Source organism: Magnolia sinica, chromosome 6, assembly GCF_029962835.1.
Source record: "Magnolia sinica isolate HGM2019 chromosome 6, MsV1, whole genome shotgun sequence".
Classification (NCBI taxonomy): domain Eukaryota; kingdom Viridiplantae; phylum Streptophyta; class Magnoliopsida; order Magnoliales; family Magnoliaceae; genus Magnolia; species Magnolia sinica.
In genome coordinates, this window is record NC_080578.1 from 31061723 (window position 1) to 31205901 (window position 144179).

The window sequence follows — 144179 nt, forward strand, 5'->3', positions numbered from 1 at the left end:
GGACTGACGAGCACTCTCAAGAGTAATCGTGGTCTCTTGGATCATATGGTGCTACCGTGATAGGTATGTGCATGATCCTTAAAATTTTGTGGTTTTTGATTTGCATATATATGCATTTTCAATCCTTGAAACCTGAACTTTTACCATTAATGGTGTTCCGATTACTGATAACATGCGGTATCAAAGTGTAGGTATTGCAACCATGCATGTATGTAAATTCATGATTAATAGAAAATCACATGGGTGTTTTTGTTCATTCAATAGTATTAGAATCATATTGTGTAGATACTATCAATGAGTTTATATTAGTTGCATACAAGGGCTGAATGCTAGTGCATAGAGACGGCCAATAGTCCTTTATTTATAGGCATTGGTTCCCTTTTTCGTTATAGAAACAAAATTTCATAAAGACTTACCCTTTTAGCATTAGCCCATTAGTAGGATTTTCTCAACTGATTGGCAATTTTAGGTTTCTTAGAGCCCAAGTTTTCTAAAATAAGCAAAAGTTAGCACGTATTATAAGTGTGGGCTATAGCGCTATGATATATAGTTCTAACACTAAATCAAATTTGTTGATTTGATGGTGTCCATGGTAGACATGGGATGTTCAATGGTCTCTTGGTCCAAATGATTATAACCATCTAATTCAAAGGCTAATCTTAGTTGAATGTGGAATCTTTAATGTATAGATCTCTGAACTCTCTTTGTTAGCAATATGTTAGTAATTTTTTAAAATCCATTTTAATAATGTTATTTCTTTACGAGTGGTGATTGTAGACTTCTTTTTTCTAGCACTATTTTGGTAGTTGTTACGTAAACGCTCTGCCAAGATGACACAACACAAGTATTTTGTTAGGGTGGAGGACAGATAATGCATGGGCATTTTCACACCGGGCTCGAGTGTGGTTGCCTGTGGGATGCAGGGGCACACTCGGGGTGGGCGGCCCATGTGAGGTGAGTGGCTTGTGTGAGGCGGTACCCATGTGATTTGGGGCCCACGAAGGGGGTTCGGCCGAGGTCCTAACCCATGATATGTAGGGCTTGGGCTATGAGATAAAGGGATTGATTCACCATGCTCTAATAGTTTGAGCTTTTAGAGCAAGTGGTTAATTGTCTTGCATTAAATTGGTATCAGAGCGAGAGGTTTCATGTTCGAGACTCCTCACCAGGGGTGATTAATGCAGTGACATTTTCACACCAGGCTCGAGTGGGGTAGCCTGTGGGAAGCGGGGACACTCGGGGTGGGCGGCCCGTGTGAGGCGGAACCCATGTGATTTGGGGCCCACGAGGAGGGTTCGGCTGAGGTCCTAACCCATAAGATGTGGGGCTTGAGCTATGAGATAAAGGGAATTAATTCGCCATAATCGATAAGCTCGAACTTTTAGACCAAGTGATTAATTGTCCTGCATCAAGTTGGCATCAGAGCGGGAGGTCTTATGTTCGAGACTCCTCACCGGGGGTGATTAATGTGGGGGCATTTTCACACTGGGCTCGAGTGGGGTTGCCTGTGGGATATAGGGGTACACTTGGGGTGGGCGGCTCGTGTGAGGCGGGCCTCACCCATGTGAGGTGGGTGGCTCGTGTGAGGCGGTACTTATGTGATTTGGGGCCCACGAGGGGGGTTCGACCAAGGTCCTGACTCATGAGATGTGAGGCCTGGACTATGAGATAAAGGGATTGATTCGTCATGCTCTAACAATTCGAGCTTTTAGAGCAAGTGGTTAATTGTCCTGCATCAACAGATGTGCTATTAAGATGATGCAGCGCAGGTGTGCCATTGAAATGGTGTAGTGCAGGTGTGTTGCTGAGGTGACACAGTGCAAGTGTGCTGTTAAAATGGTCCAGCACAGGCCTGTTGCTTAGATGATACAGTCTTGTAGTGCTGCCCCTCCTGATTATTGAGGCAGTGCTGCGTTATTGTTTAGTGTAGGATGATCCTATGAGGATTACATTCAGTGGTGTAGGAGACAACACTAAGAGTTTCTGCTAACCTGTGTATTTAGTGCGATTCCCATAGCAAGAATGGAGCTCTGCTTTCACTGTGTTGAATTGTCATTGCGATGCGAATGTCTACTCTCGCCTACAAAGTTGGTGCTTGAACTTATCAGTGCCATGCCCAATGTGTGCAAAAAGTGCTGGTGGTCACCATTGGCGAGAATATTGGCGCTGGCAGCTTCGGACTTGGCCATTCCCTTTGGTGATTTGGGCTGCTTTTGATGAATGTTGGATATTGGAATGAGATGGGATGTGCCAGATTGATCTCTGTATACTGATAATTACTTTCAATGGTCATATCTCGTCGAATACATTGATTGTGGTCAGATCATCATTTTTGGACAGTTGGCTCACATTAGGTTGATCTCTGTATATGCCTTTCCAATTTTGGGTCTTTTACCATCCTTGTTGATTAGAGAGCATGACTATTGGGAACAGGTAGTACTTAGAGGATGTTGTGGATGTCTGTTAAGGGAGTTAGCTTAGTAGACTAAATTTGGCCAACCTAATTTTCATTGCTTTCAGCCAACCTATTTTTCATTGCCATTGTTCTATATCTTCTCTTCGATCCAGTTCCAGTGTATCTTGAACCTTCTAAAATTTACTTGACCTGTTTTGATGAATCACTCTCTTTCAGACAAATGGTGGAGAAAGGGTTTGGTCACCATTTCTCTCACATTTGTGTACAATTGCTGGATCCCAAGGACAGACTTAGCATTTAATTGTCACAGACTTGCTAACTCTTTACCACCATTGCTTGTGCAACACTCATGCAGCGCCCCAATGCTACTTGAATCTACCTAACTCCTATTTGCAATACTAAGAACTACACCCCAGGATTTGGTGAGAATGCATGGGAGCGCAAGAGAGTGAATGCTTGAATTGCACCAGACGAGAGAATTACAACTTGAGTTGTCTCAAATGAGGGTGACTGGTGACCCCTTGTATAGATCTGGGAACAATCTAGAAACGCTATATCAATGGCTAGGATGGTGCCATGTGGCATTCATGCAATGGCCAAGAACCCTATAGAAACATTCTAGACTCTTCCACACTAGTCTACCAACCAAAGTTCTCTAGAGAACTCTGGAAAATTCTAGAGATCTCTGCACAACTCAATGACAGTAGACCTGCTATGTGCCTCTGGTCCTTGGACAAATATAAAAATGATTAGAAATTGGTATTAAGGTTAGTAGGTTGGTTAGGACCTAGTGTTTCTTTCAAGAAAGAACATTTAATGTCTTTCCCTTCTTGTGATGAATTGAATTTTTTGATGAGACTTTTAGGTTTTTGTCCTGCATAGTCGCATTCTCCTTTTCCTCGTGTGCACATTTCTTTTCCATTGTGCGGTTTTCGTCATCTTTGTCTTGGTATGAGAGCAAGTTCATAGCTCTGGTTGGTAGGCTGTGGTTCTCAACAATGAAGATGAACAGTAGACTTGAAACCAGGCACTGGACCCAGCTAATGAGAAGCTTTATAATTGATCAGCAAAGCCACCTTAGGTTCCATGTAATGGGAAAGCCTATATCTACTGAATCTCAATCCCAATCATGGCTAAATTACTGAATTTGATGAAAGTCCTAGTACTGCCAAGGAAAATTTCCAGAACCGATTGTCAGCAAGCCCGACTTTTGCTATATTCTGGGCTTTTGGAAAAAAGTATGCAGATAAGGCCTCGTCATTTGTCAAGAACATTCCAAATACTTGGATGTGCCTTCAGGAATCCAGGAAGAGTCGGGTGAATCCAGTTGCCCCGACCCAGGTAAATGACTTAACCCTGGGTGTTGAACTTGTATTTTCTTGTATTTCATATGAGCCCATGGTGTATGTTGTTCGCAGATGACATTGTCTTGATTGACAAGACAAGGGAGGGTGTAAATTAGGAACCGTTTAAGATTGTTGATCAAGAAGTTTCCAAAAATGATCACTTTTGATTCCTTCGGTCAATAATTTATGAGAGTGAAGAGATTGGGAAGGATGTTGCCCATAGAATTCATGCTGGGTGGAAGAAATGGAGATGTGCCCTGGAGTTACATGTGATCATCTTGTACCACCAAAATTGAAAGGGAAATTTTATGGTATAGCAATAAGACTAGCCATGCATTATGGGACAGCATGTTGGGCAGTTAACCAACAACATATTCATAGGATGAGTGTAGCTGAAATGAGGATGTTGAGAACTTGAGATAGATGAGTGGCAAGATGAGGAAGGATAGAATTAGAAATGGATGCATTCAAGGGAACTTAGGAGTAACACCTAGATTATAAGATAAGTGAAAGTAGACTTAGATGGTTTGGTCATGTTGCCTTGGAGACCAAGAACTGTGCTGGTTAGGAGTGAGTTGGTATAAGTTGAAGGATCTAAAAAGGCAAGAGAAAGGCCCAAAAGGATGTGGATGGAGGTAGTGAGAAAAGACTTGGTGACTTATGGTCTAACCCAAGGTTTGGCCTTTAATAGGGTGGAATGGCAGAACGGGATTCATGTAGCTGACCCCAATTAATTGGGATAAGGCTTAGATGATGACGATGTTAATATTATAAAAGGTGTAGTAAGGGTGGAGTTCTTGAATGTTGTTAGTAGTATTTCGAGCATTACTGAATCTCTGGGATGATTCCCATCTTGTTCTGCTTCACAAATGTTGCATGGCTATGTTTTTTGCACTATGAATGCTTTTTCCACGCCATGAAAAGCATGAATGATACATGGATGGCCTTCCTGCCCCATTGCTTGGTATGTGAGGATCATAAGTTTTTTTTTTTGAACATTGACAATATCAATTATAAAAGGCAAAAGCCAAATTTACAAGTATGCAAAGCAAAACTTTACAACTCCCGCCAATCATCTAGAAAACGGGCAATGACATTTGAAGCAACCGTCCACTCCATAATGAGGCATTTAGCCCTCCTATCCACCTCTATAGTCGACGCTTTGCGGTTTGTAAAGCATTGATCATTTCTCTCTAACCACAAAAAGCCCAAATGCCTGCTAGCATGGACAAGCACCAAATTTTCAACCCCACTTTCCTATCTCCCCTGCCATGCCATGACGGGAAGAAAATATCAATAGAGCTCGCAATACCCAACCAACTCCGAATAGTTGGAAATTTTTTTTCCCACACTTTGCAAAAGAACAATGAATTAAAATGTGATCCTCCGATTCTGCATCCTGAGTACAGAGCAAGCAAGCATTTGTGGCAGAATCATCTTCCTTTTGCATAGGTTGTCCAGTACAAGAACCTTTTTCCTCCCCGCTAAACAAGTGAATGCAGCTAACTTCAATGGAGTGCCATAACCCCACACATATGACATCGGAGAGACCTCGATGCTAATGTCAAACTTGAGTGAGCACCCGATATAGAGATTTCACTGAAAACTTGCTCAATTTATCCTTCATCCATCTAAGTGAGTTAGGATTTGGGGGATCCGGAATCACCTTAGATAATAAAGTTAGGAGCTTAATGAACTCCTCAACTTCAACTTCCTCCAAATTTCTTTTACAAAATAGAGCCCATAACACTTCCTCTCCCCTCTTCGAAAAGCATGTGGTCACCCTAAGTCTGCCTCCCTAGCTATCCCCACTAACCTTAGAAATAATTCATTCAATTTCTGCTCACTTAACCATACATCCTCCTAAAATTTTACTTTTGCCATCACCCAAATTGAATCCTATCCCTTCCCAAATTTTTTGTTTTAATGATCCCATTGATTTCCAGATATGAGATGATCGATATAGTGTAGAAGCCTTGGTCCACCACCTACTCTCATCTACTCAATATTTCCTACTTATTATCTCTCTCCAACGGGAGCCTGCCCCTTTGCCGAACCTCCATTCCCATTTCCCTAATAGTGCTAAATTGGACTCCTCCAACTTCCTAATCCTGCTCCCCCTTGATCCCAAGGTTGACGCATCTGCTCCCACTTCATGAGATGAAATGTCTATTTCTCTTCCACCCCCTTCCACATAAAATCCCTCCTAAACTTCTCCAACACTGATTTCAGACATTTAAATGATGACATGTAATACACTGGCAGATTAGACATTGTTGCTTGAATTGATGTGATTCTCCCACCCAATGAAAGATGCCTAGTTTTCCATATGTACAATTTCCTTTTGAACAGTTCAATCACTGGTTTTCCAATGCATAACAGAAGCCCAAGATAAGAAGGAAATGGGCCTTCCATACAGTTGAGTAAACATGTGTGCAAGCCCAACTCCTCTTTTGAAATGCCCACTTCCAAAATCTCACTCTTTTCTAAGTTGACTTTCAACCCCCAAACCCCCTCAAAACTGACAATGATCGAGCGAAGGTTGTTTTGCACTTTTAGGACCTTGGCCTCACAAAATAATAGCGTGTCATTAAGCATACTGCAAATGGGAAACCTAGAAGTCCAATCTGTCAACTCTAAAACCTTTCACAAAGTCGAAATCTGCTCCTCTTTCTAGCATTCTACTAAAAGCCTCCATAACTACCACAAACAGATATAGGGATAGTGCATCTGCTTGCCGGAGGACCTCTAGAAGCTGAGAAGAAATTGTTTGGCGAGCCGTTCACTGGAACAGAGAACTTTGCCGATCTCTCACATGCCTGCATCCAGTGTCACCATTTGCTCCACAGCCCAGTCTGTCCAACATGTAATCCAAAAAGGGCCAATCGATGTGATCATATGCCTTTTCAATATTAAGTTTGAAAACAATACCTTTCTCCACTCCTGTTGCATGAATTTATACATTTGTTCGCCATCAAGGAGCTATCTACTGTCCGTCTTCCTTCCACAAAAGCCCCTTATGAGGCCAAAATTATTTCTCCCAACATCTAAAGAAATCTAGAAGCAAGCAATTTTGTCAGAAATTCGCGAGGGCCTCCCAATAGGCTAATAGGACGGAAATGTAGACTTTCAGCTACTTCTTTCCTGGGTATAACTGCAATGAAGGTGGCCCCTAGTTCTGCCGCAATTATACCGTTCTCATAAAATTCATTCATGAATTCAATCACATGATTCACATCTCTTTTAACTGTCCCCCAAAACTTTTGTAAAAACGCAAGCTGGAAGCCATCGGGTCCCAGTGCCTTATCACTGCCCAATTCTTCCACTGCTTTCTTGATCTCTTCCTCAGAGAAGGCCCTTTCCAGCGAATCTGCTGATTCTGGAGCCATAAATTTGAACTCCAAGTTATCATATGTTGAAGATTCTATTGCTGTCCCAGAAACTCTTGCACTAAATTCATGTCATTCACACATTGCAGTGGTAATTTGTTATTCTGCCTGATTTTGAACTACCCACCTTGAAGGTATTGAAGGAAGGAAACGTGAATATTTGGTTGCCAAGCTGCTAATTCACTCCCCTCTTAGAGCAGTAGACCCTGGGCTTGAGCCCCAGCCCAAACCCATATGTAATCCACCAAAAATTAGTTTAGAGGACAGCCCCCCTGCTCCGTGTGTGGACATCTGGATCCCATTGTTCACGTCATGGTTTTGATTGCGTCCGCTGCCAAAGCTATTTTTGAAATGGTTTGTCAAATACTTATTCAAACACATTGACATGAAAGTTGAAACTGTAATTTACTTGATATGAAATTTTGATCTTTTCTTATTGTTCACTGGTGCTGTTGATTTGCTTTGTTTTGATTTGTCAAGATTAAGTTGCCAACTCTTGGGTGTGGCTCCATTTGGTAAAGTTTGGATGGGTTTGGGATCCCAGTGAATGAAATTCCCTTGGTTGCTCCAATCATATTTTAAAAACCTGGAAACTTGACTTATGTATAGCGGGGATGGGTCGACTCCACAACTCAGATGAGTCTTTAGTTGACTTGAATCAGTACTTAAATGTAAAAAGTTATTGATGGTAAAATTCATTATCAAGTTAAAAGTAAAATAACTATAAAACAAACACGAACTTGTTGATGGTGCAGGAATGGAAGTGCTAGAGGACGTGGTTTTGAAACTCCACCCTATTCCAATTTTCAATTCATGAAATGACTGGTTTGACCAGACAAGTGATTTGGTCCGAGTTATGATGACTTGCATGGAGTCGGATGAGTTATCTGTCCAAGTCAACGAGTCTTGCTGATTCCGGCCTGAGGCTGTCTCTGTAGTAAGTTTCACAGTGACTCACTCGAAATATCACCTAGTTGACTCGCTTGAATTTCGAGTCGAGTCGGCGAGTTTTAGAACTATGGCTCCAAGTTCATTGCATCATTGATTCACTAAAATTCACAGATCGGATCCATTTGAGCTCCAAGTTAACAGGTGAAGTTATGTTGATATTCTCGTGGTCCATACCAACAAACAGTTTGAGTTGGGGAATTCATAAACAGAAATAGGCCAATTTGTGAATTCAAAGATGAATGACATTGATCTTGATGGTATCAGGAGAACCGTGCCCTCCTAAGTAAGAGGACTTGTTGGCTGGGGTTTGGTCGGGCATTGTTAGAAGTTTGGTTTTGTTTACCTTTCATCGTTAGTAGGTTGGATGCTTGCAGTAGCTGTTGATACGTGGCGTGGTTTTGATCCCTCCCTGTTTTTATCATGTGGAGATTGTGCCCATCAAGCATGCCTGGCATTGCATGTGAGAGACCTTAAACCATTTGCAAAGAATGCATAATCATTGTTCTACCTCGTTTCTGCCTATTCGTATGAGAGCCAATCAGAAAGGGATACGTTTGGTTTTACAAGAGTTGCGTGGTATATTCGAGATTTGTAGGGATACCTGAAGAGGATTTTGCGGTAATATAGCTGGCGGCTATCGAGTGGTGCCACATCATCCACGAAGCAAGAGGCCGAGTGGAACGTGGTTGAGTCGATAAGGAAGCCTAGAGCAATTATCAGGACAGACATGGTAAGAAGGAAGTTTCCAAAATGTCAGTAGTGCTGAAACGGTTAGTAACCATCAGAACATAGAACGCATTCAGATGGTCAATTTAAGGATATAGATAGTAAGGGAATTCAGTAAAATAGGCTCTCATACCAACCAAATCAAGTCAAATCTATTTTTTAGTTACCTTGTACTCTTTAGCATTGACAGTCGTTTACATTCCTTAATGTAATCGGTAGTAGTAATCAAGTAGCTGTCAACTTTAGTTGTAATTCGGCTCTAAATTTGTGTGTTGGACTTTGCTCAAATATCAAGCAAGTTCTCCATTTAGAAAGGCACTCTGCAGTTGTTCTTCATGGTTGATTGTAAGAATTTTCTTTTTTGTTTTATCTATATTGAAAAAGTCCTTTCATGTGGGAGGCAAATGTGCAACTCATTTTTAGAGGACAAATCCTACATTCTGATAATCGTCTGATCATCTTAAAGAACGTTGTGCAATTGGTTGAATAGGCAACAAATCTTATTCGATCTGGATCATATACGGTCGATTCCGATGTATCTGCCTATCTTGATGCTTGGGTCTTAGTTGTTCTGTTTGAATTGAGCTGCACATTTGATTTTGGCATGCCCGCAAAAACCACGTGACCGAATTTAAAACCGAGAGGCAACAATAGTTAGGTTAACTTGTGTTGGGCAAGATTTTGTTAGCATGTTAGTGTTTGGTAAACCTATGCCAATAGGGCCCTTGCCCTTTCTATTGTTTTCAGGCAACAAGCTTATGAGTATTTCCTTTTCACTTTTAGTCTGATTTTCATACATTTGTTTGCCCCGGGCCAACTTTGGTGCTCCGGTTACGAGGCAATTCATCTATTCATGGATGCCAACGCCCTATTTGATAGATGCTGAAAAATGAGTTAATATCATTTTAGTTAACGGAAATTATGTATTAGAGATCATTATCTCCACTAGATAATGAGTTTAAACTCATTGTAATTATGTATTAAAGATCAAGATATCTAATATATGATGAACTCATTGTTAGGTTTAGGTGTTTGAAATTCCCTTTTAGTGGCCCGTGATGGTTTTGTAAAGGTGCATATGTGGGGCATTACTGTGTTGGCATGGGAGTTTTGTTATGTTTGGTGGTGGCACCTTTGATATTTTGAGCAACCAACTACTTCTGAGCGTTGACCTTTCATGTATGCGGGTGCTTATGCAAGGTGGTTTGCTTGACTTGAAAACTTCCCCTCCATTCTACTTGCTAGCCCTTTTGGATCTTCTTGTAATAGTTAGGCTGTGGATCATTTCTTTCTATTGGCATGCGAGTGGCGTGATTGTGAGCCTTTTCTACCATCTCTTGTAAGAGCCCGAGCCAGGTAAAAAAGAAGGTTAGTGGTTAGCAAATTTCATTTATTAGCCAACCGCAAATTATAGGATGGCGTTGGTAAGCCCCAAAGACGAATTCATCTCATTTTAGTTAATAGTAATTATGTATTATATATCAAAGATATCAAATACATAATTATTGCAAGTAAAATGAGATAAAGATATCAATGGTCCACAAATTTGGAGGGTATTTTCGAGGCCTAAGGCCTGTTTGGTACCCTCAACGAAATGTATGGTATAAGAAAATGATGCCAGGTAGTTATTACAGTTGTCTGACATCTAACCAAATATCATGTCATAATGCGTATATCTTTAAAAAAACAAAGGGAAGATGTTGATGTGGCTGATATTATTATGGACATCTATCAGAGCAATGGGTTCATCTCATTTCAGCAAATTCGGGTTGAATTTTTGGACCCAGACCCAACCCATTCAAAGTCAGGGTGGGTTCTGCATCAGGTCCAAGCAACAAGCCGAACCATCTATTGACTCGTTAGTTCTGAGGTCATAAGCTGGGTTTGGGTCGAGCTTCAGTCCAGTATAGAAATTAGAAGTGGGTTTTCACCACACAAATGCTGTTTCATGTGTTGCTTGTATCAGGGTTTAAATCAAATGGGATTCAAGAGCACATGGTCTCATGCTATCCTCACTAAACTTGAAAAGAATTTAAAAAGGACATCCAAACAATTCTTTGAAACAGAGTAAAAATAGAGGAAATTCACCAAAATAAAGTTATTTTATTTTATTTTAAATTATTTGAAACCACTTAATCAGACGTAATTCACAAGGATGGAGTGAAAAATACAAAAATCAGTCTGATCCAAATATCAGGCGGGCCACAACTTGTCTTAGAGGTTTTAAGAGCATTTTTACATTGTTCCTATTAATGTGCCCCATCAGATTCTTTATTGGCCTGATTTCCTGTATGTCTGTTCAAATGATGGTTCTCACCGGGTCGATAGAGTGGATTTACGTATAAAACAAAACTTGGTGGGCCAATTACAAAATGACTATCGTAGTTTGAGTGATTTTATAATGAGAAAAACTTTGATAGTCTGTAAGAGCGTGATGGATGATACGCAGGCGCTTAGAAATTATTTTGACATTTCACATGTGACTACAACTAATCAAATTGAACCATACGTTCAAATTATAATGCTCATTGTCGATTTATTGTGATTTAAAAATTAATCTTATTTGATTATCTGACTATTGGATTTGCAGACATTTATGGGACGGTTAAAACTAAAAAATTACCCAACTGTCCTATTTCTGCAAACAAGTGTCTACTAACAGATGTTGGGATTGTGACTTGGTGACACTGGCTGCACAATCTAATTGGTGTTATTTGATCTAATATATGCCACGTGTACAATTTCTGAGTGCCTGCATATCAATCATCTTAAGCAGCCTAAGGATCATATAACACTTTTTTTCTGAATTGTATGGACCGGAATTCTTGCGGGAAACACCCGAGCTTTCTAGTGTCCGCTATGTTTTCTATGTAAATCCACGTCGTCCATTAAGACGAGAACCATCATTTCAATCGTACACTGAAAAGATCAGGCTAATACAGATTCTGGTAGGCCACAACAACGTAAAACTGCTCTTAAAATTTCTAAGTTTGCACGGTGTGACCCGCCTATTGGATCAGGCTGATTTTTATATTTTCACTTCATCACTGTGAGTTACACCTGTTTAGGGCGGTCTGATGGAAGCTACATACCATGGTGGCCCTACACAAAAACCTACGGTTGGCATCATATCCCAATTCTTTCTTGTGAAGTAGCCCACCAAGTTGCGGATGATTCTGATATATATATATATACACACACACACACACACACACACACACACACACACACACACACACACCACCCGTTAGAATCGAGGATAGAACCTGATGTACGGAGTGGATTTTACATATATTACGGTGGGCCCCACAAGTGGCAAGTTTAGGCGTTTTAATCAATTTTTAATATTGAAGTAGTTTTTAGATTAAAAAAAATAAAATAAAATGAATTTATTTTGATAAATTTCTTTAAAAAAAATCATGAACAAGAAATAATAATCACCATGGTGGATGCTACCCTCGATGTCCACCATTGTTCCCTTTGATGGGTGGCGCATCTGACTTATAGATTATGTTGGATTCGGGTAACTACCCCAAACATGGGGTGTGCACCTGAAAAGTTGGAGGGAGCACGCACATCATGGTCCAAATTCATGGAACCTTTTTGGACTCCTCATAGAGACTTTTCAAATCCATGAGTAAATAAATCCTATAGAATTCAAAATTGGCTAATGAATTAAAAAAACAATTTTGTAACCCTTTAAATAGGGATACTAAGCCATATGGAAGAAATTTTGAAATCAAACTACAACTAAAACTCTTAGAAATCACGACTTACTATAAATAGTAAATGTTGATGACATCAAGCTCACCTTCGATGGAATCGAACCTCCCCTCAATGACATCGAGAATTGCACCCATATGTCCAGTAACTAAATTTGATTTTATTTGATTTTTTCAATGTGATCGAGCTTCCTTCGATGACATTGAACACTTATTTTGATGTCATCGAAGCGTGTTTGATGTTATCGAACGGTAAAGTTTAGCAACTCTTAAATTATGCACTTTGCAAACTCAAATTTCTTCCTTCTTCACTTGGTTCTTTTAGATCTTGGACTCCTGAAATCTTCAACCTTGGCCACCAAAGATCCATCATTGCTTTGGTAATTTTTGAGCATCAAATTCTATACTTTTAGCATCCCTTTTACCTTAAGCTTGAAAAAGCCAAGCTATATGTCCTAGAGGAGGGGTGAATAAGACAGTGCCAAATTAAAACTTATAACAGCGGAATTAAAATGAATATGATAGCCAAAGTAAATCACAATGCAGTAAATTAAAATAACCTCAAAAATTCAGATCTTGAGAGGTTGATACAAATGTTGTTCTAAGGATAACCTTACACCAAAAACAGAGTTTATGGTAGGACAACCTTATTTCTAGAAAGATCTTTGTATCAAGTCTCAAACCGAAGAGGAATACAATAATAAATATAAACTGAATTGAAATAACTTGTAATTAAAAATGTATTGTTCTAGGGACAGCCATACACCATAAAAATGGTAGGGCAACCTTGCTGGAACAACTTTCAAATGAAATTGAAAATCAAGCTTATAAAGGAATAGCAGAAAATAAATTTTAAGCTATTACAACATTCTCACAAAGCTTGAATTAAATAATTACAACATTCACCACCATACATACATCCCACAAAAATTAATTAAGGATTAGAAGAATAAATCAATCAACCACAACACAAGAGTCTATAGTGGTTCACCTGTGTGTTCACCAACTGTTATACAACAGCCACACAAAATGCTACTCCACTCCTAATATTCTCACACAGGGGATATTAGCGTTCACTAAAAATAGGTTTTCCCAGGTTCACCCAAAACCCTTACAATTGTGTCTTTGTATGTGGGCTTACACAATTAAAAAAACTCCACTTCTGAGTTTTCCTGGCTTTCCTCAGATAACCAATATAACAAGATTTTTCTGGCAAATCTTGAAAGAAACCAAAATAATAGAAATGAATTTACAATATGTAAAATACCTGAATATCTCCTTCGTTGTAGCAGCCCGGTAGAACCAAATCAAAGTAGATGATTGAATGTCCAAGTTCAATGTCCAGTACTCAATTACAATGGTTCTAATTCTAATAGATTTTAAATTAAACCAAATAGGGCTTGCCTTAATTGATTTTGATTCCAAAGAAAGGGAATAACAATTCCTCTTATCAAATCAGATTGGAATAGCAGAAACAAAATCAATTAAATAAAGCTAAGGAAAGAGAATATTAAATAAGCACACTTAGCTTAGATGGAGCACAAAATTATCTCTCAGAAGTTCGACGAAGATTGGCTTGAATGAATTAATTAAATCGATGATTTCTTCTGAGATTCGTGCACTATTTATAAGTGAGAAGATCAGGTCTTCGACTGGCTAGAGTGCTCTTCGACTAGTCGAAGCAACAACAGATATTTGAAAAATCCGGCGGGATATGCTCTGACCGTTCTACGACTGGTCGAAGCTTTCCTACGACTGGTCGTAGGTCACCTACGACTGGTCGTAGGTTTCCTTTGACTGGTCGTAGGTCCTGAAAATCTTCGCTGGACTTCGAGTCGAAGATTATACGACTGGTCGAAGATCGGCCGACATCGCTCTACGATCGGTCGAAGCAGTTCTGGACTAGTCGAAGGCTAACAGAATTTATCCGGAATTTGTAACAAACTCACAACTGGTCGAGGAATTTCTTAGACTGGTCGAAGCAAGTCTAGGACTAGTCAAAGAAGGCCTAGGACTAGTCGAAGAACAGACCAATCACATGAAAAATAAACATTCGACTTATGTATCCAAAATGACCTACTTCTAAGGTCAACCTATGGTCAATCAAACCTCAACCATGAAGTATGGACATTGAAACATTAGGAACAAGAGGCCTTGAGGTATGAGCCTTGAAGTCTTGATGTAGATCAAACCTTGATGTAGCTCAATCTTGTAAGTGTACAAACTGCCTTGAACTCTTCTTGAAGTCTTGCAGCTTGAGTCTTGTCTTGTGAGCAGTTCTTTCATTCAAGATTGATCCTTGTACTTGTGAGCAGTTCTTTCGTTCAAGATTGATTCTTGTACTTGTGAGCAGTTCTTTCATTCAAGATTGATCCTTGTAAGAGCTTCACTTAAGCAAGTTATATATAACATAACAGTGATTTTGTCGCCACAAATTTGACAACAGACAGGGATATAAACTATAGCACTTACAATCTCCCCCTTTGTCAAATTAGTGACAAAACACATAATCAAGATAAACAAGAGTAAAACAACTGGTTAATAGCTGCAAATCAATATTCAATATTTAACATTCAACCAGTTTCAACCAGTTTCATTCAACAAGATCAAACATATATTCAAGATCAAACATATACTCAAGATCAAACATATACTCCCCTTGACTCCCCACTCCCCTTGAGTAACATAACCAATGCTACTCCTCTCATAATCACATTAAGAACAAACCATTCTCCCCCTTTTTGTCACAATATGACAAAGGAGAACTAAATAAAGGAAGTCATGAGAGGAAACATGAGGAAATAAGAGAGTATAGCAAAAGAGTTATAGCATTACATATATCCAGTATAAATATTACATCAAGAACAAATATCCAGCATAAAATCCAACTCAAACTCAAGCAAACAAGTGCTAAGTAATAAAGTTATTATAGACCAAAAGTCTCATAAAAACTAGTCAGAACTAGAACTTGATGACAGAGTAGGAATAGAGGGATCAAGTTGGTGTATGTCTTTGTTCAAGCGCCTGAGATATTTGCGCATGTACTTGAATTGCAAATCATGAGCAACAGACATGTTTTCCAACTTAACATTTATATTCTCAACTTTACCCTCTAATGCACTCAAACGTGCATCAACATCAGATGGTACAAAATCTGGATCATTTGCTGAGTCAGAATCCAGTTCCTCAAAAATGTCATCCATATTAATGTCAATATCAGCTTCTTCAGGACCACCACCACTACCACCTTGTTCAGGAAGCAGATCCAACTTCATCTTATTGATATTAGTATTGTTGAAGATCAGATGATGGATAGGTGCTTCATCAACAGGCATATCGACTAACATATGAGTAGCCAATACAGTCATAAAATAGGCAAATGGAATGTCACTATGACCAGGATGGAGTCGAAACTGAATAATGAAATGACAGATTAACGATGGCAAACAAATCTGAGTACCATTTGAGATAGCATGGATAACACGAACCATAAACGAAGTCAAGTCAGATTTATTACCCGAACGAGGATACAGATTAGACACAAAGATTCTGTGGAGAATTCTGTATTTGGGTAACAAATACCTTGTGGGGAGCGCATTCCCTTTTTGAGTCCATTGAACATCCATATTGCACAAGTCTTTAGTGAGCATGCATTTTTCAGCCATTGAGGGTTTATCGGTTAAATTATGGATAGGAATACCCTCATCATTCACAGGAATTTTCATAAGGGCTGAAATTAAATTACGATCAACGTCAAATGGCCATTCTCTAGTAGAAATTTGAAAAGTTAAATTATCCTGTGAAAATGCACTAATACATGTAAACATGGATTGGGCAATGGACTGGTATACAGGCCCACCCCAATGCAATAAGTTAACCTAACCTGCAGCTTCAAGCATAGGAAGGATGTCAAAAGGAGCAATGTGATTAACATCAACAGGATGTTCAACAATAACATTACGAGATCTAATGTCCCTAACATATGATGGATCATCATTGGGAACCATAAGATGACGCTTAGAGATAGCGGTCGATCTGGAGGAAGAAGAAGGACCACGTGAAGTATTTTTTCTACCTCTAGAAGCCATTTGCAACAAGGATTTCAAGAAAATAGGAAGTTGCAAAGGATTGAGAAGTGGGTTTGCTAAAAACAGATTTTTCAAAATCTAAACCCCAAATCTCAAAGATTTTCAAAATAGAAAGCTTCAAGAGAGAAAAGGAAACAATCTTGACACAAATCTGCAAGAAAAACAGGATTTGGAACACTAACCTTGAAGGACTTGAAGGATGGGTTCGACGAGTCGAAGTTCGGCTCAAAGGAGAAGAAAGAAGAAATGAGGAAGAAAGTGAAAAATCCCTAATTTGAAGTGAAACCCGTGTTCCACGACTGGTCGTGGGTATCTACAACCGGTCGTAGTACGACTGGTCGTGTATACTCACGACTGGTCGAATAAACCCCAAAAAATTCAATTTTCTTGCAATTTAAATAAAAATTGGAATTCAATCTAGCAAATATATACAATATTATACAAGAAGGCATAAATTATCAATTTAAAATGCACATGCCAAGATCAAATTTCATCTTTTTGAACCTTCTTTTATCAAGAGGTTTTGTGAAAATATCGGCACGTTGATCTTCAGTAGGAATATATTCTAGAGATATAACTTTTTCTTCTACTAATTCCCTTATATAATGAAATCTAATGTCAATATGCTTAGTACAAGAATGCTGAATAGGATTTTTTGAAATATTTATCGTACTGGAATTATCACAATGTAATAACATAGAATCCTGTTTAATTCCATAATCACTTAGCATTCGTTGCATCCAAACAAGCTGTGTACATGCATTACCAGCTGCGATATACTCCAGCTGTTGAAAGTGATATAGAATTTTGTTTCTTACTAAACCAGGAAACTAGACAATTTCCAATGTAAAAACAACCACCACTGGTTAATTTTCTATCATCTAGATTACTAGCCCAGTCAGCATCCGAGTACCCAGCTAATTGGACATTGGTTTCATGAGGATACCAGAGACCGAGATTTACAGTACTTGCGACATATCTAATAATTCGCTTGACAGCAATCAAGTAAGATTCTTTTGGATCAGATTGATATCTTGCGCAAATATCAACACTTAGTGAAATATCAGGTCTACTAGCAGTTAAATATAACAAACTACCAATCATACTCCGATAAAGTTTTGAGTCAACATTTTTACTATTAGAGTCTTTTGATAGTTTCAGGGTAGTACTCATAGGAGTATCGAAATTTTTGCCATTCTCAAATCCAAATCTCTTGATTAGATTCAAGGCATACTTAGATTGAGAAATGAATATTCCTTCAGGTTGTTGCTTTACTTACAATCCAAGGAAATAAGTCAATTCCCCAACCATGCTCATTTCGAACTGTGATTTCATCAAATCTGCAAACTTAGTAGTCAAGTCAGTACAAGTTGATCCATAAATAATATCATCAACATAAATCTGCACCATTAAGAAATGATCATTATGTTTCTTAACAAACAGAGTTTTATCAACAGATCCCATTTGAAAATTATGACTTAAAAGAAATTTCGTTAGTTTCTCATACCATGCCCTAGGTGCTTGTTTTAATCCATCAAGTGCCTTTTTAAGCCGATATACATGATCAGTATTTTTAGAATCTTCAAAACCCATTGGCTGTTCAACATAGACTTCTTCATGTAAATCGCCATTTAGAAAAGCACTTTTCACATCCATCTGATAGATCTTTATCTTTCTAAAACATGCAATGGATATAAATAGTCTGATAGATTCAAGACGTGCTACTGGTGCAAAGGTTTCATCGAAATCAATCCCTTCAATTTGAGTATAACCTTGTACCACCAGTCTAGCCTTGTTTCTAATTATATTTCCACATTCGTCAGACTTATTTTTGAAAATCCATTTTGTTCCAATGATGTGTTTATCTTTAGGTCTTGGTACGAGATACCAAACATCATTTCTTACGAATTAGTTGAGTTCATCTTGCATCGCAACAATCCAGTTCTCATCAGCCAGAACTTCTTTTACGTTAGATGGTTCAATTTGGGATGTAAAACATACATAATTACATATATCCTCAAGTTGTCTACGGGTGCGAACACCAGTGAGAGGGTTTTCAAGAATTTGTGTGGTTGGATAATCTTTAACAGTCCTCAACTCAGAATCAATCTGATTCGATGAAGTATCGGGTTTATCAATGATTAGTACTTCATCATTATCTGAATTAGAAATTGGTGTGTTTAAGTGATCATCAATGACAACATTAATGGATTCTTGAATCACACCAGTCCTTTTGTTCAGGACCCTATAAGCTCGACTGTTTAAAGAATATCCTAGAAAAATACCTTCATCACTCTTCGTATCGAACTTTTCCAAATTTTCACGATCACGTAAAATATAACACTTGCTGCCAAAAACTCGAAAGTATTTAACAGTAGGCTTTTTATTGAACCACAATTCATAAGCCGTTTTATTATTATCTTTTCTAGTGTAGACTCGGTTAATAATATAGCAAGCTGTTTGACTGCTTCAGCCCAAAGATTTTTAGAGAGCTTCATACTATTCAACATGACGTTAGCCATTTCTTGAAGCACCCTATTCTTTCTTTCAACAATTCCATTTTGTTGTGGAGTTTTGGGAGTAGAGAATTCATGTAATATTGCTTGGTCGGTACAGAATTTCTCAAAATTGCTATTCTCAAATTCAGATCCATGATCACTACGAATTTTACTGATTTAAGAAGATTTTTCAGTTTGAATCCTTTTGAGAACTTTTCTTACTTCTTCAAGGGTTTCAGATTTGTCCCTTAAGAAGACTACCCAAGTGAATCTGGTAAAGTCATCAACTATTACCAAGATATACTTTTTACCACCACGACTTTCCGTTCTGGTAGATCCTATCAGATCCATGTGGAGAAGTTCGAGTGGTCTTGATGTGGTATTTGAATTCACCTTTTTGTGTGAGTTCTTTGTTTGTTTGCCTATCTGGCACTCACCACATATTTTATCTAATTTTTGAAGTTTGGGTAAACCTCTTACAAGTTCTTGTTTGCTCAATCGATATAAATTTCGATAATGTACATGTCCAAGACGTTTGTGCCATAAATCAGTCTCGTCTGTATGGACCATGTAACATGTTTGATTAGATGAGCTGGATTCACTAATAATATAGCAATTTTCAGACGTTCTACGTCCAGTTAATATTACAAAACCCTTATTGTTTAGTATTTCACTGCTTTGATTAGAAAACCGAACATTATGGTTATTATCACATATTTGTGATATACTAAGCAAGTTGTGTTTTAGGCCTTCAACGTATTAAACATTTTTAAACACAGGAAGATTAAAAAGTTAAACCGTACCTTGGCCTATAATCTTGCAGTTGCTACCATCACCAAATGTGACTGAACCATCAGTCATATCTTTCAGATCGGTGAATAAAGCTTTGTCATCTGTCATATGCCTGGAGCATCCACTGTCTAGGTACCACTTTGAATGACTTGTTGCTTTGAAAGCAGTGTGAACAACCAAGCAGGTGACTTTAGGAACCCATTTCATAACTGTTTTGGGTTTAGGAACATAGTTGGTCTTCTTTTGTGTACATTTGTAGGAATGACCTATAGAGTTAGATTTTAAGAGCTCCTTGAGTAAATCAACTATCTTTTCAGCTAGTGGATTTCGTTTCTGATTAAAGTTGACATGGTTGTTTCTAGGTTTTTGAAAAGTTTTTGAATTTTTAGAAAAATCTTGATAAGTACTTTTCCCTTTTGAGTTTGAGGACTCTCCTTTAACAAACATAGGAGGAGTATACTTTTGTTTAGGAGGTAAATTTTTATCATAGCCCAACCCGGATCGATCGCCACATTTTCTTGATTCGGATAAAAGTTTCTCTAACTTTGGATCACCTTGGGCATATTTTCATGTGTCCTTTAGACTCAGAAGAGAAGATACTTCAGTTTTAAGAATCTCAATTTCAGATTTTAAATCAACAATTAGTGAGTTTTTGAATTCCAAATCGCATTTTGATTTTTCAAAACAATCTGAAATTTGTGATTTTTCTAAGACAAGTGATTCAAAACAATTTTTGAGTTTACAAAACTGTTCTTTTTGAATTTTAAGTTTAACAGCAATTTTACAACTTTCCTTATATAGGGCATTGTAAGCGTCTTGAAGATCATCTTCATTTTCACATTCACTATTCAGATTTTCTTCACTTGTAGAGTCATTATCTGAAAATGTGAATTTGGCTAGAGTCATAAGAGCTTTAACCTCATTGCCCGACTCAGTTTCAGAATCTTCTAATTCAGAAGAACCTTTAGAATCAGATGATTCATCCCATGTAGCCAACATACCCTTCTTCTTGGGTTTGTCCCTTTTAGGACATCTATTTGCTAAGTGCCCATATTCTAGATAGTTGTAACATTGACTATCTTTCAAAGATTTTCGAGATTTGGGTCTAAACTTCTTTTTGTCATTTGATTTTTGAAAATCAACCCTTTTCTTGCTTTTGAAAATCTTGTAAAATTTTTTAGCTAAAAGAGCCATATCATCTTCTGAATCAGAATTTTCTTCTGAATTACATTAAGAAGATTTTAGTGCGATAGATTTTCCTTTAGGAGCTTTAAAATTTAACTTGTAGTGAACCAACTAGTTCTTCTACCCTCATATTATCTGTATCACGAAGTTCCTGGATCGTGGTTACTTTAGAATTGAACCGTTCAGGAAGTGAGCATAGTATTTTTGCACACACTTTACTTTCTGGAATTTTATCGCCAAGACCCCACATTGAGTTTACAATGTCATTCAATCTAGTGTAAAAGTCCCTAAACATTTCATTTTCCTCCATATGAATTTCTTCAAATCTGGTTGTGAGGAGTTGGACTTTAGATTTTTTGACAATTGTAGTACCCTCACTACCAAAAAAAAAATGGGTAAAGGCTACGGATTAAATCCGTAGCCATAGACCTAAGGCTACAGACTAAGTCTGTAGCTAGTCCGTAACACGACCGTCGTCGTAGGTGCCATAACGATAGGTCTGGAACCTATGGCTACGGGTTTAATCCGTAGCCATAGACCTATTGCTACGGATTAAATTCGTAGCCATAGACCTATGGCTACGGATTAAATCCGTAGCCTTTTCCCCTGTAGCAAAAAAAATAAACAGCTATTGATATTATTTGTAGCTGAAAGTCCGTAGCAATAGGCCAAAATTTGAAAGGCTATACCTATCTGACTATTGGCTACGGATTTAATCCGTAGCTATATTGTAAATAGCTACAGATATAATCCATAGCAATTATATCTGTAGCAAAAACTTTAAACAGCTACGGATATTATTTGTAGCTGAAAGTTTGTAGCAATATGCCAAAATTAAAAAGGCTACACCGGTTTGACTAGTGGCTACGGTCAATATCCGTAGCTATTTTGTACATTGAAAAATTAAATCACCTGTTCATTCAATTACCGCCTGTTCATTCAAAAACCACCTGTACAATCATTCATTCATTCATCACCTGTTCATTCAATTACCACCTGTTCATTCAAATACCACCTGTACAATCATTCATTCATTCAATTACAATCATTCATTCATTCAATTACAATTACAATCCTTCATTCATTCAATTACAATTACAATCCTTCATTCAATTAATTACAATTACAAATACAATAATGCTGAAAATACAAATCTTTGGCTTCATTAGAGAAATGTGCTCGACTTCACCGAATTTCAGTAGCTTCGTATATTCCATCATCCTACAAACAGTCATGTCATTCATAAATTAGAATGCCCATTAGAGAAAAGAAAGACAGTAAAAGAAGTGCATCACGTATAACCACTTTTTTTTTCTTAATGAATTAAAAAAAAAAAAACTCAAAGAGGAATGAAATTGACACAAAAGAAATGGTCTCACCATATGATTATAGGTTTAGGTTTAGTTTAGGTTTAGGTTATAGGTTTAGGTTAAGGTTAGGCTATAGGTTATAATTAAGTTTAGGTTATAGGTTAAGGTTTAGGTTATAGATTTTGGTTTAGGTTTAGGTTAAGGTTTAGGTTATAGGTTATAGCTTTTGGGAACTTGATTATAGGTTAAGGTTTAGGTTTAGGAAATCGGGTTCGGGTTCGGGATCGGGTTTAGGTTTGGGTTTTCAAGTTTAGGTTTAGGTTAGGGAGTTGAGATTAGGATTAGGTGTAGGTTTGGGTTTAAGAATTTGAGAATACATTTAGGTTTTAAGTTTAGGTTTAAGTTAAAGGTTTTAGGAAATGTTATAAGTTTAGGTTAGGTTTATGTTTAGGTTTAGGTTTAGGTTATAGGTTATAGCTTTAGGGAATTGAGAATGGGTTATGGTTTAGGGAAAGGTTAGGTTTAGGTAATAGGTTTTGGGATTTGGGAATAGTTTTAGGTTATAAGTATAGGTTTAGGTTAGGTTATAGGTTAAGGTTTAGGGATTTGAGTTTAGGCTATAGGTTTAGGTTTAGGTTTAGGTTTAGGTCTAGGTTGAGGTTTACGGAATTGAGTTTAGGTTATAGGTTTAGGTAATAGGTTTTGGGATTTGGGAATAGTTTTAGGTTATAAGTATAGGTTTATGTTAGGTTATAGGTTAAGGTTTAGGGATTTTAGTTTAGGTTATAGGATTAGGTTTAGGTTTAGGTTTAGGTTTAGGTTTAGGGACTTGATTTGAGGTTATAGGTTTAGGTTTAGGTTTTATGTTTAGGTTTAGGTTTATGTTTGGGTTTTGAGATTTGAGAATGGGTTCGGGTTTAGGTTATAGGTTTTAGAATTTGAGAATGGGTTCGGGTTTAGGTTATAAGTTTTGGTTTTGGTTTAGGTTTATGTTATAGGTTTTTAGATTTGAGAATGGGTTATGGTTTAGGTTTAGGAAATCGGGTTCAGGTTCGGGATTGGGTTTAAGTTTGGGTTTTCAAGTTTAGGCTTAGGTTTAGGTTAGGGAGTTGAGATTAGGATTAAGTGTAGGTTTAGGTTTAGGGAATTGAGTTTAGGTTATAGGTTTAGGGAGAGGTTAGGTTTAGGTAATAGGTTTTGGGATTTGGGAATAGTTTTAGGTTATAAGTATAGGTTAAGGTTTAGGGATTTGAGTTTAAGTTATAGGATTAGGTTACGGTTTCGGTTTAGGTTATAGGTTTTGGGATTTGAGAATGGGTTCGGGTTTAGGTTATAGGTTTTGGTTTTGGTTTTGATTTTGATTTTGGTTATAGGTTTGGGTTTAGGTTATAGGTTTTTGAATTTGAGAATGGGTTCGAGTTTAGGTTATAGGTTATGGTTTTGGTTTTGGGTTATAGGTTTAGGTTTAGGTTTAGGTCTAGGTTGAGGTTAGGTTATAGGTTTAGGTTTAGGTTTAGGTTTAGGTTTAGGTTTAGGTGTTGGTTTAAGTTTAGGTCTAGGCTGAGGTTAGGTTATAGGTTTAGGTTTAGGTTTAGGTTTAGGTGTCGGTTTGGGTTTTGGTTATAGGTTTAGGATTAGGTCTAGGTTGAGGTTTAGGGAATTGAGTTTAGGCTATAGGTTTAGGTTTAGGTCTAGGTCAGCGGTTAAGGTTTAGGGATTTGAGTTTAGGCTATAGGTTTAAGTTTAGGTGTAGGTTGAGGTTAGGTTATAGGTTTAGGTTTAGGTTTAGGTTTAGGTGTCGGTTTGGGTTTTGGTTATAGGTTTAGGTTAGGTTATAGGTTAAGGTTTAGGGATTTGAGTTTAGGTTTAGGTTTAGGATTAGGTCTAGGTTGAGGTTTAGGTAATTGAGTTTATGCTATAGGTTTTGGTTTAAGTCTAGGTCTAAGTTAAGGTTTAGGGAATTGAGTTTAGGTTTAGGTTTAGGATTAGGTCTAGGTTGAGGTTTAGGGAATTGAGTTTAGGCTATAGGTTTAGGTTTAGGTCTAGGTCTAGGTTAAGGTTTAGGGAATTGAGTTTAGGTTTAGGTTTAGGATTAGGTCTAGGTTGAGGTTTAGGGAATTGAGTTTAGGTTATAGGTTTAGGTTTAGGTTTAGGTTGAGGTTTAGGGAATTGAGTTTAGGCTATAGGTTTAGGTTTAGGTCTAGGTCTAGGTTAAGGTTTAGCGATTTGAGTTTAGGCTATAGGTTTAAGTTTAGGTCTAGGTTTAGGTTTAGGTTATAGGTTTAGGTTTAGGTTTAGGTTTAGGTGTCGGTTTGGGTTTTGGTTATAGGTTTAGGATTAGGTCTAGGTTGATGTTTAGGGAATTGAGTTTAGGCTATAGGTTTAGGTTTAGGTCTAGGTCAGCGGTTAAGGTTTAGAGATTTGAGTTTAGGCTATAAGTTTAAGTTTCGGTGTAGGTTGAGGTTAGGTTATAGGTTTAGGTTTAGGTTTAGGTTTAGGTGTCGGTTTGGGTTTTGGTTATAGGTTTAGGTTAGGTTATAGGTTAAGGTTTAGGGATTTGAGTTTAGGTTTAGGTTTAGGATTAGGTCTAGGTTGAGGTTTAGGGAATTGAGTTTAGGTTTATCTTTAGGTTGAGGTTTAGGGAATTGAGTTTAGGCTATAGGTTTAGGTTTAGGTCTAGGTCTAGGTTAAGGTTTAGGGATTTGAGTTTAGGTTTAGGTTTAGGATTAGGTCTAGGTTGAGGTTTAGGGAATTGAGTTTAGGTTATAGGTTTAGGTTGAGGTTTAGGGAATTGAGTTTAGGCTATAGGTTTAGGTTTAGTTCTAGGTCTAGGTTAAGGTTTAGGGATTTGAGTTTAGGTTATAGGTTTAGGTTTAGGTTTAGGTTTAGGTCTAGGTTGAGGTTTACAGAATTGAGTTTAGGTTATAGGTTTAAGTAATAGGTTTTGGGATTTGGGAATAGTTTTAGGTTATAAGTATAGGTTTATGTTAGGTTATAGGTTAAGGTTTAGGGATTTCAGTTTAGGTTATAGGATTAGGTTTAGGTTTAGGTTTAGGTTTAGGTTTGGGGATTTGAGTTTAGGTTATAGGTTTAGGTTTAGGTTTTATGTTTAGGTTTAGGTTTATGTTTGGGTTTTGGGATTTGAGAATGGGTTCGGGTTTAGGTTATAGGTTTTGGAATTTGAGAATGGGTTCGGGTTTAGGTTATAAGTTTTGGTTTTGGTTTAGGTTTATGTTATAGGTTTTTGGATTTGAGAATGGGTTATGGTTTAGGTTTAGGAAATCGGGTTCAGGTTCGGGATTGGGTTTAAGTTTGGGTTTTCAAGTTTAGGCTTAGGTTTAGGTTAGGGAGTTGAGATTAGGATTAGGTGTAGGTTTAGGTTTAGGGAATTGAGTTTAGGTTATAGGTTTAGGGAGAGGTTAGGTTTAGGTAATAGGTTTTGGGATTTGGGAATAGTTTTAGGTTATAAGTATAGGTTTAGGTTAGGTTATAGGTTAAGGTTTAGGGATTTGAGTTTAGGTTATAGGATTAGGTTACGGTTTCGGTTTAGGTTATAGGTTTTGGGATTTGAGAATGGGTTCGGGTTTAGGTTATAGGTTTTGGTTTTGGTTTTGATTTTGATTTTGGTTATAGGTTTGGGTTTAGGTTATAGGTTTTTGAATTTGAGAATGGGTTCGAGTTTAGGTTATAGGTTATGGTTTTGGTTTAGGTTATAGGTTTAGGTTTAGGTTTAGGTCTAGGTTGAGGTTAGGTTATAGGTTTAGGTTTAGGTTTAGGTTTAGGTTTAGGTGTCGGTTTAAGTTTAGGTCTAGGTTGAGGTTAGGTTATAAGTTTAGGTTTAGGTTTAGGTTTAGGTGTCGGTTTGGGTTTTGGTTATAGGTTTAGGATTAGGTCTAGGTTGAGGTTTAGGGAATTGAGTTTAGGCTATAGGTTTAGGTTTAGGTCTAGGTCAGCGGTTAAGGTTTAGGGATTTGAGTTTAGGCTATAGGTTTAAGTTTAGGTGTAGGTTGAGGTTAGGTTATAGGTTTAGGTTTAGGTTTAGGTTTAAGTGTCGGTTTGGGTTTTGGTTATAGGTTTAGGTTAGGTTATAGGTTAAGGTTTAGGGATTTGAGTTTAGGTTTAGGTTTAGGATTAGGTCTAGGTTGAGGTTTAGGGAATTGAGTTAAGGCTATAGGTTTAGGTTTAAGTCTAGGTCTAGGTTAAGGTTTAGGGAATTGAGTTTAGGTTTAGGTTTAGGATTAGGTCTAGGTTGAGGTTTAGGGAATTGAGTTTAGGCTATAGGTTTAGGTTTAGGTCTAGGTTTAGGTTAAGGTTTAAGGAATTGAGTTTAGGTTTAGGTTTAGGATTAGGTCTAGGTTGAGGTTTAGGGAATTGAGTTTAGGTTATAGGTTTAGGTTTAGGTTTAGGTTGAGGTTTAGGGAATTGAGTTTAGGCTATAGGTTTAGGTTTAGGTCTAGGTCTAGGTTAAGGTTTAGCGATTTGAGTTTAGGCTATAGGTTTAAGTTTAGGTCTAGGTTGAGGTTAGGTTATAGGTTTAGGTTTAGGTGTCGGTTTGGGTTTTGGTTATAGGTTTAGGATTAGGTCTAGGTTGAGGTTTAGGGAATTGAGTTTAGGCTATAGGTTTAGGTTTAGGCCTAGGTCAGCGGTTAAGGTTTATGGATTTGAATTTAGGTTATAGGTTTAAGTTTCGGTGTAGGTTGAGGTTAGGTTATAGGTTTAGGTTTAGGTTTAGGTTTAGGTTTAGGTGTCGGTTTGAGTTTTGGTTATAGGTTTAGGTTAGGTTATAGGTTAAGGTTTACGGATTTGAGTTTAGGTTTAGGTTTAGGATTAGGTCTAGGTTGAGGTTTAGGGAATTGAGTTTAGGTTATAGGTTTAGGTTTAGGTTTAGGTTGAGGTTTAGGGAATTGAGTTTAGGCTATAGGTTTAGGTTTAGGTCTAGGTCTAGGTTAAGGTTTAGGGATTTGAGTTTAGTTTTAGGTTTAGGATTAGGTCTAGGTTGTGGTTTAGGGAATTGAGTTTAGGTTATAGGTTTAGGTTGAGGTTTAGGGAATTGAGTTTAGGCTATAGGTTTAGGTTTAGGTCTAGGTCTAGGTTAAGGTTTAGGGATTTGAGTTTATGCTATAGGTTTAGGTTTAGGTCTAGGTTGAGGTTAGGTTATGGGTTTAGGTTTAGGTTTAGGTTTAGGTGTCAGTTTGGGTTTTGGTTATAGGTTTAGGATTAGGTCTAGGTTGAGGTTTAGGGAATTGAGTTTAGGTTATAGGTTTAGGTTTAGAATTAGGTGTAGGTTGAGGTTTAGGGAATTGAGTTTAGGCTATAGGTTTTGGTTTAGGTCTAGGTCTAGGTTAAGGTTTCGGGATTTGAGTTTAGGCTATAGGTTTAGGTTTTGGTCTAGGTCTAGGTTAAGGTTTAGGGAATTGAGTTTAGGTTATAGGTTTAGGTTTAGGTTTAGGTTGAGGTTTAGGGAATTGAGTTTAGGCTATAGGTTTAGGTTTAGGTCTAGGTCTAGGTTAAGGTTTAGGGATTTGAGTTTAGGTTTAGGTTTAGGATTAGGTCTGGGTTGAGGTTTAGGGAATTGAGTTTAGGCTATAGGTTTAGGTTTAGGTTTAGGTTGAGGTTTAGGGAATTGAGTTTAGGCTATAGGTTTAGGTTTAGGTCTAGGTCTAGGTTAAGGTTTAGGTATTTGAGTTTAGGTTTAGGTTTAGGATTAGGTCTAGGTTGAGGTTTAGGGAATTGAGTTTAGGTTATAGGTTTAGGTTTAGGATTAGGTCTATGTTGAGGTTTAGGGAATTGAGTTTAGGTTATAGGTTTAGGTTGAGGTTTAGGGACTTGATTTTAGGTTATAGGTTTAGGTTTAGGTTTTATGTTTAGGTTTAGGTTTATGTTTGGATTTTGGGATTTGAGAATGGGTTCGGGTTTAGGTTATAGGTTTTGGAATTTGAGAATGGGTTCGGGTTTAGGTTATAAGTTTTGGTTTTGGTTTAGGTTTATGTTATAGGTTTTTGGATTTGAGAATGGGTTATGGTTTAGGTTTAGGAAATCGGGTTCAGGTTCGGGATTGGGTTTAAGTTTGGGTTTTCAAGTTTAGGCTTAGGTTTAGGTTAGGGAGTTGAGATTAGGATTAGGTGTAGGTTTAGGTTTAGGGAATTGAGTTTAGGTTATAGGTTTAGGGAGAGGTTAGGTTTAGGTAATAGGTTTTGGGATTTGGGAATAGTTTTAGGTTATAAGTATAGGTTTAGGTTAGGTTATAGGTTAAGGTTTAGGGATTTGAGTTTAGGTTATAGGATTAGGTTACGGTTTCGGTTTAGGTTATAGGTTTTGGGATTTGAGAATGGGTTCGGGTTTAGGTTATAGGTTTTGGTTTTGGTTTTGATTTTGATTTTGGTTATAGGTTTGGGTTTAGGTTATAGGTTTTTGAATTTGGGAATGGGTTCGAGTTTAGGTTATAGGTTATGGTTTTGGTTTAGGTTATAGGTTTAGGTTTAGGTTTAGGTCTAGGTTGAGGTTAGGTTATAGGTTTAGGTTTAGGTTTAAGTTTAGGTGTTGGTTTAAGTTTAGGTCTAGGTTGAGGTTAGGTTATAGGTTTAGGTTTAGGTTTAGGTTTAGGTGTCGGTTTGGGTTTTGGTTATAGGTTTAGGATTAGGTATAGGTTGAGGTTTAGGGAATTGAGTTTAGGCTATAGGTTTAGGTTTAGGTCTAGGTCAGCGGTTAAGGTTTAGGGATTTGAGTTTAAGCTATAGGTTTAAGTTTAGGTGTAGGTTGAGGTTAGGTTATAGGTTTAGGTTTAGGTTTAGGTTTAGGTGTCGGTTTGGGTTTTGGTTATAGGTTTAGGTTAGGTTATATGTTAAGGTTTAGGGATTTGAGTTTAGGTTTAGGTTTAGGATTAGGTCTAGGTTGAGGTTTAGGGAATTGAGTTTAGGCTATAGGTTTAGGTTTAAGTCTAGGTCTAGGTTAAGGTTTAGGGAATTGAGTTTAGGTTTAGGTTTAGGATTAGGTCTAGGTTGAGGTTTAGGGAATTGAGTTTATGTCACGCCCCAAACCCGGAAATCGGATTCATAGAAATCCCGATTGCCGAATCTGGTGCCGACAGGCTCCGTAGTACCCCATTCTCGGATCCTAGCGTTCACACGCCAGATTCCGATCCTGGGATCATACAAGGAGGATTTTTTTTTTGCCAATGTACGTTTATCTCGTAATAAGCATAACCACAAGTATACCCAAATCATAAAGGCAACATCATCATCACATATCCACTAATATAATCATTTGAATACAATGCTGAAAGGGAAATACATATATCGAAATCAAAGCTCCAGAATACAACTGCACACTCCAAGCTCAACGCTGCTGCAACCTAAAAACACCTGCACGCATCTATCGTGCATAAGCTTATAGAAAGCTTAGAGGGTGGTGTAAGTGTGTGCACAAGGTAAGTGCCAAGTATTCGATACAATGCCATTATCATACAAACTGGAAGTACTGGTAATCCATAAACCGTACAATATCGGAATAAGCAAAGATACTAGCAAGATCATGAATTATCTGAGTAAACAGAAATACTCACAAGATCATAGATCATACGATAACAGAGTAAGCGGAAATATGAACAAGTCCATGAGCCAATCGATATATACGCAATATATAACAGCTACGCAAACGAGGAGTCATAAAGAGCCAAATATCAAACGTAGAGGATGCAATACAATATACATTTCTGATGAGTAACACAAATAGCATCAGTCGTACCTAGACCATATAACCATATAAATGCAATTGGGTATATAATTCCTTATGTGTTCACAAACATGTCAGCCATATCTAAACCATATAAATGTAGAAACACAGTAACCCAAGATGTCGTATGCCGCGGATGTAATGCAATATGCGGTGCGGATGGAATGACCATACTGGAGTGTGAAGTCGGGATGGTAGTACGTAGTATCGCAGGCTATGGGGTCCATCACAAGAGACTTCTATCCAAACCAGTCCCATACCTAAATTTGGATAGTCAGACTCAATGTGGTAGACTCCTGATCTCAGGTTAGTCGCGCGCCCCAACCGAAATCCTGGCCATTGCAAAGGCACACGTATCAACTAGTTGCTTACCACCAACCCGAGTAGATAGTGAATGAATGAATGCATGAATGAGTATGCAACTCCTGCTCACTAAATCCACATATCAGTACGGTTCATCTCTGGAATCATCATCGGGGTTTAGTACACTCCAAATGGCACTGCCGCTCTCCTAGCCGCACAGTTCAAGTGAGCGTAAGAAACCTCACTATCCGCCTGGCCAATAGTCTGCCAATACCTATCCGGCACGTCGATAGCGGACCCATTCACGAGCTGGTCAAACTCAGCCTAATATTGCCCCCTACCCTCGGGCGGGTAAGGCCACACCCCCTCCCAACCGACCACGACACGGGGAGACGCGGCCTCCTGGTATTTGGCACTCGGGCGCTCATGTATCCACTCGGTCTCGGCGTTGGGGTCTCCCGGCCACGGAGGTTTAGGGATTTTCACCTAGGACCATCTATGGCAGCCCGATGCTAGAAAAAATTTTCGGTATCCCTTCTGGCCATCCACGATATGTCTGTGGAGGCTACGGCCCTGATGTCGCTAGGGCATACAGTAATCATAATGCGAGATGCATGAGTCATACAATCCAGTCATGCATCAGTCCTGCACATACCGCGTGCTCATGTGAGATAACCTCTACCTATCAAGGAGTCTCATAACAACATGCTCAATGACATATGCAATGATCAACCACCTCTCATAACAAGCATGCAGATGATGCGCATGGGCATGTATCATGATGCTATGCTGACACATACTCATAACCGGTATCCACAACCAGCATCGATAATCGACCTCGACCATGTGGACATTTAACCAACATTGCCCCCAAGGAATGGCCTACATAGAGTCAAACATATAATGGGCCCACGGCCTCACACAAGGGCCTAATATACAACACAATGGGTCTTACTCAAGGGCCACATATACACAACAGGTGGACCCCGCTCATGGGTCTAATACATATCACAATGGGCCTTGCCCATGGGCCATGAATACATCACAATGGGCCTTGCCCATGGGCCTCAAACACAGGACATGTGGGCCCTACACATGGGTCTTGAATACATTAAATGGACCATGCATCATAGGCTTAATACATATCACAATGGCCCTCAACTACGGGTCACATATACATCATATAGGTCTCGACAATCGGCCTTGGCAATCGAATTCGATACTCAGAATCGGCCTTGACAATCGGAACCGATAATCAACACCGACGACCAGTCATATAGACAAGACTGGGTCCATAGATGAACATCTGATCAACCATAATATAAAGCTCAGCCCTCGGCCATGGTTATATCAAATCTGGTAGCATGGAGCCATCCGACCGTGGTAAATGGGGCCCACTTATTTGGGTCAACCCACTAAGAGAATGATGAGAATGGGCCTGATAAGGCCTAAGGAAGGGTCACAATGTGGACATCCAACCATCACTGCCCAGCAATGTGGACATTTAACCAACATTGCTCCCAAGGAGTGGTCCACATAGAGTTAAACATAAGGTAGGCCCAAATATCCAACAAGTGGGCCTCAAATAGTCATCACAGGTGGGCCTTACACATACAGCACGTGGACCTACACATCACGGTGGGTCGATACATTGGGCCGCACGCCACACCAATGGGCCTCAATTCAACAAGTGGGCCGCATCAATGGGCCAGAAATACATCTCAATGGGCCTCATCACAAGAATAGGAATATTTCACAATGGCCTCACTAAATGGGTCGGAAACACATCTCAATGGGCCACGACGTATGGGCCGAGTATATATCACAATGGGCCACGACCCATGGGCCGCAACCCGTGGGCCTCAAATATAAGTGGGCCACATTAATGGGGCCCGTATATAAACCTCAGGTGGGCTCTGCTCATGGGCTTCAAATACATAATATGTGGGCCCTACCCATGGGTCTTATACACATCAAATGGGTCACGCGTCATGGGCCCAATACATGTCACAATAGGCCTTGCATCAATGGGCCGCCGTAATGGGCCTCGTACACATCAAGTGGGTTGTATCAAATAGGCAGCATTAATGGGCCTCGACCCATGGGCCCTGATATATATATCATAATGGGGTGCCTGCCCTGGATGGCGTGGATAAAGATACATCAAAATGGGCCTGACAAATGGGCCACAACATACATCAAAGTAGGCCTCATAACATGGTCATACATACATCAAATTGGCTACATCAATGGGCCCCATGTATGTCAAATGGGCCACACTCAATATAAGTGGTGATAATGATTTCCACTACTAAAATTTTCAAGGTCCGCCATAACATTTATTTCCCATCTAATCTAATCATAGGGTCTCAAGATTTCAAAGATAGTCGTTCAATCCTCACCGTGCACTATGGTCCACTTGATAAGTAAATCTGACTTATTTTCGTCCCAAACCTAAAAAAAAAAGGATCATTTTTCAAAAATGGTTGGACGGTTGGATGAAACACATGCATCATAGTGGGTCCCATAGGGATGGAAGGAATAGATAAGTCACATGTTCCATGATGGAGGTCCACAGTTGTGGACACAACACATACATAAATAGGTCTTAAGTAAGACCCACCAAAATGTTTATTTTCCACCCAACCTAGGGCCCAGCATACTGTCCATCCAAAATGAGGCCAACATGATGTTTATCTTCCATCCAAACTAGTCATAGGGTCACATGGGCCTAGGGCCCACTGTAATATTTATTTATCATCCAACATAGGCCCATTATAATATCTATTTGCATCCAACTTTGTTGATAAGGTCTTATAGACACGGGGCCCACCATAATGTTTATTTCCATTCAAACTGTTGATAAGGTCATACGGACCCGGTTATCCTAGATATTTATTTATTTATTTTTATTTTTATTATTATTATTTTTAACCTTGTGATAGGGTCACATGATCATGGGACCCCTGGAATGATTACTTGCATCCAATCTGTTGATAAAGTCGCATGGGCCAGGGCCCACCGCAATGTTTACTTACCATACAACCGATTCATAAGGTCACGTGGGCCTTTGGCCTTGTAATATTTATTTGTCCACCAAATTTTATTTTTTTGGTGTATGGTTATGTGGTCCTGGGTCCACAGTGATGTAGTTCACAAATCAACCCACTCATTGTGTGTGTCCCACCAATTTAAGGGCCCAAACCGAGTTTGGTGGATCCAAGCTGCATGTGGACCCCGGAGTTGATTCCATGTGACTTGGTAGACCACTTGCATGAAAGGTGATGGTGTGGGCCATCAGAGAACTTTTTATGACTAATTTTGGAACCAACGCATCATAAAGGGGACCTATTAAATGAGCGGCATGGATGTAGAACATACATCATGGTAGATCCACAATTGAGGCCAAGGGGCCCTCCCTATTTCACGATGGACGTCCAGACCCTTCTGGACATCAAAGCATATTTATTGCTATTATTAATTTTTTCTTTTTTATCTTAGGTGGGGCCCACATTAATCAAGATCCACTCCGTCCATTATAGGTGTCACATATAATTAGGTGTACAAAACAAGTTTCAATCAAAACCAAAACTCAAGGAGGCCCAACCAGAGGCTTTTATATTTTTAGGCATGTTATCACATGATTTTAGATGGTATGGCCCACGAGAGTTTTGGATAATTTTTGGGGTGAACGGGTGGTCCATGAGGACCCATCAAATGCCGGTTTCGATGTTCAAAACGCATCACGTGGGGCCTGGTGAGCCGTGAGGTCCGGCAGGCCGTCATCGCCCATGCGATCTTGGCAGCGGCGGCATTCTTGCCTTATGATTTGTGTTTTTTTTTTTAAATCCAATTTTCTAGAATTTCTTAGGTGGGGCCCTCATCGGAAAAATCTTCCTGACCATTGCATCTCACGGCTCAATATTGACGAAACAAGACCAATATTGAGTATTTTTAAACATGTAGAATCGTTGGGTGAGTTTTCAATGGTAAAAATTACCATTTCCTACAGTATGGCCCGCTTGATTGTCAGATTAGCCTCATCTTTTGGCTCAACGCCTAAAATGAGATGAGAAGTGAAATGGGCGGCGTGGATTTTATACATACATCAAGGTGGGGCCTGCATGAGCAGCCCACCTCCAAATACTATTCTTCTTCCTCTCCTTTGCTTATTAGTACACCACCATTTCAGTGCACGCACACCACTTTAGCCACTCCCTGTCCAGCGTCCCTTGGACGTTGGACAGCATAGGTATAACACAATCATCATAGTGGGTCCTACGTGTAGGTGGTCCACGTGTCACCAAGGTGGGTCCCACATGAACGTGGCCCACCATATTTAAATCAACTTGATATTTGTGTGTTTCCATCACTATAAAGTAGGGTCCACATGACTTGTACGGTTGGGATAAAACATACCTCAAGATGGGATTCATCCAAGTGGGCCACACATCACAAAAAAATGAGAGGAAAAGAAAGGAGCACCCACCTCAAGATCTCTTCTTCCTTCTTCCGCCAATGCATGATAGAGCCCCAAAGAAATAATTTCAATGGTGGAGATGATCATTGGATGGTGGAGATGGGAGATAGGGAGGTGGGCCACACTAGCTCTCTCATGGGAGCCATGGACGTGGGTTGCTCCATGGAGGGATTGCTTGGAATGGAGAGAAGTGAAAGAGAGAAATGATGTAAGGGAGTGATGGGAGAGAGGGATGGTGAGGTAATGGGAATTAATGAGTTTGACTTATGGGGAAAAGGGAAGGTAAGGTGGTATGGTAGGGTGATGTCACCCCTAGGGTGACATCATAGTAATTAATGTTTCTAGGGAAGTACAACAATATGGATAGGTGGGTCCCACAATCAAGCGATCAACGGCCTAGATAATGCACGGGCCAGATCTTATAATCTGAGCATCGTATTGACGCACAAGACGCATCGTCGGAACCGCGGCGACGGCACGGTCAAATTGACATAGGTCTCATTTTGAGTCGGCTCGGGTTTACAGGATGTGACTCAAGAGCATGCGCCAATGCTATCTACTCGTCCCGGGTCGCCGAAACTCGACTAGAGGGAACCGTAGAAGTTTATGGAATGGTACAGGCTAGGTTACGGGTCTTACAGTTTAGGCTATAGGTTTAGGTTTAGGTCTAGGTCTAGGTTAAGGTTTAGGGAATTGAGTTTAGGTTTAGGTTTAGGATTAGGTCTAGGTTGAGGTTTAGGGAATTGAGTTTAGGTTATAGGTTTAGGTTTAGGTTTAGGTTGAGGTTTAGGGAATTGAGTTTAGGCTATAGGTTTAGGTTTAGGTCTAGGTCTAGGTTAAGGTTTAGCGATTTGAGTTTAGGCTATAGGTTTAAGTTTAGGTCTTGGTTGAGGTTAGGTTATAGGTTTAGGTTTAGGTTTAGGTTTAGGTGTCGGTTTGGGTTTTGGTTATAGGTTTAGGATTAGGTCTAGGTTGATGTTTAGGGAATTGAGTTTAGGCTATAGGTTTAGGTTTAGGTCTAGGTCAGCGGTTAAGGTTTAGAGATTTGAGTTTAGGCTATAAGTTTAAGTTTCGGTGTAGGTTGAGGTTAGGTTATAGGTTTAGGTTTAGGTTTAGGTTTAGGTGTCGGTTTGGGTTTTGGTTATAGGTTTAGGTTAGGTTATAGGTTAAGGTTTAGGGATTTGAGTTTAGGTTTAGGTTTAGGATTAGGTCTAGGTTGAGGTTTAGGGAATTGAGTTTAGGTTTATCTTTAGGTTGAGGTTTAGGGAATTGAGTTTAGGCTATAGGTTTAGGTTTAGGTCTAGGTCTAGGTTAAGGTTTAGGGATTTGAGTTTAGGTTTAGGTTTAGGATTAGGTCTAGGTTGAGGTTTAGGGAATTGAGTTTAGGCTATAGGTTTAGGTTGAGGTTTAGGGAATTGAGTTTAGGCTATAGGTTTAGGTTTAGGTCTAGGTCTAGGTTAAGGTTTAGGGATTTGAGTTTAGGTTATAGGTTTAGGTTTAGGTTTAGGTTTAGGTCTAGGTTGAGGTTTACGGAATTGAGTTTAGGTTATAGGTTTAGGTAATAGGTTTTGGGATTTGGGAATATTTTTAGGTTATAAGTATAGGTTTATGTTAGGTTATAGGTTAAGGTTTAGGGATTTCAGTTTAGGTTATAGGATTAGGTTTAGGTTTAGGTTTAGGTTTAGGTTTGGGGATTTGAGTTTAGGTTATAGGTTTTATGTTTAGGTTTAGGTTTATGTTTGGGTTTTGGGATTTGAGAATGGGTTCGGGTTTATGTTATAGGTTTTGGAGTTTGAGAATGGGTTCGGGTTTAGGTTATAAGTTTTGGTTTTGGTTTAGGTTTATGTTATACGTTTTTGGATTTGAGAATGAGTTATGGTTTAGGTTTAGGAAATCGGGTTCAGGTTCGGGATTGGGTTTTCAAGTTTAGGCTTAGGTTTAGGTTAGGGAGTTGAGATTAGGATTAGGTGTAGGTTTAGGTTTAGGGAATTGAGTTTAGGTTATAGGTTTAGGGAGAGGTTAGGTTTAGGTAATAGGTTTTGGGATTTGGGAATAGTTTTAGGTTATAAGTATAGGTTTAGGTTAGGTTATAGGTTAAGGTTTAGGGATTTGAGTTTAGGTTATAGGATTAGGTTACGGTTTCGGTTTAGGTTATAGGTTTTGGGATTTGAGAATGGGTTCGGGTTTAGGTTATAGGTTTTGGTTTTGGTTTTGATTTTGATTTTGGTTATAGGTTTGGGTTTAGGTTATAGGTTTTTGAATTTGAGAATGGGTTCGAGTTTAGGTTATAGGTTATGGTTTTGGTTTAGGTTATAGGTTTAGGTTTAGGTTTAGGTCTAGGTTGAGGTTAGGTTATAGGTTTAGGTTTAGGTTTAGGTTTAGGTTTAGGTGTCGGTTTAAGTTTAGGTCTAGGTTGAGGTTAGGTTATAAGTTTAGGTTTAGGTTTAGGTTTAGGTGTCGGTTTGGGTTTTGGTTATAGGTTTAGGATTAGGTCTAGGTTGAGGTTTAGGGAATTGAGTTTAGGCTATAGGTTTAGGTTTAGGTCTAGGTCTCGGTTAAGGTTTAGGGATTTGAGTTTAGGCTATAGGTTTAAGTTTAGGTGTAGGTTGTGGTTAGGTTATAGGTTTAGGTTTAGGTTTAGGTTTAGGTGTCGGTTTGGGTTTTGGTTATAGGTTTAGGTTAGGTTATAGGTTAAGGTTTAGGGATTTGAGTTTAGGTTTAGGTTTAGGATTAGGTCTAGGTTGAGGTTTAGGGAATTGAGTTTAGGCTATAGGTTTAGGTTTAAGTCTAGGTCTAGGTTAAGGTTTAGGGAATTGAGTTTAGGTTTAGGTTTAGGATTAGGTCTAGGTTGAGGTTTAGGGAATTGAGTTTAGGCTATAGGTTTAGGTTTAGGTCTAGGTCTAGGTTAAGGTTTAGGGAATTGAGTTTAGGTTTAGGTTTAGGATTAGGTCTGGGTTGAGGTTTAGGGAATTGAGTTTAGGTTATAGGTTTAGGTTGAGGTTTAGGGAATTGAGTTTAGGCTATAGGTTTAGGTTTAGGTCTAGGTCTAGGTTAAGGTTTAGCGATTTGAGTTTAGGCTATAGGTTTAAGTTTAGGTAGGTTGAGGTTAGGTTATAGGTTTAGGTTTAGGTTTAGGTTTAGGTGTCGGTTTGGGTTTTGGTTATAGGTTTAGGATTAGGTCTAGGTTGAGGTTTGGGGAATTGAGTTTAGGCTATAGGTTTAGGTTTAGGCCTAGGTCAGCGGTTAAGGTTTAGGGATTTGAATTTAGGCTATAGGTTTAAGTTTCGGTGTAGGTTGAGGTTAGGTTATAGGTTTAGGTTTAGGTTTAGGTTTAGGTGTCGGTTTGAGTTTTGGTTATAGGTTTAGGTTAGGTTATAGGTTAAGGTTTAGGGATTTGAGTTTAGGTTTAGGTTTAGGATTAGGTCTAGGTTGAGGTTTAGGGAATTGAGTTTAGGTTATAGGTTTAGGTTTAGGTTTAGGTTGAGGTTTAGGGAATTGAGTTTAGGCTATAGGTTTAGGTTTAGGTCTAGGTTTAGGTTAAGGTTTAGGGATTTGAGTTTAGGTTTAGGTTTAGGATTAGGTCTAGGTTGAGGTTTAGGGAATTGAGTTTAGGTTATAGGTTTAGGTTGAGGTTTAGGGAATTGAGTTTAGGCTATAGGTTTAGGTTTAGGTCTAGGTCTAGGTTAAGGTTTAGGGATTTGAGTTTAGGCTATAGGTTTAGGTTTAGGTCTAGGTCTAGGTTAAGGTTTAGGGATTTGAGTTTAGGCTATAGGTTTAGGTTTAGGTCTAGGTTGAGGTTAGGTTATAGGTTTAGGTTTAGGTGTCGGTTTGGGTTTTGGTTATAGGTTTAGGATTAGGTCTAGGTTGAGGTTTAGGGAATTGAGTTTAGGTTATAGGTTTAGGTTTAGGTTTAGGTTTAGGTGTCGGTTTGGGTTTTGGTTATAGGTTTAGGATTAGGTCTAGGTTGAGGTTTAGGGAATTAAGTTTAGGTTATAGGTTTAGGTTTAGGTTTAGGGAATTGAGTTTAGGCTATAGGTTTAGGTTTAGGTCTAGGTCTAGGTTGAGGTTTAGGGAATTGAGTTTAGGCTATAGGTTTAGGTTTAGGTCTAGGTCTAGGTTAAGGTTTAGGGATTTGAGTTTAGGTTTAGGTTTAGGATTAGGTCTAGGTTGAGGTTTACGGAATTGAGTTTAGGCTATAGGTTTAGGTTTAGGTTTAGGTTGAGGTTTAGGGAATTGAGTTTAGGCTATAGGTTTAGGTTTAGGTCTAGGTCTAGGTTAAGGTTTAGGGATTTGAGTTTAGGCTATAGGTTTAGGTTTAGGTCTAGGTGTAGGTTAAGGTTTATGGATTTGAGTTTAGGCTATAGGTTTAGGTTTAGGTCTAGGTTGAGGTTAGGTTATAGGTTTAGGTTTAGGTTTAGGTTTAGGTGTCGGTTTGGGTTTTGGTTATAGGTTTAGGATTAGGTCTAGGTTGAGGTTTAGGGAATTGAGTTTAGGTTATGGGTTTAGGTTTAGGTTTAGGTTTAGGTGTCGGTTTGGGTTTTGGTTATAGGTTTAGGATTAGGTCTAGGTTGAGGTTTAGGGAATTGTGTTTAGGTTATAGGTTTAGGTTTAGGTTTAGTGAATTGAGTTTAGGCTATAGGTTTAGGTTTAGGTCTAGGTCTAGGTTGAGGTTTAGGGAATTGAGTTTAGGCTATAGGTTTAGGTTTAGGTCTAGGTCTAGGTTGAGGTTTATATGGTGGTGTGTTAGGTGTCGTTTGTTTTGGTAAATAGGTAGGTGGTATAGGTAAGGTTTAGGGGGTTTATTAGGTTTAGAAGGTCTAGGGGGAGTAATTGATAGGTTATTTTGGTTTAAGTCTAGGTCAAGTAAGTGGGAATATTAGGTAGGTTTAGGATGGAGGTAGGTTAGGGTTAGTTTAGGCTATAGGTTTAGGTTTAGGTCTAGGTCTAGGTTAAGGTTTAGGGATTTGAGTTTAGGTTTAGGTTTAGGATTAGGTCTAGGTTGAGGTTTAGGGAATTGAGTTTAGGTTATAGGTTTAGGTTTAGGTTTAGGTTGAGGTTTAGGGAATTGAGTTTAGGATATAGGTTTAAGTTTAGTTTTAGGTATTGTTTAAGGTTTATGGATTTGAGTTTAGGCTATAGGTTTAAGTTTAGGTTTGTTTAGGTTAGGTTATATGTTTAGGTTTAGGTTTAGGTTTAGGTGTCGGTTTGGGTTTTGGTTATAGGTTTACGATTAGGTCTAGGTTGAGGTTTAGGGAATTGAGTTTAGGCTATAGGTTTAGGTTTAGGTCTAGGTCTAGGTTAAGGTTTAGGGAATTGAGTTTAGGCTATAGGTTTAAGTTTGGTGTAGGTTGAGGTTAGGTTATAGGTTTAGGTTTAGGTTTATGTTTAGGTGTCGGTTTGGGTTTTGGTTATAGGTTTAGGTTAGGTTATAGGTTAAGGTTTAGGGATTTGAGTTTATGTTTAGGTTTAGGATTAGTTCTAGGTTGAGGTTTAGGGAATTGAGTTTAGGTTTATCTTTAGGTTGAGGTTTAGGGAATTGAGTTTAGGCTATAGGTTTAGGTTTAGGTCTTGGTCTAGGTTAAGGTTTAAGGATTTGAGTTTAGGTTTAGGTTTAGGATTAGGTCTAGTTTGAGGTCTAGGGAATTGAGTTTAAGTTATCGGTTTAGGTTTAGGTTCTAAGTATAAGTTTAGGTTAGGTTATAGGTTAAGGTTTAGGGATTTGAGTTTAGGATATAGGTTTAGGTTTAGGTTTAGGTTTAGGTCTAGGTTGGTTTAGGTTATAGGTTTAGGTAATAGGTTTTGGGATTTGGGAATATTTTTAGGTTATAAGTATAGGTTTATGTTAGGTTATAGGTTAAGGTTTAGGGATTTGTTTAGGTTATAGGATTAGGTTTAGGTTTAGGTTTAGGTTTAGGTTTGGGGATTTGAGTTTAGGTTATAGGTTTTATGTTTAGGTTTAGGTTTATGTTTGGGTTTTGGGATTTGAGAATGGGTTCGGGTTTAGGTTATAGGTTTTGGAATTTGAGAATGGGTTCGGATTTAGGTTATAAGTTTTGGTTTTGGTTTAGGTTTATGTTATAGGTTTTTGGATTTGAGAATGGGTTATGTTTTAGGTTTAGGAAATCGGGTTTAGGTTCGGGATTGGGTTTAAGTTTGGGTTTTCAAGTTTAGGCTTAGGTTTAGGTTAGGGAGTTGAGATTAGGATTAGGTGTAGGTTTAGGTTTAGGGAATTGAGTTTAGGTTATAGGTTTAGGGAGAGGTTAGGTTTAGGTAATAGGTTTTGGGATTTGGGAATAGTTTTAGGTTATAAGTATAGGTTTAGGTTAGGTTATAGGTTAAGGTTTAAGGATTTGAGTTTAGGTTATAGGATTAGGTTACGGTTTCGGTTTAGGTTATAGGTTTTGGGATTTGAGAATGGGTTCGGGTTTAGGTTATAGGTTTTGGTTTTGGTTTTGATTTGGTTTTGGTTATAGGTTTGGGTTTAGGTTATAGGTTTTTGAATTTGAGAATGGGTTCGAGTTTAGGTTATAGGTTATGGTTTTGGTTTAGGTTATAGGTTTAGGTTTAGGTTTAGGTCTAGGTTGAGGTTAGGTTATAGGTTTAGGTTTAGGTTTAGGTTTAGGTTTAGGTGTCGGTTTAAGTTTAGGTCTAGGTTGAGGTTAGGTTATAGGTTTAGGTTTAGGTTTAGGTTTAGGTGTCGGTTTGGGTTTTGGTTATAGGTTTAGGATATGGTCTAGGTTGAGGTTTAGGGAATTGAGTTTAGGCTATAGGTTTAGGTTTAGGTCTAGGTTGAGGTTTAGGGATTTGAGTTTAGGCTATAGGTTTAAGTTTAGGTGTAGGTTGAGGTTAGGTTATAGGTTTAGGTTTAGGTTTAGGTTTAGGTGTCGGTTTGGGTTTTGGTTATAGGTTTAGGTTAGGTTATAGGTTAAGGTTTAGGGATTTGAGTTTAGGTTTAGGTTTAGGATTAGGTCTAGGATGAGGTTTAGGGAATTGAGTTTAGGTATAGGTTTAGGTTTAGGTTTAGGTGTAGGTTAAGGTTTAGGTAAATGAGTTTAGAATAAGGTATATGATTAGTACAAGGTTGAGGCTTAGGGAATTGAGTTTAGGTGATATGTTTAGGTTTAGGTCTAGGTATAGGTTAGGTTTAGGGAATTGAGTTTAGGTTTAGGTTTAGGATTAGGTCTAGGTTGAGGTTTAGGGAATTGAGTTTAGGTTTTAGGTTTAGGTTGAGGTTTAGGGAATTGAGTTTAGGCTATAGGTTTAGGTTTAGGTCTAGGTCTAGTTTAAGGTTTAGGGATTTGAGTTTAGGCTATAGGTTTAGGTTTAGGTCTAGGTTGAGGTTAGGTTATAGGTTTAGGTTTAGGTTTAGGTTTAGGTGTCGGTTTGGGTTTTGGTTATAGGTTTAGGATTAGGTCTAGGTTGAGGTTTGGGGAATTGAGTTTAGGCTATAGGTTTAGGTTTAGGCCTAGGTCAGCGGTTAAGGTTTAGGGATTTGAATTTAGGCTATAGGTTTAAGTTTCGGTGTAGGTTGAGGTTAGGTTATAGGTTTAGGTTTAGGTTTAGGTTTAGGTGTCGGTTTGGGTTTTGGTTATAGGTTTAGGTTAGGTTATAGGTTAAGGTTTAGGGATTTGAGTTTAGGTTTAGGTTTAGGATTAGGTCTAGGTTGAGGTTTAGGAAATTGAGTTTAGGCTATAGGTTTAGGTTTAGGTTTAGGTTTAGGTTTAGGTTTAGGTTTAGGCTATAGGTTTAGGTTTAGGTCTAGGTCTAGGTTAAGGTTTAGGGATTTGAGTTTAGGTTTAGGTTTAGGATTAGGTCTAGGTTGAGGTTTAGGGAATTGAGTTTAGGTTATAGGTTTAGGTTGAGGTTTAGGGAATTGAGTTTAGGTTATAGGTTTAGGTTTAGGTTTAGGTTGAGGTTTAGGGATTTGAGTTTAGGCTATAGGTTTAGGTTTAGGTCTAGGTCTAGGTTAAGGTTTAGGGATTTGAGTTTAGGCTATAGGTTTAGGTTTAGGTCTAGGTTGAGGTTAGGTTATAGGTTTAGGTTTAGGTTGAGGTTTGGGTTTTGGTTATAGGTTTAGGATTAGGTCTAGGTTGAGGTTTAGGGAATTGAGTTTAGGTTATAGGTTTAGGTTTAGGTTTAGGTTTAGGTGTCGGTTTGGGTTTTGGTTATAGGTTTTGGTTTCGGTCTAGGTTAAGGTTAGGTTATAGGTTATGGTTTAGGTTGAGGTTTAGGGAATTGAGTTTAGGCTATAGGTTTAGGTTTAGGTCTAGGTCTAGGTTGAGGTTTAGGGAATTGAGTTTAGGCTATAGGTTTAGGTTTAGGTCTAGGTCTAGGTTAAGGTTTCGAGATTTGAGTTTAGGTTTAGGTTTAAGATTAGGTCTAGGTTGAGGTTTAGGGAATTGAGTTTAGGTTATAGGTTTATGTTTAGATTTAGGTTGAGGTTTAGGGTATTGAGTTTACGCTATAAGTTTAGGTTTAAGTCTAGGTCTAGGTTAAGGTTTAGGGAATTGAGTTTAATCTATAGGTTTAGGTTTAGGATTAGGTCTAGGTTAAGATTTAGGGATTTGAGTTTAGGCTATAGGTTTAGGTTTAGGTATAGGTTGAGGTTAGGTTATAGGTTTAGGTTTAGGTTTAGTTGTCGGTTTGGGTTTTGGTTATAGGTTTAGGATTAGGTCTAGGTTGAGGTTTAGGGAATTGAGTTTAGGCTATAGGTTTAGGTTTAGGTCTAGGTTTTGGTGTCGGTTTGGGTTTTGGTTATAGGTTTAGGTTTAGGTTTAGGTTGAGGTTTAGGGAATTGAGTTTAGGTTATAGGTTTAGGTTTAGGTTTAGGTTTAGGTAATAGGTTTTGGGATTTGAGTTTAGGTTATAGGTTTAGGATTAGGTCTAGGTTTAGGTTTAGGGAATTGAGTTTAGGTTATAGGTTTAGGTTTAGGTCTAGGTCTAGGTTAAGGTTTAGGGATTTGAGTTTAGGTTTAGGTTTAGGATTAGGTCTAGGTTGAGGATTAGGAAATTGAGTTTAGGTTATAGGTTTAGGTTTAGGTTAGGTTTTATTCTGGATTTTCTAGGTTATTTTTTTTTTTTTTTTTTTTTTTTTTTTTTTTTTTTTTTTTTTTTTTTTTTTTTTTTAGGTTAGGTTGGGGTTAGGGAGGTTTAGGAATTGTAGGTTTAGGTTGGTTTGGTTGGTTTAGGTTGGTTAGGTAAGGAGTAGTTAGGGATTTGGGAGTGAGTTAGGTATAGGTTTATAGTTTATTAGGTGTAGGTTGAGGTTAGGTTATGGTTTAGGTATGTCATAGGTTATAGGTTTAGGTGTGGTTTAGGGTAGTCTTGGTATAGGTGGTAATAGCGTTAGGTTTAGGTAATGGTTTAGGGATCTTAGTTATAGATGTTTGGTTAAGGATTAGGTCTGGCGTTGGGTTTAGGGTAATTGAGTTTAGGTCTATAGGTTTAGTGGTGGTTTAAGTTAGGCTAAGGTTAGGATTATTATGTCGGTTGAGTTTTAGAGGTTTAGGTTTAGGAATTTAGGTCTAGGTTAGGTTTAGGTTGATTTAGGCTATAGGTTTAGGTTTAGGTCTAGGTCTAGGTTAAGGTTTAGGGAATTGAGTTTAGGTTTAGGTTTAGGATTAGGTCTAGGTTGAGGTTTAGGGAATTGAGTTGATGGTTATAGAGTTATTTAGGTTTAGGTTGAGGTTTAGGGAATTGAGTTTAGGCTATAGGTTTAGGTTTAGGTCTAGGTCTAGGTTAAGGTTTAGCGATTTGAGTTTAGGATATAGGTTTAAGTTTAGGTATAGGTTTAGGTTTGGGTTATCAAGTTTAGGTTTAAGTTTAGGTTTAGGTGTCGGTTTGGGTTTTGGTTATAGGTTTAGGATTAGGTCTAGGTTGATGTTTAGGGAATTGAGTTTAGGCTATAGGTTTAGGTTTAGGTCTAGGTCAGCGGTTAAGTTTTAGAGATTTGAGTTTAGGCTATAAGTTTAAGTTTGGTGTAGGTTGAGGTTAGGTTATAGGTTTAGGTTTAGGTTTAGGTTTAGGTGTCGGTTTGGGTTTTGGTTATAGGTTTAGGTTAGGTTATAGGTTAAGGTTTAGGGATTTGAGTTTAGGTTTAGGTTTAGGATTAGGTCTAGGTTGAGGTTTAGGGAATTGAGTTTAGGTTTATCTTTAGGTTGAGGTTTAGGGAATTGAGTTTAGGCTATAGGTTTAGGTTTAGGTCTAGGTCTAGGTTAAGGTTTAGGGATTTGAGTTTAGGTTTAGGTTTAGGATTAGGTCTAGGTTGAGGTTTAGGGAATTGAGTTTAGGCTATAGGTTTAGGTTGAGGTTTAGGGAATTGAGTTTAGGCTATAGGTTTAGGTTTAGGTCTAGGTCTAGGTTAAGGTTTAGGGATTTGAGTTTAGGTTATAGGTTTAGGTTTAGGTTTAGGTTTAGGTCTAGGTTGAGGTTTACGGAATTGAGTTTAGGTTATAGGTTTAGGTAATAGGTTTTGGGATTTGGGAATATTTTTAGGTTATAAGTATAGGTTTATGTTAGGTTATAGGTTAAGGTTTAGGGATTTCAGTTTAGGTTATAGGATTAGGTTTAGGTTTAGGTTTAGGTTTAGGTTTGGGGATTTGAGTTTAGGTTATAGGTTTTTATGTTTAGGTTTAGGTTTATGTTTGGGTTTTGGGATTTGAGAATGGGTTCGGGTTTAGGTTATAGGTTTTGGAGTTTGAGAATGGGTTCGGGTTTAGGTTATAAGTTTTGGTTTTGGTTTAGGTTTATGTTATAGGTTTTTGGATTTGAGAATGGGTTATGGTTTAGGTTTAGGAAATCGGGTTCAGGTTCGGGATTGGGTTTAAGTTTGGGTTTTCAAGTTTAGGCTTAGGTTTAGGTTAGGGAGTTGAGATTAGGATTAGGTGTAGGTTTAGGTTTAGGGAATTGAGTTTAGGTTATAGGTTTAGGGAGAGGTTAGGTTTAGGTAATAGGTTTTGGGATTTGGGAATAGTTTTAGGTTATAAGTATAGGTTTAGGTTAGGTTATAGGTTAAGGTTTAGGGATTTGAGTTTAGGTTATAGGATTAGGTTACGGTTTCGGTTTAGGTTATAGGTTTTGGGATTTGAGAATGGGTTCGGGTTTAGGTTATAGGTTTTGGTTTTGGTTTTGATTTTGATTTTGGTTATAGGTTTGGGTTTAGGTTATAGGTTTTTGAATTTGAGAATGGGTTCGAGTTTAGGTTATAGGTTATGGTTTTGGTTTAGGTTATAGGTTTAGGTTTAGGTTTAGGTCTAGGTTGAGGTTAGGTTATAGGTTTAGGTTTAGGTTTAGGTTTAGGTTTAGGTGTCGGTTTAAGTTTAGGTCTAGGTTGAGGTTAGGTTATAAGTTTAGGTTTAGGTTTAGGTTTAGGTGTCGGTTTGGGTTTTGGTTATAGGTTTAGGATTAGGTCTAGGTTGAGGTTTAGGGAATTGAGTTTAGGCTATAGGTTTAGGTTTAGGTCTAGGTCAGCGGTTAAGGTTTAGGGATTTGAGTTTAGGCTATAGGTTTAAGTTTAGGTGTAGGTTGAGGTTAGGTTATAGGTTTAGGTTTAGGTTTAGGTTTAGGTGTCGGTTTGGGTTTTGGTTATAGGTTTAGGTTAAGTTATAGGTTAAGGTTTAGGGATTTGAGTTTAGGTTTAGGTTTAGGATTAGGTCTAGGTTGAGGTTTAGGGAATTGAGTTTAGGCTATAGGTTTAGGTTTAAGTCTAGGTCTAGGTTAAGGTTTAGGGAATTGAGTTTAGGTTTAGGTTTAGGATTAGGTCTAGGTTGAGGTTTAGGGAATTGAGTTTAGGCTATAGGTTTAGGTTTAGGTCTAGGTCTAGGTTAAGGTTTAGGGAATTGAGTTTAGGTTTACGTTTAGGATTAGGTCTAGGTTGAGGTTTAGGGAATTGAGTTTAGGTTATAGGTTTAGGTTGAGGTTTATGGAATTGAGTTTAGGATATAGGTTTAGGTTTAGGTCTAGGTCTAGGTTAAGGTTTAGAGATTTGAGTTTAGGCTATAGGTTTAGGTTTAGGTCTAGGTTGAGGTTAGGTTATAGGTTTAGGTTTAGGTTTAGGTTTAGGTGTCGGTAAGGGTTTTGGTTATAGGTTTAGGATTAGGTCTAGGTTGAGGTTTAGGGAATTGAGTTTAGGCTATAGGTTTAGGTTTAGGTCTAGGTCTAGGTTAAGGTTTAGGGATTTGAGTTTAGGCTATAGGTTTAGGTTTAGGTCTAGGTTGAGGTTAGGTTATAGGTTTAGGTTTAGGTTTAGGTTTAGGTGTCGGTAAGGGTTTTGGTTATAGGTTTAGGATTAGGTCTAGGTCTAGGTTAAGGTTTAGGGATTTGAGTTTAGGTTTAGGTTTAGGATTAGGTCTAGGTTGAGGTTTAGGGAATTGAGTTTAGGTTATAGGTTTAGGTTTAGGTTTAGGTTGAGGTTTAGGGAATTGAGTTTAGGCTATAGGTTTAGGTTTAGGTCTAGGTCTAGGTTAAGGTTTAGGGATTTGAGTTTAGGTTTAGGTTTAGGATTAGGTCTAGGTTGAGGTTTAGGGAATTGAGTTTAGGTTATAGGTTTAGGTTGAGGTTTAGGGAATTGAGTTTAGGCTATAGGTTTAGGTTTAGGTCTATGTCTAGGTTAAGGATTAGGGAATTCAGTTTAGGCTATAGGTTATAGGTTTAGGTCTAGGTCTAGGTTAAGGTTTAGGGATTTGAGTTTAGGCTATAGGTTTAGGTTTAGGTCAAGGTTGAGGTTAGGTTATAGGTTTAGGTTTAGGTGTCGGTAAGGGTTTTGGTTATAGGTTTAGGATTAGGTCTAGGTCTAGGTTAAGGTTTAGGGATTTGAGTTTAGGTTTAGGTTTAGGATTAGGTTTAGGTGTCGGTAAGGGTTTTGGTTATAGGTTTAGGATTAGGTCTAGGTTGAGGTTTAGGGATTTGAGTTTAGGCTATAGGTTTAGGTTGAGGTTTAGGGAATTGAGTTTAGGCTATAGGTTTAGGTTTAGGTCTAGGTCTAGGTTGAGGTTTAGGGAATTGAGTTTAGGCTATAGGTTTAGGTTTAGGTCTAGGTCTAGGTTAAGGTTTAGGGATTTGAGTTTAGGTTTAGGTTTAGGATTAGGTCTAGGTTGAGGTTTAGGGAATTGAGTTTAGGTTAGAGGTTTAGGTTTAGGTTTAGGTTGAGGTTTAGGGAATTGAGTTTAGGCTATAGGTTTAGGTTTAGGTCTAGGTCTAGGTTGAGGTTTAGGGAATTGAGTTTAGGCTATAGGTTTAGGTTTAGGTCTAGGTTGAGGTTTAGGGAATTGAGTTTAGGCTATAGGTTTAGGTTTAGGTCTAGGTTGAGGTTAGGTTATAGGTTTAGGTTTAGGTTTAGGTTTAGGTGTCGGTTTGGGTTTTGGTTATAGGTTTAGGATTAGGTCTAGGTTGAGGTTTAGGGAATTGAGTTTAGGTTATGGGTTTAGGTTTAGGTTTAGGTTTAGGTGTCGGTTTGGGTTTTGGTTATAGGTTTAGGATTAGGTCTAGGTTGAGGTTTAGGGAATTGTGTTTAGGTTATAGGTTTAGGTTTAGGTTTAGTGAATTGAGTTTAGGCTATAGGTTTAGGTTTAGGTCTAGGTCTAGGTTGAGGTTTAGGGAATTGAGTTTAGGCTATAGGTTTAGGTTTAGGTCTAGGTCTAGGTTAAGGTTTAGGGATTTGAGTTTAGGTTTAGGTTTAGGATTAGGTCTAGGTTGAGGTTTAGGGAATTGAGTTTAGGCTATAGGTTTAGGTTGAGGTTTAGGGAATTGAGTTTAGGCTATAGGTTTAGGTTTAGGTCTAGGTCTAGGTTAAGGTTTAGGGATTTGAGTTTAGGTTTAGGTTTAGGATTAGGTCTAGGTTGAGGTTTAGGGAATTGAGTTTAGGTTATAGGTTTAGGTTTAGGATTAGGTCTAGGTTGAGGTTTAGGGAATTGAGTTTAGGTTATAGGTTTAGGTTGAGGTTTAGGGAATTGAGTTTAGGCTATAGGTTTAGGTTTAGGTCTAGGTCTAGGTTAAGGTTTAGGGAATTGAGTTTAGGTTATAGGTTTAGGTCTAGGTCTAGGTTAAGGTTTAGGGATTTGAGTTTAGGCTATAGGTTTAGGTTTAGGTCTAGGTTGAGGTTAGGTTATAGGTTTAGGTTGAGGTGTCGGTTTGGGTTTTGGTTATAGGTTTACGATTAGGTCTAGGTTGAGGTTTAGGGAATTGAGTTTAGGTTATAGGTTTAGGTTTAGAATTAGGTCTAGGTTGAGGTTTAGGGAATTGAGTTTAGGCTATAGGTTTTGGTTTAGGTCTAGGTCTAGGTTAAGGTTGAGGGATTTGAGTTTAAGCTATAGGTTTAGGTTTAGGTCTAGGTCTAGGTTAAGGTTTAGGGAATTGAGTTTAGGTTATAGGTTTAGGTTTAGGTTTAGGTTGAGGTTTAGGGAATTGAGTTTAGGCTATAGGTTTAGGTTTAGGTCTAGGTCTAGGTTAAGGTTTAGGGATTTGAGTTTAGGTTTAGGTTTAGGATTAGGTCAAGGTTGAGGTTTAGGGAATTGAGTTTAGGTTATAGGTTTAGGTTTAGGTTTAGGTTGAGGTTTAGGGAATTGAGTTTAGGCTATAGGTTTAGGTTTAAGTCTAGGTCTAGGTTAAGGTTTAGGGAATTGAGTTTAGGCTATAGGTTTAGGTTTATGTTTAGGTTGAGTTTTAGGGAATTGAGTTTAGGCTATAGGTTTAGGTTTAGGTCTAGGTCTAGGTTAAGGTTTAGGGATTTGAGTTTAGGTTTAGGTTTAGGATTAGGTCTAGGTTGAGGTTTAGGGAATTGAGTTTAGGTTATAGGTTTAGGTTTAGGATTAGGTCTAGGTTGAGGTTTAGGGAATTGAGTTTAGGCTATAGGTTTAGGTTTAGGTTTAGGTTGAGGTTTAGGGAATTGAGTTTAGGCTATAGGTTTAGGTTTAGGTCTAGGTCTAGGTTAAGGTTTAGGGATTTGAGTTTAGGTTTAGGTTTAGGATTAGGTCTAGGTTGAGGTTTAGGGAATTAAGTTTAGGTTATAGGTTTAGGTTTAGGATTAGGTCTAGGTTGAGGTTTAGGGAATTGAGTTTAGGTTATAGGTTTAGGTTGAGGTTTAGGGAATTGAGTTTAGGCTATAGGTTTAGGTTTAGGTCTAGATCTTGGTTAAGGTTTAGGGATTTGAGTTTAGGCTATAGATTTAGGTTTAGGTCTAGGTCTAGTTTAAGGTTTAGGGATTTGAGTTTTGGCTATAGGTTTAGGTTTAGGTCTAGGTTGAGGTTAGGTTATAGGTTTAGGTTTAGGTTTAGGTTGAGGTGTCGGTTTGGGTTTTGGTTATAGGTTTAGGATTAGGTCTAGGTTGAGGTTTAGGGAATTGAGTTTAGGTTATAGGTTTAGGTTTAGGTTTAGGTCTAGGTTGAGGTTTAGGGCATTGAGTTTAGGTTATAGGTTTAGGTTTAGGTTATAAGACATTGGTTTAGGGAATTGAGAATAGGTTAAGGTTTAGGTTTAGGAAATCGGGTTTGGGTTCGGGGTCGGGTTTATGTTTGAGTTTTCAAGTTTAGGTATAGGTTTAGGTTAGGGAGTTACGATTAGGATTAGGTGTAGGTTTAAGTTTAGGAAATTGAGAATACATTTAGGTTATAGGTTTAGGTTTAGGTTTTAGGTTTTAGGTTAAGGTTATATGTTCAAGTTTATGTTATAGGTTTAAGTTAAGGTTGAGGTTTTGGGTTATAGGTTAAGGTTTTAGGTCATGGGTTTTGGTTTAGGTTATAGGTTATAGGTATAAGTTAAGGTTTAGGTTTAGGTTTAGGTTTAGGTTTAGGTTATAAGACATAGGTTTAGGGGATTGAGAATAGGTTAAGGTTTAGGTTTAGGAAATCGGGTTTGGGTTCGGGGTCGGGTTTATGTTTGGGTTTTCAAGTTTAGGTATAGGTTTAGGTTAGGGAGTTACGATTAGGATTAGGTGTAGGTTCAAGTTTAGGTTTTGGTTTAGGTTAAGGGTATGGTCCCTGCAAAGCAAATACAGATATAAATACGGCCATCCGACATAAATGCCAGGCCCCTCCAATGCTGTCCATAAAAAATGGACAGCTTCATCATGGTCATAATAGCGGTTCCCTCTTTCCAGGGAACCCCGCTCTTCCGAATAGCTCCGACGCACATCCGGGTCTGCTCCATTAATTTCGATCAAATACATAAACACGGCCTATCCAAATGGCCAGGCCTCTCCAATGCTGTCCATAGGAAATGAACAGCTTCATCATGGTCATAACAGTGGTTCCCACCTTCCAGGGACCCCCACATATCCGGATAGCTCCGACGCACATCCGGGTCTGCTCCATTAATTTCGAGCAAATTTAATGGAGCAAATACGTAACCACTTGGTCCCAAATACTTACTTTATAAAAGAAAATCTCTCCTGTTTTCTCAAATTTTCTATTTCGATCTTTTTTAGCTTAAATCCATGTCAATGCATGAGAATCATACATAAACATGGATTTTAAGCAAAATACATGAGGAAAATTACAACATAGATATCATGCACACGATATCACATAATGTACTGTTTAATGAACTACACATATGCATTCTTGATAAGAGACGTACCAGATGCTTGAATCTGAAATATGCAGCTCCAACCCTCCCACATGCAACATCCACCTGAAAGAATGCGCATAACCGTCATGCTTGAGTAATCAATATAGGAATGTACAAGTAAAACTATAAAACCAGAGATACTTACTGCATTTTCAAGATCTCCTCCATAGTTGACGATTCATTCTAAAGCCCTTCTCCCTCCTCCTTTACCCGGGCTTAGGACCGGCAATGCAAGGACTTGCATTGGCGGAGTTAAAAAAGAGCTTAGGCTCCATTTGGTTTTCAAAAAAGAATGTTTTTATAAATACTAATGTGATGACCAAATGGAGCCTAAGACTATAAATACGTTCAAATATAGAGTACAAAATTCATTCAATATTAAAAGAAATAAAAAAACAAGTGCCAAATTAGTTCAAAATGCACACAACAAGTTCAAAATTAGTTTAAAATGCACACAACAAGTTTAAATTGAGTTCAAAATACACACAACACATGTTCAATTATACAGTACCAAATTTGTTCAAATTATTGAATTCTCAAAGCCTCTTTCCCCCATTGCACAAATGATCCTTGACCGGCCTCTCCAAGTGTAGATGCGAACCCATCTTCTTTCCACAAAGGAGCGTGAGGTTGTATAACCTCAGTCAGGACAACAACAAAAGCTCCATCCTCCAACGGCTCGCAATGGACAGTTGCATTTGGATTAACTTCGTGTACTTCACCACGAGCAACTACACCACGTTTTCCAAAACCAAGCAAGTCGCATCTCTTACCGATATATATAATATCCGGCTACATTTACACATAAAATGGCATTGGTATTGTTAGCGTTTATAATATAATTGTAAGCTCATTATAGTAAAAAATTTATACTTGCATACCGACGACGCCTGAGTAGATTTAGCGACTGTTGGTGATGAGAGATTTTGAGTATACTGTCTATCTTTCTGCATATCAACCAATGTTTTCTTCATCTTAACTATATCTTGGGTCATACCATCCAATTTTTTCTTCACTTGAGATAACTCTTGAGTTACGCTCTCTTTTTCTTTTGTCACATTCTCTACCTTTGAACGAGCAGGGGCTGACTTCTTCAGTCCGACCTTGCTTATTGAGCAACCTAGACCCCGCATTCGCCCTCTATTGTCAGACCCAACCAACTGTAAAATATTGTAAATTAAGTTATTAGGATATTCATAATTACCATAAAACTCTACTAATTTTTAAATTTTATTACTACCTCTGTAAGGGCATCATCCATTCCAGTCATCCTAGAAGCAGGATTGCTACTATAGAGCTCATCTAGTTTTTCCTGTGAAAAAATACAAATGAATGCAATATAATTCAAAGTTATACTTAGGCTTTTCACAAGGGTACTAGTTAGTGGTACGGGGGATACACTTACAGCAAGTTCAGGATATTGGACAACTTTGTCCTTTCTTGTATGGGCTCTTAAGAAGACTTCACATCTACCTATCTCGACATCAGAGGTAAGATTCTTCTCCATCGCCTTTGGCACATTATATATCATTGAAATACACATCATTAATAGATTTAGATGAATGATAATTCAAATTTAAATTCAATTTTAAACTATAATATCTATTTTTAAATACATACCATCTTATGGCGAGTAATAGCCATGCTGTGCCTCCCAAGACACGCAGGTCCTTTTAGCTTGGCCCGATTGACTTTATTCCTTGCGCTTAACCTCTTGAATTCCTCGTTGGTACGTTAATCCACGAAGGCCTTCCAATTCTCCATAAGGATACCTGGGGGGGCAGGACCATCTCTTACAGCAATAGGATCCTTGTTTGTAATATATTTTGCAGTCAATCTTCTCTTGTAATTCCTCCACGCTTCATTGATGCGTTTTGTAACGTAATCAAGACTTGCAGCCCAACTTTGACCCTCAAACTCATAAAACTGTGACAATCTTTCTGTGACCATATGAATATGTTCATGAGGCACTTGGCGAAAGTCCGGGTATATGATCGGGATATGAGAACGGGTGAGGACACCGACATGCGATGCAAAGTCCCTGTGATCGGAACAGTCCTCATTCGGTTGCCCGAATTCATTCGTCTTTAGGACTTTTTTCCTATCAGGTGGCACAAGTAAAGAGACCCCCCTAGTAATGCTTCTTTTTTTAGATGAAGAAGAAGCTGACACAATTACATAAAAAGAATAACAGTTATATATACACATCATTGATTACTGCCAATATATAAGGAAAAGGAAATTTACATATATAATTAAGGAGAAGTATCTTATTACCTTTGGTATTGCTTGAATCTGTACTCCCAAGCACCTGCGCACCCAATACCTCTGCTTGTGAATCCATGTGCCTATTTCTTCCCTAATATGAAAAGATAAGAAAAGATTTTTTTTTAAAAAAGCTAATAGTTAAGAAATAATTTAGATCACAGATAAAGTACAAAAAATTTACTATATTATCCAAACCTTGTTTAAACTTCCTCCAATAAATATCATTCTGTTACATGCTTAGAAAATACAAACAAATCAGTACATTTTCTTCGATCATTTTCTTTTCTTTATTTTCTCGACCACAACACTGACATCTTCAGATTCATTGAATATCAATTCATCAACCATTGCTAATGAGGTGAGATCAGGTTCTGCATCGGCATTACTTACAGCTCTTAATCGTTCCGATAGAACGCACGTCTCTTCTTCGACAAAATTTTTTTGGGGAACCTCCAAGACCACATGCCAGTCAGGATTTTTAGGATCTCTGGAGTAGAAAACTTGCGTGGCATGCTCTGCAAGAATGAAGGGCTCGTCACCGACTTTGTCTGAACTGTAAAGACTAGCCAAATTTACTAATCTCAAATTCGCTTCTGCATCAAAAGAAACACCATGATGTGTCACTTTCACCCAATCACACTTAAATAGGACAGGCTTGTACCCTGTTCGGTACTCCAATTGGATAATTCTATGAAGGACTCCGTAGTAAGGTTGATTTTCATACACTGTATTGATATCCTTAGCACTTGATCGAAAGGTTGTCATACCCTCTGTCCTAACCCCACTGTTTTGGTTCGTTTTATTCTCCTCATAGTCCTTAGTGACAAAGAGGAAACCATTAATACAATATTTATTGTATTGCATAGAAAAAGCTAGAGGTCCTCTCACAACATCTTTAAATTCATTATCGTTAGATTCAATGAACTCCAGTTGCCTCTTCAACCAAGATATGAATTCGTCCTCGTTAGGCACCCTGTTGATCCTCTTATAGCATCGCTGCAAGAAATCTTTGTGCTTCCTGCGCGATATTCGATAACATTGTTATATTGAAATTGCATAAAGTAAAGAAGATAAATATATATATATACATATATATATGAGCTTATTATACATACCATTCCCACTCGTCGTAGCTGGGATGACTCTTCAGTACCCATCTACGAGCTTGTTCGTATTCAATACCCGCTAGGATAACACTTTGACACGAACCTACTAGACCAACATCGTCATCATTAGAGTCATCATCAACGATATCTTCCAACTTACGTAGTCCTGGAATGACTCTGTTAAACCGTTTTTCCAGCTTTTCCAGTAGGCTTGTTTTCTGTTTTCCTTTATATTGATTGCAGAATATAACTGTCTCCTCTTGGATGTACTGCTCTGCAATACAACCCTCAGGTCATGTCTTGTTACGGACATAGGCCTTGAATGTCTTCATGAACCTGACAAAGTTAATGATACATTATATATACATGCAAATGTAGATGTTAAGCCGATTTATTCTTATTAAGCTCACAACGTACCTTTCGAATGGATACATCCATCGATAGTATACAGGACCACATATGCGAGCCTCGTAAGCCAAATGGATCGACAAATGCATCATAATGACAAATATCGATGGCGGGCATATAGTCTCAAGCTGACATAACGTCCTAGCCATGCCCCTCTCGAGAGTAAGGAGTGTTTGAAGGTCTACGGTTGTCGAGCACAAGGCATTAAAGAATGTGCAAAAGCTTGTAATTATAGGACGAATGACCTTCCCATCCCTGAATGCATGCTGGATGAGAACTGGGAACAAATGTTGCATCAACACATGGTAAGAATGAGACTCCATTCCTTTTAAATCCACGTAATCTTCCATTACGATGGTCCTCCAATTCATACTAAAACCGATCGGAACATGCAGCTTATGCAAAATTTGGATGAAAAGTTTTTTCTCTTCTTTTCTTAGACAGAAAGGACCTTATTTCTGAATCACTTTGCCATTGTTCTTTTTCAGCCATAGACGCTTCTTAATTCCCAATTGTTTCAGGTCCCTGCATGCATTAGCATCATCCTTGGGTTTTGCCAAGCGTATTCAACATCAAGGCAACAAGGATTTCATATATATTTTTCTTAATATGCATGACATCAAGGTTGTGATGCACGGGAATATCTTTCCAATACTCCAGATCAAATAATATAGACCGTTTAAAGAACCACGGTGATTCAACATCATCCGCTAGCTCTTGTCGGCCTCCATCAATACCCCTTATATTACTCTTCCTAGTCTTCCCCCACTGCATATTCAAGTTCGCGGTTTGTCTTTCAACCTCAATCCCATCCAGACGGATCGGTGGATGTCGTATCTCCACCTTCTTGTTGAACGTGCCAGCACTTGTGTCCTTCCTAGCCTGTTCTGACATTGGCAACCATCGTCTGTGGCCCATATAAACATGTTTCTTTCCATATTGGAGTCGCAAAGAATCTGTGTTAGGACCACATACAGGACAACCATACTTACCCTTTGTCCTACAACTAGAAACGTTACCATATGCTGGAAAGTCATGAATTGTCCAAAGCAGAACATCACGCATGTTGAATTTATTTTCATGGTATGCATCGAACGTCGTGACCCCTTCTCGCCATAACTTTTGCAGTTCATCAATCAATGGCTATAAATAAACATCAATATCCTTTCCCGGTTGTCGCGGTCCCTCAATGAGCAAAGTCAACATAGTAAACTGAGGTTTCATGCAAAGCTTTGGTGGAAGGTTGTACGTCACACACATAACGGGTCATGAACTATGCGACATACTGAAAGTGCCGAACAGGTTAAACCCATCTATAGCCAAACCCAATCGAACATTGCGAGGCTCAGCTGAAAAATCTGTATACTTGTCATCAAGATTCTTCCATGCAATAGAATCAGCCGGATGCTCCATCTTTTCATGTTGAAATTTTCTGGTTGAGTGCCAAGACATTTCTTTCGCCAACCATGGCACACTGAACATTCTTTGTAGCCTTGGTGTTAATGGAAAATACCTTAACACCTTCCTAGGTTTTGTAGATCCTTTTTTCTCAGAACCCATTTCAGTCTTGTACCTAGAAGTTTTACAATTTGGACAAATGGTTTTCATCTCGTTCTCTCTCCAGTATAAGATGCAGTCATTTGGATAAGCATGGATTTTCACATAATCAAGACCCAACTTTGTAATGATCTTCTTCGCTTGGTAGGTATTAGTTGGGGCCTTGTTACCGGAAGGTAACACCTTCTTTAGTAGTTGAAGGAGCTCTGTAAAGCTTCTTTCACTCCATCCATGATTCACCTTTAATTTGAAAAGCTGTACAATGAAAGTCAGCACGGTGAAATCTTGGGCCCCAGGGTATAGTTCAGTCATTGCGTCTCGTAGATTTGCTTCAAACTCATTAGTTTCATTTTCTCCGAAGACGCCTTCAACTATAGGGGTCACGTTGGGCTCATCTTGTACAACTTCATCTAGGTTATTACCACCAAGTTCTTGAACGATCGCGTTGTGAACCTCATTTAAGTTCGAGACACTATGGTATTGTTGGGAACTTGATTCACGTACAGTACACTTAGGTGATACATGTTCCCCATGCATGTTCCAAACCCTATAGCTTGGGTCGAATCCATTTTTCATTAGATGTATTTCCATATCATCATAAGAAACCGGAAAACGTGCACATCTGCAAGTGGTGCATGGACAAGGAACAAATTCTCTACTAGGAAGGTTTTCTTGTGCAAACTTTGAAAAACTTCTGATTCCAGAAAGAAAACGTGGGTTAGGGAAACTTAGTGTCATCCATTCCCTATTCATTACAACTAAATCTCGATTAACCAATGGGTCCATTTTCAACCTGCACCTTACCAAAAATTAAAGTTGGAAATTAACCTAATGTACCATCCTCCTCAAAAGTTGAAAATGAAGGAAGTGCTATCAGATGATTGGACCCATACAGATATTATCTACCAAATACAATGTATTAAGGAGTTTGCCATCATTGTATTTTTACAAAAAATTAATAATGTAATTAATAAGTATAATATTAAACCACTTGCATAGATGAAAAGTCTCGCATGCAATTCTAATATATCAAGCTAAATGATGGATCGTACACAAAGACTTCACCACACAAGGGCAATGGAATGCTTACAAAGACCTAGGATGAAGAAACCACACAAATATCAGCTCTATCCAAAATTTCTTCAACCCACATTAAGTTTTAATGGTGAATTACCACTATTTCCCATGCATCCAATCCATTCATATAGTATTGACTCATCATGATGAAAAAAACTACCCAAAAATTGTATTATTCCGAGACTGAAGTGGACCATATGATGTATATTTACAATTTTTAGGTATAATTTTATAAGTGGCCAGACTAGGAGTTGAAATAGCTTGATTTTTTGAATAAAAGCCAAAAATGTTTACCCCTAAGCTTGATTCCTGATGAATGCAATGCAGTGGATTAACATGTTTTATGACACGTGTGGTGGATGAGTCACCAACATTTAACAAATTGGTGTAAATGCACATGCTAGTCTAACACTTCAATCATATTTCTCAATATATATATGAATGCCTATGCCAGTAACATAAAAGACATTGTAAATAAAAAATAAAAATAAAAAACAAAAAAAATAGATATCAAACAGACAAGGGATCCTGATCCCGGGATATAGCAATTCCATGGATCTTAAGACAATCTACTGACATCATCATTACTTTTAAATTCCATCCAATCCACCCTGATCCCTTCAGAAATTGCCTGGGACATATTTGGTTCAAGGGATTAAAAGGGATTAGAAGGTTTAATCCCGGGATTGGCCAGGCGTCCCAAACAGACCAAAAATAGCAATCCCGGGATATAGCAATCCCATAGATCTTGCACCAATCTATTGATGCAACTATCATTACCTTGAAATTTGTACAATCTACTCTAATACCATCCAAATCCATCCAATCTGCTTAGCCAAACAGGCCCTAATGGTGGGCATTCAATCACCACAGTTTCCTATGGTGTGGTCCACCTGAAATTTGGCCCTAAAATGAAGTTGAAAAAATGAATGGCCTGCATACATATATTATGGTGGAGCCCACAAAGCATTTTTTGGGCCCGTTTGGCGGGAACGAATTGGCTACTCCCCCTGCCACCAGCCCCGTGGCTGGTGGTCTGTGCTCTATGGGCCCTACCATGATGTATGTTTTTCATCCATTCCGTTTATCCATTTTTAAAGATCATTCTATAGTATTATCGAAAAAATTAGAAGGATATAAATATCAGGTGGTCCACACCCCATGAAAACAATACTGATTGGATATCCACCATTAAAATCCTCCTAAGGCCCACTGTACTGTTTATTTGACATCCAATCTGTTGATTTGGTCAGACAGACCTAGATGAAGGGAAAACACAAAAATCAGCTTGATCCAAAACTTTTATGGCCACCAAAATTTTTTTAATGGTCGACGCTCATTCAACACTGTTTCCTGTAATGTGGTCCACTTGAGATTTGGATATATCTCATTTTTGGTCTCAAATATTACAATTATCTGTAAAAATAGATGGACGGCATGGATGAAACACATACATATGGGGAGCCCACACCAGCCATTGCCTGGTGTCAGGGGGAGTAGCCAGTCCGTTCCCCCGTTTGGTTGGGTGGATTGAAAGGGATTGAAAGGTATTATGGTGGATGGCCTGGATTTCTAGGTATTGATGGTGTTGTCAGTGGATTGTCTTCAGATACATGGGATTGCTATATCCCTGGATTGATATATCCAGTCTGTTTGGCACACCCGGCCAATACTGGGATTAAACCTTCCCATCCCTTCCAATCCCTCGAGCCAAACGCGTCTCAGGCATTGGCTGTTGATCACCGACTCTGTTTGGCACGCCCGACCAATCCCAGGATTTAACTTCCAATCCCTTCCAATAACATCCAATCCCTTCCAATCCGACCGGCCAGATGGCCCTTAGATTTCAAAAACAGAAGGGGCAAATCCTTCCAATCCCTTCCAATAACATCCAATCCCTTCTAATCCGACCGGCCAAACGGCCCTTACATTTCAGAAACAGAGAGAGGGGAATGCGGATTGAAGCTCTGAAAGATTTGAGAAAGAGATAAAGAGGGAAAAAGAAATATACTCACCGTACGATGCTTCTTCTTCTTCTACTTCATGCAGCGAAATGGGTTTCGGGAGATGCGGAATGCGGCCCTTGAGACAGTGAGAGAGGGTGAGGGAGATCGGGAGTTGAAGAGAGGGCAAGGGAACGAGAGAGAGTGAGTGCGAGAGAGAGAGAGAGAGATAGAGACGGAGATGGGGAATGGGTTTCTGTTTGGGAGGGCGGGAGATAGTGGCGTTTTTGGAGGGAGAGGGCTTTTTCGACGGGCGCGTGACGGACGGCCCTGAGCTGTTTTAGGATTTTACTTACGTGGGGCCCACTGTGATGTATTTCATACATCCACTCCATCCAATAAATTTAAATTAATATTTTAAGGATGATAAAAAATTCAATTAGATCAAATCTTTAAGGTGACCACACAACAAATTAACAGTAAATATTTAATTTCTATTATTTCTTATGGTGTGGTCCACCTAGATATTCAATCTCCATAATTTTTGGGCTCATGTAACAAAATTACATATCCGAATTTTTGGACGGCTTAGATCAAATACATATATTCCAGTGGACCTCATGGATCTCCCTAAGCACCATATAGGTTATAGGTTGAGAGGTACGTTTTAGCTACAGAGAACCTAGGCTATAGCTACGGCTTAAATCCGTAGCTATTTTGCTACGGATTTAATCTGTAGCTAAAAGCAGTCAGCTTCCATAGCCATTACTCGATTTTTTGGTAGTGCCTCGTGTGTCATTTCTAATATATCCCAAGCTTGCTTTGCAGTATCACAGGAAATGATTCTTTTGAACTCATCTGGTGATAGTGCACAAGTAATTGCATTTAGTGCTTTAGCATTTGCACTACTCTCACTTTTCTGAAGAGTGGTCCATTGGTAATATGGTGTTACTTTCATTGATTTTGAATCATCAACCCCAGTAACTTCCATGATAGGAGGATTCCATTCAGTTACTGTGGCTTGCCACACATTTTCATCCATTGATTTGAGGAGGATCCTCATTCTGACTTTCCAATAAGCATAGTTGGAGCCATCAAAGGGTGGAGGCCTTGTGACTGAAAGGCTATCAAAATTTGACATCTTAAATAGCTTAAATCGTTAGCTCAGGAATTAAATCCAAGAATAAAAAAGAGCTATTAGGCTCTGATACCACTTGAAAAGGCCAAGCTATATGTCCTAGAGGGGGGGTGAATAGGACAGTGCCAAATTAAAACTTATAACAGCGGAATTGAAATGAATATGATAGCAAAAGTAAATCACAATGCAGTAAATTAAAATAACCTCAAAAATTCAGATCTTGAGAGGTTGATACAAATGTTGTTCTAAGGACAACCTTACACCAAAAACAGAGTTTATGGTAGGACAATCTTATTTCTAGAAAGATCTTTGTATCAAGTCTCAAACCGAAGAGGAATACAATAATAAATATAAACTGAATTGAAATAACTTGTAATTAAAAATGTATTGTTCTAGGGACAGCCATACACCATAAAAATGGCAGGGTAACCTTGCTGGAACAACTTTCAAATGAAATTGAAAATCAAGTTTATAAAGGAATAGCAGAAAATAAATTCTAAGCTATTACAACATTCTCACAAAGCTTGAATTAAATAATTACAACATTCACCACCATACATACATCCCACAAAAATTAATTAAGGATTAGAAGAATAAATCAATCAACCACAACACAAGAGTTTATAGTGGTTCGCCTGTGTGTTCACCAACTGTTATACAACAGCCACACAAAATGCTACTCCACTCCTAATATCCTCACACAGGGGATATTAGCGTTCACTAAAAATAGGTTTTCCCAGGTTCACCCAAAACCCTTACAATTGTGTCTTTGTATGTGGGCTTACACAATTTAAAAAACCCCACTTTTGAGTTTTCCTGGCTTTCCTCAGATAACCAATATAACAAGATTTTTCTGGCAAATCTTGAAAGAAACCAAAATAATAGAAAGGAATTTACAATATGTAAAATACCTGAATATCTCCTTCGTTGTAGTAGCCCGGTAGAACCAAATCAAAGTAGATGATTGAATGTCCAAGTTCAATGTCCAGTACTCGATTACAATGGTTCTAATTCTAATAGATTTTAAATTAAACCAAATAGGGCTTGCCTTAATTGATTTTGATTCCAAAGATAGGGAATAACAATTCCTCTTATCAAATCAGATTGGAATAGCAGAAACAAAATCAATTAAATAAAGCTACGGAAAGAGAATATTAAATAAGCACACTTAGCTTAGATGGAGCACAGAATTATCTCTCAGAAGTTCGACGAAGATTGGCTTGAATGAATTAATTAAATCGATGATTTCTTCTGAGATTCATGCACTATTTATAAGTGAGAAGATCGGGTCTTCGACTGGTCTAGAGTGCTCTTCGACTAGTCGAAGCAACAACAGATATTTGAAAAATTCGGCGGGATATGCTCTGACTGTTCTACGACTGGTCGAAGCTTTCCTACGACTAGTCGTAGGTCACCTACGACTGGTCGTAGGTTTCCTTCGACTGGTCGTAGGTCCTGAAAATCTTCGCTGGACTTTGAGTCGAAGATTGTACGACTGGTCGAAGATCAGTCGACACTGTTCCTATGACTGGTCGAACAGATTCCTGGACTAGTCGAAGGCTAACAGAATTTATCCGGAATTTGTAACAAACTCACGACTGGTCGAGGAATTTCTTAGACTGGTCGAAGCAAGTCTAGGACTAGTCGAAGAACAGACTAATCACATGAAAAATAAACATTCGACTTATGTATCCAAAATGACCTACTTCTAAGGTCAACCTATGGTCAATCAAACCTCAACCATGAAGTATGGACATTGAAACATTAAGAACAAGAGGCCTTGAGGTATGAGCCTTGAAGTCTTGATGTAGATCAAACCTTGATGTAGCTCAATCTTGAAAGCGTACAAACTGCCTTGAACTCTTCTTGAAGTCTTGCAGCTTGAGTCTTGTCTTGTGAGCAGTTCTTTCATTCAAGATTGATCCTTGTACTTGTGAGTAGTTCTTTCATTCAAGATTGATCCTTGTAAGAGCTTCACTTAAGCAAGTTATATATAACATAACAGAGATTTTGTCACCACAAATTTGACAACAGACAGGGATATAAACTATAGCACTTACAAAGCTCTTGAAATCACCTCGCAGGTCAAAACATGCATAAGTAGATTGATTAAACGATATTATTTTCATAAAACCAATGTATAAACAGGAGAAAATATGCAATATTTCACGTTCAACACTACTCAATTTTCATTTCATGTTCATGAAGACCGTGCTTCGACACCATTTTATTTAAATCACTCTGATGTATGGATGTCCCTTGTTTCTTTTGTTTATGGTTTACACTATTATGTTCTCTTTACTGATAATGTTACTCATTATTCATGGATCTTCCCTTTGAGTCATAAATCTGAGGTGTTTTCATACATTGTTAATTTTCTTGCACTCACTGAAATTCAATTTTCTAAATCCATTAGAATTTTCCAAAGTGATGGTGGTTCTGAATATGATAATAAGTCTTTCCATGATGTGTGCCAAAAAATGAATTCATAATCTCATTGATTCTCTTGCCCCCATACACTGCAATAAAATGGTGTTGCTGAGTGCAAGCATCATCATATCTCAGACATGGGCGAGACCCTGTTGATTGCCTCTCACATGTTGTTGAGCCTTTGGGTTGAAGCACTATGTACTGTTTTTATTTATTTTATTTTATTTTATCAAAAAACTACCAACAAATCTACTAGGTTGGGCTTCACCACTTGAGGCGAGGCACTTTTTGTTTCTAAACCAACTTACTTAGATATTCAGTCCCTTGGTTACGCCTGTTATCCTCATCTTGGCACTTATGTTACTCACAAATTGGAATCAAGATCTATAGAATATGTTTTCTTAGGTTACAACTCTCATGATAAAGGTTACAAGTGTCTGGACTTTGCTACAGGACATCTATACACCTACATGCACGTCTCATTTGATGAATCAAAGTTCCCTCATGCCACTTCGAGGTCCATTGTCTCGACCTCCTCACCTACATACTACTCAAATATGGTGTTTGTTCTTGTGATCAACCCAGCATAGCTGATGTAGAGAAGGTCGTGGACAGTTTCATGTCCAAGATGGATCGGAAAAGGCCCGGTGGACGACATAAGTGATCTGGACAGTTAGACCTTAAATCGGGTGTATCTTGCAATTCATAATGAGTTATCGGATGCAAAATATATGATTTTGGGGTAGAACGAGCTACTTTAGACACCCAATCTACTATGTTGGGTTGCACAAGCAGGATTTGCAAAATACCATTAGATTGACGGTCCTTTCCCTATTTAATTCCATTTTTACTATAAATAGTAAGTTTTAGTTTAATTATAACTCTTCATCCGTTGGACTTTACGAGTTGCACCCAACCTAAAAAGTGCTTAGAATAATTAGGAGAGAAGCATGATGAAGCCAAATAGGATACTTACTATTTTTGGTCGAAAACCTGGCCCACTAGTAGACATCACAAGTTTCTATAAATAGCAAGTTTACTATTTATAATAAGTTGCGAGATCTAGGAGTTTTAGTTGTAGTTTGATTCTAAAATTTCTCTCATTGCTTAGTATCCCCATTTTTGCTTTTTCCTTGTCGATTCGAGAAGTTTCCGTGAGGAGTCCAGAGAAGCTCCACGGATTTGGAGTAGTTATCCTTAAGGAAGATGGTGATCAACATCATCACGTTCATCCCTACATCAACTGGTATCAGAGCAGGGATTCTCCTCGGGTATATGACAAACAACGAAGGTATGAACCAAAATCCTATGGACGGTGATCTAGGGATTCGTTATCTTTTGGAAAGAATAGAAATTTTCTACCGGGAGAATCAATCGACCATATAAGGGTTGCAGACAACCCTCAATCATCTTGCTGATGCGATACTTCCGCTCCAAGTCGTAGGCGATGCTCTACCGCCTATGATTGCTATACGACACAACCCTGATTTCCATAGAACACTACCAGTGGTAAATCATAGGGCTACATTGATTATTTAATTTCTAGTAACAAGGACCTTAATGAAGGCTTTGCCCAATAACTAATTCATGGAGGCGATCATTTAGATCGTGCTAAAAGAAAGTATCGAGGTAAGGCTGAACTTCCTAGTTTTAATGGTTTATTACACATACAAGATTTTCTTGACTAGCTAGCCAAAGTACAATGATATTTTGATTACATGGACGTGTCAGAGCATAAAAATATGAAATTAGTAGTGTTTAAATTAAAATTTAATGCTTCTGCATGGTGAGAGCAATTATAACTCTCATGTGCCCAGCAGAATAAGGCGCCCATCTTATCATGGCCAAGGATGAGATGCCTTCTTTGATCGCGATTCCTTCTTAATGAGTATGAGTAGGTACTGTTTCAGCAATACCAAAACTGTCGACAGGGGAATCGAACTGTCACCAACTACATCAAAGAATTCTAGCGGTTAACAATGTGAAACGACCTATCAGAAACCAAATCATAAAAGGTAACATGATTTATAGGTGGGTTATGATCGATGATTTAGGATCGAGTTTAAATGCACCCAATCGGGACCATGGATGAAGCAGTTCAATTGGCAGGTAGGGCAGAAACACAACTTGCAAGAGTTTCTGAACTCGTTTATCTTTTAACTTGACCACCTATGATGGGTCCCATGCAGGATCCAATGCTGGTACGAGGAAAAGAATTAGTAGGAGAACGTCCTCAACCTCCTGCAACCGTAAACTGTGATATGGGGAGCAGCTCATCTAAGCCTCAACGTGTAGCCCCCACAATAACGGGCCTGAGTAGGATTCTAAATCTTTACCTTTGGCCAAGGTCGAACAATTGTTACCGCTGTGGCCAACCGGGCCACTTATTAAACACTTGTCCTCAATGTCCCACGGCACACTTGACCCTAAACGAAGGGAGCACTGAAGGTGAGGCCGTAAAAGAAGATCCTGGTTTTAATGAACATGAACAAGTTATTAAGGAAGGAGCAGATGGTGATGAATGGACGGGCGAGGATCATGGCAAATCTCTAGTTGTGAGGTGATTACTGTACACCTCATGAAAAAAAGTACAACCACAATGACATAATATATTCTGTACACGGTGCATTGTCAATGAAAAAGTTTATTATGTAATTATAGACAATGGCAGTGGCGAAAACATCGTGTCAAGAGTGATGGTGGACAAGTTACAGCTACCAATGATAAAACATCATTCCCCATAGTTAATTGGTTGAATAAAAAATGTGAACGAGACCATAGTAATTGAACAATATACTGTCTCATTTTCAATTAGCAAAAATTATAAGGATCAACTACTTTGTGACGTGGTCAACATAGAAGCATGTCACATGTTACTTAGTCGACCATGGTAGTCGGACCGTGATGCGATTCACCAAGGATGAGACAATGTTTATGTTTTCGTCAAGGATAATTGAAAAATAATCCTTGCCCCTACGACACCAGAGAACCACCTCGAAGCCTCTAAAGTGGAAGGGAGTTCCTTCCTGACCATTCGAGATTTCATGGAGGAATCTAAGGAAATTTACGAGGTATACGCCGTAGTAGTGAAGGACGAGGAATTGAAGCCCTCAACATTCCTCCAAGTTTAAGGATATTGCCAAACGAGTTCAAAGAAGTCTGGCTTGAAGATTTACTTGATGGATTACCCTCCATGACAGACATCTAACATCACATAGACCTTGTCTCTGGGGCTAGCCTGCCCAGCCGCCCTCATTATTGGATGAGTCCGAAAGAGTATGAGATACTTCAAGAGAAAATGGAGGAATTTATCCGTAAGGGTCTTTTGAGAGAGAGCATGAGCCCATGTGCTGTACCAGTGTTATTAACGCTAAAATAAAAAATAAAAAATGAGAGCTTGCACATGTATGTCGACAGCCGGGTAATTAACAAAATTACCATCAAATTTCAGTTCTCAATACCGCGGTTAGACGACATGCTCGATATGTTAGAAGGGGTCAAGGTGTTCTCTAAGGGCCCGTTTGGCCAGTTGAATTGGAAGGGATTGGATGGTATTAGAAGTGATTGGATGTTAAATCCCGGGATTGGCCTAGCATGCTAAACAGAGCCGGTGATCTGATACCATTCTGATGGATCTTAAGACAATCCACTGACAACGCCATTATTACCTTTAAATCCCATCCAATCCACCCCTAATACTTTCAAATTTGCCAGGGACGTGTTTGGTTAGAGGGATTGGAAGGGATGGGAAGGTTTAATCCGGTATTAGCCGGGCGTGCCAAACAGACTGGATATAGCAGTCCAGGGATAGAGCAATCCCATGGATATCAAGACAATCCACTGACAACATCATTATTACCTGGAAATCCATGCCATCCGCCCCAATACCATCCAATCCCTTCCAATCCACTCGGCCAAATGGGCCCTAAGCTAGACCTGAGGAGCGGATACCATCATATACATATCCGACACGGTGATGAGTGGAAAATGGCATTGAAGACCAAGAAGGAGTTGTATGAGTGACTAGTCATGCCATTCGGTCTATCAAACGTACTAAGGACTTTTATGCGTTTAATGAATCAAGTGCTTAAACCGTTCATTGGCCGATTTGTGGTAGTAAATTTTGATGACATCCTGATATATATCCAGGATGCGACAGAGCACAAGGAACATCTCAGGTAAGTGTTGTAGGTCCTACAAGTTAACAAGTTTACCTCAACTTGAAGAAGTCTAGTTTTTAAGCGAAGCCCGAAAGAAGTGGTCGAATATGAGCTTGAGTTGTATGCAGTTGTTCAGGCGTTGCAACATTGGCGACATTGTCTGATTCAAAGAGAGTTTGTTATGTACATTGACCATCAAACATTAAAATTTATTAATAGTCAGACTAACATGAATCGTGTGCATGCTAGATGGGTTGCATTTTTGCAGGAATTCACATTCGTTCTGAAGCACAAGTTAGGGCAACAAAACAAGGTGGCTGATGCACTTAGTCGTTGTGTATCACTACTTGTTATAATGAACAATGAGGTGGTCAGCTTCGACTATCTCAAGGACTTATATGCTGACGATGATGACTTTAAAGATTCTTAGATGAAGCACCAAGAAGGTCATCCCAATGACCTACGTATACAAGACGGTTTTCTCTTCAAAAGGAATCCATTGTGCATCCCCCAAAGTTCTCTGAAGGAGCAGATTATTCAAGAGCTATATGGAGGTGGCCTTGGTGGACACCTTGGGTGAGACAAGATGCGAGTTCTTGAGGAGGAGAGGTATTACTAATCGTAATTGGTACGTGATGTGGAAAAAAATAGTACAATGTTGTCATGTTTATCAGATCTCCATAGGACAATATCATAATACGGGCCTTTACACCCTATTACCTGTGCTTGATGGCCCTTGGGAGGATTTATCTATGGACTTCGTGCTTGGTCTTTCATGAACACAATGCAGCATAAATTTGGTGTTCATGGTGATAGAACGTTTCTTCAAGATGACCCACTTTATTCCATGCAAGAAAACCCTCGATGCAACACATGTGGTGAATCTATTCTTCAGAGAGGTTGTGTGGGTACACAGGGTCCTTAAGATCATTACTTTTGATTGTGACAAAAAGTTAATTAGCCACTTTTGGCAGACTTTACGGACTCGATTCGATACACAACTTCAATTCAACAACGCCTATCACGCACAGACTGATGGGTAGACCAAGGTTGTGAATCGCACGTTGCGAAACCTCATTCGATGTATTTCAGGAGAAAAATCGAAGCAGTAGGATTTGACCTTGTCTCAAACAGAGTTTGTATTCAATAACATGGTGAACCGCTCGACAGGAAAATTCCCGTTCTAGATTATTTACGGACGAATGCCTTGCTACACACTTGACTTGGTCCCACTGCCCAAGCTCCTAGGCATGAGCATTGCAGTAGATCATATGGTAGACAGGATCATGGACATTCATGTGGAGGCGTGGACCAAGCTACATGCCTTGAATGATAAGTACAAGAAGTAAGCGGACAAGCATCGACGACAAAGTGTTCGAGGTGTGCAATCATGTTATGGTCCATTTGTGAAAAGAAAGATTTCCAACCGGGACATACAACAAATTGAAGAATAAGAAGATTAGACCGATATCAATCATTCAAAAGATTAATGACAATGTTTACGTTGTTGATCTTCTAGATGATATGACGATCTCACAAACTTTCAACGTTGCAGACTTGACCGAGTATCATGAACCAAAGTAGGATGAGAAATTGAGAACAAATTGTTTTGAAGTGGAGGGGACTGATGTAGAGTGGGCCGCGGACAATTTCAAGGCTAAGATGGATAAAAAAGGCCCGGTCAATGACAGAAGTGATCTGAACTATCAGACCTTAAATCCGGCGTAACTCGCACTCCGAAATGAGTTATCAGACGTATAATATATGATTTTGGGGTAGAATGAGTTACTTTAGCCACCCAACCCACTATACCGGGTTGTGTAAGCCAGATTTACAAAATACCATCAGATCGATGATCCTTTCCCTATTTTAATTATGTTTTTACTATAAATAGTAAGTTTTAGTTTGATTATAACTCTTTATCTGTTGGGCTTTAAGAGTTACACCCAATGCGAAAAGTGCTTAGAATAATTAGGAGAGCAGTGTGGTGAATCCAAATAGGACATTTACTATTTTTGGCCGAAAACCTTACGCACTAGTAGGCATCACGACTGTCTATAAATAATAAGTTTACTATTTATAGTAATTTGCAAATTCTAGGAGTTTTAGTTGTAGTTTGATTCTAAAATTTCTGTCCTTGCTTATTATCCCTATTTAAAGGGTTGTGAACTCATTTATTTAATTCATCAATCAAATTATGAATTTTATGAAATTTATTTTCTATTTTTCTTACTTTTTCCTCATGGATTCGAGAAGTCTCTATGAGGAGTCCAGAGAAGCTCCGTGGATTCAGAGTAGTTATCCTTGAGGAAGACGGTGATTAACCTTATCACGTTCATCCCTACATCAATAGCCTACCTTTACCTCTTTTGAGCAGCCATCTACCTCTCCCACAACCATAGCCACACCACCCTCTACGCCAATAGCCACACCCATGTTACAATAGTCCTCAACGGCTCCCACATCTTTGAATCTTGTTGCCACCACTGAATCTCCTTCACCACCTCCTTCTAACGCGTCAGTTGCCCCTGTTTTTCCATGTACTACCACCATTCATCTTATGGTTACCCGCCACTGTAATGGCACGCGCAAGCCAAAAGCTTAGCATGCTAGCCACTATCCTCTTCCTCAAGCTTATGCCACCTAGGTCTTGCCTCTGCATCAGTTAAGCTCATTTACTTCTCGCAGGATGTTCATTTTCCTGAATGGAGAAATGCCCTGATCGAAGAATTTAATGCATTGCTAAAAAATCAGACTTGGTCTCTTGTTCTGCAGCAGTCTAGTCTCAACATAGTGGGTTGCAAATAGGTTTTTAAAATCAAATGACACTCTAATGGAAGTATAGAACATTACAAACCTCCTCTTCTTGTTGCCAAAAGCTTCCATCAACTACTGAGTCTTGACTATTATGAGACCTTTTGCCTTGTCATTAAACTTATGACTATTTGGATTATTCTCAGTCTTGTTATACAACATACATGGTCTATCCGTCAGCTAGACGTTAAAAATGCATTTCTTCATGTCACCCTTTCTGAACAAGTATTTATGGCTCAACCAGCAGGTTTTGTTCATCCACACCATAATGATTATGTTTGCAAGTTCAACAAATGGATTTATAGATTGAAACAAGCTCCTCGAGTATGGTTTCATTATTTTAGTAATTTCATCCTCAGCCTTGGCTTCGTATAGAATAAGGCTAATAGCTTTATTTTTACCCTTTATAGCTCTTCTGAGATTATGGTTCTACTTTTTTATGTGGATAATATAGTTCTCACTAAAAATTCTTCTTCTCTTATTTTCTCTTTCATTGATATCTTGGGCAAGAAGTTTACAATTAAGGACGTTAGTTGGGTTCCAGTCCTTCCCTTAGTGGTAGACTCTGAGGTGTTTTAACACGAGGTCTTAGGTTCGAAATCCATAGGTGGTGAAATCCCACTACGATATGCGTAGGTGTGTGTGTGTTAAAAAAAAGGACGTTGGCCCTCTCTACTATTTTTTGGGTTTTGAGGTCTTTATGCTACAACAAGGCTTACATCTATCTCAAACGAAGTACACTCTTGATCTCCTTTATTATAGCAACATGATTGAATGCAAGCCTATTCCACACCTCTTGCTGGCAAGACTCAATTATTTGCATCAGATGGTGATGTTCTCTCCGATCCTATCGAATATCATGATCTTATTAGTGCTCTTCAATACCTTACCCTTACACGTTTGGACATTGCTTTTGCGGTGTATCATGCCAATTAGTTTATGAGTGCTCCACGGTCACTTCACCTTGCAGTCAGTAAGCGTATATTTTGATACTTAAAAGGGTCTCTTAGTAATGGTATTCTCTTTAAAAAATTTATCAGGCTACTTCGTCTTATATCTTTTTCTATGACGACTAGGCTGTTTATCTTGACAGTCGTCACCCTACATTGGGTTATTGTGTTTACTTGGGCTTAAACTTAATTTCTTGGAGAGACAAGAAGCAGGCCACTGTCTCCAAATCGAGTGCCAAGTTTGAATATGTCTCCCTTGCCTATGCCTATTTTCAAATTTATTTAGATTCAACATTTCCTTCGTGAACTTCGGGATCTCTTTAAACTCTCACATTTCTCTATTGTGACAATCTCAATGCAACCTACATGGTTCTTAATCCAATTTTCCATGCTCACACAACATATTAAGCTTGACTATCATTTTATACGCGAATGAGTTACCACCAGATGTCATCGGGTTCACTTCGAATGCTCTTTTGATCAAATTGCCGATATCTTCACCAAAGGCCTTAACAAGCAACACTTCTCACTCCTATGTTCTAAACTCATCTACCCTAGACCGCTCGAGTTTGAGGGGGAGTATTATAAATGATTTACCATTCAAACTAACTTGATTTATGGTTCGAACTATATGCAGCAAATTAATTATGATCTCTGCCTAAGTTTTTATATTTTCTATATTTAAATTACTTTCCCTTGTACATATTAGAACTTCTCTTTAATCAAGGGATGCATAATCAAAAGCTTTCCTTTTGTCAAGGATTAAAACCGTATAAATTTATATTGATTGCGAATACAAGACAATCAAGTTCTCTCTCAAAACTTTACAAAAAGGTCATTTGAACTTAGATTTATTTATCTCCAAGTGCGGTCAAGATATTGATAATAGCTAAGGTGGAGCTTTCTCTTCAAAATGGCATCAAAATCTTTAGGGTTGGTCTCATGTGCTAGCAAGGTGGGGTAAAGGGGTTGGAGAAGAAAGGTTTGTTAGTATACTTATTTGTGCACCTGTTTATAAATCACGTGCATCTATGTGTCAGTATATCGGTTGAGCCCTTGGAAGTTGAAGACCAAAGACACATGAAGACTAGAAGCATCAAGGAAGTGAAGAGTAGATAAATGAGGTGCCTTAGTGACCCTAATCTTAGACTCAAAACAACCGTAACATTTAGATGATCTTCACCTTTATAGGTAATTTTTCATTTGATCATCACATAGCCTTAAGAGCCTTTATAAACCACACTTAGATAAGCTTTAGAGGTCCCTGTAAGTGTCATAGTTTGTCAATTAGAGTGAGTTGTGAGTCTTAGAGTTAGGAGAGCCCTAAAGAAGAATCAAGTATGAAGACTCAAGGATTGAAGGCATCTAATTCATGACAAGGTAGGGAAATGACAAAGACCTCGTCAAAAGCTATACCAAAACCTACATAACAAAACTCTCTATCTAGCCTATACCTTATAGGAAAAACTATCTTAAAGAATGCTAGTTAGTTAAGTGAGTAGAAGTCTGTGTATAAAGAAATATATCAAAACAGATAGTTTCGATGGCATCGAAGTCCCATCGAATTGCCTTTAACGACATCGAAGATAGCTTGATAACATCGAGCTCATAGTCTAAACAGTCTAGTAATAAAATGTCTAAATTCTAAATCTTTTTAATGACATCGAAGCCACTTCGATAACATTGAAGCTACTTCAATGACATCGAAGGGTACACATGTTGACAAACATACTGAGTTTATTTTTTGCAGTAAATATGTTTTTTCAAAATGCCTGAATGATGATTTCACTATGTAGACTTTGTTTCTGCACTTCTTCTTGCTTGTATTCTTTACATATGTATTTAGAAGTAAGTGCATATTAATTGTTTAGTTAAAATTAAAAAAATATTATTCACCCCCTTTAGGACATTAGCTATATCTTCAAGTTTCATTTAGTAGTGGTAAAGCCATAATTTCAGTTCCGAGTTGCTGGAAAATAAACTTCCCAACCCAGTTAACTTAGTGGGGAGTGGGGACTTCGATTGATCGATCAATCGAACTTAGCCAAAACAGTCCAATGAGTTCATTGAACTATTTCAGCCTTGCTCGATCGATCAATCGATGGCCCTCGGGCAATCGATCGAGGCTAGCTACTAGAGATCTGTTGGACCTTTTTCTCTATATATTTTGCATTTGGATATTTTTCAAAAGCATGGTTTTTGACATTTTAGATACACTAATATATCCCAAGCTCAACCAAACTCTTGCGATTTATTACAAAGATATTCATTCTCCTTTCTTAGTGATTCTTTACTCAAATGAGCATTCGAAGCTCCTTTAGAAAAAGAACATGATTTCTAGCTTTCTTAAAAATTTATACATAAATTTCATAAGAAAATCCTATTGTATATCAACTTCTAAAGTATTCATCTAGGTGAATCCTCATTTACAAATTAAATTAAGCCTTTAGTTGTAGGAGATTCAACCATACCCCTCCCATTACTTTGGTAGCCTCTTTGGAGCATCAAGTGTAAGGAATCCAATTCAAGAAAGAGGGCTTCAAATATTGGAGGAGCACAAGAGAAGCTGATTGAAGTACATGAGAGCATTGATCAAGCATCTCAAGTAAGATGATACAAATTGGTTGTCAATTTTTAGAGTCCACATATTCTTTCCTTGCGTAGGATTGAGTATAGAGTTTGTGACCCAAACTTGCATAAGTTCTTATGTAGGATAGTATCGCTACCAAAACAAATGAGTACGTATAAGTCCTTATGTAGGCCTTTGATGGGAATATACATGTGTCAAGTCTTTGTATAGGCATCTAATGGGAGTGTATGTATATAAGACCTTTTTTAGGCCTTTGGTGGGAGTGCAGGCTTGTTAAGGTTATGGGTGAACTTATTAAAAACTTGTGGGATAGTGAATACCAGTACATTTAAGGACAGTGCATCTGTCAGGAGTAGAATAGGAAAATTGAACCACTATACATGCTTGTGTTTGTGATTGTCAATTGAGCATAATTTTATTTATGCTAGTGATTGTTTAGTTAAACTATACAAATGCTTGAATTGGATTATATGCTAGGCACTTAACTTATAAAGCACACATAAGTATATTATCTATATAGATTAGTTTCTTATTGGCATATCTCTTGTAGTCTATGTGTTTGGACCAACTTTGGCTTGGAAGCCTTAGTTTTAATTTGCCTTAATTTGTTTTAATTGATAAATTAGTTTAATTAGGCAATGAATTTTAAATTGGTCCTAATCAGCACTAGGACGTAGCCATAATTCTATAGCTCTACCAAGCTTCCACATGGCTGTGGTAGATTATCCTACCACGCGATTTCAAGGTCTTCTATCATACAACTCCTCATGTTTGCAAAGAGGGAGGAACTATGTAAGATGGTGTCTCTTAAGGTCATTTCGGTTACAAACTCATGAGAAAAACTTATTTACTCTGCTTGTCTCTAATTATTCAATTCATCTATTCAATTTTCTTATGATGAGGTTTGAAAAAGAAATCTACTATTCATGGTCATGAAATCTTAAAAGAATTGACTATTTTAATCATTAGCAAGTTTGGAAAGAATGATAAACATTTGGCTGAATTAGTAGAAGAAAATCATGGACATAATAATTCTTTCCAAGTTACACGATAGATATATTTGGATCACAATAAAAGGTGATGCACTGACCTTTGCCTCTTCAACTTTGATTATGTGCAGACGGAAGTGGCATTTAGTGTCATAGAGTAGTCGAAAGTTTTCATTTATTTTGGAATAGAGATAGCATCTGAAATAAACTCAAATAACAATTGTTAGGATCCAATAAGCAAGTCAATAACATTGCCCTAGGTATCAAATTGAATATTAAAAAGAACTAACTAAAAATAAATAATGGTTGGAGAGTATACTTATGAAATCAACCGGATACATCTTGTTAATTCTAACCTTTACGTCAACCAAAATATGCCTTTACATTCAAACTGATATGACCTCATGGTACATAAGTGCATTATTCATTTTATTTCATGGGATGTGAATTAGAGGCAAGCATTCCCTAGCTTTGTGAGGGCCAAATGATGGCTTAGGGCTTGAGAAGGCCATCAATTACAAAAATAAAGTTAAGATAAACATAATAGGCAGGTGGATCATTAATCAGACATGAAAATGTTTTTGGGATTCTAAATGCACGAGATCTAAAAAAAATAAAAAAAATGTATGGATTACAAGGAAAAACCATGGAATCGAACAGTAAAGACCGATTAGAGGTAGATCTAGGAATTAAAGACTTGCCAAATACCAGAGACTCATTGAAATCCACTTCAATTTTGGTGAGAAATGCTCTGAGAGAGATGGAGAGGAATCTCTACAATTAAACGATTAAGGTTCTTGCACGAGAGAGAGGGTTTTTACATAGAGAGTGAGAGAGGGTTCTTGCATAAAGAATGAGAGGGTTATTGCAAGAGAAATAGAGAGATAGATGACATATATAACTATGATGGAGATTTTTGGTGAAATCCTTTTGAAAGAAGTTCATGCGTTAGGATGCTAGGTGGGGCCCACCATGATGTTTATGAGAAATCCACCTTGTCCATCCATTTGCAAGATCATTTTAGGTCATGAGACAAAAAATGAGGATGATCCAAAAATCAAGCGGGCCACACGAGAGGGAAATTAGGGAATGAAATACCTACTGTTGAAACCTTCCTAGGCTCCACCATTGATGTTTATATGCTATCCATACCGTCTATAAGGTCACTCCCAATAGGATGAAGTGAACAAATGAAAAAAAACTTAGCCTAATACATAACTTTTACGGCCATATGAATGTTTCAATGGCGGTAATTGAATGTCCATTTTTTCCTCTTGTGTGGTCCACTAGAGTTTTGGATTTGCCTAATGTTTGGTTGTATGTCCTTAAATGATCTTACAAAATGGATGGATGGGGTGGATTTCTTATAAACATCAGGGTGGGTCCCACCTCGCATCTTAGTAGGACCTTTCTCCTAAAGGCTTTCGTAGGAAATCCATGTCTGTTACAGGATGATTTGGTAAGTGACGCTGTTATTAGCCAGGTGGAAACTGTTCGATGCTCTGTCGACCCATCATGATGTATGTATTTTATCCTCGACATTCATCCTTTTTTTAAAACTATTTTAGTCCTTGATCCTAAAAAATGAGACATATCTAAATCTTAGGTGGACCACACACAAGAAAATAGTAGTGATTGAATGTCCAACATTAAAAACCTCCTAAAACCCACTATAATGTTTATTTGACATCTAACCTATTGATTAGGTTATACAGACCCTCCAACATTAAAAACCTCCTAAAACCCACTATAATGTATTTGACATCCAACCTATTGATTAGGTTATATAGACCCAAATAAAGGGAAAAACAAATATTAGCTTAATCCAAAACTTTTATAGGCCCCGAGAAATTTTTAGTGGTTTGTGTTTAATCAACACTATTTTTTGTAGTGTTGTAAATGGGTCAACAGACTCGATGGGGAACCCAAACCCGACCCATAGTAATGCCCCAGTTTAGGAAACCCAAGTATACTACTCGTTTTCTAAAAACCCATGTGTTAACCTTTAAAATTTCAGTCTAAATTTAAACCATCTTATCATAAATCAGAGTTAGCAACAATATTGAAAGAGTAAACCATGCATGACATAAAAAATATTTCAATTACCATAATGATTCAGAATGTAGTGCCCATACAGGACCTATACAATCAAAATAACAAAAGTTTATTAGAAAAAAATAAAAATCTATCAACTAAGGGCGGAACTTAATATGGGCCGTAGGGACCTCGTCTAGTTCTTTAGTTGTTCGATCTGCTCCATTGACCAAGTGAACATCATCGGCTCGCTCTATACCTGCATTAATTGATATGTTTTGATAGAATGAATAATTATTATAGTGAAGAATACCCTCTAAGATTTCACACTTATCATTAATAACCCAGGAATAGATCATGAGACATGAGAAGAGATATATTAAACACTGCAATTCAAAATTATGATCACATATTCAGTAATAAAGTTAATCAACATAATTTCATCATTAGGAAAATGCAATAACAATCGTAATACAAATGAATGTGTCTAGATAGCCAAATAATCAGCATACGACCTTTTATTGTGCCCAGAAATCACATCGTATGTTAACCCCACAAGATGACTAGAAAATCAACAAGTGAACTTTTACTTCACTCGAAAATCAAATAGAACTTCGCACGGTGACTAGAAAATCAACAAACGAACTTTAGCTTCACCTAGAAATCATATGAACTACGCGCGGTGACTAGAAAATCAACATGTGAACTTCAGCTTCACTCGGAAATCACAATACAAGTGAACTCTGTAAGGTGAATAGAAAATTGATATTTAAACCTTTGCTTCATCCAGAAATCATATCGTATGTGAACTCCACAAGATAACTAGAAAATTGGTAAAAAAAACTTCAACTCCACCTGAAAATCACAATACGAATGAACTCCGTAAGATGAAGAGAGAATCAACATAGGAAATTCGGCGTCATCCGGAAATCGTATGAACTTAGGAAGATGGCTAGAAATTTGATAAATGAACTTCAACTCCAGACGAAAATCATATCGAACTCCACATAATGACTCGAAAATCTTCAAGTTTATACGAATATAACCAACAAAGCCACAAAGGGCGCCAATATTCCATCAGAGACAGAAAGGGCAAATATACGATCCAAGCCATGTAGGGTAAATATGCGGTCCAAGCAATGTAAGGTAAATGTGCAACTAAAGCCGTATAGGTCAAATATGCACTCCAAGATGGTAAGTTCATAACAAATTCTATTCATTTATCACATAATCACAAGTGGCAACATATAGTTAATTAACCGATTATATAACTGAAGACAGCATGTGACCATCAAATCATTTATGCTTGCTAAAATTAAAGAGACATATTTATTATCTAATACAAGAATCAATTGCATAACATATTAGCATATTCACATAATGAGATAAGTAACTCAATCAAGTAATTTAGGAGATATTAAATGGGAGAATTATCCAGAGATCGTTTGAACTCCGGAAGATAGCTAGAAAATTGATAAACGAACTTCAGCTCCACCTGAAAATCATATCGAATTTCGCATAATGATATAAAAATCTTCAAGTTTATACGATTATAACCAACAAAGTCACGAAGGGAGCCAATATTCCATCAAAGCTGTAAAAGGCAAATATACGATCCAAGCCATGTAGGGCAAATATGCGGTCCAAGCAATGTAAGGTAAATGTGTAATTAAAGCCGCGTGGGTCAAATATGCACTCCAAGATGGTAAGTCCATAACAAGTTCTATTCATTTATCACATAATCACATGTAGCAAACATATAGTTAATTAATTGATTGTATAACTGAAGACAGCATGTGACCATCAAATCATTTATGCTTGCTAAAATTAAAGAGACATATTTATTATCCAATACAAGAATCAATTGCACAACATATGAGATAAGTAACTCAATCAAGTAACTTAGGAGATATTAAGAATGAGAAAATTATCTAGAAATCGTATGAACTCCAGAAGTTGGCTAGAAAATTGATAAACGAACTTCAGCTCCACTCAGAAATCATATCGAACTCCGCATAATGATCCCAAAATCTTCAAGTTTATACGAATATAACCAATAAAGTCACAAAGGGTGCCAATATTCCATCAAAGCCGCAAAGGGCAAATATACGATCTAAGCCACATAGGGCAAGTATGCTGTCTAAGCAATGTAAGGCAAATTTACGATCAAAGTCACGTAGGTCAAATATGTACTGAAAGATGGTAAGTACATAACAAGTTCCATTCATTTATCACATAATTGCAAGTGGTAAACATATAGTTAATTAACCAATTGTATAACTGAAGATAGCATGTTACCATCAAATCATTCATGCATGCTAAAATTAAAGAGATATGTTTATTATCTAACACAGGAATTAATTGCACAACAAATTAGCATATTCATATAATGAGATAAGCAACTTAGGAGATATTAAATGGAAGAATTTAAAGCACCAAATATGAATTTAAGTGGGGAGCTTAAAGGGTGAGTCCTCACCTTAGGATGTGAGTTTACATCTGCATAGGTTTTGAAAGTGTGAAATAGCTTGAATCAAGTTTGACTCTTTATCATAAAATTTCTCAAATATATATGATTAAAACTGACTAATAAATTTCTAATTTAAATATCTGAGTTGCCTAGCAGGCAAAGATTGACCTCCGTGGAAAGACTGATTCATTCAGATCGACATGAGGAACTTACCTAATTAGGTCGATTCGATCTAGTCTTGGTTGCTTGTCTTGACTTGAACGAACTCAATTCAAACTGGGTTTATTCTTATTCTGGAGCTCGACTTAGCTAACTTGACCCGAACCCGAATTGGACTCAACTTGTCTGAACCTCCTTGACTCAACAATGAGTCGACTCACTCCCTCTCTCTTTCTCTACCCCCTTTCACTCTCTCATTCTCCCTTTCTTTCGTTCTTTTCTTCTTCCTCTCACTCCCTCATTCTCCTCTTTTGTTGGAATGTCCAACTAGACTGGCCTAACTCGACTTAGCGGACTTGGTTTCAACCTAGTCAACTCGGCAACCACCAAACTTTTTCTCTCTATGGTTCTCTTCCTCTATCTCCTTCCTTTGCTTCTCTGCTCTTCCTCTGACCAGACGGTGTGGTTGGACTCGGTCTAGCAACTCAGTCGGGCCGGAACTCAGCTACTAAGTCGGCAGCAGTAGCAAGAGCCTTGTCTCTCTCTTTCTCCCTTGTTCGTTTCTCTCTCTTCTTCCTTTCTCCTTTCCCTCTTCTCTCTCTCTCTCTCTTTCCTCTGCCATGTCCAACACAATTGTTGGGTCCAAAACTCCGCCAAGACTCATGCCAGCGACTTAAACGAGTCACCTGGTGCGACATGCCTGACAGTGCTATCGAACAACTAGTCGTTCCTCGGGAAGAAAAAAACTATCCTTTGGACATGCCTTGTTCAGGTCAGTATAGTTGACACACACTCACCATTTTCTGTTAGCCTTTTTCACTAGTACGACATTTACCAGCTAGTCAGGGTAGTAAATCTCCTCGATGAACCTGACCTCAAGGAGTTTATCGACCTCTACACCCATGGCTCCATACTTTTCAGGGTTGAATACTCGTCGCTTTTGCCTTATTTGCTCATAGTTGGGGTCCACATTTAATCGGTGGACCATTACCTCTGGGTCTATGCTAGGCATGTCCTGGTGGGACCAAGCAAAGACGTCAGCATGTTGTCTTAGCAAGTCTACAATTTCAGCCTAGTGTCATGGCTCGACAGAGATTCGATCTGGACGGTACGGGTGGGGTTGGTCTCGAAGAGTGGTATTGACACAAGGTTTTTCACTGGCGATCCTCTTTCAGTAGATTCGTCATGTGGGTTCAGGGAGGTGATATGCATTGCTTATTGTTGTTACACTTTCGTCCCGAGCACTATCGAGCCTTATGTTAATCACCTCTGATCTGGTCGACCCCGTGCTCAGTTGGAAATTTCATGGCAAGTTAATAAGTGTAAACCACAACTCTCATGGCGTTTAAGGATGGTCTTCCCAAAATCACATTGTAAACTGATGGACAATCTACCATAAGAAAATTGACCATGGTGGTGGTTTGGTTACCACCTTCGTCCACAATTACAGGCAGCAGTATATTTCCTTAAGATGTCACCTTCTCCCCTGCAAAGCCGAGCAAGGGTGTCTGGATAGGTAGCAGCCTGGATCTTCTTACCCCCATCTTGTCGAATGCAGTGGTGAACATGATGTTAGTCGAGCTTCGATGTTGACTAATATTCGGTGTACCTTGTGGTTGGCCACTGTCATGGTGACCATCAAGGTGTCGTCGCGTGGGTGGTGGATCCCTCGGGCATCATCTTCTATGAAGGCCGGACTACATGAGTTTAGCCTGGGTTCTTTCATAGATCTGCCAGTGAGGTAGACATGGTGCTCTATCTCACTGTTGGTGGTGCTTCGAGCATGCCTTCGAAGTTCCCAGTTTGAATCTCCGCTACCAGCTGGTACTCCGAATATAGTGCGTATCTCACCTGTTGCTTCATTGTTGTTTTTCTCATCATGTCTCTCTGATTGCATGATCAGTTAATCTTCTCTTCCTTTGTTGACGAATACTCATAGATGTCCCTTTTGTATCAGGGATTCAATTTCTTCTTTCAGGTCAAAGAACTTTGCGATGTTATGACTATGATCTTGGTGGAAGTGGCAATACTTCCTCTTATTTATCTTCTTGGAGTCGTCCTTCATCTTGTTTGGCCACTTTAGAATTCTTTGATCCTGCACTTACATGAGCACCTGCTTCAGCATGGTGTTCAAGGGAGTTTATGTGTGGAAGCAGATTTCTTGACGTCAGCTAGGTCGCTGGCCTATGCTCTAATCGTCTTCCTTTTTTCTTTTGGTGTTAACAGTAGAAGGTTCCCCCTCTTCTTTCCACTTTCTATCTCTTACTGAATTGTTTCTGCCATGGGTAGCCTTCCGTGAACTAAAGAGTTCCTTCATATTTGAATATTTTTTAGATTGGTTGAACAGGTTAGCCAGAGTAGTCGAGGGATTCTTAGTAATCGAGAAGAAGAATTTTCCTTGTTTAAGGCCAACCACCATAGTGGTAAGAGCTATCTAGTCAGAGTAGCCGTCAACCTGAACTGCTTCAGCTTTGAAGCGAATAATATTATCCCTTAGAAGCTCATCTTCTCTCTCTGTAATTGTGAGAAGGTGAGTTATAGACTTTCTTTTATCTTTTTCGCCGATGAACTAAGTGATGAAAGCCTTACTTAACTGGGTGAACGTGCCAATGGACTTGGGCTTCAGGCGTTTGTACTATTTTCGTGCAGCCCTTGACAAAGTTGGAGAGAACGCCCTACACATCACGAGTCCAGAAGCACCGTGAAGTTCCATCCACACTTAGAAGGATTATAGGTGCTCGGCTAGACTCGCTAGCCATGTGTAGGGAGTTATCTGGGGCATTTAGAACATAAATAGTAGTTGGGATTGCATGATGTCATCCGTGAATGGGGGATCAACTTCTTCAAGCAGAGTGTCAATAGAGGCAGGGACCTTTTCCCAACACACCTGTTCATGTCCTTGAACTTATCTCGAATTTTCTCTACCTCCCATGGGACATCGCTCTCTGCTGTGACCTCAGGAGCTTTCCCTCGCCTTTTCTTCTCCAAAGTGTGAAGAAGATTGGACATTGCGAGCTTGGTCATTTCCATGGTCTACGTGGGGACTCACTTGCTTCATGTTGGCCGATCTTTTGCCACATAGGAGTTGTGAGGTGCGAGTGGAGGTCGAGATTGCTCGGTTGCCGCACCCAATTCGATGCCTTAGTTGTCAGGGAGGGGGTGTTGCCTTTCTAATATCCACATAATGCAATCAATGTTACCGGTCAGAGCCTGAATTTGGTTATCCGGAGAGACAAGTCGACTTCCCCTATTTCGGGACCTTTGTGTGATCACTGGGGAAGGCGGATCAGGCTGAGGACCTGATTGGGGAGCCTGAGTGTTTTCAGGTTATTCTTCTAGTGTTGGTTGGGTGATAGCGGCCAGAGACCTCTTTCCTTTAGCCATCAAAGGGAGAAGTAGAAAGACGAATAAACTTATTGTTGTAAGAAGAACTTATTAATGGCTTTGTTGTCAATTCCCATAAACGGCGTCAAATTGTTATTGCTGAAATCTGGTTGATCATATCGCACCCTGTATGAGCCACTAGGTACGTGCACTTCAATGGAGAACAAGAGGACACTGGGGACGACGGTTGTGGTCAGGGACCCTCTGATGCCTAAGTCAGGTGTGTATAGTTAAAGTAAGTGTGGTTAGAACTGGGATATTTGTGTGTCCCTTCCCTTTAAACAAGGTAATGTATTTATAGGGTGTTATTAGGCAACTTCTATATCTGAGTAAATTTATAACATACACTGGAGGGGCCTGTATTGGAGTTGGAATATGTTCTTAAGTAATTCTTTGATCATGCCTCGATTGGCGTGATCTTCGGCTAGGATCTTGCTGAATAGTCTTACTTATATATGGTGCGAGATTCTTTTTGGATGTCTGAGCCTGAGGTCAGCATTTAAGGTCGAGGCCAACATCTGAGGTCAAAGTCAGCATTCGACCTCAAGGTCGACATTTGAGGTCGAGGTTTATTAACGAACTTTATCTTCAAGCGGGTTAACTCTTTCAGATCAATCATCGAGTTTCCCTACTCAGCTCTTCTTCTTTAGCCATTTGGTAGTTCAAAGGGTCTACTTTGATGATCTTTTGTCCGCATGTCTCATATGTCAAGTTATCTTGATTTTACCTGTAACGAATATCTTATTTAAGTGGAAAAAGATGCCTAACTCCATCCTTTTCCATCAGCTATGCTCTTGCTCTGGTTACATATCAAACGGTAGAAATTAATTAAGTTGAAAATTTTTACGACACCAGGACTTCAAAGTAATTCTTACGACTCCAGTCACATAAATCGCATACGGGTCAATAGACCACACAACATGAAAACTAATAATAATAATCAGGAAACGGAAGTAATTGCATTGCAACGGTAGTGTTCCTAATTATTATCGTGATTGGCAATCTAAAGAGCAGTAATGTAAGTCAGACTTTTGGACCCAGGCTTATTTAATATCCATTTGCACCCTCTTTGTTGATGAAGTAAGCTGGCGTATCTCAGGTTGGGTGCCTGTCTAGGCTGCTTTTCAAACTGAGAGGGCATGGGTAGAACTTTACTGAGATCCACCCCGTCCAGCAGCTCCACGGCCCAATTTTACCCAGTGAATGCAATTATTACTGTGATCGAAAACCCAGCAGCACAACATAGGAAACAAATGGGATGGAATGGCCACCATTGATTGGGTGTAAGGCCTATCATGCCATTTGTGTACCATCCAGTCCGTTCATCTCATGCTGCTCATTAGGATTAAAGAATTACCCAAAATGTACAGTACTCCAAAACTTAAGTGTGACAAACCATGTGAACTTACGGTTCTTAGGTATAATTTTTAGGGTGGCCCAACTGAGTGTTGAATCTGCTTATTTTTAAGACCAATGCCAAAAAGGGGGGCAGTGTACCTGGTGGACGGCATGGATATCATGAGGTGGGTATCCAACGAAGTAGGCAAGCGTTTTCCTATTGTTGATTGGACCAGGTATAATATCTGTATTGAAAAGGAATTGGTCTTGTCCTTTGGTATTTGGAGTTGAATGTGGACCATTTGATGTTATTTTCAATCGTCCAGGTCCAATTGAATTATTACATCGAACACGTCAGTCTTAAAACCTTGATATTATGCAAGTGGCTGGCGAAGAAATGGGCCAGCGCTGTTTGGGCTTTATAACACAGACCTAGACCTGCATTCGGTGCACAGGAAGTAGAGGTGTACACGAACCGAGCTACCTCGGTTAGCTCGCCCGACTCGACTTGGAAAAGTTAGATTCGCTCCAATCGGAGCTGAGTTCGAGCCAGGTCGAGCTGATATTTTTAACTCGAAAATGAGTTTGAGCCGAGTTCAAGATGGCCCTAGCTTGACTCGGATCGAATTGAACATGGATTGAGCCAGTTTGGTGACTCAGTTACTTTGCTATTGATACTGCTCACCCAGTATTTGATGAAATGACTCAATGAAGCGTGGCTGATGGCAAGGTACATACATTAAACAAATACCCTTTTTTTTCTTTGTTTTTACGGTGTTTAGAAGGTATTTGATAAAATACCTGTAAAATCATTACTTTTATTTTACATATAGTGAGATTTTGAAAATGCAGTAGAAATGTTTGTGGAAATGTTGCACAGGAAAACTCAGCTTGATTTTGGCCCGAACTCAACTCAAATTGGCCCGATCTGCTGGTCGAACTGAGCTGAGCTGGCACGCCAGACTCGAGGACTGAGCCGAGCTGAATTCGAACTGAAGTCATCTAGTGGCCAAACCAAGTCCAGCTGAGGCCAGCTGGACTTGGTTCGACTCAATGTGCACCCCTAGGAAAGACCAATGAAAGGACTGGACTCATCTCCAACAGGCAATTGATCCCCGACCTGGCAATCCTAACCGTTCGATCAGTGGCCTACGACAATCAAGACAGTCCATATGATGACAATCAATTTCGTGCCTCTATTAACGCTGGCCGATGGAGAAGTTACGATGAATCAAACAAACAGCAAGACAAGCACATTGAATGCGAACGTTGATCGACTTCACTTGACCGTCCATTCATTTAATATAATCGTGTCCCACGTGATCATTAGACTGGCCTATATGCCTATATCTGACATGACGCATCTATACAGTGGATCCAATCTATTGAGTGGCTCGGATCTCACACATGTATTTCAGGATTCCACAGTGTAAAGAGCGGGTGCCAAAAATTAAAATAATTAAAAAGTAAGGTTCTGGGTTGATAATAAATCACTACAACAACCATATTTAAATATCAGTGAGGACAGTGATATGATGACGACACGTTGTGACCCACTCCGCACGCTGGTACACTCGAGGAGTTGCACTTTATTGGCTGTTAGCCTTTGCACACGTGTTGAAAATCCACACCGCACATAAGACGATCCAAACTCCATAGATGATTGCACTTTATCGGCTGTTAGCCTTTGCACACGTGTTGAAAATTCACACCGTACGTATGACCATCCTAACTCTATAGATGGCTCTCCTAGCAAAACAGACCGGCCTAACCATCAGATGAACACTGCTTCAACAAAACATGCAAACCTGATTATCAGATGTACTGCATGTCCACATAAGAAATGGACAAGTCCAGCCTGCCCACGCATGTTGCACATCTGGATGGGCCGTACATTCAACACGGTGATGCCTGCCTGATGAGCGGCTTGGATCTTCAATACGTGTGACATCTTCCCTAGTGTGAGAGGCGAGTGGAAAAGGAAGTGCACTCGCTTGCTATTTAGCCATTCGAGGCATTTTGCTTGGTACGCGACAACAAGCTCGCTAGAATACATCTCCTCATGGGGCCCACATACAGATATCTTCAGGTGATCAGAACGGTCCATTAGGATAGTAAGAATCCAGTAATCATTTGGAGAATGATAGAATGACCTTTGAATTGATAATTTAAATCTACACCATTGAAATTTTCTTTTCAAAGATCCTATTCAATTATTATAAAAATTTATAAGTTCATCCATTCACCAAGGATTTTGTAATGTGATCAATCCGTTTAACCTCCAAGATGAAGGACAGATCTGATTGGAAAACCATCTCTGCCAGTAGGTCCGGTCTAGCGACGATTGACAGTAGCCTAAATCGCGACAGATACAAATGGAACTTCTCATCATCTTCCTCTCCCCAACCTCATCCTACCCTTTACAGGCCCAACGCAATCCCTCATCCGAGGACTTGTATGACACGTGGCGCATCTTTGCATGCTATACACAGAGTTTCTATCTCCAGGACGTCTGTCGCATGGTTCGATAATCCAGGCCATTGGTCTGTTGTGTCCCACTGTAGATGTACTATATCTTAAAATTATGTTCTAAAAGACGATCTTAGACTTTCGATATCTGCCCTATAGATGAATGGTCAATAAGAGAAACACATCAACCGTCGAAATTCAATTGAAAAATGACACAATATTTCCAGATTGAATCTCTTTTTCTAAATGATTTTTATCTAACGCTCTATCCAAAGTGGTCATTAATAAATGAATGGTTTGGATTACTGAACCGAGGTCCTCAATTGTCATAAATCAAAACACGTGTATACCATGGAAAGACATGGACCACACGTAATCACATATAATGGTCCAGACCACCACCGAAAAAAAAAAAAAGGGGGGAAATAAAGAAAAAGCAGTAAAAGCGAGCCCAACTGGAAATGGAGGAGATGATGATGGAAGGCCATGAAGGCGTCATCAGCCCCACCACCATCAACGGCCCTCCTTTATCAAGCTCCTGCTGGAAATTCTACCAAAACCCATGCTTTCATTCCCCCTACTACCACCATCACCAACATTACCAGCAACAAACCCATCGTTCTTACATCAATCTCCCTCTCTCCGCCCGCAAGCTCGCCGCTTCCTTCAGCCACCACATCTCCTTCTTCCACCACCCCATGAGCCCCTTTCCTCCTTCCATGCACTCCGACCTCGATATCGCCCGGACCCACATGGCGGAATTGACGGCCGAGATCGAATTCGAGCGGAGGCTGCGGAAACAAGCGGAGTCGATGAATAAGCGGCTGGCGAGAGAGGTTCTGGAGGAGAGGAGGAAGCGGGAAGCAATGGAGCGTGCCTGTGAGGAGCTCGCGAAGGAGATTGCCTGTATGAAGGAGGAGATCGATGAGATGAAGAGAGAAATGGAAGAAGAGAGAAAGATGCTGAGGATTGCTGAGGTCTGGAGGGAAGAGAGAGTGCAGATGAAGCTCTCCGAAGCGAGGATTTTCATGGAGGAGAAAATGCTAGAGCTGTCCAAGGTGAAGGCCGAGGAGGAGGGAGAGGTCGAGGTTAAAAGGGAGGAGGGCATTTTGGGGATTGGCGATTTGGGCGGGGGTATTTGTGGGAATTCGGCTCGGTCACCAACTAAACGGAAGGGGTCTCTTGAAGTGGAGAATCCTCACATAAGGAGAGGGATCAAAGGGTTCGTGGAGTTTCCGAAGGTGGTTCGAGCCGTGGGTTCGAGAGGGAGGCAGCTGGGTTCGAAGCTAGAGTGTCAGAAGGCTCAGCTCCGGCTTTTCTTGAGGCAGAAGAACCCGGTCGGGTTGGGGGTTGCTGGACCGGATAACGTCCGGCTCGTTATGGGATAATGATTTTGGGGTTGCAAGGGTTTTCGGTACATTTTCTCTTTTTCATCATTTATTTTTCTTCTTTTACATTTCCTTTCACTTGGGTATTATAGGATCCTCGACCCGAGGATTTGTACAAGTGGAAGTATGATCAGTGATCCAGACCTCTGGTCTGCTAGCCACACTGTCCATCGATAATCATAACCGTTCAATTTGTTGCCTGTGGATGGACGGTAAAAGAATTGAAATACAGCAATGTCCCACATTTTATTATGCAGAGATAAACGGAGTGTGCCCCACAAGAGTCTTTGGTTGTAAAATATTTATGAGCCCAAGGAGGGTAAGGTTTGCTAGAATACATGTTGACAATTGCAATAATATAAATCAAGACTCTGAGTCGTTGGATTTAGTTTTTCTTTTTCAATGGACCCAATTCGTTTATGAGATAGGTACCCCTTTGGATGGAGATGCTAAAAAATTTCAAATTGAATATTTCTACCCTTTGATTGAACCATCCATATTCAAGGCGAACGGTACATATCCAGGGCCAACAGAACCAAATTATAATTTAGTAAAAAATAAATAAAATCGGGAGCTTTTATTTGTTCTATCTACCATTCAAAGTGAGTCATCATAAAAGTAGTTCGGATTATCTTTATAGGCTATAGTCCATGCATGAGCTCTAGCTAATTACATACCATATCTAAAGTATTTTACACCAAGGCTAAATATTACCTGGTTAATGGTCTCTATGATCTTTGTGGGTCCCACTCTCTGTATTTCTACAGGTTGAAGAAGACTGTAGATGGACCGAAATAGTCGTGGCATGGTCTATCAAGGTGGTATCAACAGATTAATGGTTTGCATTATGAACCATAGGTGATATTTTTTACAAATTGAGAAGTCGAGTAAACATCCATATCATTGGGTCGAGGATCGTGTAAATCCTATGCTTAAGTTGCTGAAAGTTGTTGTGAAAAGGGGAGGAAAATGGCTTGTAATTTGTTTATATGGATATTGTAATTCATGAATGTGGACCGTCTTTATTTATACAGTTTTTACAATAATCAAAAGCTTATCTTTTTGAAATTCTGCAATTGCTTATGATGGACTTTTCCAGAAATAGAATTGAATTTCATGCTGGAAATGTGATTCTTTAATGGGGTTTGCTAGCCCACACATGTCCTGTCCAAATGTACCTTTAATGCTGCACATGTACCTTGCATAAGATGGCCCCTGTTATGAATATGATCATTTGACTGGTCACGACTCAGGTGGGCCGCCACCCTGAAAATAATGGATGGTTGAAAAAACTTAATGATGGTCCACATTCAATGTAAACATGTGGCCCACCTGATGAGTAGATGGTCCACATTCAATGTAAACATGTGGCTCACCTGATGAGTTGCTGAGTCGACTCAATTTGAATAGATTTCATCATGACTCAGTGAAAAACCTGACCTGTCACAACTCGGTCAAAAGATTGGAAAAACTTGATTTGATTCAAACAAAGTTTTGATGTAGAGCGGGTCGCGTACACTTTCATGCCCAAGATGGACCGGAGAAATCCTGATCAAAGGCAAAAGTGATTTGAACCGTCAGAACCTTATAACAAGCTTATCTCACAAACTGAAATGAGTTATTCGACCTATCATATATGATTTTGGGTAGGAGAAGCTACTTTAGCCACTAACCCGGTCATACTGGGTTGCCCACACTAAATTTGTGAGATTCTATTATGTTGATGGTCGAAAATTCAATTTATTTCCATTTTTACTATTTATAGTAAATTTTAGTTTAATTATAACTCTTGGTAGTTTGAGCTTTAGGAGTTGTGTCCAACATAAAAAGTGTTTAGAAAAATTAAGAGAATAACATGTTAAGTTAGATAAGACAGTATAAAGTAGTAAATTTACTGTTTATAGTAAGTTACAAATTTTAGAGAGTCAAGAGTTTGATTTTAAAACTTCTTACAAATTATCATTATCTAAAGGATTATAAATTAGTTTTTATTATATCTACCAATAAAATTTTAAATTTTTTAGAATTTATTTATATTTGCTTATTTTTCCTCATAGATTCGAAGTAACCTCATCATGCCCATCTCGCGTCGCCTTTGGAAGAGCGGACTCATGAAAACTCATAAAAAAAACTCACTGAAACTCAACCTGACTCACCAATACACGACAAAATATATGTATTATTATATTTTAAATATTTAATATTATTATAAAACTTGGGACGAAATTCCAGTTAATGAACACTGGTGGACTTTCAAATCAGGTGGAGTTTTCAAGCTTTTAAACTATTGTAAGCAACGTATGCATCCCAATCTTCTTCTGTACATCGTAGAGATGTTCGTCAATCCAAACCGTCTAAAATGTGTGGCTCATTGCCAATAGGACATTTCTAGTAATTTGATCTATCGCTTGGAAACGGATGGTCAGAAAGAAAATGATTTGTATATTGAAACTTCAGCCCGCTGTTGTAGATGGTGCAATTACTGTCTAAAAGAAAGCGACTGATTAGTGACTTAAAGAGTCTTGTTTTTCTTAATTTTATTTCACTTCTTTGCAAATTAGTCCAAGATTTTTTTATTTATTTTTATTTATTTTTATCAATCTGATATGATTGGAGTCACAATGATGGCCCTAAATTTGCTGGATCTAAACATCCTAGCCATTGAATATCTGACCTTCATTAGTTGATCACGAACCGAAGCCCTATTTTCTTTCTCTAACCGTTTCTTTGTTGATTTGGGATTTTTCATTGGGAGAATTTTTGGTGCACAGAACATTCACAATGGGGCACTTAATGTTGATGGTTAGGATCGCTGATCGATTGGTGGGCTCTACTTGTAAAAACAGAAAACCCCATTCCATAATGTATAATCTCAGGGCTTGAGTTATTCATATACTTCCATCTGCAGTGGGCCCTAGGTATGAGAAGGATGCATGCACCACATGATTATGATTCACCATGCCAGAGTATCATGATAATTTTTCTTTGTTTGGGGTCAATCTATGTAATGATAATGGAAGCCTAGAATATAAGAAGAAAAGCACACAATGATGATCTTCATGACTCATTAATAATTACATTAGGAAAGTGGGCCATTCCATCTTCCCTTTGTTAATCATAATCAGACCCTTGATCTTAATGAGAGCTAGCTAAACGTGTACACACCCTAGCATCTGTATACACCTTACCAGGTCTACAATAATAACCTTTCTTTGGTGCACAATGGAGGTCCTCTGAGCATATACACAATCCCTCCAGTGCACATCCCTCCTTGATTATGCTTGGCCCACCCTTGATCCCAAGGATCTGATCCGTCCACTCGTTTGAAAACAACCCAGATGGATCGTATGCTTGTTTCACCTTCAAGAAAGCTAATCTCTTGTCATACTTCTTGATTGCCCCATCGAACGCAAGGTTCCGATTCTTTCCCCAGTGTGGGGTCCCTCCATACTTGAACAATGCAACCTGTTCCACTTCTTCTATGATGTCTTCATACAGTCTTGGGGTCATTGGATCATGGCTTCTGTAATAAGTAATGTCGAAATCCAGACCATCTTCCTGTTTTCCCAAGTAGGCGCTCGAGGCCTTTACATATCGAATGAGGATCCCATTGTAGAGCTCTAGGCCACACATTGCCTTTGGCACTAAGTCCCTAAGCTTCTGCACATCTTTAATGAAATTCTTCACTTTGGACAATCCAATGGTGATTGTCGTCTGATGAAAGAACTGTCCCTTGACCCTAGGATCCCAAGGACATGCCGTAAGGCGGGCGTTTTCTATGCTATCTAGGCATGTCCCGGATGCTTGTAGACGGTTATGGAATCCAACCACCGGATAGCCCGTAAACAAGAGACCATTGTTCATTAATCCATACCCACTGGTCATAAGTGTCGATGTGGTTAGCTTTGAATCGATGCACTTCCCATCACCATTGCTTGTGGCTTCTTGACCCTCCTCTTTTATGCACACACCAAGAAAGTGTCACATGAAGAGAAAATGGTTATACGACGGACTACAGATGACGGCACGTTTGGAATACCCAGGAATTGAGTTGGCTGGGACTGTTCTATGTCAAAATAATATTTATTTAGCTTGGGGTCGTACTTAGATTTCACAAAATACCAGCTTAAAAAATACAATTGGGTTCTTTTTTTGCACCACCCCAACCTAGCTCAAACCAAAATTCAATTTGGGGTACTTCCAAATGCAACTCAAAGATATGCATACTTACCGGTTGATCGTACTAATGCCAATGTTAATGTCGATGTAGAACGGAATCCTATGAAGTCGTTGCGGCCATTCCCTGATGCATTGGAGGATATCCGATCGTCCATCCGATAGATCGCCTTACGTTGGCTGGGGTACCATGTTATGTCCCCAAACTCATGCTGATTGCCGAAGGTGACCGCTTTGACTCCCATATCTGAGTCATTACTCACAATATTGGTAATGGACCGTTTGAAAATTGGCTGCAATCTTAGAGTTACCTAAAAATAGAAGAATCATAAAACAAACTTATAATATCTCTTAGTTTACAAGGTTCTCCTTTTTTCAATCTTCTTATAACGCTCCTATTTCAGATTTCACTGAGAAGAGAGAATAAGATACAGAAAGTAGAAGTTTTTACCTCCGGCGAGTGGCCCAGTAGAAGACACTGGTTGGTGGGGCCTGTGAATCAAAACCATCTATCAAGCAGGCCTAATTCGTTGATATAATGCATTTGAAATTCAAAAGTTTCACCAAGGTGGGTTATGCTAGCAATTAGAACTGTGATTTTTAAATGGACACTGAAGTTGGAATACATCATTAATAATTGCTGGGGTTGTGTACTTTTCAACCATAGTCATCAATTGATACAGCCCACTAGATGAATGGTCATGATTAACCACCCCACCAGCATCGAATCCTGTATGAGCCACAAACACCATTTTCAAATCAAGCATGCTGGATTGGACTAGAGCACACATTCTACATTACCTGTGAAATAACTCCAAGAACCCCAAGAGAAACCTTAACAGCATTCATGTCGGAGTGACTGTTAACAAGCAACCGGACCTTAGCGTAGCCCTCGCTCGCCGAGGCGGGTGTGACGATTCGAACCCCCACAACATAGTCATGAACAGAACTGCCCTTGTCATACAAACTGCTCCCATGCGCACCTGTTGCTAGAAGCCCACCTATGGTCAAGCCCCACCAGTATGGTGTATAAGGCAGCACTAGCCCTGACTTTGCAGCCACATCGATAACCTCCCTAAGCGTCGCACCGCTCTCAACCGTTATTAGCATCGTGGACACATCGACACTCAACGTGCGGTTGAGATATCGGGTGCTTATCAGTAGCCCATTCTCTCCTCCTGGACAAACTAGCTTAGTAATGCTGTGTGAGTAGCGTGTCGCCACCTTCATTTTTCTTTTCTTCATCGACGCTTGTGCTACAACTGCCACGAGCTCTTCTTCGTTGGTGGGGTACACCACATTGCCTGCCCGGCACACGCTCCGATCAGGGAACGTCCCATATGAATTGGTTATGGTGCAATTGAACTTTTTCGACGCACATTGCACTGGATCTTCAGGTGGACTGCATATCACCATACAGAGCAATTGAAACAGGAAATACCACCATATGAGACTTTGTAGCGTTCTTGAATCGGGCATCATGGAGGGAGAATACAGTGCTGTTGTGGTAGTTTGCATTGTACGAACATATAGCTTGAGTTTGGCTTAGACATGGGTATAAGGTAGGTTGTTATCTTATGCTGTACATTCCACATATATATTGGGACTGTGTAGCGTAGCCATGGCTACAAGCAAGAATCCTTTTACAAGATAGAAATTGCATGATCCTCAACCTGAGAATATGACAAGTATACTCTTATTTTCAGTTGTAAGGGTGGGATTCATGGTTCTCTGACCAGAACTTTGGTGTGTTGGGCCCCACTGTTGCTGGACCGTGCAATGAAAAAAAAATTGTTTGTTGGTCAATCCTAACCTTTCAATTTACAGCCTGCAAATAGGCGGCCAAGAAGAGAGATTAGCTGACGATCCATGCTCAGGGTCAAGATTTGTTGGTGGGATCTTCTAATCTGAGAGAGAGTTGATAAAATGGCCTAGATCACAGAAACATTGGTCCCACTCCTAATGAATGAAAAGACGAGTATATTGTGCATGCAGTCGGGTGGGGTTTCATAAAATTTATTAGAGTAGGATGGCCGCCATCGGATAAGACTGCCCATATATGGCGCGGATTAGGTGAGGCAGTGGTAACAGCTTAGTGGGTGAGGCCTGACTGCGGGGCCCACCTTGATGTATGTGTTGTGTATCCACGCCGTCCATCCGTTTTCCCAGCTTACTTTACGGCGTGGTTGCAAAAATGAGGCAGATCCAATCACCACTGTTTTCTTGTGGTGTGGTCCACCTGGGATTTGGATCTGCATCATTTTTTTGGACCATGCCATAAAATGAGCTGGAAAAACGGATAGACCGTGTGGATATGTAGCACATACATGGAGGTGGGCCCCAGAGTCAGGGCCTCACCCACTAAGCTGTTTTCCCTGCCTCACCTAATCCGCAGGGTTCTTTAAAAGGAAGATTTCTTAGGATTTGTTGAAAGGGAAGGTATTTTGATACTCTGGCTGGCTATGACTCTTGATACGCAGGCACTAACAAATGCCACACATGGCATATATTATCTAAACAGATTAAGTTGTTGAACCCACTGTCTCTAAGTTACAGTACAAAATCAAATTGGTTGAACAGTTCCTGATTGGTAGGCACTTGTTTGTTGAATTACACCATTGGATATTTTTCATGTTTGACCGTCCAATAAATCATGTTCACCTGGGTGATATTAAGATCATAAAATAAGTGCACTTTTTAGTCCATGATGGATCTAAAAGGGTAACCAATAACTTGGACGATTTGGTTTTAATTATTTCCATGCAACGTAAGCGATTTCTAAACGCCTGAGTATCATCCATCACACTCCGCCGGAGTAATAAAATTTTTCTCTTAAAATGAAAATGGTGCCTTCATCTGCGACTGGTTTTGAATCTTAATCATTTGATTTGGATTTTACAGCCTTTGAAGGGAAGTTGAGAGAGAGAGAGAGAGGTGTCTTTTCCTTCTCTTCTTGTCACAGACTCACAGTTGCTATACTTGTAACAAAATCATCATGAATCAAGAGAAAAGGATTACGTGCACACAGCTGCATCTGGACTTGGTGCACACGTATCATCAACCATCCACAGACGGTTGGCGGGAATCCCGACATGCGCTTGAGGATGTGATTTTTTGAATTCCCATTTTCATATGCATGCTGCGGATGACTCTTTGATCGAAGGGAAGTGCTAATGTACTAGGGCTAAAAGTCCGGTGGGTTCAACCTGGCTGACCGGTGACTGACCAACCCAACATTGGCCTGGGCCTGGGCCTGGGCTTGGGCATGATGTTTTGGGTTTGATCTCAGGCTTGGGCTGTACAAACACCTACCCAGACTTAGGTTGAGGTCTAAGGTTGCCTAACCCAACCTCCCGATCGTTATATAGGTTACTTACAAATTATAATGGAGTGTAGACCATCTATGTTGAAGGTGTAAGAAATTTAAGTGCCGTCAAGTTTCATACTTCCGCGTCATTTCTAATAACCTAAGCTAACAAGATATGCTGGATTTCTCTCCCAAATGGATTGTGTGCACACAATACGATTTTTAAAGTAGTTGTCTAATATTTTAGCTTGTTTGTTTAGGAAAAACGAAATTCTTTATGATAAATAACTACCTATATAATTAATAAAATTATAGGTTCATACATCTGCGTCATTTCTAATAACCTAGGCTAACAAGATGCTGGATTTCTCTCCCAAATAGATTGTGTGCACACAATATGATATTTAAAGTAGTTGTCTAATATTTTAACTTGTTTGTTTAGGAAAAATGAAATTCTTTATGATAAATAACTATATATATAATTAATAAAATTATAGGTATAAAAAATAAGGCATGTATTGAAAGTATAATAGATTAATTTTATAACGAAAATATTAGCATGTATTAACCCAAACAAGCCCACCTGGGTTGAGAATTCCTAACCCGAGGTTGGGTTACGTTTGGTTAGGGTTAAGGTATAAGAACCTTGGGTTGGGCTAGGGTTGTGCAACAACCTGACCCAGCCGGCCCGACTTTCAGCCCTAGTATCAACCATGTGTACCCGTTGCAAATGGCATTGTCTGGGCTGAGCCTAACTATGACTGAGTCTGGACTGTTTGTTTGTCGAGGCTGATAATTTTCAAGGGCTTCTATATGGGCCTAGAATTTCAGGCCCATTCATGGTCCATAACATTTAGAAAGGGGCTTGAAGATTAGGACCCTGGGCCCCTGGCCCATCATTTAAAGGGCTACACGTGACCAAGTTGTAGAATGTTGGGCCTTATTTACAGCCCAGGCATGCTCCACTCATTGTTGGTCCCATCGAAAATAGGGTCTCGATCGTGAACCGTGGACCCCGTTGATCTCATTTTGGCTTTAACCATGTGCATGACGGTCCAGATCAGACGGTCCAGATTGTCCAATTCATGCAATTTTTGAACCTTGGGAGAGCTTCTCCAAGGCCAAATGGATGGTCCACTCCAGATCTACAATCTGTGAGCAAGAGATCCCGTCCTCTGTGTAGTGGCCCCTCCACTACCCAAGTCAGTGATGGAAAAGCTCCATGACCCTATCACAATGTATGTGTTTTATCCACACCGTTCATTCATTTTTCCAGCTTATTTTAGACCCAACGCAGGAAATGGTGAGGATTGAACCCCTACCGCTGAGAACTTCTCGAGGGCCTGCGGTAATGTTTATTTTCCATCCAACCTGTTCACAAAGTCACTGATAAAAGGAAAACACGTACAAATATCAGATTGATCAAAAACATCTGTTTTCAACGGTAGCCGTTCAATCACTGGTTTTTCCTCTGGTGTGGCTCCCTAGCTTTCGATCTGCCTCATTTTTGGAGCCTCACTGTTAGGCTCACACCCCAAAATGAGCTGGAAAATGGATGGACGGTGTGGATAAAACACATACACTATAGTGTCCCACAGAGCTTTTCCACCACCGACGTGGGTACTGGAGGGGGTCAGTATCCAATCCGAGTCCCTCTTTCACGTCCAGATGCGACGTGTTTGTGAAAGATCAAGCTGTCATTCATTGAGTACGCATCTTGTCACAGAAATTAAGATGGCATGTTCACGGTGGGACCACCCTACATGAAAAACCCAAATCTCAAACATGTGCCATGATTGCACATATGCCATGCAAATGCCCCTGTAAGAACTCATGCTAAAATGGTATATTCCAACAAAAAACAAAAAGAATTCAACCAGGCCAGCTTGGGACAGTACTTTGTGTAATTGTTGTAAACCATCAAAAACTGTATATGACATATGACTGCATGTATGCATGTAATATGTATCCAGAATACATATTTAACATCTCGGAGTCAATTGAGACTTTGTGTCTATTGCAAGCTATGCATTTTTCTTAGGTACGGAAAAAAAAGGCAACCATATAGATTTGTCCTTTAAAAAACAAGGCCTCAAATGTCTCTTAACCAACGGCTAAGTACAGTTAAGAAAGTAACCATACAGATAATAAATTTGCTATGTTATCCAAGTATGGCCTGGGGTTTCAAGCATATGGATGGTTCATGTACATTGGATCCTCAATTGTTTTTTGTTTGAAATATCACATTCTATACATTGAATAAGAATGATTTTACTGAAAATTTTAAGTAGATAACAAAGATAACTGCAACTTACAGTTAATATATTGGAAATGCAAATCCTACAATCAACAGGTGCCAAAATAATTGTGATAATTAGGAAATGAATTTGCAGCATACTGAAACAAAAAATGGCCAAAGATCCAACAAAAATTAAAAAGATAAAAAAGAATATGGGCAGCATAAACATAATTCTTGTACCTGAACAAGCTATGAGTTTCTTATCTGTCCAAGATGGAAGGATGGTCAGTATAAGAACTAAATCAAGAGGCAAGATAGACCAGGGTAAATCAAGCCAAAAACAACAGCTACATCCATCAATAAAAATGTACAATTAATCATAACCTTTAATATAGTAAGTAGTCTTGTAATGTATAGCATGTAATAATTCCTTTAGCAATAGCAACCTCAGGTTTCATGATACTTGTAAGAACTCTAGTCACATCTGACAAAATAAAATTTACTATTTGACAAACTGCATTATATTGAATAAACACTCATCTGTATATCACATAATTAAGAACACAATAATATCAAAATATAATAAAAGAATTATTCACTAGGTATAAGGAATTACCCCAGCACTAGTGCAACTCGTGATCTGCGCCTTATTCGTCGAGTGTTTCTACAAATGATAAATAAATATCAATCATTATATACCAACTAAACTATATATAATCTAGGACATAATGCATATATAAATATATACATGTATATAATATAATTACCCGAGAGGTCACCCAATGACTTGATGATGAGGACGGTTGGTTTATGTTAGAACTAGCTACAACACCAAATACTATGGGTGGGTTATTGTTTGCATTATTCATAGCGGCTATTAATTTTATCAGAGTTTCTTTTAAGGAAGAAATTTCAACATCTATTGCGAATGAGATTTCAACATGCTTCAAAATATGGATGTTATTTGTCGATTGGGCTTATTTTATGAGAAAAATGGTCATACTAAAGTACGAGTGTAATGGTTCTTATGCATAACTTAATAGTTCAAATTGTTAGCGAGTTTTAGAAATATGCTTCAAAATATGGATGTTATTTGTCGATTGGGCTTGTTTTATGAGAAAAATGATCATACTACAGTACGAGTGTAATGGTTCTTATGCATAACTCAATAGTTCAAATTGTAGGCCCTACTTTAAATAGGTTATTAAAAAAAAAAAACACTATTATGGAATTGATGTCCAAAGTGGCTGATTGGTGGACATCTAATGCACAATTCGAATGAAAAGGTAGTCAATTTGGCATGTGGGCCTTGATAAACATCAAATACATCCATGGTTTTTGTTGTTTGTTAACAAAGAGTTCATGCTTAGCTGACGTCTTTATCCTTTTTTCTCCACAACTTTTACATTTTTCAACCATAGTGATGCATGTAATATGAATTGTCATTTAAGATATCTATTATAGTACTTTTGACTTTATAAGAGGAGGGCTATTTTTTTTTTAGCATTATTAATTGACTTTGGTTTTGATGGTTCATGTCTAATAAAGCACATCCAACATAAAAACATGATCTTATCCTTAATCAAGCCCCCTGCTCCATGAATCTAACAGCTTCACATCCCAACTAATATATTCTTATTTCTTTTACATGATAACTTGAATTTCGTCGAAGAAAGAACCAAGCTATAAACCGTGCATGCAGCTTAATGGAGGGGTAAGGAGGAGATCATCAGTAAGGACCCCTGAACTAGTGTGTATCTACATGACAGTCCATATATGTGAATGTTCTACATCACTCTTCCATCAAGCTTTCCTCTCCTCCCACTCATAATAATAAAAGCGACTTGAACAATGCGAAAGCTTTTGTCTGCTCCCATAATTCCTTTTCCATTCTCGAGTAAGATAATTTCATAAATATATTAGCACTATTTTGTTATATTACTTTTGATGGAGCCATAATTTTTCTCTTAAAAAAGGTTTAATGTCCAATTATTTCATTTTTTGTTGTTTATGCAGTTGATGCCTTGGCCAGTCATCATTTCAAAATATCATAAGTTAACGGTACGAGGAATTCTAAGTGGAATTGCTCATGTGTGGTGGGTGTAGGTTGTTCATAGACATGGCCAATTGGGCATTCATCTGGTAGGGAAAACTACCATCAAGCCCTAACACAAACAATAGGCTGGTTGACTCATCAGATAGGCCGTGCATGTACATTGAGTAAGGGCCATTAGTCATTTCTTCCAATGATCCATTTTTCTCATGCAAATGTGGGCCACCCATTGAGTAGAACTATATGATTTTTGGGCTTGAGCATTAGCATAGTGTGCCTTTACCTGTCATGCATTACTCCTGTGTACCTCAAGCAACATTCATCTAATTGTATTCATTGTATGGGCTATTTTTGAAAAATAATACAAATAAATGTTTGCTAGGTGTTTCTATATCAAGCTAGGCAAGCCTTAGATCAGAAAGCGAGAACAGAAACATGCGTGGAACTCAACAAAGAACATGTACCCGTTAAACCAAAAACTAACAAGAAGTTATTCACTCATTTGTTATATTTATGCCAAAAAAAAAAAAGAGGCAAGGTTCCCGTGTTTTCAGTGCAAGAAACACATTAGCTCCCTTGGTACTTTTTGGGTTCTCCTTGTCTTTTCTACAATGTGTTAAAACATTAGATTTTCATCTTTCCTTTCACATTCCATCAAACTGCCATAGTTTTGCTTAATTCACATCTAAGACATCTATGACAGAAATCGACATTCTTTTCTTGTATTTTTCTTTATTATGAGGATACTTAGTTTCCCAGAATGTGTTTTAGTTGGATTTGAGTGACAAAGCAAATGAGGCATTGTCTACTACATTGCAGCTGATGATAAACAAAAATTGTGTCATGATGTTGGTGAGCTACATCAGGCATCCATCTCTCACTTCTCATATTAAAGGAATGGGTCAAAAGGAGGGAAGCAATGACTGACTGATTATATAAAGCATCCCCACGATGGAGAATGACTATAGAAAGATCTTTCCACATTAAGGAAAGCTCTCTCAACTTGCATTAAGTAACCTTAACAATTACATTCTCTCTTCATCTTGTTCTCCTATTCCCATATTTTGTGCTTGGTTGTAATGGAGCATTAATGACAGGAACTTTACTTCCCTTCTAATTACATTTTTTAATAATATTTGCAAGTTCTCACATATGCATCTAATATTGAACTGACTCTCCAAGTTCTTTCACCCATAGATGCAGTATAAGCTGTTTACAAGACAATTTTTTATAGTATAATAAGTAATAACAGTGTATATTATATAATGTATAAGAATAAGGTTTGAAAACTTAGAATTCAAGTTAGAATTGGCAAAGGCTTAAATCCTAGTTGAATTGAAACTCTATTTGGTTGCCTTTTTTAATTTCAAAGGCTTTTCATCTACTCTGGTTTTTGGGATTACTGATCACTCAATTGAGGATTTCTTTCTTTTTTTTTCCAAAAAATAAAAATTAAATTACCTCCCCTAACTCAACCTAGGTCATGATCAAGTTAAATCGGTGAGTTTTTCAAGGACTTTATATAGTTTTGGATGAGAAATTCATGAGAATGCCGATACTTAAACAGGAAATACACAAATGTTTGAACCAGCATTTGCTCATCCTAATCAACATTATATGTGGGCCACCTTTTGGTGATCATATTTGTTCTTATGTGGGGGCTCCATAGTGGGTCAGAAGCACTGCAAAAAATCATCCCCATTGATTGATCCTAATATTTGTCTGGGCTCACAATACCAGCAGCTTATAATACCTAGATATATCCAGCATGTATGATTGATGTCCTTTTAGATTTGACCATAAGTAGCTAATGTAACATGAATGGACTAATGGTCATGCTATATACCTCTTGTGTAGTGGTCTTCTGTGAGGATCGACGGTCAGAAGACTGGAAATCAACTGCTTCGTGGATGAAGAGATGGTCTTCCAAGTCTTTTCATAAAGCTGAAGTCACCCTGTGCGGAAACCATTTCCCATAAGAAACAGAAATGCAAGTATACCAGCACTGAGTGTGAAATCATTTCACACAACAAATCGTTTCTATGTATTTGCATCAAACAACATAGAAAAATCCCTAATTAGGGTTTCAACATTGAATTAGGGTTTCAACATAGTAAATCCCTAATTAGGGTTTCAATATTGTAAATCCCCAATTAGGAAATCACTAAGGTTGAAATTGATGAAATCTAGACTCTTACCTATTTCAAATCTTTATCATAATCATTAAGGTTGAAATTGATGTCTGCTTTGACTCCCCTGAACTTAATGGCAGCTCAATCATAAACCTTGAAATTAGGGTGGTTTGCCCAAATGAAAATTTCAGAAAATCAGTCTAAAAAAGTTCAATAAAGAATTATCAACAAACAACAGGGTTCTTCTTCCAAAATGACAATTACCAAGCAGCAGAAAGAGAAGATAGAGTCGGGGGCTGGTAGAAGGAGAGAGTCGTGGAGTTGCAGAGAGAGAGAGAGAGAGAGAGAGAGAGAGAGAGAGAGAGGGGTAGGAAGAAGGAGAGCAACGCGTGGGGGCTGGGAATGAAATGAGGGTAGGGTTTATATATATATATATATATATATAGTAAACGATCTGTCAGCCCTTGTTTTACATAGTGCTGGTGCAAGAAGCACCCAAAGTGCCAGTTTTACTCATTTTTGTTGTAGTGGAAGAGAAAAAAAATCCATTGAATGTCCACCAATCAGCCAGTTGGAAAATTAAGTCTTTAGGTAATTTTCTTTTTAAGATACTTCCAAATTAGGGTGCATGTTTTGGTTGGTTAATTTAATTCTTGTGCTAACCATCCTTCCATCTTGGGTAGAGAAGAAACTAAGAGCTTGTTCAGGTACAAGAGTTATGTCTATGCTACCCATATTCTTTTTTATCTTTCTAATTTTTGTTGGATCTTTGGCCATTTTTTGTTTCAGTATGCTGTAAATTCATTTCCTAATTATCATAATTATTTTGACACCTGCTGATTGTAAGATGTGCATTTCCAATATATTAACTGTAAGTTATAGCTATCTTTGTTATCTACTTAAAATTTTCAGTAAAATGATTCTTATTCAATGTATAGAATGTGAAATTTCAAACAAAATCAATTAAGGCAAGAACTTATAATGCATTTTGCATATTTACAAACAAGTTCATCCGCAAACATCGGCTTACTGTACAGTGTTGAGTAACGTTTCTTTGAATATTATTCCTTGCTCGTCAAGTTACAAGCAAGAAAATCGTGAAAGCCGATGTTTATGTTGTAGGTATGTTGATGGAGTTTCTTCTTTTATTTTTATTTCATTTTATCTCAAGAGTGTGGATATTTGGCACTGAATACTCCATTATATTATTGCGGCAGCATGTGATATCCCTAGAATTAAAAGATTATTTCCACAGCAATGGAGGGAATGAATTTTTTTTTAAATATAACTGTTTGCATGTTTCCTAATATAGTAATTATATGGCTGGGTTACTGAGCTACAGGTATGTTTTTTTTTTTTTTTTGACATCCGGGCCATTCAGTGACTTTTTTTTTCCCATTGTGTACAGGATTTTTAATTAATTGTGCCTAAATTTAGGCCTACAAGCACTTCAGCCTTTTGACGCCACTCGTGTTAGGAGTAGACCATATAGTGGATTTGTTTTTATTTATTTATTTATATTAATTCAAGACCATTTTCAATTTATTGTAATAAATATTATATTTTTTTATTGTGTAGTAATATAAATTTTGTTTAATATTCAATTTTCTTTGTATTGCATCATTTTTATGTTTCAAATATTTAAAAAATACAGGTTTCAATTGAATTATATATATATATTGCTGGCATGCTAAGGCCTCTCAAATCCATACAAAGGCATTTACTGGCGCTTGTGTAGAAATCTTACGGCGCTTTTCTGTGAGAAAAAGTGTTAAAAACCACATTTATCGGCGCTTGGAGTGACTTTTGCCGGTGCTTATTCGCGTCGAAAAAAAGTGCAATTGCTAGCGCTCAGACAAGCGGCAGGAAAAGTTACCTAGCGTCGGCAATTCTTTTACCGTCATACCCATTTAGTGGCGCTTGACTAGCGCCGGTAATAGCATAGCCGGCGCTTTTAGGGGCTTTTACCGGTGCTTTTGAGCGCCGAAAAAGTCCTAGTTGTTGTAGTGTATCGGGAATCCTTGTAGAGCTTCAGTAAATTTATGGGGGATATAGGTAAAAATAGTTTTTAATAAATTTAAAATAAATTAATTGATGATAAAAAAAAAATGAAATTACATTGTTTAAACAATGAGCTCCAACTTAAGATAGAATTTTAGACTCAAACTCTAAGTCAAACACCTTAAAAATCTGACTTACTACTTATAGACGAGCTCCATTTCTCCTAAATTTTATGGTTTTCGGTCAAAAATAGTAAGTGTTCAATTTGTCTTAACCACATTATTCTCCTAATTTTTCTAATTCATTTCCATGTTGGGCATGACTTCTATAACTCATAGGATAAAAAAGCTATACTTGAACAAAAACTTACTATTTATAGTTAAAATGAAAATAAATGGGACTTTTAAACATTGATTTAATGGAATTTCACATGGGCAACCTAGATAGCTAGGTTGGTTGGCTAAAGTAGCTTCTTCTACCCCAAAATCATATATGATAAGTTGAAAAACTCATCCTGGTTTGTGAGATACGACTGTTTTATGGTTTTGATGGTCTAGATCATTTTTGCCTCTGATCGAGCCTTCTTTGGTCCATCTTTTCCATGAAAGTGTCTGTGACCTTCTCTACATCGGCCCCTTCCACTTTAAAAGAACTCAACATCGATTTCTTGTCTAACTTCGTTTCATAATACTCGGTTAGGTTCTCAACGTTGAAAGTACGTGAGATCTCCATGTCATCCGGAAGATTAATAATGTAAGCCTTATCATTGATCTTTCGGAGGATCGATACCAGTCCAATCTTCTTGCTCTTAAACTTGTAATCGTCTTGTTCTTCAACTTATTATAGGTCCTGATTGGAAATCTTTCTTTACGTAGATGCACCATAACATGATCGCCCACCTCGAACACCTTTTGGATCCGATGCTTATCAGTTTACTCCTTTTATTTTCGTTCAAATTTTGCAACTTGGCTTGCACATATGCATGAATGCCCACGATTTCATCCGCTATATATTCTGCTGTAATGCTCATGCCTGGGAGCTTGGGCAAAAGGAATAAGTTAAGTGTGTGGCGGGACACTTGAACATAAACAATTTGAAACAAAGACTTCCCTAGCCAGCGGTTCACCATATTATTGAATGCAAACTTCACTTAAGACAAGGTCAAATCCCACCGCTTCGGTTTGTCACCTAAAATATATCAGAGGAGGTTTTCCAATATGCGATTCACAACTTTAATATGCCATCAGTATGTGGGTGGTATGCACTGATGAACTGAAGTCACGTATCGAATCAATTCCACAAAGTCCGCCAGAAGTGATTAATGAACTTCATGTCATGGTTAAAAGTAATGGTCTTAAGAATTCCATGTAGACTTATCTGAAGAATAGATTTGTTACATGTATTGCATCAAGGATTTTCTTAGATTGGATAAAGTATGTTATATTTGAGAAACGATATACCACCGTGAACATCAAATCTATGCCTGTGTTCGTGGGAGACCAAGTGTAACGTCCTGGATTTTCGCTATTTTGGATTTTAAAAACCCTTGACAATTTTTACTACAATTAACTTATGTTGTCACTTACTGACCATTTAAGCTCGAGGTGAGCCTATACGCGAGTGGTACCAATAAAGAACCGCACAAATCCAATTAATCAACCGTAATAAGCCAATGAATATGCCCGATCACTTAAACTTCAAGTATAGCCTTGTGATTTGTTCATTTAGGGTCGAAATCTAGCTAACTTATCACTAACTAATTAAGACAGTCGTAACTAAATAAAGACCTACCTAAAGTCGAGACAACTAGGGGTCATATCTTAAATAACAAACTAAACTGACTTAGTTACTCTTTTACCCTAAAAACCAATGGTTTGTGGTAATTAGGATCGAATCGCCATTTCTACTAGTTGCGAATGGGCCATGCTATGAATTTAGCTAATTTAAACCATAAGAAATCTCACTAGCTAATTCATTCTTAAAATGCTCTGGTTATCTGAACAAGCTCTAAACTGCTCTTTAGTAGACCACTAAGCCCGACACTATAGAAAAATGTTCTTTTTGGCGGACTATTCAAGAACCCCACGTGCAGGGCCGTGATATAGTAATAACTCGGTGAGACCGAGGTCAAATCCATGAGGAATGGAAAACACGGTTTAGTGTTATTCTAAGTCTAATTTGGTTGGTTGGATTTTAATCCAACGATGTGAAATGAAAAATAAATAATAATGATAAAACACTAAGGATTAAGGAAGTGATCTCAATATCAATTTGCTACTTCAATATAAAATAATACAATTGGAATTGAAGTCCTAATCTATCTAATTAGATAATAGAGTGGTTAAACCATTAATAAATGTTAAGATGAATATGATTTCAATTGACCAATTTTTTTATTAAATACTTAGACATCAATCATAGGAAATCAAAAGAATCACATGCACTCCTAGGTATTATTGAATCAATCAATCGTACAAATTGATTCATTCTCTAGATTAATGCTAAACAATTGCTAAATTAGAGTATTCATTGTACCAGTTGTGCATGATAAATTTAAAAACAAACAACTTAAAGACTTTTAAAGTAAATTCAAACCAACCCAATTTACTATCATCATTCAAAATAATAACATTGAATTTGACAAACTAAACATTGAAATTAACTACAAGCTTCATCTCTTAGCCTTAGTTAAGAGATTAGTCTTCAAAGACTAACATCTTAAAAAAAAAAAAAAAAAAAAAAGAAAAAGAAAAAAAGAAGACTAACTACATTGACGAATCGAAGGAGTCCTTGAAGTTTCTCCACCTTTTGTTGCCTCTTTCCTACCCTAATTTGTCCTCCAAAAATCTTAAAAATCCGATATATATATATATATATAGGCTTTGATTGAACCGACTTTGAAACCACATTTAATTTACGCAGCTTCGATGGAAGCTTCGATGGGCCTTCAATGGCATTGAAGCCCTTGTGCATCGTTTAAATCGGGTTCCATCCACGTCTGTCGAGTTTGCTTGAGTTGTCAACGTTATTAAAGTCCTTCGATGGCATCGAAGGAGATTTCAATATGTTCGAAGGATGTCAAAAAGTGTCAAGCAAGTAAACTTCGAAATTCATGATTTTTCCGATGTCATCGAACTGGCTTCGATGACATCAAGTGCGTCTTCAATGGGATCGAACCCTCTCTCAATGGCATCAAAGGGGTCCCAAATATGTCCAACAAGCAAATTGATTTTTTCTAATTTTTGCGATGAGATTTTTTGAATTCCCATTTTCATATGCATGTCGCAAATGAGTCTTTGATCGTGAGGGGAGGTGACAAATGGCATTGTTTGGGCTGGGTCCAACTATGACTAAGTTCGGCCTGTTTGTTTGCTGAGGCTGATAAATTTCAAGGGCTTCTATATGAGCCTAGAATTTCAGGCCCATTCATGGTCCGTAACCTTTAAAAAGGGGGCTTGAAGATCAGGGTTCTGGCCCACTATTTAAAGGGCCAAACATGAAGCCCAAGTTGCACAATGTTGGGCCTTATTTACAGCCCAGGCATGCTGCACTCATTGTTGGGGCCATCGAAAATAGGGTCTGGATCGTGAACCGTGGACCCCATTGGCCTCATTTTGGCTTTAACCATGTGCGTGAAGGTCCAGATCAGACGGTTCAGATTGTCTAATTGGTGCAATATTATTTGAACGTTGGGAGATCTTCTACAAGGCCAAATGGACGGTCCACTCCAGATCCACAATCTGTGAGCAAGAGATCCCTGACTGGATCGTCCTCTTTGTGCAGTGGCTCCTCCACTACCCAAGTTGCTGATGGAAAAGCTCAGTAGCCCCACCATGATATATGTATTCTATCCACACGGTCCATTCAATTTTCTAAATCATTTTAGTGCAAGCATGAGGCAGATCCAAAGCTCAAGTGAGCCACAACACAGTAAACAATGGGATTGAACACTTACGTTTGAAGACTTATTGAGTGCTTACTGAAATATTTAATCCAGATAAAAGGTAAACACAAATATCTGCGTGATATTTAGTTTCCAACTGCAAGCGTCCAATCACCAGTTTTTTTTTCTCGTGGTGTGGCTCCCATATTCCCCGTTCTTGGGCCTCACTGCCGGGCTCAGACCCCAAAATGAGCTGGAAAATGGATAGACACTGTGGATAAAGGACATAGCCCACGGAGCTTTTCCAACACCGACTTGGCAGTGGAGGGGACAGTATCCAACACCGACTTAGTCCAGATGCGACGTGTTTGTGAAAGATCAAGCTACCATCAATGCATTGAGTACGCATCTTGTCACGGAAATCAAGATGGGAGAGAAATGAATGTGTAAAAGGAATTGTCAACCGTCCATAACGGGTAGCCCACCTTATGAATGGGAAGTCCTAATTTTCGGCCAGGAGACATACATGAACAGGCTATTGTGATGGATGGCTTGCTTCGTGCACACGCTTGGCATGTGGACTAGGTGTGGATGGGGTGGGACCTACTTGCATGTGAACAAAAGGTCAGTTTGACTATGCAGAGTAAAAACAGGTCTGCTGCTAGCGCTGTCAACCGGTCAGATCCTTATATGCCTCTTTAATACATTGACCCAAGGAAGGATGTGACGAGGTTGATCGCCCTCTTCCTCTAGCGTAACTACGTTTACAAACATTCTTCGAATTCACAATAAATGAAAATAAATTTTTTTTGTAATAATTCAAAATAAATTAATTAATGATTAAAAAAAAACCAAATTTGAATTCTTTATCTATTGATTGTTGGTGGGCCAGCCCAGCCCATGGGCTTTTTGACTGTACAAGTGGTTGGGCTGAGTTTGGGCACATCATTTAGGTTTATGGGACAAGCTTAGGCTTAAGATATAAAAGCCTATTTAATTTTGGGTTGAACGTGGGCTACAACATGCTTGGTGTGAGCCCATAACACTCCCCTTCAAGAGACCGAAGGTAAGAATAAAGCTCTATTTCTCCCATTAATTATTATTATTATTTTAAATCCATTACAAGTCGATTAAAAAATTATTGAGATTTTTATCCAAAATTCCAGAAGAATCTATATTTTACCAAATAATGTTTCACACAATTAGAAATTAATTCGAAGGTTCTTTGTGAAAGATGTACCTTCGTTTAATTTTTTTTCTTTAAAAAAGTAGTGAAGCTCAAGATTTGTGAGGCCCCTTAGGTATTGTAGAACATCCAACCAATTAAACTAATCCACCATGGCACAGTCATAACATAAGCAAAACATTAGGTTAACAAGAGCATCAAGTGGGCTCCACATGATTTGGGATATTTTGAATGGTGACCACTTTTTTTTTTCTTTTCTTTTTTACTTTTGCAGATTGCTGATCTTACCATGGGATCTACAATATTTTTTGGTTTGTTTAATAATAATGTTGGTATGCATTTGTTGGACATGTTGGATGAGACACATAACACATGAGCCTCACAGCCACTACAAGAAAAGAGACTTTTACCGCGGTCAAAACTGTCGGTAAAAGCCCCCAAAACCGCTGACATTAACTTTACCGGCGCTAGACAAGTGCCCGTAAAGGCGTATGTCGGCAAAACTTCTGCCAGAGCTAAGAAAACTGAATGCATAGAGAAAGATTACATTCCTTCACTATAATCTTACCACAATGCTCAGAAATGGGGTGAGCAAACTATCAGTCTGTCACATACATTAAAGATTACATCTGTTTGTGGTAAGAAAATTGGACTTCCATAAGCAAAAAATATTGTGCTTCCATCTTGGGACAATTTCTAGCCAACGGATCCATGAATTACAAAGATATGGTTAGTTCTAAAAGGCTTAGGTTAGTGTCGGTTGACTTGAGATTTCAAGGAGTGGCCACATTCTCCTTATAAGAGGAGCAATTTGCTCTCCATCAATGCCGGGTTCACTGCCAACAACTCCTAGAGTCAGTAGCTCTTCCTCCCACTTCTTCACGGGTCCCTGTGCAACAACCAATAGATTCAAATCTAGCACAAAGAAAGAATTAATGCAGTTTTTTTTTTTTTCATACGGTTTCTTTTCTTGTAAGTTCCATTCATCTAAGCATAGGTAACTTGGAATTTTACTCACCTTCCGGGAGAGATCTTGGGCCATACAGTTATTAATCATCTACATGAACGTAGTTTTTGTATTTTCCGTCTTTTGCAAAACCGAAGTTAGCTGTAGAAATCAATTTTCATTTCCACAGTTCTTCAAAAAAGGGAGATTTCCATTTCCACAAAAAGACTCAAGAATTCGACATCTTTTGAGAGATGGCTCTCACTTTTTTACTATTAGCCTTTCAACATTTTCATGGAAATATATATATATATATATATATATATATATATATAAACACATTTCCACAGTCCACTCATCAATAATGCCACCAAAAGTAAAAGCAATTTACATAGCTCTATATTCCTAACCATTCCATAATGCAAGATCCGGGGTTCTAAGTTATTAAGCAAATTGCTTTATATATATATATATATTCATGCTTCTTCAGTTAAAAACCAACAAATACCTAGGCCAGCCTAGAGCATTAGTACAAATCATAGGAAGTGGGTACCAAGAGTTCAGCCCTGCTTGATCAGATCCTTCTATAACCCTAAGAAGTTTTCAACAGTAGCAATAATTCTTATATCTTCAGGGGCAAGGTCCACTTTAGCTTTGAATATGCATTGTTTTTGGGTTTGTATCCTAGAATGATATGAAAAAATTGGATATTGGACCGTGTATTAAGAAAAACATCATCTGAGGCCTACGATAAATTCCCCACTCCAACAAATTCTGGTACTTGCTCCGTGCCGTAAGGGAGTGGATTAAATGAGACCGAACCTCACCCAGACATGCAGACCTTATGGGTCCCACCTTGATTTGTGTATTTTATATCCACTCAGTCCATCCATTTTTCAAAAATCAATTTAAAGCATGATATCAAAATTTAAGAAGATCCAATTGTTATACCTTGCTTTCATCTATCTGGTCGAAAGCCCAATAGAAAAGATCCAATTGCCAATCTAACAGAGATTAATAGCTAGTACAGTGTAGGAATGATCACTCTTAATCAGTCCATTTATTTGGTGAGACCCAAAGAGCTAGTTAGAAAACCGCATGGATTGGACAATAGCTTGAAACATTACTAAGAAGAAAAAAAAAAACTTGCATGATGCATGTAACCTACACCAAGAAGGAAAAAAGAAGAAGAAAGTTTTTGTAGTGTCCATATGCTTACACTACATAAGGTTGCTGTTAACACTACAAGAAGATGGGTAAAAGCCCTAAAAGCACTGGCATTTTATTTTCCCGGCGCTTAGTCTTTTCCGGCGCTCAATCTTTATCGACGCTTTATAAGCGCTGGTAAAAGTCTTTGCAGGCGCCGCTAAAAGCATTGCTTCAGAACACTTTTCCAGGCGCCGCTAAAATTCTACACAAGCGCCGGTAAAGTCTTTGTATAAATTTGGCCCCAGTAGGCCAATAATATTTTTTTATTATATATAATTCAATTGAAATACCTATATTTTTTAAATATTTGAAACATAAAAAATGATGCAATACAATTAAAACTGAATATTAAATAAAATTTATATTACTTCTTAATAAAAAAATATAATATTTATTACAATAAATTAAAAATGGTCTCAAATAAATAAATAAATAAAAGCAAATCCTCTATATGGTCTACTCATAGCACGAGTGACGTCAAAAGGCTGAAGTGCTTGTAGGCCTAAATTTAGGCACAATTGATTAAAATCCTGCACACAAGAAAAAAAAAAAAGAGAGTTAAAAAGTAGCATTCAACAAATTGATGCATGGAAAATAATCAATCATTTGATCCTATCCTTAAAAAGTCAAAAATTATTAAGGCAACAAATGTTGTAACTTGAATTCCATTACATCTATTGGCCCTACATTGATTCATGTGTTTTATCCACGCCCGTCCATCCATATGCACCCTTCACACGTGACATTCAAGTGTACACGTGACCAATATCAGTGGTGAATCTGGTTCATTAATTACAATTCTATGATCTGCTTTAGGTGACATGGAAGAAACTAGATGGTATCTAAGACGTGTTGAGAATCTAGGTAAGAATCTTCTACATAATGATCACAATAATAGTAGTAAAGGAACAAATTTAGAAAGCTGAGAATCTATTAGCATCTACAACAACTCTCAATTTAATTACACTCTAATATTAAAAAAAGGAAAAAAATCAAAGAAAACCATTCCAAAATATCAAAGCATTACCTTATATATTGTTGGGGTAAATGAAAACCCACGCCTTATTTCTCTATATAGATAAAGAAACAAGGTTCAAAAACTGAATCTCTAGACAAACCAATGAAAAAGTGAAAAATTGAGTTGATAAAAACTTGCCTATAATCAAAGGAAGACATGGCCCCAAGCTCATGTTCCAATTGCTGCATGGCAGCAAGGTTCTGCCCGATCCTTGCATCAAGTCTACAAATTTGCAAGAATTTTAGTATACTACAATTGAATATTAGAAAAATGAAATGAAGAATGTAGAGAAAGTTTCTTCTTCTTCTTCTTCTTTTCTTTTGCATTGAAGGAATTTCAGTTTAAGTCATGCTTGATTCCAAGGTCACTTCAAACATGAGGAATTTGAATTCACAAAAATATTGTTTAATTTTCTGTATACCTTTTTAAACTCTAGAAATTCAATTAATTTTACTTATTTTTAGCTGGTGAATCTCTGATTTCAATTTTTCCAAAAACCCATTTTAGGATTCTTTTCCTTATTCTTGGCTGATCAACTGGATCCCATGTTTTAATCCAATCAAAATTGCATGGCACACAACTGGAGTTGAAGAATGTAATATCAAAAGATTTTCTTCTCAAGAATGTAATATAAAACATGACAGAAAAAAGATCCTAGAATGTATATTTGTTGGAATTTCACTACAGAAAATGGTAGGTTCTGGTAATATTCTCCCATTGAATTAGGTGTGAAATATTCCTTTTCACTATCTGTTTGAAGGTTACCAATCAGATAAAGCAGGGCATGATTTTAGAAATATACAAAATCTGCATTTTAAAAAGGAAGAGCTAAGCTAGCATTGTAAGGCCCAGCACATTTTCACATTTTTTTAAAATTGAAATTTCTATCCAAGCTATCCCTAAATCATGTGGTTGGAAATTTTTTTAGGAAACAAGTCATCCATGGGCCTTAGAATAGGAACAATTCATAAAGAACTCACATTCAACAAAAAAAAAGCAAAAAAAGAAAAGCCTATAAAATAGTGGCATGGCTCTGGATCATTTGGTTTTTATGATTTCGGACATATGGAGTATCCACAGTTAGGTATAATAGATGAACGGTTTGGATCTCATACATATGTGCCTTACATACCTGACATAACTAAGATATTAGCATCTAGCACTGGATACTTGATGATTCATAAAACAATGAAGTACTTTAGCATCTGTAAAAAACAAAATGACAAGTCGAATTCTGCATATTACTGGTTTCCATTGGAACAAATAACCAACCAAATGGACTATAAAATGAAAATTAAAGAATGAAACACATTGAAAGAATAAATTTTCATTAGTCAGAGGCTAAAACTTACAATTTCCCAAACAATCTTAATTTGAGGCCTTGCCCCATCTAAAGATGGGCCCATGGTTTGAGTTTGGATTAGTATATGTATGCCCATGATTTGAGCCTGACTTGTATTAGGCTGAAGTGTCCTGTTACCTGTTGCAAGTGTGGCCAGTAGTTGTGAGATATAAAATTTAATTTGATAAGCTTTGTCAAAGAATATAGAATATAAATATCAATTGTTTAGGAAAAAGATGGACAACGATTAGATGGTAAGGTACACCCAATTAAATTTGGTTGGGTTATGGCAAAAAGAGAACTTATAAATTCCTAGATGGCCAAAGAGAACTTAGATGGTAAGGTACACCTAATCAGTTTCTCATAAAGAATTTGTTTCCAGAAAATAAATTCTTTAGCAACTTGTAAATTCCTAGTTTCCAAACAACCCAAAATACAGATTTGTTACATCACATATGGATAATGAATAGAAGATTATAACCAACTTATTTGGAAGTGTAAACAAACAGATGCATATGAGTTCTACTGTGTGCTTGTAAGTAGTCAGATTACATGCAAAATCATTCATGTTGATAGCTTCCAACATTCTCAATCTACAAAATCATTCATGTTGATAACTTCCAACATTCTCAATATGATCTAACATGAACCTTGCATGTATTTGGGGTTCTTTCGGAATGGGTCTGCTTCCATGTGTGGAATATGTCCATCTAGTTGTAAGTTAGAGCCATAAATCTAGTAGTAGTGATTTTATACTTGTGTTTTTGTTGCAGGATTTGTATTTAAATCAAATGAATAATACCCCTCATTATTATTTAAGAAAGAATAGATTTTCACCACTTACAGATGAAAAGTAAGAGGACTCAATAGGAAAGTTTCAGCCCTCAGAAAAGGAGTTCTTAAGACAAAAGGATATGCATATCTAGTTAAAGCTTTGGAAAAATCTGATCTATAAAATACTATTTTTCTAAATGTATAAGGAATTGAATAAAATGACATGTAGCTTAGGAATTTGATAGGAAGATTGGACCCATGACCCTGCTCACCTGAATTTGAGTCAGTTATCGCCCTCCCGATAGAGGTTCAGAGGTCCTATTGTTGCTCGTCCAGTTCTACCATTCATTAAAGACAATTAAAGTTAGAAGCAGGCACGCACACCCACCCATATGCAGAAGAAAATGCAAAGACACACACACACACATGCATGCATGCATGCACATTCTAAACATAGGAGGATGATAGGATTTTCATCTACATACACACATGCATACACACATATGCGTATATATTTCTTCTTTCCAAATGTAAGCTGGGAGCAGATCCCTGACTTCCTCAACATTGTAAGTGTGGCCACAATGACAAATGTACAGAGCTCAAACAAGGACTTTGGGTAGCCTTCATCATCCCATGAATTTTCAATTGTTTAATGGCTGTGCAGAGTTGGATGGATCCATCAGCGCATTGTGCACTATGCTAAGTTAATATACATAGATACAAACATTCATACATGCATATATACATATAAATAGCTGCAAAGAGAAAGAAACCTAACCACTTCCAATTGCAGGGACATCAGAAGAACCTCCCCAAATTAAAAGCCTTTCTTTGGATAATTCTACCTGCCGCATGGGAATGTATTTCCTCAAGTCAATTTCATTAACGTCTAGCTATGCTGATAAAGTGAAGCTTAAGAAAAATTAAATCATTAAGAAGAAAGATGACTAACAAAGCATATAGAAATGTGTTGTAATATACACTTGCCTCTTTCCCCCGGTTAGTACGCCACATGATTACTACAAGGATGAGGGTCTATAGAGCAATCCCAGTAATCATTCCACTCCAAATTCCCTTAATACCAAAGACAAATAAACACATGCAAGAAATCTTGTGTACCTTAAGCAATGTTCATCTAATTGTATTCATTATATGGGTTATTTTTGAAAAATAATACAAAAAAATGTTTGCTAGGTGTTTCTATATCAAGCTAGGCAAGCCTTAGATCAGAAAGCGAGAACGGAAACATGCGTGGTACTCAACAGAGAACATTTACTTGTTAAACCAAAAACTAACAAGTTGTTCACTCTTTTGTTATATTTATGCCAAAAAAAAAGAAGAAGAGGCAAGGTTCCCCTGTTTTCAGTGCAAGAAGCACATTAGCTCCCTTGGTACTTTCCGGGATGAATAAAGAAATCTGATTGTTGTTTGATTCCCTCTGTAAGAATTTTGCACATTCCTTCCTCTCAGGATACTACAAGATAATTCATTAGCTTCACGAAGCATATGGCTGAGCTCCACCTTAGTGGACTGGAATATATAACATACATCTACCAAGATCATATATTGAAAGGGGCTCTAAAAGAGAAACTGACAAAAAAAAACCTTTGAGAAGGAAAAAACACATAGTAAAAATCTTGAAACAAGGCATGCAAATGATAATTATTGGAATTTTCAGGGAGTTTTTGGTGTCTGGTTTAGCAGAGGATACACAACATTGACACATTTATCAATCGATATGTGAATTAGTTTATTCTAAATAATCAATTATGTAGCGGTACTTTTTTCTTGTAATTTACTTCACACAGAATACAGCAGTGTCATGTAAAATAACTTTGAAATTTAGGTGGAATATTTTTGTTACCAGAATACAACACAAGGTGTATGATTGTAGTCAGCTTTAGTAGGCTGTCCACTGAAAACAGTTTTCTGCAGGCAACATAGAAGAAAGGAAACAATATGAATTTTTTTTTGCTTTTCAATGGAAGGAATAAAAACATTTCAGTGAATGAGTAGTCATAGGATAGTGTAGTTGAAATGAGGATGTTGAGATGGATGAGTGGCAAGACAAGGAAGGATACAATTAGAAATGAATGAGTGGCAAGGCAAGGAAAGATACAATTAGAAATGAATGCATTCTATGTTAGTGAATCTCAACTTACTGTTTATCATCTGTGCATGGTGATAGGTCTAATACCATCAAGAAAAAGAGGTTTGAGCAAATACTTCTAGATTAAATATATGACTTTTTAGGCAATATCAAATATTATAAACAAAATGAAGGATGAGAATTTTCTTTGGTGACTAATTCAAATAAGTGGAATACACAGAAACTTCTCAAATGGAAGAGAAAAAATAGACAAGTTCAAACTTCAAACACGAGCTTCCCTCCCTCCCTCTGTGTGTGTGTGTGTTGTGTGTGTGCATGCACATGCTTCGTGAATGAAAGCTAAAGAGGAATTCGTTTTTTTACCAAGACTTTTGATTGGTGCTTGTCCCATGCCTTCCACACAAATAAATATAGTGTAAGAGATCTAATAGTCTTGTATACCTAACAAATCAACAGCTATCCTAATCTTACCATTTTGAAAACATCAGAGTTAGCTCCCATTCCTGAAAGCATCAGTCTAACCTGCTCATATTGAGCCACATTACCAACCATTTTAATCCTTAAATTGTCGATACAAAAGAGAGTTAGGATTTTAAAATACAATATTCAATAGTACTTTAACAGTGGTATAGATAATATTTAGTAGTATGTAAAATGGAATATGTTCTATTCATATCCTTCAAAAAAAAAAAAAAAAGTTTTATCCATCTCTCTGACAACCAAATTGAAGCTCTATGATTGAACTTCCAATTTCCAAGTGACAACCAAAGTAAAATACTTAAATGATCAAAGGGCATATGACTAAACAAAAATAGAATCCCACATATTATTGCAGAAATAATACTTCTTTGTGCAGTCTTTCTTTCATCATCATCTAAGCCTCATTCCAACTAATTGGGGTCATTACGTAGCCTTTCTCTGTTTACATTTATAGCATTTATTCAAAATCATCCCACTCATAGGATTGCAAAATTGGAATCCCTAAGGATTCATATATGCAATTGAGAACACTTCAAAGCTACCGACCTCCTCGGTACCTTTTTGAAACAATTTGGGCCTCTTTAATGCTAGCTCGCCATAGTAGGCTTCTTTCTTTCTTTCTTTCTTTTTTTTTTCTTTTTTTTTTTTTAAAACCACTAAACAATACAAAAGGACGCTCAAGGATATGGAGAAAATTTCTAATCACAGATGTATGGATTCCTCCTAGAGGTCCACTGATCTTCTTTGTCATTCTCTATAGTAGATTCCTTTAGCACTAGATCTTGATGCTAAACAAGCATCAGAAGGAAGACAGAAATATCATCTATTGGAACAGGAAGAAGTGTATAAATCCATTAACAACGAAGGTATAGTTATAAATCCCTCAAGGATTTGAAATACTTCCGGACATAGAAAAATCCCTAATTAGGGTTTCAACATTGAATTAAGGTTTCAACATAGTAAATCCCTAATTAGGGTTTCAACATAGCAAATCCCTAATTAGGGTTTCAACATTGTAAATCCCTAATTAGGAAATCACTAAGGTTGAACTTGATGAAATCTAGACTCTTTCCTATGTCAGATCTTCATCTAAGCCTTGAAATTAATGGCAGCTCAGGTGAGAGAGAGAGAGAGTAGGGGGTAGGAAGAAGTTGAGAGTCGGGAGAGAGAGAGAGAGAGAGAGAGAGAGAGAGAGAGAGAGAGAGAGAGAGAGAGAGAGAGAGTTGGGAGTGAAATGGAAATCACATTTGGTTTTTGTTTTTATTTTTATATAGAAACATCCATGGGCCTGTTTTTAAATAGCGCCGGTGCATGATGCGCCCAAAGTGCTGGTTTTACATATTTTGTTGTAGTGTAAACAAGAAAAGGCCAATATAGAAATAAATATGTTAGCTCTACATACACCCTCTGCACATGCAATTTCTAAGTTACTCATATCCACCATGGGATAATTGATGATTTATTCAAATTGTGTTGTTTGTAGTCAAACAAGAGCCTGTTTGGATGTTCTTCAAAATTAGTACAACAGAATGTAAATGAAATTATCTGGTAGAAGCTAATATCCTGATTAAATTAATAACGAGTTCCACATGTAGAAGAATTTATGGTGTCACTGTTTTTGAAAATAAGTTATCTCAAGAAAGAAACTACAAATTTTATGCAGGGCAAACACACCTTCTTAAGGTGAATGTGGCCAACAAGGCCTGCATCTGCTTCTGAACTTTCAGGTATTTTTCGATGCCTTTAGTATCTAAAAATGGCCATTGTCCATGTGATGCGGACACGATTATGTGGCACTGATTGGGCTTGATGAATCCATCATCCACAACTTTGTTGATTGTAGCACCATTTCAAATTTTCATTATGTTTGAAAGAAAAGGCGAAGGAGCACAAAAATTTAATTTCTCTTCTTTAAAAGAACTTTCTTAAAATATTAGTTCCTAGAGGCACTATTTGATAAAATCCAATTCCCTAAGGAGCTTTGTTGTAAAAAAAATCCTTTGGAATTGTTGAAACTAGATTCATAATTATTTTGTTTAAGTTTCGATTTTAGTATTTATCACATTTTTATCATTTCACTTGTTTTCCCCTTTATGTTACATTATGGAGATATCATGTCCTTCCACTTGGTAGGCCCTACCTAAGTCCTTTTACTTTGTGTACCCCATCTACATTTCTTTGCTTTGATGTCTTCTTCTTCCGTCTTTAGTTTTATACCTATTTGTGTGTTTGTATCAAAATTCATGTGGATCGTACAAATGGTGCCGATGTTGCCACATGGCATAAAAGATATTCGAGATACATTCGCTATGGATTTGGGTATTAACTTGTCTTTAGGTATTTTTGGTATTTAGTTCTCCTGAATAGAGATAAAGGGTTGCTCTAGCCATGTTAGCCCTAAAGCGTACTTTCATAGATGAAATTATGGTTGATAAAGTGTAATCGCTCTTTTCCTAGCTTATTGTACATGATGGAGCCATGTGGATAGACAATTATTCTCTCATTTTCCTACTAAAAGTCTATAAATACCAGAAGTAAATCCAAGAAAAAGATCCTTGCTGAACCCAACAACAAAATACAACTACTAATCTGGCACAAGTTTGTGAATCTAGGTTTAGTTTCTCCCTGCTCAGCAGTAGTGGACCCTTAACGTAGATTTATATTCATCCTATCCCTGTGCTCCCATAGACTAACTTCAGTCATAGACAGTAGTTGCAATTGTGAGGCCTGTATCCTAGCTCGTACTATTCCGTAGGCTTCCGCGGTCCTTTCGGTCGAATTCTAGCGACCTGCGATCTGTTATCGGTAGTTGCGTGTAACCTCGAGTCATGTCCCTTAATCCAGAGTCAGCTCAACCCAAGACTTGTACCAGTGTGATCACATTGTCGTCACGGTTCCGATGCCATACCTTGCGTAGTGAGGCGATGCTCGGGCCAGGAGATGTGGGCCCACGTTCAATTCGAGGAAAACGCCGCACTTTACGAATTTCGATAGAATCTCTACGATATGTCCCATCAATCACATCAATCATATGTCAAGTACATTCCGTCACAAGCCATCACTCACCCTTACCTCTTCTTACCCAAAGTCAATGCAACCCATGCGTAGCCCATTCTTTTTTTTTTACAAAAGTCAAAAGAATCCATCCCTTTCCACTCTATCACCACTCCTCTCTCTGTTATTTCTCACTCTCCCAAGCAACTCCCAAGGAGAGAAACGTCTAAGCTCTCAATGAGAAGAGCCATGTGTGGCCCACTCCCTATCACCCAATCTCCCATCTCCACCCTTGGATCATCATCTCCACCATTGAAAGAGCACTTTTGGAGCATTGGAAGGCTAAGGAGGAAGAAGAAGGATAGGTGGGGTGCTTCTCTCTCTCTCTCTCTCTCTCTCTCTCTCTCCCCCTCTCTCTTTCAATATTTTGGTGTGATGATGTGGCCATGTGGCGCACCCAGATGTACCCCACCTTGATGTATGTGATGTTCAAGCCATCCATCAAATGGACCCCATGGCCATCCAAGCCATGTGGGCCCTACTTAATGGTGATGGGAAAAACATAAAGATCAATTGATCAAGTGGGCCATGACCATGTGGGACCCACCTTGAAGAACATTCCAACTGTCCAGCGTTTAGGGACACTGGACGTATTTTGTGAAGAGTGAGCGGACAGTGAGGTGTACTCATAATGAATTTTTTTGGCTTTTGGGTAGGCCACTCATACAAACCCCACCTTGATGTATGGAGCTAATCCACGCCGTCCATTTCTTTCCCCAGCTCATTTTAGGCGTTGAGCCGAAAAATGAGGTTGATTCGATTTTCTAGCTGGCCATGGCATAAAAGACAGTGGTTTTCACCATTAAAATGCACTATGATCTTCCTACACAACAAAACAGGCCCAATATTGGGCTTATTTGGCTTGTATTGGGCCATAGGAACCAGTGGACTAGGTGGATTTTGTTGAAGTAGGCCCCACATAGGAAAAACCATTAGAAAACAAAAAAAATACAAATATCAATAGCAGATGTTGTTGCTGTCAGCATCCAGAGGACGCTGCAGTAAGCAGCGTCCATAGCCCAATTGGATGCTAGGTCAGTGGGCCCCACTTCATGTCCCACCTTGATGTGTGTTGAACGTTTGCACCGTGCAGTTGGTGGGCCCCCTTTAAAAATGGAGTGTGTCCAACAATCAGCCATATCAGGAACTTAGGTGGTCCATTACAAGAAGCAGCTGGGATTGAACGTCTACCATTGAAACCTTTTTTGGTCCCTGAAGTTTTGGATAAATATGAAATTTATTTTTCCTCTATATTTAGGTATGTGTGGCCTTATTAACAGATGGGATGAAAGATAAACATTATGGTGTGCCCCACGTGGGACCCACCTGCAAGAGGATTGGCTGGTGTACGAATTCATCAGCTATATAGCCGTTGTGAAGGACGTCAGCAAGCTTTGTGGTCTATGTGTATCCACACCATCCACTGTTTGGACAGTGGAGACTCACCTACTGGCGTGTCTGATCATGTGGAGTCTACCTTGACGTGTGTGTTGTATCTACACTGTTCATTCAAGCCTCCCAGGCCAGGAGAAAGAAGTTGACTCAAATCTCAGGTGGAGCATGCCATGTGGGACCCATCTGATATGGTGTACCCACACCGTCCAACTCATGGACATGGGTCACACCCGATGTAAGTGTTTCATCCACGCTGTCCATAGGACCGTGGGACTCCATCGTGTTGTATGTGTTGTATCCTCACCATCCAACAAGGATGGTGGGACCCACTTCTGATGTATGTGTTTCATCATGTAATGTGGGTCCCCTTTAATGTATGTATTTTATCTACGCACCGTCCATCTGGATGGTGCATGTGAGACCCACATATGAGGTATGTGTTGTATCCTCAATGTCCATCCGTTTGGGGACATGGACCCCACCTTAGTGTATTTATTCTATATCCACTCTATTCATCTGTCCAGGGTGGTGTGGGGCCCACGTTGTTGTATACATGGTATGTCCATGCCACCCCTCTACTAGGCCACAATATGATGTATGTGTTTTATCTATACTGTCTAAAAGACGGTGGGCCCTACCGTGGTGTATGTATTTTATCAGCATCGTCCACTTCGGACGGGACCCACCTAAGGTATGATTTGTGTGCACGCCATTTTTGGGCTGTGGCCCACCATAATATATGTTTTATCCTTACCGTCCATCAATTTTCAAGCCCACTAGAAGCATGTGTTTTATCAAGCCTAATTGCTGATTGATTGAAGCCTATTGTGAATGTATGAGGTCCGTTGTGATGTGTGTATTGCATACACACTATCTATTTGGTGGGGCCCATCTTGTAGGCCCACCATGTTGTATATGTCCTATATTCATGTCATCCATTTATTCTGGACCGTATGGGCTGTCCCATCAGGCCCATTGTGATGCATTCGAGGTCCAGGTGGTGCGGCCCAGTGTGATGTATACCTGACCCATGTAATGGGGCCCACCTGTTTTATATTCGAGGCCCATTATGATGTATATTGAGGCCTATGGGATGTGGCCCATGGAGATTGTATATGGCCCACCGTGATGGGGCCCATTGAGATTGTATGTGGCCCACTGTGTTGTGTATGAGGTCCGACATGTTGTATAGGAGGCCCATGTATTATGGCCCACTTGATACCTATATGGCCCATGTGGTGTGGCCCTTGTGATATATATTAGGCCCGTGTCAGAGGCCTGTTGCGATGTATATTGAGCCCATGAGTGAGGCCCGATGTGAAGTATATGAAGCCCGTGTGGGCGGCCCCTTGTGATATATGTTAGGCCCTTGTGTGTGTGGCTATGGGCCCACTTTATGTTTGGCTCTATGTGGGCCACTCCTTGAGAGCAATGTTGGTTAAATGGCCACATTGTTGGGCAATGGCGGTTGGATGTCCACATTATGACCTTCCCTTAGGCCTGGTTATGCCCATTCACGTCATTCTCTAGTGGATTATCTCAAACGATTGGGCCCCATTGATATTGCTTGGTCCATCATTGGCCGTCCATCTATGGATCCCAACTTGCATCAAGGTCGATTACCGATTCCAACTATCATGACCAATTTACCGATTTTAATTATCGATTGATCCCGATTGTCGATTTCGATTAAGGTGACCGATTTACCGATTCTGATTATCGACCGATCCTGATTGTCGTGACCGATTTACCGATTCTGATTATCGACCGATCTCGATTGTCATGACCGATTTACTAATTCTGATTATCGATCGATTCCGATTATCATGACCGATTGTCGATTCTGATTATCGATTGATTTCGATTGTCATGACCGATTGCCGATTCTGATTAGCGCGACTGATTTGTCGATTTTGATTATCGATCGATCCTAATTGTCGATTCCGATTGACATGACCAATTTGCCGATTCTGATTATTGATCGATTTCGATTATCGTGACCGATTACTGATCCCGATTGACATGACCGATTTACTGATTCCAATTATCAATCAATTCCGATTGTCGAGGCCAAGTATCGAGGTCGATTACGACTTGTCGAGGCCGATCGTATATGCTGATTACGACTTATTGAGGCCAATTGTATAGCTGATTCCGATTGTTGAGGCTGAGTATCGAGGTCGATTTTAATTGTCGAGGCCGATTGTTGAGACTTATATGATGTATATGTGGCCCATATTTGGGGCCCATTATGATGTGTATTCAGCCCATGTGTAAGGCCTAAGGTGATGAATATAAGGTCTATGTGATGAGGCCCATTGTGATGTATTTGAGGGCCAGGTCATGGAGTCCATTGTGATGTATGTTAGATCCATGTGAAAGGCCCATCATGAAGTGTATTAAACCCTTGAGTGAGACCCATGGTGTTGTATATTTGGCCCTTGTGTGAGGTCATGGGCCCACTATATATTAGGCTCTATGTGGGACCTTCCTTGGGCAGCAATGTTGGTTAAATGTCCACATTGTCGAGGCTGATTGACGATGTCGGTTATTGATACCGATTATAAGTATGTGACAGCATAGCATCATGATACATGCACATACGCATCATCTGCATGCTTGTTATAAGATGTGGTTGATCATTGCATATGTTATTGGGTATGTTGATATGAGACTCTGATAGACAGAGGTTATCTCATATGAGCACACGGTATGTGCAGGATTGATGCATGACTGGATTGTATGACTCATGCATCTTACATTATGATTACTATACACCCTAGCGACATTAGGGCCGTAGCCTCCACAGGCATATCATGGATAGCTAGATGGGGCACCAAAAATTTGTTCTAGCATCGGGCTGCCATAGATGGCCCTGGGTGAAAATTCCTAAACCCTCTTGGTACTAGAGGACGCCCCAACATGGAGACCAAGTGGATACATGAGCGCCCGAGTACTGAATACCAGGAGGCCGCGTCTCCCACTATGTCATGGTCGGTTTGGAGGGGGTGTGGCCTTACCCACCCGAGCGTAGGGGACAATACTAGGCTGAGTTTGACCACCTCGTGAATGGGTCCGTTATCGACGTGCTGGATAGGTATTGGCAGATTGTTGGCCAGGCGGATAGTGAGGTTTCTTACGTTCACTTGGACTGTGCGGCTGGGAGAGCAGTAGTGCCATTTGGAGTGTTCTAAACCCCGGTAATAATCACAGAGATGAATAATACTAATATGTGGACTTATTAAGCAGGAGTTGCATACTCATTCATTCATTCATTCACTATCTACTCGGGCTGGTGGTGCGTAACTGTTTGTTACGTGTGCCTTCGCAATGACCAGGATTTTGGTTGGGACGCGCGACTAACCTGAGATAAGGAGTTTACCACATTGAGTCTGACTATCCAAATTTAGGTATGAGACTAGTTTAGATAGAAGTCCTTTGTGATGGACCCTATAGCCTGCGAGAGTACGTACTATCATCCCGACTTTATACTCTAGCATGGTCATTTCATTCGCATCGCATATTGTATTACATCCGCAGGCATATGACATTTTAAGTTATTGTGTTTCTGCATTTATATGGTCTAGATACGACTGACGGTATTCGTGAACTCATCAGGAATTGTATATTACATTGCATCCTCGGCATCTGATATTTGACTCTCTTTGACTCATTTGTATAGCTGATTTGTATTTCGTACTCTGATATTGTATGACTCGTGGACTTAACAGTATATTTTCGCTTACTTTAATATCGTATCTTGTCAGTATTTCTATTTATTCCATTGTATGATTTATGGCATTGCATTGCATACTTGGCACTTACCTTGTACACACACTTACACCACCTTCTAAGCTTTCTATAAGCTTATGCATGATAGATGAGTGTAGGTGATGTTAGGTTGCAGTAGCGTAGAGCTTGGAGCATGTAGCTAACTTCTGGAGTTTTGATTTTGACATGTCTTTCCCTTTCAGCATTGTACTCAAATGATTATATTAGTGGATATGTGATGATGATGTTGCCTTTGTGATTTGGGTAAACTTGTGGTTATGCTTATTACGAGATAAATATACGTTGGAAAATCCTCCTTATAGGATCCCAGGATCGGAATCTGGCGTATATACTCTGGGAGCCGAGAATGGGGTACTGCGGAGACTGTCGGCATCGGATTCAGTGATTAGGAATTTTGTGAGCCCGGTTCCCGAGTTTGGGGCATGACAGCAATTCCCTTCCATCTATGCCTGCATGCCATATCTAAAGGAATACAGTAGCTTAGGAACTCATTCGCCTATCATCATATGTTGGGCCTACCATAGTTGTAATTCTCGGCATTGCCTCTACTTCATTCATTAGCACATTGGTCTTGGAAGCACCTTGGTGCTCTTAACCAGGCGAGGGATCCCTTTATATTCGTAACTTATTCACATCTTCTCATTCTATCCATCTCTTCAACTATACAAATGATGCACATTTGCAAGTCTTTGGATTTCTAAGGTAATGAAGAGCTCGCTTGGAGGAAGAGCCCCAACCTCTGCCAATCGCCTGAGTAACTAGCACACGATAGTTGGCTGAATAGACGAACAGTCGAGCCACGACCGAACTTATAAGACCCCATCTATTTTATACCATTCCTATGCTTATGCGCATGATGATCAACGCCCTTGGCCAAACCTTGACTAGCCGAGCATAGGGCACACTCGACTGACCGGATCACTAAGGCTTCGAAACATATTTCATATCGACCGCTCATCGCTGCGATCGAGTAGGTACCACTCGTGCGTCTGTACGATACTCCGTTAGTGAGATACGCCATGAAGAATCATTAGTGTATCATGTGTGCATGGCGCCATGAACTTCATTCCACACATGTGCACAACACATGTCATGCACACATGCACATGCCATACATGGGTGAGAGAATCTCTACCCATGTGTGTGATGTCACACATCCATACCTCCCCTCTCTCATGTGCATGTAAGTCAACTTCTCTCCGTTCCATACCTTATGAATGACATCATCACACCATGCCATCCCATACTCCTTTAATCCACCATTAATTACAAATCATGAATTAATTGTCATAATCTTAGTCTAAGCTAACCAAGATCACATTAATTGAATCTAACCACATTTTAACAATTTCTCTACAAATAGTCATTCATCCCTTAGCATTTCACCATTTTTCTACACAAGAGAGAGAGAGAGAGGAGTGATTTTGGTGGGCCATCAACTCCATCAATCCCATCCTTTCCATCCATCTCAACCATCCATCTAATCCATCAAGGTGAGTACACCCCCATTCACTTGCATTTTTGTATGTTTTCTTTATGTTATGTTGATAGATGAAGATAATGAAAGGCCCCACTGATGGTGGGTCACATTGTCATGTTTGTATGACTTCCAAACTATTTAACAGGCCCTACATCATGTGGATGAAGGGACAATACAAAAAAAAAATCAGTTTGATTTGGGGGACCCATTGACCTTGGGCCCCACATGATTTTCATTAGTTGTCCAACCTGTTTACATGGTCACAAAGACCTGGATGGAGGGACCGTACAGATCTCAGCATGATTAGGTATTACCGCTGTTCACTCCCCAAGTATAGGGTTGTGATGTAGTAATAAACTCGGTAAGACTGAGGTCGAATCCACAGGGACCGATACCTGTACGTTTCCTGAAACTAAGTAAAAATAGAACTAGCCTAAGATGTAAAATGTAAATTGATGAATAATGGTGAGAGATTAATCTAAACTTAAACAATTCAGAGAAGGGAAACTAGGGATTCAGAGGATCCACTTGTAGGGATCAGGGAGATCTTATGCCTGCATTAAGATTCATGGAAATCAAACTGAACCTACTTGATTTAATCTTCATGTGATGAAAGAAATATGAATCAGAATGGATTCTATCATCAAACCATGCCCAGGAGACAGAGCAAACAACAGAATTAAACCAATTACCAACCAATCAGATGATTGTGAGGGTTAGGAAGGATACCGCCATCCAGCCATGCCTAGGAGACGATGGCGAACAACAGGGCTTCCTGATGTCACAATCAAAATACGGAAAAGGGAATACTCAAAGCCATTACAAACCCATTGTAATGTCAGTCACAATAGGCCATTAAAGACTGTAAATATTCTCATAATAAAATTAAATCAAAATTCAATTTAGTCTAAATAAAAGGCATAATAACAGTCTCCCATCACGCTACAGGCTTCACCTCTTAGCCCTAGCTAAGAGGTTCAGCCAGACATGAATGGCTTGAACTCAAAGCAAATAAAAAGAAAAAGAAAACAAAAAATAAAAGAAAATAAGAAAAAAAAACTTCTTATCTTTTCTCTCTCATCTTTCCTCTCTCTCTCTCTCGTTTTCAGCCCTGACGTCCAGCACCCCTCTACACACTCCAGCCGTGGATGCTCCACCTTGCTCCCTGTCTCCTTCACGTTTCAGCCTCCAATCTCTTTTTCTTCCCACGCTGCCAGTAGCCACGTCTAGCCTTCCTTAATATCCTCCCTTAACAGTTCCAACCCAGCTCTTTTTAAAGATGAAAAGCTTCCTCCGAGAGCTGCTGTCGAGTCCCAATAGGTTGTGGAAACAGTCTTTCCGCAGCCAGGAACGCGCGTCCTCTGCTGCGAGATACCTCACGCAGTCAGGAGTTCCGCGTTTCCATTCTTCTTCTTTGCTTTCTTTCCAGAAGGACAGCGTCCTCTAGGGGTGTTTTGACAGAACTACATGATGAATGGTTCAGATCAGCCGTCCGATCACCGTTGAGATCATGTAACGGCCCGCAAAAATCGGCCAGCGTCCGGCGCTAAAACAGGGCCTGCGAAAGGCTTTCGCCGTGACTTGGTGGGGCTCAATACTGACAGCAATGGAGAAATCCACGCCGTCCATCGGTTTTCTCCCGAAATTCCGGTCGGGAAAGGATGGTTTCTGCCGTCCGTCCCACGTTTTGGGCAGTATTCTCCTGTGTATGCGAGCATAAATTAGGAAAGACCTTATATGTACGGTCGGTTTGACCCTCTGAAACAGATGGACGGTCCCGATCATCTTTTTGGTGGCCCATACTGAGATGGTGGACGGACAGTTCGTCCGTCTGTTGTAAACAGACACGGGCTCTGCTGCGTTTGGGCGGAAATTTCGGTCAAACGCCTGTTTGACTGCTTCCTTTGCTCGGTACACTGCGAGTGTACAGCCCCTGTGCACTCCCACGTATGCACGGTGGGTCCCAGCCTCATGCATGTGAGAAATCTGATCCGTGCAACCTCTTTTTCATTTAATTTAAGCAGTTGAGACCAAAAATGGAGCATATCCATACATCAGGTGGGACCAAACTCAAGATTTTAGGGCTGATCTGTCCGTTGGGACACTGCCATAGGTACTAAACAGATGAAATTTGACGTGTACGGTTAATTTATGGTCCTCAAGCCACGTATGGAGTTTCGAACCGAACAGATGATGGAAACCCAGTGATCTTGCATTCTGCCTGACTTTCAGGCCGCTTGAGCTTCAGTTTCTCGATTTTCGCGGACCCCTGGTGTATAATTTTGTCGCTCTGGGTCTCCTAGAGTCCGTCCCTTGCCTTGGTGATTCTGGAGCGTCAAATCCATGCATTTGATACTATTTTTCAGTCCACGCTCCTGATTCCTCCTTGCAACAGAAACATGATTAAAATGAGATATTAAATGGTACCATGTTCATAAATCTAGGCAACAACTGGGTCCGATATGCAATATTTGACCCTCAACACAACCCCTAACCAGCATTTTGCTAGTCCCGAGTAAAATATGCGAAAAGTAAGTTGAGAATTACAGAACAATTTCTATAAACTCGAGAGATTTATGAAAAACAATTCAGATATTCGAATTCTAAGATTCATGAATGTTGGCATTACTCTCCTAAAATCAAACTCACGGTACTTCATAATCAAGCTCAAATATTAATCCATTAATTAGAACGATTCTAAATATTGAATTCCATGGATGTATAGTCTAATCTCGACTTGTCAACATTAAGATTCACCTCGATATTTAAGGATATCATTGGTAACAACTAAGAGAATTCACGATAACCCAACTTGGCTTACACATTATCTTTTTATTCTTTTAATTTTTGATTTTTTCATTAGAAGTAATGCCAAGAAGAGGGATCAGATCCTCACCTATAGGGAGCAAACCTATGGTAAAGACTGTTCGCCCAACTCTTTTTCAAATATCATCCGTGGGGAATCAAATCTACACTTGTAGGGAGCAAACCTATGGTGAAAAACCATTCGCCCAATCTTTTCAATTTCTCAGGTTGGTTCCTTTCAAGCTTAGTGATCACCTAATTAATCCTTCAATATCGAATGAAACCTTAATGTGAAAGCGAGATGTGACATGTAAAATTATGATTCAATCAATGTTTAAAACTTCTAATCATGGATTAATAGTTCTAACTTAACTGTGAAATCTAACAAATAGTTGAATCCAATAGTCATCAATTCCAACATCACTTATCTTGTAATTCTAAATCCACGATGGCCGTTAAAATCGCTTCGAATTCATACGAAATTCTAGAAAAATTTAAAAATTTTCACAATTTCTGCTCAAGACTAAGAAAATACTGATTAGGAGACCTAATCTCCCACCCCCAACCTAAAATCTATATTGTCCTCAATGTAAAAGAAATAAGCATGCAATGCACATGCGACAAAATAAGTAAATGAGAAGTGATGGGAAGATAATACCTGAAAGAATCAAGAGGCTTTCCATAGCTATTTACGTAAAAGGGGTCAGTACAAGAGAGAAACCAACAAAAGTCAAGACAAAATTCTAACTATACCACTTTCACAGGTGCTCTTGATTGCATTTAGCATATGCAACAAGCCTTTAAACCCCTAGATTGCCCCTAGTGGACGAGTTGTAGTCTCGTGAGGGTTTGCAGTAATGTTACCCACAAACATTGAACTAACTAATGATAAAAATAAAATGAAATGAAGAACTGGGTTGCCTCCCAAGAGCGCTAAGTTTACCGTCTTCAGCCAGACAAATAAAGCAACTACCCTAGTCCTAAGAAAATAGGAAACTTACCTATACCTCCATCAGACTAGGAGATCAATCTTGGTAAACAGGATCAATCAGAAGCATGGACATGTCCTCTGAATCAAATTTCTCGATAAATGGTTTCAATCGATGTCCATTGACTTAAACTCTTTGCCATTGTCGGGATCTCTTATCTCAACGGCCCCATGCGGAAAAACAGTAACAACAATGTAAGGGCCGGTCCAACGAGATCGAAGCTTACCCGGAAAGAGATGTAATCGAGAATTGTACAAAAGGACCTTCTGACCAGGCGTGAATGATTTTCACAAAATGTGTTGGTCACGAAATGCTTTCATCTTGTCCTTGTAAATTCTTGAATTATCGTACGCATCATTCCGGATTTCTTCAAGTTCATTCAATTGAAGTTTGCGAGCGAGCCAGCGTTGTCCAGATTGAAATTAAGATTTTTGATCGCCCAGTACGCTTTATGTTCCAGCTCCACAGGCAAGTGACAAGCTTTCCCATAGACAAGTCTAAAGGGAGACATTTCAATAGGGGTTTTAAAGGCAGTACGGTATGCCCATAAAGCATCAGTTAATTGGATCGACCAATCCTTACGGTCAGGGTTAACCGTTTTCTCCAAAATGTGTTTAATTTCCCTATTAGAAATCTCAGCTTGCCCACTTGTCTGTGGGTGATATGGGGTGCTCACTCTATGAGAGATACCGTATTTCTTCATTAAGCTCTCGAATGGTCTATTACAAAAGCGTGAGCCCCCATCACTAATGATGGCTCGAGGCGTTCCAAATCGAGAAAGGATGTTTTCTTTTAGGAATTTAATGACCGTGCGATGGTCATTAGTTCGACATGGAATCGCTTCGACCCATTTAGTGACATAATCCACGGTGAGCAAAATGTACAGATTTCCAAACGATTGGGGGAATAGTCCCATGAAATCGATGCCCCAGCAATCAAATGCTTCAATGATAAGGATGGGATTCAAAGGCATCATATTTCAATGGGACAATGCTCCCAATTTCTGACAACGCTCACAAGCTTTGCAAAACTCATGAGTGTCCCTAAACATAGTGGGCCAGTAAAAGCCACACTGCAGAATCTTGGCCGTGGTCTTTTTAGCAGAAAAGTAACCACCACAGGCCTGTGAGTGACAAAAGGAGATGACGCTCTGATGCTCACGTCTGGTACACATCTCCTTAGGATTTGGTCTGGGCAATATTTAAATAAGGATCATCCCAGAAAAATTTGCGCACCTCGGTGAAGAATTTCTTCTTATCTTGCGCAGTCCACTGTGTCGGTATGGCACCTGTAGCAAGATAATTAGCAATATCAGCGAACCAAGGTGAATGAGAGACTCTGAACAGTTGTTCATTAGGGAACATATCATTGATATGGGTCGCCTCAAGGGACTCAGAGGTATTAAGGTGAGAAAGGTGATCGGCCACTACATTCTCTATTCTCTTTTTATCTTTAATTTCCAAATCAAATTCTTGGAGTAGAAGGATCCATCGTATCAAACGGGGCTTAGAATCATTCTTCGAAAGAAGATACTTAAGTGCCGCATGATCTGTGTAGATAATGATCTTGGATCCGATCAAGTAGGACCTAAATTTGTCCAAGGCGAACACTACAGCTAAGAGTTCCTTTTCCGTAGTCGAGTAGTTCACCTGGGCAGAATTTAAAGTTCTACTTACGTAATGAATGACGTAGGGCCTCTTATCTTTTCTCTGGCCTAGGACTGCCCCAAGAGCATAATTAGAAGCGTCGCACATAAGCTCAAAAGGAAGGCTCCAGTCGGGTGGCTGCATGATAGGTGCAGTGGTTAACGTGCCCTTAAGCTTGGTGAAAGTTTCCTGGCATTGCTCAGTCCACTCGTACGGAGCATCCTTTTGAAGAAGATTACATAAAGGATGAGAGAGGAGACTAAAGTCCTTTATGAATCACCTGTAAAATCCTGCGTGTCCTAAGAAGGATCACACATCTCTGATGTTCTTGGGTGGAGGTAGGTTAGAGATAAGATCGATTTTTGCCTTATCTACCTCGATTCCCTTGGACGAGATGATATGCCCAAGGACAATTCCCTTCTGAACCATGAAATGACACTTCTCCCAATTAAGTACCAAGTTCTTCTCTTCACATCTTTTCAGCACACATTTAAGACTTTCCAAGCACTTATTGAAAGATGGACCGTAAACAGAGAAATCGTCCATGAAGACATCTAGATATTGCCCCACTATATCAGAAAAGATACTAAGCATACATCGCTGAAAGGTGGCAGGGGCATTACATAGTCCGAATGGCATCCTTCGATAGGCAAAGGTGCCGTAGGGACATGTAAATGTGGTCTTTTCCTGATCTTCAGGGGCTATCTCTATCTGGTTGTAGCCCGAATACCCGTCAAGAAAACTGTAATAGGAATGACCAGCTAACCTTTCCAGGATCTGATCAATGAATGGTAAAGGAAAGTGGTCTTTCCTCGTGACGGTATTCAACTTCCTGTAGTCAATGCACATTCTCCAACCAGTAGTGACTCTAGTTGGCACGAGTTCATTATTAACATTGGCTACGATGGTGATTCCGGACTTCTTAGGGACCACTTGAGTTGGACTCACCCATTGACTATCAGATATAGGGTATATGATACCCACGTCTAATAGTTTAAGAACCTCGGCCTTAACCACTTCCTTCATGTTTGGATTTAGTCTGTGTTGTGGTTGCTGAGCGGTTTTTGCATTATCCTCAAGATATATGCGGTGAGTACAAATTGAGGGATCGATTCCCTTGAGGTCCGCTATCGTCCATCCCAGGGCTCCTTTATGCTCAATGAGAGTAGATATGAGCATACTCTCCTATTCTTTCTCCAGGTGGGCAGAGATCACCACCGGGTATGTCTCATCTTGACTTAAATAGGCATATTTCAAATCAGAGGGCAAAGGTTTTAGGTCAAGCTTCGGTGGCTTGAGGTTAGACGGTAGAGGCACTACATCGGTTTGTGGCAATTCTTCAAATTGTGGCCTCCACCGGTTAACTTCAAGTACCGGTGTAGTATCAAGTAAGGCACACGTCTCCTTAATCATGTCATCATCAAAATCATGGGAGTGGGCCAGGCACGTCTCCAGATGGTCGGAGGATAAGGTCAGCGGTGTCGTATCTTCTACGAAAGAGTCAATCATGTTAATGTCGTGGAAATCGTCATCATCCTCTGAGTTGCTGCCGTTATTGAAAAAAATGTTTGACTCCAATGTCAAATTTCCAAAAGACATAGTCATGACACCATTCCTGCAATTGATAATTGCATTTGACGTGGCAAGGAATGGGCGACCAAGAATGACGGGAATCTGAGTTCTCATGTTATTGATGGGTTCGATGTCCAGGATGATAAAATCTACAGGGTAGTAAAATCTATCGACCTGGACTAACACATGCTCAATTATCCCTCTTGGTACACGAACAGAGCGATTAGCAAGTTGTAGTGTGGTTAGGGTGGGTTTTAATTCACCCAAACCTAACTGTTTGTATACCGAGTAGGGAATCAGATTGACGCTCGCTCCTAAGTCAAGAAGTGCGTGATCAATTCGATGGTTCCCGATTACACATGATATGGTTGGGCTACCGGGATCCTTGAATTTCTGGGGCACGTCTTGCTTCAGGATGGCACTCACTTTCTCAGTCAAGAAGATTTTCTTTTGAATAATTTTCCGTCTTTTGGTCGTGCATAAGTCTTTCAGAAATTTGGCATATGAGGGAATCTGTTTCACGACATCAAGTAGAGGAATGTTGACTTTCACTTGTTTCAACACCTCTAGGATATCCTGAGAGTTAGAGAGAGGTTTTGGTGAGACCAACCGTTGGGGGAACGGAGCAACTGGCTTCTCTAGAAGTTCCGGTTCTAATTTTTGTGGGGCATCACTAGCTCCATCATTGTTGTCCTCTTCTGGTTCTTGAGGTTTTTCGGGTCTAACCGGAAGAGTTTTATCAATGATCTTCCCACTCCTAAGAGTGGTGATGGATTTAGCATGCCCCATCTGATTTGAAGAGCTGAGATTTATCTCGTATCGCGGTTTAGGATTGGGGAGAGGTTGTGCAGAAGCATCCTTTTCTATAACCGTACGAGAATCTATCTTTGTTCATTCTCACTACAGCTCTTGATGATTTATTCCCTAGGTTTCACTTGATTTGGATTTTGATTGAAGAAACCTGGAGGAGTCACCGTTTGTCCATTCCTCCAACTAAAGTTTGGATGATTTTTCCAGCTAGGATTGTATGTATTGGAGTTAGGTTCAGTAAAAGGTCTTTGATAGTTGTTTATGGCATTGGCTTGTTCATTCAACACTCCTCGAAAGGCGGGTATTGTAGGACAGTTTTCAGTTGTGTGAATGTTGCAATCACAGATGCCGCAAACAATTTCATTGACCTTATCCTTCTTTCCTTCCATGGCCTCAACTTTCCTTATGAGCGTAGTCACTTTACACTTGAGATCATCCTCTTCTTTCAAGAGATATAATCCACCTTTCTCCTTTAATTGAGTCGGCCTAGACGTGGTGTTCGACTTTGGGTAATAGTCCCAAGATTGTGTTTTTTCAGCCAAACTGTCGAGGTAGTCCCATACCTCGTCGACATCTTTATTAATGAACTCTCCATTACACATTGTCTCGACCATTTGGCGCATGGAAGATGTCAGTCCATCATAGAAAAAATTTGTAATGCGCCACGTTTCAAATCCGTGTTGTGGGCAAGAACTGATCAAATCTTTGAACCTTTCCCAACATTGGAAGAATGTTTCATCTTCTTTTTGGGCAAAGTTCATGATCGCTTTTCTGAGGGTAATCGTTTTATGATGTGGGAAGAATTTTTTTATGAATTCCCTCTGCATGTCGTTCCACGTGCCAATGGATCTAGGACGCAGTGAATGTAACCACGTCTTAGCTTTCTCTTTTAAGGAAAAAGGAAAGAGTTTCAGCCTAATTGTATCCTCAGATACATTAGGAAAACATAATGTAGCTATAATCTCATCGAACTCTTTCAAATGTAAATATGGACTCTCTGATTCAAGTCCATGGAATTTGGGAAGGAGTTGGATAACTCCTGGCTTGATGTCCATTTGTCCTGTATTTTCAGGGAAAATCATGCATGAGGGCGTACTCACTCCCGCCGGTTGTAGATAATCTCGTAAAGTACGAGGCGGGGGTGCCTGTTGCACCTCATTTTCATCTTGGGTATCCTCCACCCTGGGTGGAACTAGAGGAGGTTGGTCTTCAGCCATAACTTCAGTTAACTCAGGGGATTTCGAGCGGTGTCTAGTCCTGTGATGGATAGTCAACCCCTCAACTAATCCTCCTTCAGTCAAGAGACGTCGAGTGTTGTCACGGGCCCACTTGGGCATGAAAACACTCGCAGCCCTCAATTAAAAACTTAATCCTAAGAAAGGAAAAGAAAATCGAGAAAGAAAGAGAGAGTTGGAACGAAATTACCAAATTGGAGTCCTAAGTTAAAACCTGCAAAATAAAATAAAATAAGTTAGACTTTTAAAAAGAGAAGAAGAATCCTTTAAAAGAAAGATAGAAGTGAACTAGCTTCTAAAAGAAAGAATTCCTAAAAGAAAGTGAAAATTTCTAAAATAAATTAGGAGAGTCCTAAACTAGAAAGTAAATTACTAAAAGAGAATTGAAAAATAGAAAGTAGGGAAGGAGCTTACTGAATTAGAAATTTCTATCTTAAGGGCCTACAAAATAGGAAGGTTAGTTTCTAAACAAAAATTCTAAAAATAAATTAGGAAACAAATTAGATTCTAAGAGAGTTAGAATTAGAAAGTTACTAGAGAACAAGAATAGAAGGTTAATCTCTAAACAGGGAAATAACTAACCTAGTTTCTAAAAACAAAAGAGGAAAGTTTCTAAAAATAAACTATTTCCTACAAACAGAGAAAATACTAGAATTAGAAAAATTTAAACCCTAACTTTAAAAGTGGAAAAAAAGGTAGAGAATTTAGGAAAGAATTTACCAATTTAGGAACGTATGTCAGGATCCTACAAAAACAAAATAAGTTAGTTTATAAAAATAAAATAAAAACCTTTAGCCTAAAGTTAGTAAAATCCTAATTCTAACCTAATTCTAAAACTAATTAATTTCAGAAAAAACGTAACCGTCAGTCCCCGGCAACGGCGCCAAAAACTTGTTCACTCCCCAAGTATAGGGTTGTGATGTAGTAATAAACTCGGTAAGACCGAGGTCGAATCCACAGGGACTGATACTTGTACGTTTCCTGAAACTAGGTAGAAATAGAACTAGCCTAAGATGTAAAATAGAAATTGATGAATAATGGTGAGAGATTAATCTAAACTTAAACAATTCAGAGAAGGGAAACTAGGGATTCAGAGGATCCACTTGTAGGGATCAGGGAGATCTTATGCCTGCATTAAGATTCATGGAAATCAAACTGAACCTACTTGATTTAATCTTCATGTGATGAAAGGAATATGAATCAGAATGGATTCTATCATCAAACCATGCCCAGGAGACAGAGCAAACAACAGAATTAAACCAATTACCAACCAATCAGATGATTGTGAGGGTTAGGAAGGATACCGCCATCCAGCCATGCCCAGGAGACGATGGCGAACAACAGGGCTTCCTGATGTCACAATCAAAATACGGAAAAGGGAATACTCAAAGCCATTACAAACCCATTGTAATGTCAGTCACAACAGGCCATTAAAGACTGCAAATATTCTCATAATAAAATTAAATCAAAATTCAATTTAGTCTAAATAAAAGGCATAATAACAGTCTCCCATCACGCTACAGGCTTCATCTCTTAGCCCTAGCTAAGAGGTTCAGCCAGACATGAATGGCTTGAACTCAAAGCAAATAAAAAGAAAAAGAAAACGAAAAATAAAAGAAAATAAGAAAAAAAAACTTCTTATCTTTTCTCTCTCATCTTTCCTCTTTCTCTCTCTCGTTTCCAGCCCTGACGTCCAGCACCCCTCTACACACTCCAGCCGTGGATGCTCCACCTTGCTCCCTGTCTCCTTCACGTTTCAGCCTCCAATCTCTTTTTCTTCCCACGCTGCCAGCAGCCACGTCCAGCCTTCCTTAATATCCTCCCTTGACAGTTCCAACCCAGCTCTTTTTAAAGATGAAAAGCTTCCTCCGAGAGCTGCTGTCGAGTCCCAATAGGTTGCGGAAACAGTCTTTCCGCAGTCAGGAACGCGCGTCCTCTGCTGCGAGATACCTCACGCAGTCAGGAGTTCCGCGTTTCCATTCTTCTTCTTTGCTTTCTTTCCAGAAGGACAACGTCCTCTAGGGGTGTTTTGACAGAACTACATGATGAACGGTTCGGATCAGCCGTCCGATCGCCGTTGAGATCATGTAACGGCCCGCAAAAATCGGCCAGCGTCCGGCGCTAAAACAGGGCCTGCGAAAGGCTTTCGCCGTGACTTGGTGGGGCTCAATACTGACAGCAATGGAGAAATCCACGTCGTCCATCGGTTTTCTCCTGAAATTCCGTCGGGAAAGGATGGATTCTGCCGTCCGTTGGTGCGGTCCACCGATGCTTTCATTCAGCCGTCCGTCCCACGTTTTGGGCAGTATTCTCCTGTGTATGCGAGCATAAATTAGGAAAGACCTTATATGTACGGTCGGTTTGACCCTCTGAAACAGATGGACGGTCCCGATCATCTTTTTGGTGGCCCATACTGAGATGGTGGACGGACAGTTCGTCCGTCTGTTGTAAACAGACACGGGCTCTGCTGCGTTTGGGCGAAAATTTCGGTCAAACGCCCGTTTGACTGCTTCCTTTGCTCGATACACTGCGAGTGTACAGCCCATGTGCACTCCCACGTACGCATGGTGGGTCCCAGCCTCATGCATGTGAGAAATCTGATCCATGCAACCTCTTTTTCATTTAATTTAAGCAGTTGAGACTAAAAATGGAGCATATCCATACATCAGGTGGGACCAAACTCAAGATTTTAGGGCTGATCTGTCCGTTGGGACACTTCTATAGGTACTGAACAAATGAAATTTGACGTGTACCGTTAATTTATGGTCCTCAAGCCACGTATGGAGTTTCGAACCGAACAGATGATGAAAACCCAGTGATCTTGCATTCTGCTTGACTTTCAGGCCGCTTGAGCTTCAGTTTCTCGATTTTCGTGGACCCCTGGTGTATAATTTTGTCGCTCTGGGTCTGCTAGTGTCCATCCCTTGCCTTGGTGATTCTGGAGCATCAAATCCATGCATTTGATACTATTTTTCAGTCCACGCTCCTGATTCCTCCTTGCAATAGAAACATGATTAAAATGAGATATTAAATGGTACCATGTTTATAAATCTAGGCAACAACTGGGTCCGATATGCAATATTTGACCCTCAATAGCCGCCTCACTGATGGCCCACTTTGACATTTATATGTGATCAAATGGTCCCGACTGTCTGATCAGCCCCTTATCCATTCACAGTCATACACATGAACACACATTCCAAAAAAAAAAAAAAGGACAATAACAATAACATAGATCATCCATCGAACGAGCAACAGTAGTGTGCTGCTGCATTTTTGTCACTTGTCTGTGAGGCCTGTTGGCCCTAGATGATGTATGTGCTTCATCTAAACCATCCATCAATTTTACCGTATCATTTTAGGCTATAGACCCGAAGAATGAAGCTGATTCAAGGCTTAAGTGGACCACACAGTCATATTGAAAACCTACCGTTTGAACCCTCAACGACCCATTCAAATGCTCATTGGCCATTGCCGTTGGATAAAATAAAATTATACACACACACACACTCACAAGGTGAGGCCTCTCTTGATGTTGTACGTCTAGGGAGTAACGTCCCATACCTCTCTTTTGCTGAAAAGAACGTGGGTTGACCATGGCCACAACATGGTTTTCATGTTAGATCCACACCGTTCATATATTCCAGCAACCCATTTTACGGTGTGGTGTTAACAATTAGGCCGGTACTATGATCAGGCTGGCCATATAACGTAAAACAATGTAGATTGAACTCTTAAGGCTGGAATCATTTCAAGGCTTACATGATGTATGCGTAGTATATCCACACCGTCCATCCATATCAGCAGCCCATCTTATGGCATGGTTCTAAAAATCAGGTGGATCCAATGTTCAGGTGGGACATACCACTTTAAACAGTGAGGGTTGAATTTTACCATTGATATTGTTCTATGGCCCACCTTGATGGTGTACAATACATCCATATCATCCATCTGTTTCACCACCTTATTCTAGATCATAATGTTAAAATTAGAGTATATCCGTCGACCACATGCAGTAAATGACAAGTTTGAGTGTCTACCGTTAAATGATATAGGGCCACTAAAAAAAAAATGAATAACAAAAGAAACAAAGCAAAGAAAAGACACACCGTGGTATGGTATGTGTATCTGATGTCCATGATGTCTAACCACCCTTTATTTTATATTCAAACCGTTTATCAAATCTTTGTGGCCCATTCTAATATATATCTTGTATATCCACATGGTATATATGTTTTGTCCAGACCACTTGCTAGGTAAATGGCCTGGTAGTAAGGCAGATCCAAGTCTCATATGGGCCACATCTAATTTGCGAACAGAAATGTACACTATTGAAACTTAATTGGACTCCGTGCTTTACTTAGCGCCGTTCATCTCAGGAACCCACCATGATGGACATGCTTCATCCACGTTGTCCATCTATCCTTATTTAGTTTATGGGCCAGCAACCCGAAAAACTGCACGGAACTAGATCTTGGGTGGGCCGCATTAAGGGACAGTGGGGATCGAACCGCCCACCGTTAAAACCAGTTTGGACACACTCAAACAGTCCCAAAAAAAATAATAATAATAAAAGAAAATAATAATAATAATATAAACCAAAAGGTGGGTGTTAATCCAAGGATAATCACGTCCCTAGTGCCCACTTGCATTTAGGAATACAGACCCCAAGTTGAGAGGCCCACCTGATGTTTGCATCAGATCTGCACCGTACATTGTCTTTGATAGACCATTTCAGTACATGAGCCCAAAAATAAAGCTGATCCAAATTTTAGGTAGGTTGTACCACACGAACAGTAGAAATTGAGACCGTATCACCTAAAACAGTAAGGAATGAACTCTTATCACTAAAATTTTCTTAGGGCCGAGGTTAATGATGCAATGTATATCCATACCATCCATCGACTTCACCGGATTGTTGGAGCGGATCCTAACTTCAGGTGGGTCACACACAACCCAACCTCATGGGAAATCCCCATGGACTCCACCGCATATGACCCATTGTGAATTCCATTGGTGTGTGGGCCCAAGAATGTTAAGGCCCATTTTGAGTGAATGCCATGTGGGCCCATCAGTGGTAGCCTTGTTTGGGCCAACCATTGGGCTTCTTTGACAAGAGTTAGTAATCTCCATGTGTTGAATGTATGACGAACTAGTATTGTAAATTTTGAAGTAATGATGATTAATCCCTTAAATGGGCTGATTATGAACAACCTTTGATCACTTGACACTTTGGTTAGAGTGTGACCTTAAGTAGTAATATCATATGATATGTGTTTAAACCCTTAAACATGTTCAATTACAATAAATGTGTACTCTAGTTGTGTGAGGGTGCCTTATAAGTGTTTGGCCCCTTAATTATGTGGGCATGTGACGTATGTATGGCCACCTAATCATACGCAATGGTGGAGTATATATAGTATATGTAGTCATCTAACTATATGAATGTAAAATACGCACAAGGCCACCTAACCGTATGAAATCAAGTGGCATTGATGGCCATTCAACAACGTAGGTTTGTGCTTATCGATATAGACACCGCCACTTGAATCATGTATGATTAAGTTGTACACTAGACCGAATGTGATGTAGGGATTATGTTACCCAAGCTAATGCTATCAAGGTCCTGGATTCTATGTGATGTGATTTCTAAATCGTAAATGGTATGATGAAATGTGGCTCTTTTTCTTTAACCATGTGACACCGAATATGAGTCATTAACTATGTGACATGTGAAGTGGTTGTAGTATAAGAATCATCATAATTAGTGTAGCCTTGCATTCATATATAGGATTATGATTGCTCAATTATGTTTGGATATTTTGAAATATGGACACTAGATCATGATAGTAGTCGTATACATACTAAACTATGTGAAATTGTGGTACTGGCCGCCTGATTATGTGAAAGTTTAGTAAAGTGGTTGCCCCATTAGTGTGGCCTATTGATGCAGCCCACTTGATGTGTATGAGGCCTACTGATGCAGCCCACTTGATGTATATGAGGCCCATTATGATATATTTGAGGCTCATGTGGTCTATGTGTCAAAGCCCATGTGATGTAAATGCGGCCCGTATTTGAGGTCCATTGTGATGTGTATTCAGCCTGTGTTTAAGGCCCAATGTGATGTATATGAGGCCTACATGATGAGGCCCATTATGGTGCATTTAAGGGCCAGGTGATGAAGCCCATTGTGATGTATATTAGACCTATGTGAGAGGCCCATCGTAATGTGCATTAAGCTCTTGAGTGAGGTCCATGGTGTTGTATATTTGGCCCTTGAGTGAGGCCATGGGTCCATTATATGTTAGGCTCTATGTGGGCCATTCCTTGGGGGCAATGTTGGTTAAATGTCCACATTATCGAGGTCAATTGTCGATGGTGGTTATTGATACCGATTATGAGTATGTGACAGCATAACATCATGACACATGCCCATACGCATCATCTGCATGTTTGTTATGAGATATGATTGACCATTGCATATGTTATAGTATCGGTTGTTATGAGACTCCCTGATAGGCGAAGATTGTCTCACATGAGCACACGGTATGTGCAGGATTGATGCATGACTGGATTGTATGACTCATGCATCTTGTATTGTGTGCTATGATTATTGTACACCCTAGCGACATCAAGACCGTAGCCTCCACAGGCATATTGTGGATGGCCAGATGGGACACTGAAAATCTGTATTTTAGCATCGGGCTGTTATAGATGGCCCTGGGTAAAAATTTCTAAACCCTCTTGGTACCTGAGGACGCCCCAACGTCGAGACCGAGTGGATATATATGAGCGCATGAAGGTCGTATACCAGTAGGTCACGTCTCTCACTATGTCGTGGTCAGTTGGGAGGGGGTGTGGCCTTACCCGCCTAAGGGAGTAGGTATAACTAAGCTGAGTTTGACTAGCTCATGAATGGGTCCGCTATCGACGTGCCGGGTAAATTTGGCTGACTACTAGCCAGGCGGATAGTGAGGTCTCTTCCACTTACCCAGTTATGCGCTTGATGGGGCGGCAAGCTGGTGTAGAGTGTACTAGACCTCGGTGATGATCTCAGATATAAACAATATTAAAATGTAGACTTATTGAGCAGGAGTTGCATACTTATTCATTCATTCATTCATTCACTATCCACTTGGGCTGGTGGTGCGCAACTATTTGTTACATGTACCTTCGTAATGGTCAGGATTTCGGTTGGGGTGCGCGACTACCCTGAGATCAAGAGTTCACCACATTGAGTCTGACTATCCAAATTAGGCATGTGATTGGTTTGGATAGAAGTCCCTTGTGATGGCCCCATAGCCCGCGATACTACGTATTATTATCTCGACTTCACACTCCAGCATGGTCATTCCATTTGCACCGCAAATTGCATTACATCCACGGCATATGACATTTTGGGTTACTGAGTTTCTGCATTTAGATACGGGGGACGGTATTCGTGAACTCATCCGGAATTGTATATTGCATTGCATCCTCGGTATCTGATATTTGGCTCTTTATGACTCCTCATTTGCATAGTTGATCTGTATTGCGTACTCTTAATATTGTATGACGCATGGACTTATCAGTATTTCCGATATTGTATGATTATGGCATGACAATATGATGATGATGATATGATTACGGATGAGTATAATACGGTTATGGTTGTGGTATAGGAGAAATGAAAATATGACTTGGTGATGCTAGTAGCATTGACACGAGGTATTACTATGATGCATATGCATTGCATTGGCATTGACATCATACCTTACGTGCTATACGCCTTTCACATATATGATTTCCTTGTAGCATATTTATCTTGCTTGCATGTAGGACACACTGCACACACATGTGTACTCATTAGGCTTTTTGCCTAAGCTTCCTATTTCCCATTTTTTTCAGGGTTGGAGTTGTCACGCCCCAAACTCGGAAACTGGTCTCACAAAATTCCGATCGTCGAATCTGGTGCCGACAGCCTCCATAGTACCCCATTCTCGGCTCCAACACGCATACGCCAGATTCCGATCCTGGGATCCTACAAGGAGGATTTCCCAACGTACATTTGTCTCATAAGAAGCATAACCACAAGTTTACCCAAATCACAAAGACAACATCATCATCACATATCCACTAATATAAACATTTGAATACAATGCTAAAAGGGAAATACATATATCGAAAATCAAAGCTCCAGAAGTCAGCTGCACACTTCAAGCTAGTCGCTGTTACAACCTAATGCCACCTTCACGCATGTATCGTGTATAAGCTTATAGAAAGCTTAGAAGGTGGTGTAAGTGTGTGCACAAGATAAGTGTTAAGTATTCAATACAATGCCTTAATCATACAATATCAGAATTACTAGCAAGATCATGAATCATACGATATCAG

At 39.0% G+C, this 144179-nt stretch overlaps 3 protein-coding genes, 1 long non-coding RNA gene and 1 other non-coding gene across 5 annotated transcripts; 2 read left to right on the top strand and 3 right to left on the bottom strand.

Moving 5' to 3' along the window:
• Window positions 1-6809: 6809 nt before the first annotated feature.
• LOC131249582 (uncharacterized) lies at window positions 6810-82620 on the bottom strand. Its single transcript, XM_058250382.1, has 2 exons — window positions 82478-82620; window positions 6810-7212 (listed from the first exon to the last, which is right to left on the bottom strand). The coding sequence occupies exons 1-2, from the start codon at window positions 82618-82620 to the stop codon at window positions 6810-6812; spliced, it is 546 nt and encodes a 181-aa protein (XP_058106365.1).
• A 4341-nt stretch (window positions 82621-86961) lies between these two features.
• Window positions 86962-89237, top strand: LOC131248622 (protein BRANCHLESS TRICHOME-like). The gene is made up of 2 exons (XM_058248989.1): window positions 86962-88195; window positions 88937-89237. The coding sequence occupies exon 1, from the start codon at window positions 87243-87245 to the stop codon at window positions 88167-88169; it is 927 nt and encodes a 308-aa protein (XP_058104972.1). The 5' UTR covers window positions 86962-87242; the 3' UTR covers window positions 88170-88195; window positions 88937-89237.
• Window positions 89238-91167: 1930 nt separating this feature from the next.
• LOC131248623 (L-gulonolactone oxidase 2-like) lies at window positions 91168-93901 on the bottom strand. The gene is made up of 3 exons (XM_058248990.1): window positions 93147-93901; window positions 92401-92656; window positions 91168-92125 (listed from the first exon to the last, which is right to left on the bottom strand). The coding sequence occupies exons 1-3, from the start codon at window positions 93861-93863 to the stop codon at window positions 91305-91307; spliced, it is 1794 nt and encodes a 597-aa protein (XP_058104973.1). The 5' UTR covers window positions 93864-93901; the 3' UTR covers window positions 91168-91304.
• A 17742-nt stretch (window positions 93902-111643) lies between these two features.
• On the bottom strand, window positions 111644-115411 carry LOC131248624 (uncharacterized). Its single transcript, XR_009172320.1, has 3 exons — window positions 115214-115411; window positions 114708-114773; window positions 111644-111831 (listed from the first exon to the last, which is right to left on the bottom strand). It is a non-coding gene; the product is annotated as an uncharacterized LOC131248624 (long non-coding RNA).
• A 19829-nt stretch (window positions 115412-135240) lies between these two features.
• LOC131250478 (small nucleolar RNA R71) lies at window positions 135241-135347 on the top strand. The gene has a single exon (XR_009173403.1). It is a non-coding gene; the product is annotated as a small nucleolar RNA R71 (small nucleolar RNA).
• Window positions 135348-144179: the final 8832 nt, after the last annotated feature.

Coding starts and splice junctions, on each gene's coding strand:
- LOC131249582 (XM_058250382.1), bottom strand. CDS start 82,620: ATGGAAATGACCAAGCTCGCAATGTCCAATCTTCTTCACACTTTGGAG. Junction 7,213..82,477: donor AAGTTCAAGGACATGAACAG/GTGTGTTGGGAA, acceptor ACATGAATTTAG/TGCAAGAGTTTCTGGGACAG.
- LOC131248623 (XM_058248990.1), bottom strand. CDS start 93,863: ATGCAAACTACCACAACAGCACTGTATTCTCCCTCCATGATGCCCGAT. Junction 92,657..93,146: donor TTCTTGGAGTTATTTCACAG/GTAATGTAGAAT, acceptor TTCTATTTTTAG/GTAACTCTAAGATTGCAGCC. Junction 92,126..92,400: donor GGCATTAGTACGATCAACCG/GTAAGTATGCAT, acceptor TGTGCATAAAAG/AGGAGGGTCAAGAAGCCACA.
- LOC131248622 (XM_058248989.1), top strand. CDS start 87,243: ATGGAGGAGATGATGATGGAAGGCCATGAAGGCGTCATCAGCCCCACC.